The sequence below is a fragment of the Lepisosteus oculatus genome, unplaced genomic scaffold (assembly GCF_040954835.1).
Source record: "Lepisosteus oculatus isolate fLepOcu1 unplaced genomic scaffold, fLepOcu1.hap2 HAP2_SCAFFOLD_90, whole genome shotgun sequence".
NCBI classification, from domain to species: domain Eukaryota; kingdom Metazoa; phylum Chordata; class Actinopteri; order Semionotiformes; family Lepisosteidae; genus Lepisosteus; species Lepisosteus oculatus.
The window spans coordinates 138,104-279,117 of record NW_027168428.1 but is presented as its reverse complement, the minus strand read 5'-3'; the positions used below and the strand labels follow the sequence as shown (position 1 = coordinate 279,117).

The 141,014-nt window shown below is 45.1% G+C and overlaps 39 non-coding genes across 39 annotated transcripts; 13 read left to right on the top strand and 26 right to left on the bottom strand.

Annotated features, from left to right (window-relative positions):
- Window positions 1–1,296: 1,296 nt before the first annotated feature.
- trnas-uga (transfer RNA serine (anticodon UGA)) lies at window positions 1,297–1,378 on the top strand. The gene has a single exon. It is a non-coding gene; the product is annotated as a tRNA-Ser (tRNA).
- A 2,819-nt stretch (window positions 1,379–4,197) lies between these two features.
- Window positions 4,198–4,271, top strand: trnan-guu (transfer RNA asparagine (anticodon GUU)). Its single transcript has one exon. It is a non-coding gene; the product is annotated as a tRNA-Asn (tRNA).
- A 1,536-nt stretch (window positions 4,272–5,807) lies between these two features.
- Window positions 5,808–5,889, top strand: trnas-uga (transfer RNA serine (anticodon UGA)). The gene has a single exon. It is a non-coding gene; the product is annotated as a tRNA-Ser (tRNA).
- A 2,819-nt stretch (window positions 5,890–8,708) lies between these two features.
- On the top strand, window positions 8,709–8,782 carry trnan-guu (transfer RNA asparagine (anticodon GUU)). The gene has a single exon. It is a non-coding gene; the product is annotated as a tRNA-Asn (tRNA).
- Window positions 8,783–12,432: 3,650 nt separating this feature from the next.
- trnar-ccu (transfer RNA arginine (anticodon CCU)) lies at window positions 12,433–12,505 on the bottom strand. Its single transcript has one exon. It is a non-coding gene; the product is annotated as a tRNA-Arg (tRNA).
- Window positions 12,506–24,444: 11,939 nt separating this feature from the next.
- trnai-aau (transfer RNA isoleucine (anticodon AAU)) lies at window positions 24,445–24,518 on the bottom strand. The gene has a single exon. It is a non-coding gene; the product is annotated as a tRNA-Ile (tRNA).
- An 841-nt stretch (window positions 24,519–25,359) lies between these two features.
- trnas-aga (transfer RNA serine (anticodon AGA)) lies at window positions 25,360–25,441 on the bottom strand. The gene has a single exon. It is a non-coding gene; the product is annotated as a tRNA-Ser (tRNA).
- Window positions 25,442–27,920: 2,479 nt separating this feature from the next.
- On the bottom strand, window positions 27,921–27,993 carry trnar-ccu (transfer RNA arginine (anticodon CCU)). Its single transcript has one exon. It is a non-coding gene; the product is annotated as a tRNA-Arg (tRNA).
- Window positions 27,994–38,934: 10,941 nt separating this feature from the next.
- Window positions 38,935–39,076, bottom strand: LOC138236491 (U4 spliceosomal RNA). The gene has a single exon (XR_011188665.1). It is a non-coding gene; the product is annotated as a U4 spliceosomal RNA (small nuclear RNA).
- A 1,170-nt stretch (window positions 39,077–40,246) lies between these two features.
- On the bottom strand, window positions 40,247–40,388 carry LOC138236474 (U4 spliceosomal RNA). The gene has a single exon (XR_011188650.1). It is a non-coding gene; the product is annotated as a U4 spliceosomal RNA (small nuclear RNA).
- Window positions 40,389–40,615: 227 nt separating this feature from the next.
- LOC138236501 (U5 spliceosomal RNA) lies at window positions 40,616–40,732 on the bottom strand. The gene has a single exon (XR_011188674.1). It is a non-coding gene; the product is annotated as a U5 spliceosomal RNA (small nuclear RNA).
- Window positions 40,733–41,678: 946 nt separating this feature from the next.
- On the top strand, window positions 41,679–41,752 carry trnan-guu (transfer RNA asparagine (anticodon GUU)). The gene has a single exon. It is a non-coding gene; the product is annotated as a tRNA-Asn (tRNA).
- Window positions 41,753–43,288: 1,536 nt separating this feature from the next.
- Window positions 43,289–43,370, top strand: trnas-uga (transfer RNA serine (anticodon UGA)). Its single transcript has one exon. It is a non-coding gene; the product is annotated as a tRNA-Ser (tRNA).
- A 1,554-nt stretch (window positions 43,371–44,924) lies between these two features.
- Window positions 44,925–44,997, bottom strand: trnar-ucg (transfer RNA arginine (anticodon UCG)). The gene has a single exon. It is a non-coding gene; the product is annotated as a tRNA-Arg (tRNA).
- A 1,192-nt stretch (window positions 44,998–46,189) lies between these two features.
- On the top strand, window positions 46,190–46,263 carry trnan-guu (transfer RNA asparagine (anticodon GUU)). The gene has a single exon. It is a non-coding gene; the product is annotated as a tRNA-Asn (tRNA).
- Window positions 46,264–49,913: 3,650 nt separating this feature from the next.
- On the bottom strand, window positions 49,914–49,986 carry trnar-ccu (transfer RNA arginine (anticodon CCU)). The gene has a single exon. It is a non-coding gene; the product is annotated as a tRNA-Arg (tRNA).
- A 12,001-nt stretch (window positions 49,987–61,987) lies between these two features.
- On the bottom strand, window positions 61,988–62,061 carry trnai-aau (transfer RNA isoleucine (anticodon AAU)). The gene has a single exon. It is a non-coding gene; the product is annotated as a tRNA-Ile (tRNA).
- Window positions 62,062–62,902: 841 nt separating this feature from the next.
- trnas-aga (transfer RNA serine (anticodon AGA)) lies at window positions 62,903–62,984 on the bottom strand. The gene has a single exon. It is a non-coding gene; the product is annotated as a tRNA-Ser (tRNA).
- Window positions 62,985–65,463: 2,479 nt separating this feature from the next.
- Window positions 65,464–65,536, bottom strand: trnar-ccu (transfer RNA arginine (anticodon CCU)). Its single transcript has one exon. It is a non-coding gene; the product is annotated as a tRNA-Arg (tRNA).
- Window positions 65,537–76,476: 10,940 nt separating this feature from the next.
- LOC138236490 (U4 spliceosomal RNA) lies at window positions 76,477–76,618 on the bottom strand. Its single transcript, XR_011188664.1, has one exon. It is a non-coding gene; the product is annotated as a U4 spliceosomal RNA (small nuclear RNA).
- A 1,170-nt stretch (window positions 76,619–77,788) lies between these two features.
- On the bottom strand, window positions 77,789–77,930 carry LOC138236473 (U4 spliceosomal RNA). The gene has a single exon (XR_011188649.1). It is a non-coding gene; the product is annotated as a U4 spliceosomal RNA (small nuclear RNA).
- A 227-nt stretch (window positions 77,931–78,157) lies between these two features.
- Window positions 78,158–78,274, bottom strand: LOC138236500 (U5 spliceosomal RNA). The gene has a single exon (XR_011188673.1). It is a non-coding gene; the product is annotated as a U5 spliceosomal RNA (small nuclear RNA).
- Window positions 78,275–79,220: 946 nt separating this feature from the next.
- On the top strand, window positions 79,221–79,294 carry trnan-guu (transfer RNA asparagine (anticodon GUU)). The gene has a single exon. It is a non-coding gene; the product is annotated as a tRNA-Asn (tRNA).
- A 3,829-nt stretch (window positions 79,295–83,123) lies between these two features.
- trnar-ccu (transfer RNA arginine (anticodon CCU)) lies at window positions 83,124–83,196 on the bottom strand. The gene has a single exon. It is a non-coding gene; the product is annotated as a tRNA-Arg (tRNA).
- Window positions 83,197–87,291: 4,095 nt separating this feature from the next.
- trnas-gcu (transfer RNA serine (anticodon GCU)) lies at window positions 87,292–87,373 on the top strand. The gene has a single exon. It is a non-coding gene; the product is annotated as a tRNA-Ser (tRNA).
- A 9,126-nt stretch (window positions 87,374–96,499) lies between these two features.
- Window positions 96,500–96,641, bottom strand: LOC138236472 (U4 spliceosomal RNA). Its single transcript, XR_011188648.1, has one exon. It is a non-coding gene; the product is annotated as a U4 spliceosomal RNA (small nuclear RNA).
- Window positions 96,642–97,933: 1,292 nt separating this feature from the next.
- Window positions 97,934–98,052, top strand: LOC138236525 (5S ribosomal RNA). Its single transcript, XR_011188697.1, has one exon. It is a non-coding gene; the product is annotated as a 5S ribosomal RNA (ribosomal RNA).
- Window positions 98,053–98,688: 636 nt separating this feature from the next.
- Window positions 98,689–98,852, bottom strand: LOC138236536 (U1 spliceosomal RNA). Its single transcript, XR_011188707.1, has one exon. It is a non-coding gene; the product is annotated as a U1 spliceosomal RNA (small nuclear RNA).
- Window positions 98,853–100,157: 1,305 nt separating this feature from the next.
- On the bottom strand, window positions 100,158–100,276 carry LOC138236464 (5S ribosomal RNA). Its single transcript, XR_011188640.1, has one exon. It is a non-coding gene; the product is annotated as a 5S ribosomal RNA (ribosomal RNA).
- Window positions 100,277–101,580: 1,304 nt separating this feature from the next.
- On the top strand, window positions 101,581–101,722 carry LOC138236471 (U4 spliceosomal RNA). Its single transcript, XR_011188647.1, has one exon. It is a non-coding gene; the product is annotated as a U4 spliceosomal RNA (small nuclear RNA).
- A 7,109-nt stretch (window positions 101,723–108,831) lies between these two features.
- Window positions 108,832–108,913, bottom strand: trnas-gga (transfer RNA serine (anticodon GGA)). Its single transcript has one exon. It is a non-coding gene; the product is annotated as a tRNA-Ser (tRNA).
- Window positions 108,914–113,139: 4,226 nt separating this feature from the next.
- LOC138236484 (U4 spliceosomal RNA) lies at window positions 113,140–113,281 on the top strand. Its single transcript, XR_011188658.1, has one exon. It is a non-coding gene; the product is annotated as a U4 spliceosomal RNA (small nuclear RNA).
- A 1,196-nt stretch (window positions 113,282–114,477) lies between these two features.
- Window positions 114,478–114,551, bottom strand: trnat-agu (transfer RNA threonine (anticodon AGU)). The gene has a single exon. It is a non-coding gene; the product is annotated as a tRNA-Thr (tRNA).
- A 772-nt stretch (window positions 114,552–115,323) lies between these two features.
- Window positions 115,324–115,442, bottom strand: LOC138236532 (5S ribosomal RNA). Its single transcript, XR_011188704.1, has one exon. It is a non-coding gene; the product is annotated as a 5S ribosomal RNA (ribosomal RNA).
- A 1,809-nt stretch (window positions 115,443–117,251) lies between these two features.
- On the top strand, window positions 117,252–117,415 carry LOC138236546 (U1 spliceosomal RNA). The gene has a single exon (XR_011188717.1). It is a non-coding gene; the product is annotated as a U1 spliceosomal RNA (small nuclear RNA).
- Window positions 117,416–118,050: 635 nt separating this feature from the next.
- On the bottom strand, window positions 118,051–118,169 carry LOC138236522 (5S ribosomal RNA). The gene has a single exon (XR_011188694.1). It is a non-coding gene; the product is annotated as a 5S ribosomal RNA (ribosomal RNA).
- A 9,673-nt stretch (window positions 118,170–127,842) lies between these two features.
- Window positions 127,843–127,981, bottom strand: LOC138236498 (U4 spliceosomal RNA). The gene has a single exon (XR_011188671.1). It is a non-coding gene; the product is annotated as a U4 spliceosomal RNA (small nuclear RNA).
- A 1,376-nt stretch (window positions 127,982–129,357) lies between these two features.
- trnat-agu (transfer RNA threonine (anticodon AGU)) lies at window positions 129,358–129,431 on the bottom strand. The gene has a single exon. It is a non-coding gene; the product is annotated as a tRNA-Thr (tRNA).
- A 1,538-nt stretch (window positions 129,432–130,969) lies between these two features.
- On the bottom strand, window positions 130,970–131,042 carry trnav-cac (transfer RNA valine (anticodon CAC)). The gene has a single exon. It is a non-coding gene; the product is annotated as a tRNA-Val (tRNA).
- Window positions 131,043–141,014: the final 9,972 nt, after the last annotated feature.

The window sequence follows — 141,014 nt, the reverse complement described above, 5'->3', positions numbered from 1 at the left end:
ACAAATGTCCTTAGTGACGGACCATTTCTTTCTGCCATTTTTCCGGAGCGGTTATTGATTGCTCCATCATTTCCCTCATACTTTCCATCCCTAGATTGAAAAAAAAAAAAACAGAAACAGGCTGACAGGACGACAATCAAATTGCAAAAACTCATCAAAGCACTCGATAGAGTATTTGAATCCACAAGTAGCTACGAGCAACTTTGTCCTGGCTTGCATGAAAGTCGGAAAATGTCAAAAAGAAAAAGATGGTGGCTTTTTCATATCTGTTCTTTTATTTTTAGTTCGTTGGCTCTTCTGTCCATTGTCCTCCTGCCTGGCTCTTGACCTGTGACTGTCTGAACGCACACATTAGACTTTCAGGCGGGGGATTTGTCCTGAGCCTCTGTGAAAGACCCACCCCCATAAATAACTGCTCTAGAAACACATGAATGCAAAACTAAACCACAGCTTAAAGAGGAGCTCCAACTCAGTGCCATACTAATGTAAACGAAGTAATACTAAGACATGTTCTTATGGATTTGTCTTACCTTGAGATATGTAATTGGATTTCAGGATTAACTTCCTCATTCAATGTACTGGTGATTCTTTGCCTGGTCAGTACCTGGGTGGGAGACCTCCAGCGAACAATTAAGCTTGCTGCTGGAAGTGGTGTTAAGAGACTCTTAGGATCTTCCAGAGGTGTCTGTCCAATAGCACTAGTTGCCTTAGAGCTGGCTCAAACATTGCTCAAGAGTCTACCTTTCACAGATGCGCAAAGATGAATGATGGGGGTGCACGCTTCAAGGAGCCTTCCAACTGTAGGGACCGATTAGAGACGATCCGTAGCATGTGTTCGTTTCCATATACGCCCCGTGTCTCAACGGTAGGACAGAGTCAAATACTGCCTCGACACGTAACAGCGTTATATTAAACCGCAGGACTTGAGGGCTGTTTTGTTTGAATGTTCAAGGCATTGGTAAGAGCGTAGGTCAAGGGCCATTGGTGCATCTCCTGTAACTGGAGTAAAAATGCTATTCAAAGTGCAGTGACTAAAATCGTCGTCCACATGTCTCCGTTGTTGATTGCTTTCTGTCTAAGAACGTTCTGTTTTCATGTCCGAACGGGGAGACTTTATCATTCCAACTTGAAGCCACCCTTAAGTCCTCTGAGGTGTGTGTGTGTGTGTGCTTGCACGTATGGCGTAAAAGGTTTCTTAAACGGAGAGCGAACTTGAAAAAAGTTGCCTCCACTGCCGCCGCCGCCTCGCACTCCCTGTTCGATTGTAGCAAGAAGGCAGCGGCCGCAGCACTCGCTGTAGTCGTGGCCGAGTGGTTAAGGTGACAGACTTGAAATCTGTTGGGGTCTCCCCGCGCAGGTTCAAATCCTGCCGACTACGGCGTCCTTTGCATTTGGTTGCGTGCGTGCGTGTAAAAGGACCAGCGCCGTTCCGTTTTCGCTGGGACCTTTAACACTCTAAATCGCCTGGACCCGCAGCCTGTGAAATCGATTCTTCAGCACCCACGATGGACGCTTTGCCGCTGGACACAGATAACGATGCTTTTCTGCAACGAGCTTTCCAGCTGAATTTTCTCAGCAGCTCCGTACTGAACCTGTTCTCCATTGCAACATAGCGGAGGCTCGTCACGTCTATAGCAAGGCTGTGTAGGACCGCATACGCCACAGTGACTTGTACACAGACCACATGAAAGGCAAGCAAAATACACTTTTAAAATTCCAAAGACTCACAAGGTCAGAGAAACAGCGATGACCTGAACAGATCTGTTACAGAAGTCTAGGTTGACCTTTTTAGAGCTGTAATTGCATTTTTGTTTAATAGAAGATCAAATCTACTCGCATGTACCAGCACATTACAGTTTATTGATGTTAATTCTGTTTAAGTAATAAGATTGCTAACGATGTTGGACTTTAGCCGGTGTTTTTTAGAACAAATTGCTTACACTTCTGTAAGGAATACCCAGTACGTGCCTTTGTCAGTCATTGCTCACCATACCTGTAACTTTCTTATCTAACTCACTTCCTCAAATGGTGAAGGTCCACAAACATAAATGAAAAAAAAACCCTTGTTGTAGATGAGGTGCACAAAAAAGCAGCCCCTGATAGTGTATAACACATTTATACTATTGCAGAGACACATGTAACATATATATACTGTATATATATATGAAACAGAAATAGAAACAGAAACAGGAATCGCTTACTCACCTGGAGAATCTCTGTAGGAATATCTAGCATTTATCAATGGAAATAAAAGCTGCTTTAATACAGTGCATGTTCAAACTCAAACCCTCAGCTGCTGTTCTTGTTTGTTTTGGGACAAATTGCAACTGAGCATCGCATGAGCCGTTACGTACCCTTATCTGTTAGGGAATTTCAAGGGAGGAGTTAGGTCAGAATGGGTAGGCTGCAAAACAACAAGTAAAGATTTATTCCAAGATGAAACGTTGTGGCGGTTTTCTTATCTTTTCAGCATGGACTAAACTTTTACGTGTTCCTTATATGCTATATATGTATATATTAGCACCAATGTCGTTCTTAAAAACTAACATGAAATTGTCAGGGACATTCAGCTATATACAAAGACGAGACAGACAAAGTAATAATTCTGTATTAACGTGGCCTACATATTGACGCAATGGTCGAACTAACTGACATGTTCTGATTCAGATCCCCTGCAGTTCATGCCAATTAGAACAATAGCAATGCTGAGTCCTCCCCACCCTACTGAGCACAAATTCAGCTGCTCTCCAGTTCTGTTCTGCATGTTTTTTCATTGCATTTGAGCTTGGAGCTGGAGATGATCTCCATACAGTTCTGTGTTCACCAGCCCGCACTTGCGTGCTAATTTACGGGTTGTGGCAAATGCTTTTCTATAGTTCATATACATGACGCCAACCTGTTACCGAGGAACCTGAGAGGTTTAAAAGCCTCACGAGCCAGGCAGGACTCGAACCTACAATCTTCTGATCCGAAGTGAGACGCATTATCCATTACGCCACTGGCCCATAGAACATGCACTTGCACTCCACCACAGAGAGCTCTACACTGCTACTAGTAGTACACTTCCCGAACTAAATTTTAACAGCAAGAAACTTGTGTTTCCTACTATTTTTATCAGGTTTAAAATATCATCTCCTTTAAACAGAAAAAGTGTTGATGTGTCGTGCTGAAATTCCGATTGATTTTGAATTCAAAGAAAAAGGTTTTCTTCCAAAACACCATGAAATTGTCACATCTTGCAGACAATAGGTGTATTCCATGTTGAAAAGAGAAGAAAGAAAACCATGGAGCCTTTTACAGGTGTGAGGCTTCTTCAGGTGTGAGAAGACCTCACAGTCGAAACGCTGTGTTTCCGTTCTTCTCTTTTCAGCATGCAATAAACCTAGTACTTGTTCCTTTTCAGCCGAGGCATGCTGACGTAGCTACCCAGCTGAACATCTTGCAGACTCTACAGTACTTCTCTCCTGTAGAAGTAAAGCAGGGCTTGCTGGGTGAGCTTTTGCTCCAGTAAATTAGGTCACGTGTCATGTTAAATCACTTCTTCTAAACACAACATTTGCTGGTGCTAGCTTTCCCCATGAAAAGAGACATTTCCCTTACAGTACATGACATATCGTTTTTATTCTATCAATAAGTATAGAAATTAAACAAAAGAAAAAATGGTGTCGCCAAAGAATGCACAGCTCTGTCGCCTTGGGGAGGTGTCAAGGGCATTGAGCTCCTTGGACATGAAAAGTGCCCGATAAATGCCATTTCTCATCATTTCTCTTGGCGTCAGTTCTGCTATTAAATGGGACGGAGGCAACGGGCTCAGAGAGCAGGTTAAGTGCACACCGAACGCAGATGTGTCCAAGTGTCTGTAAAAGCGCGGTGCTCTGCTGGCACTGTTCCCTAGTGGCTTAAAGTGCCCGCCTAGTAAGCAGGCGATCCTGGGTCTGAATACCAGCGGTGCCTCTCTCCGTGTCTTGTTGTGCCGAATGTATCATTTCAGACAAACATGTACAGCTTGGTTCAGTTTAATGCAAGAATTCATTTCCTTTCTGGAATAACTTGTTTTTGAAGAAATCCATACAGCTTGTGAAAGATGAAATCCATTTCTTGGTTGTCAGTGGAAAAAGATTGCCGGCTGCAAGAAGCGCAAGTGATTGTTTTCTTTGACCATAAACCTGCAAATGTAGGGAGCACAAGCGGCTGTCAGTCTCTGTGGCGCAATCGGTTAGCGCGTTCGGCTGTTAACCGAAAGGTTGGTGGTTCAAGCCCACCCAGGGACGCATGTCTCCGTTTTTCCAATGTAAACATCATCACCGCTAAAGAAGATGGTGCAGAAGGCTCCACAGTCGAAACGTTGTGCTTCTTTTCTTCTCTTTTCAGCATGGAGTAAACCTTTGCTTGATCCTTTGCAGCCTACGCATGCTGACACAGCTACCTTTCTCTTAACGCGCCTCAATCATTATTCACCAAAACCATCAGCAGAATGTGTCGCCTTTGTGGTGATGTCACTCCTCTGCTTCACAAATGTCCTTAGTGACGGACCATTTCTTTCTGCCATTTTTCCGGAGCGGTTATTGATTGCTCCATCATTTCCCTCATACTTTCCATCCCTAGATTGAAAAAAAAAAAAACAGAAACAGGCTGACAGGACGACAATCAAATTGCAAAAACTCATCAAAGCACTCGATAGAGTATTTGAATCCACAAGTAGCTACGAGCAACTTTGTCCTGGCTTGCATGAAAGTCGGAAAATGTCAAAAAGAAAAAGATGGTGGCTTTTTCATATCTGTTCTTTTATTTTTAGTTCGTTGGCTCTTCTGTCCATTGTCCTCCTGCCTGGCTCTTGACCTGTGACTGTCTGAACGCACACATTAGACTTTCAGGCGGGGGATTTGTCCTGAGCCTCTGTGAAAGACCCACCCCCATAAATAACTGCTCTAGAAACACATGAATGCAAAACTAAACCACAGCTTAAAGAGGAGCTCCAACTCAGTGCCATACTAATGTAAACGAAGTAATACTAAGACATGTTCTTATGGATTTGTCTTACCTTGAGATATGTAATTGGATTTCAGGATTAACTTCCTCATTCAATGTACTGGTGATTCTTTGCCTGGTCAGTACCTGGGTGGGAGACCTCCAGCGAACAATTAAGCTTGCTGCTGGAAGTGGTGTTAAGAGACTCTTAGGATCTTCCAGAGGTGTCTGTCCAATAGCACTAGTTGCCTTAGAGCTGGCTCAAACATTGCTCAAGAGTCTACCTTTCACAGATGCGCAAAGATGAATGATGGGGGTGCACGCTTCAAGGAGCCTTCCAACTGTAGGGACCGATTAGAGACGATCCGTAGCATGTGTTCGTTTCCATATACGCCCCGTGTCTCAACGGTAGGACAGAGTCAAATACTGCCTCGACACGTAACAGCGTTATATTAAACCGCAGGACTTGAGGGCTGTTTTGTTTGAATGTTCAAGGCATTGGTAAGAGCGTAGGTCAAGGGCCATTGGTGCATCTCCTGTAACTGGAGTAAAAATGCTATTCAAAGTGCAGTGACTAAAATCGTCGTCCACATGTCTCCGTTGTTGATTGCTTTCTGTCTAAGAACGTTCTGTTTTCATGTCCGAACGGGGAGACTTTATCATTCCAACTTGAAGCCACCCTTAAGTCCTCTGAGGTGTGTGTGTGTGTGTGCTTGCACGTATGGCGTAAAAGGTTTCTTAAACGGAGAGCGAACTTGAAAAAAGTTGCCTCCACTGCCGCCGCCGCCTCGCACTCCCTGTTCGATTGTAGCAAGAAGGCAGCGGCCGCAGCACTCGCTGTAGTCGTGGCCGAGTGGTTAAGGTGACAGACTTGAAATCTGTTGGGGTCTCCCCGCGCAGGTTCAAATCCTGCCGACTACGGCGTCCTTTGCATTTGGTTGCGTGCGTGCGTGTAAAAGGACCAGCGCCGTTCCGTTTTCGCTGGGACCTTTAACACTCTAAATCGCCTGGACCCGCAGCCTGTGAAATCGATTCTTCAGCACCCACGATGGACGCTTTGCCGCTGGACACAGATAACGATGCTTTTCTGCAACGAGCTTTCCAGCTGAATTTTCTCAGCAGCTCCGTACTGAACCTGTTCTCCATTGCAACATAGCGGAGGCTCGTCACGTCTATAGCAAGGCTGTGTAGGACCGCATACGCCACAGTGACTTGTACACAGACCACATGAAAGGCAAGCAAAATACACTTTTAAAATTCCAAAGACTCACAAGGTCAGAGAAACAGCGATGACCTGAACAGATCTGTTACAGAAGTCTAGGTTGACCTTTTTAGAGCTGTAATTGCATTTTTGTTTAATAGAAGATCAAATCTACTCGCATGTACCAGCACATTACAGTTTATTGATGTTAATTCTGTTTAAGTAATAAGATTGCTAACGATGTTGGACTTTAGCCGGTGTTTTTTAGAACAAATTGCTTACACTTCTGTAAGGAATACCCAGTACGTGCCTTTGTCAGTCATTGCTCACCATACCTGTAACTTTCTTATCTAACTCACTTCCTCAAATGGTGAAGGTCCACAAACATAAATGAAAAAAAAACCCTTGTTGTAGATGAGGTGCACAAAAAAGCAGCCCCTGATAGTGTATAACACATTTATACTATTGCAGAGACACATGTAACATATATATACTGTATATATATATGAAACAGAAATAGAAACAGAAACAGGAATCGCTTACTCACCTGGAGAATCTCTGTAGGAATATCTAGCATTTATCAATGGAAATAAAAGCTGCTTTAATACAGTGCATGTTCAAACTCAAACCCTCAGCTGCTGTTCTTGTTTGTTTTGGGACAAATTGCAACTGAGCATCGCATGAGCCGTTACGTACCCTTATCTGTTAGGGAATTTCAAGGGAGGAGTTAGGTCAGAATGGGTAGGCTGCAAAACAACAAGTAAAGATTTATTCCAAGATGAAACGTTGTGGCGGTTTTCTTATCTTTTCAGCATGGACTAAACTTTTACGTGTTCCTTATATGCTATATATGTATATATTAGCACCAATGTCGTTCTTAAAAACTAACATGAAATTGTCAGGGACATTCAGCTATATACAAAGACGAGACAGACAAAGTAATAATTCTGTATTAACGTGGCCTACATATTGACGCAATGGTCGAACTAACTGACATGTTCTGATTCAGATCCCCTGCAGTTCATGCCAATTAGAACAATAGCAATGCTGAGTCCTCCCCACCCTACTGAGCACAAATTCAGCTGCTCTCCAGTTCTGTTCTGCATGTTTTTTCATTGCATTTGAGCTTGGAGCTGGAGATGATCTCCATACAGTTCTGTGTTCACCAGCCCGCACTTGCGTGCTAATTTACGGGTTGTGGCAAATGCTTTTCTATAGTTCATATACATGACGCCAACCTGTTACCGAGGAACCTGAGAGGTTTAAAAGCCTCACGAGCCAGGCAGGACTCGAACCTACAATCTTCTGATCCGAAGTGAGACGCATTATCCATTACGCCACTGGCCCATAGAACATGCACTTGCACTCCACCACAGAGAGCTCTACACTGCTACTAGTAGTACACTTCCCGAACTAAATTTTAACAGCAAGAAACTTGTGTTTCCTACTATTTTTATCAGGTTTAAAATATCATCTCCTTTAAACAGAAAAAGTGTTGATGTGTCGTGCTGAAATTCCCATTGATTTTGAATTCAAAGAAAAAGGTTTTCTTCCAAAACACCATGAAATTGTCACATCTTGCAGACAATAGGTGTATTCCATGTTGAAAAGAGAAGAAAGAAAACCATGGAGCCTTTTACAGGTGTGAGGCTTCTTCAGGTGTGAGAAGACCTCACAGTCGAAACGCTGTGTTTCCGTTCTTCTCTTTTCAGCATGCAATAAACCTAGTACTTGTTCCTTTTCAGCCGAGGCATGCTGACGTAGCTACCCAGCTGAACATCTTGCAGACTCTACAGTACTTCTCTCCTGTAGAAGTAAAGCAGGGCTTGCTGGGTGAGCTTTTGCTCCAGTAAATTAGGTCACGTGTCATGTTAAATCACTTCTTCTAAACACAACATTTGCTGGTGCTAGCTTTCCCCATGAAAAGAGACATTTCCCTTACAGTACATGACATATCGTTTTTATTCTATCAATAAGTATAGAAATTAAACAAAAGAAAAAATGGTGTCGCCAAAGAATGCACAGCTCTGTCGCCTTGGGGAGGTGTCAAGGGCATTGAGCTCCTTGGACATGAAAAGTGCCCGATAAATGCCATTTCTCATCATTTCTCTTGGCGTCAGTTCTGCTATTAAATGGGACGGAGGCAACGGGCTCAGAGAGCAGGTTAAGTGCACACCGAACGCAGATGTGTCCAAGTGTCTGTAAAAGCGCGGTGCTCTGCTGGCACTGTTCCCTAGTGGCTTAAAGTGCCCGCCTAGTAAGCAGGCGATCCTGGGTCTGAATACCAGCGGTGCCTCTCTCCGTGTCTTGTTGTGCCGAATGTATCATTTCAGACAAACATGTACAGCTTGGTTCAGTTTAATGCAAGAATTCATTTCCTTTCTGGAATAACTTGTTTTTGAAGAAATCCATACAGCTTGTGAAAGATGAAATCCATTTCTTGGTTGTCAGTGGAAAAAGATTGCCGGCTGCAAGAAGCGCAAGTGATTGTTTTCTTTGACCATAAACCTGCAAATGTAGGGAGCACAAGCGGCTGTCAGTCTCTGTGGCGCAATCGGTTAGCGCGTTCGGCTGTTAACCGAAAGGTTGGTGGTTCAAGCCCACCCAGGGACGCATGTCTCCGTTTTTCCAATGTAAACATCATCACCGCTAAAGAAGATGGTGCAGAAGGCTCCACAGTCGAAACGTTGTGCTTCTTTTCTTCTCTTTTCAGCATGGAGTAAACCTTTGCTTGATCCTTTGCAGCCTACGCATGCTGACACAGCTACCTTTCTCTTAACGCGCCTCAATCATTATTCACCAAAACCATCAGCAGAATGTGTCGCCTTTGTGGTGGTGTCACTCCTCTGCTTCACAAATGTCCTTAGTGACGGACCATTTCTTTCTGCCATTTTTCCGGAGCGGTTATTGATTGCTCCATCATTTCCCTCATACTTTCCATCCCTAGATTGAAAAAAAAAAAAAAACAGAAACAGGCTGACAGGACGACAATCAAATTGCAAAAACTCATCAAAGCACTCGATAGAGTATTTGAATCCACAAGTAGCTACGAGCAACTTTGTCCTGGCTTGCATAGAAGTCGGAAAATGTCAAAAAGAAAAAGATGGTGGCTTTTTCATATCTGTTCTTTTATTTTTAGTTCGTTGGCTCTTCTGTCCATTGTCCTCCTGCCTGGCTCTTGACCTGTGACTGTCTGAACGCACACATTAGACTTTCAGGCGGGGGATTTGTCCTGAGCCTCTGTGAAAGACCCACCCACCCCCATAAATAACTGCTCTAGAAACACATGAATGCAAAACTAAACCACAGCTTAAAGAGGAGCTTGTCATGACCGCCAGGCAGTTAAGACCAACTCTTAAGCAATCTAAACAGCACCAGCAGCGGGTGATTATTAACAAACGCCGCCGCACGAGTTAACCCACCTGCACACACTCCACCGTGCGGTACGCAGTGCTATTTTTACCATCTTTACCTGCTTCCCGCTGGTATTGAGTCTACTCCTTGAGAGCTCTACCTGGCGTTTTTTCCATTACCTCGTTTATTCTGGATATTGGACTCCCCTTCTGCCTTTTCGACTTTGGACCTCGCCTCTCACCTCGGACTGTTTGCCACCAGTGTTCTCCCTGGATTACGACTTACCTTACGCCTCTTGACCACGAAACAAAGCAAAGCAGAGCAAAACAAAATGAACAAACGAAAACCCTCACGTCCCGCACTTGCATATAACGCCGTTACGTGCCCAAGCGGTATTGTACGTCATCCTAGCACTGCACCCCGGGGCGTACGGTATATGGGAACTAGCACACACCACGAATCGTCTCGAATCACTCCCTACAGCTGTAAGGCACCTTGAAGCATGCACCCCCAACATTCTTCTTTGCGCATTTGTGAAAGGTAAACTCTTGAGCAAACTCTGAACCAGCTCTAAGGAAACTAATCTGATTAGACGTTACTTTGACTCATCTTTTAAGGGACCCTTGTTAATTGGAGAAATCAATGATTTCGAATGAATTCTGTATGCGTTAAAAGACAGCTATACACAGAAAACATGCAGGACACTTCTCATGATGTTTCCCGAGCCAAAACACAGTGCGTTTTTCCAAGCCATCTGACAAAGCCCGCCCACTGAAAACTGCAGCAAATCGTGTAAAGACGTTCAACTTTGTAACTACTGCACGCACAGGAAGCAGAATAAATTCCTCTTTTCAAACTGTCAAAGGTTTGCTTTGCGAACACTGCAGGACATCGCACAATGTCTTTTGAACGGGGACAAACGATTTCTTATGGGGCACAGTAAGTACAGACGTTTAAAAAGCTCCACTCATGCCGACGATGCAGCATGAAGAAGCGCAACCTAACGTTTGCATTCCTAGCAAATTCCTTTTATTTTTTGATAAATAAAGACAGTCTTGTTTAACAAACAACACAAACAACATTTTACATTGTCAATTCAATTCAAATCAATGTATTTCTATATAGCGCCTTTCACAACAAGGTTGTCCCAAGGCACTTAACAATGCAAGTTGTTAAGAGCCTTGTGTCTAATATGCCGCCTAGGTAACGTGCTGTCTCTTTGAGGCAAATGTTTAAATCCTCTGAGTTAAGTGCTGAAGTTATAGTAGTCCTATCAGTATTGTTGCCTCCGATCAACAGATCCTCATTTTTCTCAGAGTTGAGTAACAAAAAGTTTTCACACATCCAAGTATTTCCTTCCTTAATGCATTTAACTAAACTGATAATAGAAGAGTTGTCGTTTGGTGTAAACAAAATGTTTATTTGAGTGTCATCAGCATATGAATGAAAGTTCATATTATTTTTTCATATTATCCTACCTAGCAGCAGCATGTAGAGAGAGAGAGCAATATTGGTCCCAGCACTGATCTTCTGGTACCCCAAATTGAACTGGTGACATTGATGAAGCAGTACAATTATTAGATATTTGAACATAATGAAAACGATGAGTTAAATGTGAAGTAAACCACTGAAGGACGGTTCCAGATAAGCCAACCTCAAACTCAAGCCTGTGTAACAAAACAGAGAGGTCAACCGTGTCAAAGGCAGCTCTAAGATCTAGAAGCACAAGCACTGTTGCATTCCCCGCATCAGTAGCTAAGAGAATATCATTTACGACTCTTGTTAATGCAGTTTCAGAAACCAGACTGAAATTTCTCAAGTATATTATTTGAATCCAGATACGATTGACGTTGGGCAACAACTATTCTCCCAAGACTTTTAGATTGAAATGGGACCTTTGAGACAGGCCTGTAGTTGTTAAGAACTTGTGGATCCAAATTTGACTTCTTAAGGAGCGGTCTAACAACCACTACCTTAAATTGATCAGGTACAACGCCTGACGCAAGCGATGCATTCATCATGCTAATTATAGGTCCTGCCAGTCCTTCGAGGGAATCTTTGACTAGCTGAGTGGGGATGGGATCTAGCGAACAGGTGGTTGACTTTGTCTTATGTCTGTGTTTATGAGTCCACCATAAGAAGAAATCTGAACAGGAGTGGTGATTATGCGAGGTCACCATGGAGGAAACCACTGCTCTCCCCCCCAAAAAAACCACCACTGCCCCTCTCAAGTTTGCTAAAGACCACATGGATGTTCCACAGCAACTCCTGGAACAATGTTCTGTGGACAGACGTGACAAAAGTTGAAAGTTAAAGGAGTACATCAACAACAGAGTGGCTGAAACAGAAGAAATTCCGTATTTTGGGATGGCCAAGTAAGAGTCCTGACCCCAATCCCATTGAAGTACTGTGGCGTGATCTGAAGCAGGCCATTCAGCGCAAGACATCCCAAAAATATACATGAACTGAAACAGTTTTTCATAGAGGAATAGGCCAAAATACCTCCTAACCGCTGCTCAGGTCTGACCAGCCGCTACAGAAAGTGGGGGTTGAGGTTTTTGTCATAAAGGAGGTTCCACTAGCTCCTTAATATAAGGGTTCACGTACTTTTTCCATCAATGACCTTGATTGTTTAAACCATTTGGTCAATAAAGAAACAGCAATGTCAAATGTTGGGCGTGTGTTGTTTGTTAAATCACACTCTCTTTATTAATTATTATGACTTAGATAAAGATAAGATCACATGTTAGGAGCCATTCATGCAGAAATCCACATCATTCCGAAGGGCTGTTTACAAAAGTTTTTCTCCCAACTGTATGTGAGAGAAAAGCAGAGACGCTCACTGAGTAAGGTGGGGTTGTAGCTTTGCAAATCACAAGGACATTTGTATGCTCAAAATGGGACAGGAGCACCCCAGACGGGACTCGAACCCACAATCCCTGGCTTAGGAGGCCAGTGCCTTATCCATTAGGCCACTGGGGCACACTGGGGAAAGTTAGGCAGCAGAAGGTTTACTGTGACCTGAGAAGGACCGGCATCCAATCACGGTGGTACACACACACACACGCTCTCACTCATCTGAGCTACACGGCTACCAAGATGATCTCAGGTGCGCCGAGCTGGTACGGAACATATTGAACTGATCGACGGCGAATTGTCTCTCAGACAGGCTTTTCACCTCTAAGCTCCCTGACTGACAGTGATCAGCTAGGTAGTGAAACAGTCAGCTGCTTCTAAGCCTTAAACAGCTGCATCGCGGCGCTTCCACAGAGAGATGATTTGAAAGCCAAACATCGCCCATTGGGAACACCTTACTATCACTAGTTTAAGAGACTCTTAAGGTCTTGAAGAGGTGCCTGTCTAATAGCATGCGCTTTGCAAGCTATAGGTGTTTAGGCTGAGGCAGAATGCCTGTTAACAAAATGTTTTTCTAAAGGGGCCTCGCACTCTTTTCCAAGCAATGGTCACCATCCCCACCGAGTGTCACAATGTGGTCATGTCCTAGGACATCACCTGTTAGTCTCCATTTGTCTGCCACCAACACTTTAGGTTACGGGGTCACAACCGCACCCCGGAGACCAGAGGAGCCGTTGGCGTTCTGGCGGCGCAGATTGGGCTGAAGGTGGGGCGCTTGAATCTCGCTGTTGGAGGCCGTCTGAAACTGACCCAAGCCTTTCCCTTGAATTAAATGTAAATAAGAAATGAACCCCAGATGCACATGGAATCAATCACGTGTTTCCTTTGAGCCGTTTCAGAGACTGCTCCAGAGTTTACCTTGCACAGATGCGCAAAGATTAATGATGGGGGTGCACGCTTCCAGGCGTCTTACAACTGTAGGGACTGATTAGAGACAATTCGTAGCTTGTGCTCATTTCCCTCTATTCCCCGTGTTGCAGTGGTAGGATGACGTAAATTCCTGCTTCGACACATAACGGGATTATAATCAAGTGCAGGAGCTGAGGGCTTTAGTTTTGTTTCGTTTTCCATGGCGTTCGTAAGCGCGCAAATCAAAGGCAAATTCCTGCGTCTAACACGAATGTAAATGCTTTTGAAAGTGCAGTGTGGTGCAGCTTGTAAAATCCTTGTCCACATTTGTGGTTTGTTGATGTTTGTTCTGTCTGCCAAAGTTGCATTTTGACATCCGGACGGGGGGACTTTAACATTTGAAGCCACCTCGCAGTCCGTGTTTGATTATAGGAGGAATGCGGCGGCGGCGGGCTCGCTTTTGTCGTGGTCGAGAGGTTAAGGCGATGGGCTCGAAATGCGTTGGCGACTCCCCGCGCAGGTTCGAAACCTGCCGACTCCGGCGTCTGCCGTACGTCGCCTTGTGTCTGCGCGGCAGAGGCGAAGTGCTGCTTCTCCTTTCCCGGTACTATAAAAACGCTAAATCGCTTGGACCCGCTGCCATGGAAAGCAAGACTTCAGATAACCACACATTTTGCGTTCGCACCTCTGGTGCTCTACTTATGCCTTTGAAAACCTAATGAATAAAGCTGAAAGAACCGACACGATATGTAGGTGCTCGTAAAGCACGCAGTAAAGAACTGTTAACAGCAAGGGTTTCAGTGGGTTAACTGAGGAGAAGGCGTGATCACTAATTGTTGACTTTTTATTTGGTGTTAGAAACACTCTTACTGTGCATGACGTGCAACAAATGTAGCCACAGAAATTGCATCACGCTTTCATGTATGCTATTGCAGACCCCAACGTTGCCTAGATAGAAAACCGAAATAGCCGTGGGTTTGCTTGCTGGTCTGAAGGATCTCTCTTCGAATCTCTATCATTTGTCAATGGAAGTAAAAGGCGTTGCAATCTCATACGTTCAGAATCAAACCCGCAGCTGTTGTTCGACTTTATTTCTTGACTAATTACAACTGAGTGTCGCATGAGCAGTTACGTAAACTTGTCTGGTATATTTGAACACAAATGCCGTTCTTCAATTAAAACTAACAGTACATTGTCAGGGACATTCAGTTCTATACAAACAAGAGACAGACAAGAGAATATTTCTACCTTTCATGTGGACTACGTGTTGACTTACTGATCGGAATAATTGAAAAGTTCGGGTCCATAGCGGATGCAGTGCGTGCTAATTAAAACAGCAACGCTAAGCTCTCAGCACCGTACTGAGCCCAGGTGTTTTTCTAAAGCTGTCAGGTGCAGTTCATTTACATGAAGGAAATCTCTTACTGGGTACAATTACAATGCAGTAAGTAGCACAGACTACTTAGGGAGCAGCCCGATGCGTTTAAAAATGACCCGAGCCAGGTAGGAGTCGAACCTACAATCTCCTGAGTCGTAATCAAACGCGTTATTCATTGCGCCACTGGCCTTGGTGTGACGCTGCTGGACTGTAACCCAGTGAGCTCAGCCCTGCAACTAGTAAAATATTACCCCCGGTCCATTCTTTTCCAAAAGTGAGAAACACCTGTTTTCTACATGTTGTCTGTTTTAAAACCATATCTCTTTAAACCAAACCAAGAGTTTGTCTTTTGCACTGATATTCTGATTCATTTCGATTTCAAAGAAAAAAAACATTACCTTCCAAAGCATCATAAAATTGTCCCTTCTTCCAGACTCTACTTCTCTCTTGTAGCAGTACAGCAGACCTTTCCAGGTGAGCAGATCATAGAGTCCGAAATGAGCTTCCTCCATCAAGCAAAGTACCTGAACATGACTCTATCTTCATAAAAGCGCCCCTGTAATAAAGAAATTAAATCCGAAATCAAGAGGGCAGTTGCCTACTGAAATACAAGAAGTCATCAATTTTAACCTAGCAACACATTAAAGGCTACATCTATACAAGTACGATTCTAAAAATGCTCACCAGATTACGTTTTAAGAAGGACCTGCGCCTCAGGTTCCGCCGAGATCTTAACTCGGATGGCAGGATTCAGAGTCCGGAGTGCGGACTGATGGCGCACGGAGGGTCCATGTACTGTGGATCTCTCAGTGATCTTCCGCGTATTCAAACCGCCAGCGTGTGATTCCCCTGTCCCCGTGACCTCATTGCTCTGCTCTCTCCTCTGTGCAGCCGAGCCCGACTCACGGTAAAGTGAAAAAAAATATGCCCTCAACGTGAGATTTAGTCTGGAGCGAGGATAGATGTTACCTTTTTATCATTGAACAGGATGTATGTGATGTGGCGACTAGGTTCAATTTTGTATCCTCTTTAAAAGATTAAGGACTGGGGTGAGCGTGATTTACCACCCTTTCAGCTAAGAACCCGACGTGCGCACCGTTTAAGCTGCATAAACTCGGTCGTTTAACTCTTCTCCATTAGTAGGGTTAAGGTTAAAGAAAAAAACATTGCTGACTTTTTTTTTGCCAGCCGCTAGCGCTGATTAGCAAGGTTTGTATTTCATGTTTTGCAAGTTGCATCCATTTTAAGAAAAACAAGTCCCGTTAAAGACAGGAAATGAATACTTGCATTTAATTAAGTCTAGCCGTAGGCGGTTGTCCATAATGACCAGTACTGTTCGAGAAGACAGAACAAAGAAGGCATCGCTGGGATTCAGACCCAGGATCTCCTGTTTACTAGACAGGCGCTTTAACCAACTAAGCCACGGCGCCCCGGGAGTGTTGCCCTTTTGCAGCCACTTGGACACACCTTTAGAAAAACATTTTGTTAACAGGCATTCTGCCTCAGCCTAAACACCTATAGCTTGCAAAGCGCATGCTATTAGACAGGCACCTCTGCAAGACCTTAAGAGTCTCTTAAACTAGTGATAGTAAGGTGTTCCCAATGGGCGATGTTTGGCTTTCAAATCATCTCTCTGTGGAAGCGCCGAGATGCAGCTGTTTAAGGCTTAGAAGCAGCTGACTGTTTCACTACCTAGCTGATCACTGTCAGTCAGGGAGCTTAGAGGTGAAAAGCCTGTCTGAGAGACAATTCGCCGTCGATCAGTTCAATATGTTCCGTACCAGCTCGGCGCACCCGAGATCATCTTGGTAGCCATGTAGCTCATATGAGTGAGAGCGTGTGTGTGTGTACCACCGTGGTTGGATGCCGGCCCTTCTCAGGTCACAGTAAACCTTCTGCTCAAAAAAAGTGAGGTAAAACCTCACTCTGCACAGTAAAACCTCAAAAAAAAAGTGAGGTTTTATTTAATCTCTGACCAAGGGAAACGTTTCATTTTTTCAAAGAAATGTTTGTTAAAAAGTAAAGTCATAGTTCGATGGGATTCAATCATAGACCGTGTGATATGGAAGTCAGGAACCTAACCCACAGCACCACCAGCACAGTCATATGCTGAGTGCTGAAAAAGCACTACAGAAACATTATCGACAGACAATGTACAGCGTGTACTATTCTTGTGTTGCGGTACATGAATATAATTATATCGTTATTAATTTCTAATTTATAACTTTATTAACTTTATAAATTTATTAACGTTATTAATTAATTTCACGACGCACAGACAGGGCGCGGGGAGCCGCCGCCTGCAAACACAGCTCCAGGCAGGACTCCACTCCACAGGAGCCGCAGAGCAGAGGAGATGGGGGCAGCTTAGCTCCTGTGCAGAGACCTGAGCTGCTGTTGCTGCAGACACTGTCTTTTCTGCACTCGGGGTAGGAGTGAATGTTGAGTTGCCCTTAGAAATGAAGCAGAGCACTTCAACGGCACGGGTGTGTGTGTGTGCGCCCTGGTGATTCTGGGAGACAGATCGAACCTGGGCTAAAAGAGAGGGGGCTTAGCTGTCTTCCATTTGCTAGTTTAAAGTTGTACAACCCATTTGTATCTGCTAGGCGGCGCAGTCGCCGTGCACAAAGAACGCTTTGAAAAGCGTCAAAGGCAAGTCATTCTGAGTTGGTCGTTTGTGTTTTCCGTTCAGACGCGAAATGCTGAAATGATCTCTCGGCTCCTCGGTTGTCATTTCTGCTCCGTAAAGGAATCACAGCACCCGTCGGCTTCCAGCACGGTGGGTCGGGACACGATGCCGGGGGTCGGAGAGAGCGATGTCTTCCTCGTTAGTATAGGACCTGTCACCTGTCCCCACCTGTCACGCGGGAGACCGGGGTACATCAGGACGCGCATTGAAGTGAAAGCAGGATGCGCTGCGACATGCACTGTGCAGATCCCGCCACACTAAGAGGTGAGTGGGTCTGTTCGATCACAGCGCTAGGCGAATCCCCAATCCCCTTTTGTGCGTGGCGACAAAAGAAGTCTGTTTCCGCCCGGCTTTGAACCGGGGACCTTTCGCGTGTGAGGCGAACGTGATAACCACTACATTACGGAAACGGTGGTAAGATGTGCCCAGCGGCCCAGCGCTGAGCTTCGCCATTGCGATTCAGCTGCTTCCAGTGCCTTTATTGGAGTGTGCTGATGGACCGTGCTCTCTCTCCAGAGACCAGCACGCCTGTCATGGACGGAGCAGGAAAGGCGCCGCCACATTCTACAGCCCTCTCCACGCAATCGACGAAATCGGGCTACTGAAGTGGAGAAAATCGCCTCTCCAGAAAGTGCAAATATCATCTTGGAGAGTATAAATCCTATTGCCGAAGGTCAGCCCTGTCTACCAGAGTGACCCTCCCACCTCCTGCAGCGATGGTCAGCTCGTCTCACACGCGAGAAGTTTTGGCTGGAAACAAGCGCCCCCTCTTCTCGCACGGTTTGCACGTTCGAGAAGGATCTTCTTCACATTCGCCCATGCAGTTCCCAGTCTTGTGGACGAGGACAAAAAGAGCACACAAGGGCTCATCCAGGAGTTGAACCCAGGACCTCCCACACCCTAAGCGAGAATCATACCCCTAAACCAATGAGCCACAGCAGCACTTTCCATTTTATTCTGTCAGCGAGCTTGAGGACGGGGGAGAGGCGTCATTCGCTCGTCCAGTCAGACCTTCATCAATAAGTCAAGAAAGCCGCAATTACACGACTGCCTTGCAGACGAAGGGCAGTGAACTGCACCCGGTAAGAGGGGAACAAGCGGCACTAGGCGACACCGAGGCATGAGCCCCAGCGAGGGGGGTTAGCTTGCATGGTACAGCGCTCGCTTTGCATGCGAGAGATAACGGGATCATTTACCACGTCCTCCAGGTGTGTGCTTAGAGCTTGATGTGCCGAAAGGTGTCCTTTAGCCTGTGGTCACGCCTTGCATGGAGAGCGTCATGCAGCTGTCAATCATTTTGCAGCCACGCCCCCTCTTCATCTTCTCTCTGCCTTGAGCGTCTCCGCCACTCTCTCTTGACATTTCATGTCAGCATGTCAGAAGTCCGAGTGACGTTTTTAATGGCTGAGTGAGGGCACGATGCTGAAGCAGAGAGGCCACTTCAGCCAGAGAGACTTGTGCTAGGTGAGATCTGAAAAACGGACTCGCAACAGAAACAGACCAAAAAAGTATCGGTGAGATCAAAAGGCAAATGCAACATCCAGCAGAGGGCGTCTAAAGATTAGGGAACGGGCGACTGAAATCCATATGAGGCAAACTTTCCAGCTGTGTACTGCAGCTGGCCTCGTTGGCGTAGTTGGTAGCGCGTCAGTCTCATCGTCTGAAGGTCCTGAGTTTGATCCTCACACGGGGCAGGGCTGCTTCCTCTCTTGCTCTTTTCAAACACTTGCGGCAACTGTTCGCTCATAACCACGTCTGGAATGCGTGACCTTTACACGGGGGAGAAGCAACGCCGCATCCCTTTTCTAAAGAACATTCACATTCAGAAATAAGTCAAGAAATTTGCCATTACTTTAGCTCGCGCTGCTGTCAGCCTGCCCATGTTGCCAAAGAAAGATTCACTCGGCGTCAACATGACAGAACAGCGATCACTTGAAAACACTGTTCCACACTCCGTAAGCAAGAACTTCAGTGTTTGCAGTCACCCGATATGCCGATAGTCAAAGGAGCACAAAACATGAAGCGTCAAAAGACAAGATGAGTTGATGGAAAGAGCCTTGAATTGATGAGCACAAAAGTTCAGCTCGTACAATAGGCAACGAAGGTCCCGGCGTCATCATCGCACTTGAAAGGACTGCCTTGCAGACTAAGGGCAGTGGGAGGTTGCTGTTTTCAGATGGAGGCATTGGGATGGTGGGCCGAGATCTATTCTTCTTAAGGAATTCTTCATCGTGAAAGATCGGTCCACAGGTCATCCAAAGAACTTACAAATTTTTTGGACTCAGGGAGTCACGTGCTTCCGGAAGGGAGTGAAGTGATCAAACACATGACATGCCCCCTTGATCTCACATGCACAATTCTGCTGCAACATGCACAGCTACCATCCACACCAGGCAGTGGGGCTTCAGCAGAATTTGCTACGCCACCTGCAATTACATATCCAGCTGCACACATATACATGGCCCCTCTGTCCTTTTCAGGATCTCAAAAAAAAGCATAGCGTGGTTTTCCTGTAACCTGATTGACCGCATCTCCCTCAGAATGTGCCCCGTTGCATTCATTGCTGAAGCAGGACGGAGGCTAACGGACATGCCAGAACAGTTAGGCTCAGCGATCTCTCCAAAATATTGTGGTTGTAGTGGAAGAAATATGGTTTAAATTGTACCTTGGTATTTCAAACTCTCTCTAGAATGTTATCCTTTTCTATTTTATTTTGACAGGAACTGGCTAATGACACTAGATGAAAAGAGAAGAAAGAAATCACAACGTTTCGGCCGTGGAGCCTTCTTCAGGTGTGAGGGCTCCACGGCTGAAATGTTGTGTTTTCTTTCTTCTCTTTTAAGCATGGAATAGACCTATTACTTGTTCCTTTGCAGCCTACGCATGCTGACACAGCTCCCCACCTGAACTGCTAATGATGCCTGGTAGTTTGTGGTACTTGGGTATTGTCTTATGTTTGCTCAAACTGCATATGTGTGATTGCATATTTTTGGGTATTTTCATATGTCAATATTTAATTCACTGACATTCCTGTATGCTTGGAAGAAAGGTAGATTGGATTTGGCACAGGACGCCTGCCCATATTAGTTGATCATTGTTGGGCTGGAAAAACAATGATAAAAAGTGTATGAAAAAAGCTCTCTCCAATATTTCCCTTCTCTTCGCCATGGTTACACTGCCTGTTCTTTCCGTCTTTTGTCCTTCTACAAAGATTCCAGGGCTCTTTTTCCACCATAATATCAGAAGCCAAAAAATAGACCTAGTTGATTACACCACAGACTTACTTTGTTGTTGTCAGTTTTTTTTTTCTCTTTTAAAGGCTGTAGGTGGGGTGTGATGGACTGTACCACTATCATAGAAGATTTTTTCAGGACACATCCCAGTTCCATAGTAGAATTTATCAATAGTAGAATTCCATAGGACATTATTTACCAACATATTACCCAGTGTGAGACTCTGCCAGTAAACCTCAGAGCATTGAGTTCTCCACTGATAAAGATGGCTGTCTGAAGTCATGAAATCCACTGCTGGAATGCTTGAGAGACTGTAATTGAATCTTGGCTGGAATTAGGCTTTCTATTAGTGTTGATTTTTGGGAATTATGTGGTAAAAAGGGAAAACTCCTTTACTTTAGTCACTTTGAATGTTCAAATGTACAGAACCTGCAAAACTAAGCAATGAAAAAAATCCATCACCACTCTCATGATAGCATAACTCATAGTCTCTGCTGTTGTGTAACAATACACACTTTCAATTTTCTTATCGCCTGTCTCCAGAGAGAATGTTGTTAGTGCTGATGACCTTGAATTAGACCTTGTTGACTCTGTAAAACAATCTTCCTCTGCTTAGATTTTCACTCAGATTGATTTTGTTCTCAGATTATTCCTGGCAGGACTGAGTTTCTAAGACATGAAAAGTGAAAGAAAAAGTACAGAAGATCAGCCCTTGAATATACAACATTGTGCAGTGAGATTGTTAAATGTATTAGCTGCTATCCCGTGCTAGAGCCTGTCGTGGTAAGCAGTGGATGACAGGATCTAGCATAGATACTAATGAAACACTGTTAATGAAAGATAAAACACTTGAGTCTTATTTTAGTTTTCCATTTCCCTTTCATTTGTGATGTACTGTACAACAGGCCACAGAACATGCACAAAAACAGATATGCACACATTCACACCAGGCAATGACAGTCTGCCCAGTCAGAATCTGAGCTGAGGTATCAGAATTCTGAATTCCCTGAATTCTGTCATGGATCATCCACAATAAGGGCAATGTTTGAACACGAGGATCCCCAGGAGAGAGCCTAGTAACATAAATCTTGGAGCAAAAGCAGATGATTATCTTCATAGTTTGTGTGGTTGAGCCAAAGTTGAGCATGAGGATATGTGAGTCACCATTCTTAGAAATGGATCCAACTTCAGACAGGCGTCAAAAGTAAGAGTATACAGTGCTGGGGCAATGACACTTCAATGATCAGAAGGATAACAAGAGTTTTAATGCATTGAAATTGATTTTCTGGTGATGCACACTGTCATGGAACTATTAATTTTTAAGGATCACTTACTGACGTCAGACAGCTGCCAATTCTCCAGACTGGAAGGATGAACAGTTTATCCCCCTAGGTACCATATTTCCATATTTCGAAGCATTGGAATAATACATGTCATACAGCAACATAAAAACAGGAAGACAAGTATCACAGCCCCTATAATCGGTGTTAGTAACTTAAAAGAAAAACATTCCCCCTGGCCCAAACAGTGATTCTAACCAGGAGAGAAAAGCCAGTGTATCTTTTATGCCTCTCTCTTTATTCACCTTGTCTTTTAGTTCTTTCAAATGCTGAATAGCGAGCGTAAGATTTCCGTAATCATAGTCATTAGCTGGAATATATGTACAACAGGAGTCTCCTACTAAAGCATAGACTCCTCCAGATGCTGCATTTTGAAGGTCCAGCACGAACCTGTTCTGAAGTGCCATTAATCTAACTCCCCTTAATTCTTGTTTGATAGCGTCTAAGCCTTCTAACGTGATATTAATAAAAGAGTACATTTCATAAAAAGTCGCATGGGTGAGGCTGTAGAATGAGGCATTAAAGCACATATATAACAAGATGCATTAAATTTCTTTAACTTTACAGTATGATTTATAAATTTATACCACAAATTACTCATATCCCCCTCATTATCAGTTTCATTCAGCCAGTTTGTATACAAAGAGGCTTCGTGTTTAGATTCTTCCTCTTTTGGGGTGGTGACAGGCTTCTACATAAAAAGGAAAAAGGCTGTGCACATCAGTCCCAAGCAGGTTATCCCCATCTGTCCTTGTGGAGACATCACTCCTGTGCTTTGCTCAGTTCGTTTGTGACCTTTTTACAGTGGGAAGCATGAATCCAGGGCACCATTTCTGTGACCTTCACAGCAGTGGCAGTGGTCAGCAGCACCTGGTACAGCCCCCTCCACCTGAGTGAACACCATTTCTTTTTCCTGAAGTCTTTCACCAGAATCCAGTCTCCTTATTCACTCATTAGTTCTTACAGCACAGGTAAATCCCTGTGGGCTGGAGCCCAGCATAATCCTAGGCTTTTTTGGTCAACATTGGTCAACAGATTGGTCAACAACTGGGTAATAACTCTTAGAAAAATCTACACATTGTTCCCCTGCCTCAGCTGTGACGTTTTGCAGAACAATTCTAGCTGAAGTTGTAAAATTTCTCTTTGTTCCGTTCCTGCAAAACATCTTATTATGAACAAATAAACCACAATAATCATTTGCATCTAGGGGAATCACTCCCAAGGGTAACCCCCCTTAAAACTATATTGTTCTACCCATCAGGTTCTGCCACTAGATAAGAGAACCTTTCCCATGAAATCATTTTTTGACCTTCATGATCCCTTCAGGGCGTACAATTAGCACAGAAGCAGCAGCTTTAGTCCACATGTTTTTCAAACAGGATATTAACGATATGATCATAACGAATAATACCAGACCCACAAATATGTATTGAACCAGAGACCCTCTCCATGTTCCTAGCACAGACTGTAGCCATGCACCAATACCCCAATCATCTGGATTGCAGGATTTACGAAGAAAATTATTTTCGCAGTAATTAATTTATTATATTTACTATATTTATTATACACGTGTAAATTAATTACTGCGAAAATAATTTACTTCGTACACTGTGCAGAGTGCCGTTTACTCCTAGTTGCGGCACACACGATACATACAGTAAAAAGCCTCAGGCACTGTGTTAGATGTGTTTTCGACGTTATATATGCGTTTATTAATGTCGTCGATTTTACGGTTGCAATTCGACGTTGATTATACGTCGAGGCGGCGTATATATACGTATAGCCGTATTTTCGCCGTGAATATACGTATATTCGACGAATCAATGCCCACTGGGTAAACTCTTGAGCAAACTCTGAACCAGCTCTAAGGAAACTAATCCGATTAGACGTTACTTTGACTCATCTTTTTACGCTCAGTGCTGGATTGCTCAAACTCCAGCTAGGGTTAGGGTTAGCATTCCCACGCTACTTAGACACTTTGTTTACGCTCAGTGCTGGATTTTGGGAACTTCAGGACGAGTGGGAATTTTCTCCTATCTGTCAATTCTGTATTGTTTTGGAGACTCTTGGCTGCCTATATTGTACAGTGCAGCGTGAAGGAAACATTTTCCAAAACTGTGTCAGCTCAAAAGATGTAAGAAAACCTCTCCAGCTGCTTTAACTCTCTTCATTTTTGTCAGTTAATGTGACACTCGATGTATAACTGGAGCCTCACATATGCAAATGGTGAGGCTCCAGTTCGACACCACTTTACAGTATCTGACAAAAGCATGGCAGACTGTGCCATGACCGGCAGATAACTTCTGCTTATTTTTACCATATTAAACATTGGAAATCCAACCACTTGCATTTGTGACACTTGATTTTGACTCCACCTAAGACTCTTAAATCTTCAAACACTTTTCTCTTCTCCCGCAACACTCTTGTCTGTCGGCACTATGTGGCAGCGTTGCATGACAACCCATCTCACCACGGAAAGGAACCTAACAGCTTTGGTAAGACAGGAGAAAAGAACCTGGCCCGTACGGGGATCGAACCCATGACCTTGGCGTTATTAGCACCACGCTCTAACCAACTGAGCTAACCAGCCTCGCGACAGTGGTCCTCTCTGTGCTGCAAAAAATCAAACTCAGGGAATTTCTTTTGCCCTCCTTTGAATAGAAAGCCGTGTAATTCAGTGTACGGGCTTTCTCGTGCAGTTTCATGGTTCTTGTAACCCAAATCCTACACTGGCCTGAAGTGTCCCCCCATTTCACAGCATTTTTCAGCTGATTTAAAATGTACCTAAAGGAGAAGCATTATTGAAGACCATCAATTACCAAGAGCTTTTGTCAAAGGTTTTGGTGGTCACTTTTAATGACCACAGAGCACTATGACCTCGGTTTTACATCTCATCCGAAAGACAGCGCCCTTTTACAACACAGCGTCTCCGTCACTATGCTGGGACATTGGGACCCGCACAGACCTCAGGGTGAGCGCCCCCCCGCCGGCACCATTAACACCGCATCCAGCTGGAAGCTTTGTTTTTCCCTGTAGCTCACCCTCATCCGGGTACTGACCTGGCTCACACCTGCTTAGCTTCAGTGGGTTTTCAGTTGCGAGTTGCAAGGGGATGCAAGTGATGGAGCCGCTCGCTGCAAAAGCCACTGCATTGGCCGGGAATCAAACCCAAGCCTCCCGCGTGGCAGGCACGAATTCTACCACTGAACCACCAACGCTCAGTGTCTGGGCCTTCAAAAAAGACGCTTTTTTGGTGCTCTGTGCAAAAAGCGTCGACATATGCTTCCAGCTGCAAAATGCCATTCGCGGACGCTGAAGAATTTATTTCCAAGGCAGCGGGTACAAGCGATTGGGCGTTTTAAAACCACCAGGAAAAGCAAAGAGGCGCGCTTCTTTGCTTGCGCCGGAACACACCGACTGGAGGCGGACAACGTAGTCGGCAGGATTTGAACCTGCGCGGGGAGACCCCAATGGATTTCTAGTCCATCGCCTTAACCACTCGGCCACGACTACAGCAAGCCCCACCGCCGCTGCGTTCTTGCTACAATCTTACCTGGATCGCGAGGCGCCGGCGGAAGCCTATTTCAAAGTCGTTCTCCGTTTCAAAAAAACATTTCCAAAATACAAGCCTTGCAGACAGACACGCCTCAGAGGACTTAAGGGTGGCTTCATGTCTGAATGATAAAGTCTCCCCGTCCGGACATGAAAATGCCACTTTGTTACACACAAAAAAAGAATCAACAACAGAGAAATGCCCACAAGCATTTGAAAAGCCGCACCACGTCGCACTTGAAATAGCTCTTACATTAGTGGTAGACGCAGGAATCGCCTTTTTATTTACGCTCTTACCAACGCGATGGAAAGCAAAACAAAGCAAAGCAGAGCAAAACAAAACGAACAAACGAAAACCCTCATGTCCCGCACTTGCATATAACGCTGTTACGTCCCCAAGCGGTATTGTACGTCATCCTAGCACTGCACGCCGGGGCGTATGGTATATGGGAACGAGCACACGCCACGAATCGTCTCGAATCACTCCCTACAGCTGTAAGGTGCCTTGAAGCGTGCACCCCCAACGTTCTTCTTTGCTCATCTGTGAAAGGTAAACTCTTGACCAAACTCTGAACCAGCTCTAAGGAAACTAATCCGATTAGATGTTACTTTGACTCATCATTTAAGGGATCCTTGTTAATTGGAGAAATCAATGATTTCGAATGAATTCTGTATGCGTTAAAAGACAGCTATACACAGAAAACACGCAGGACACTGCTCATGATGTTTCCCGAGCCGAAACACAGTGCGTTTTTCCAAGCCATCTGACCAAGCCTGCCCACTGAAAACTGCAGGAGATCGTGCAAAGACGTTCAAGTTTGTAACTACTGCATGCACAGGAAGCAGAATAAATTCCTCTATTCAAACTGTCAAAGGTTTGCTTTGCGAACGCTGCAGGACATCGCACAATCTCTTTTGAACAGGGACAAACGATTTCTTATGGGGCGCAGTAAGTACAGACGTTTAAAAAGCTCCACTCATGCCAATCATGCAGCATGAAGAAGCGCAACCTAAAGTTTGCATTCCTAGCACTGTTGCAACCTAGCACTGTTGCATTCCCCGCATCAGTAGCTAAGAGAATATAATTTACGACTCTTGTTAATGCAGTTTCAGAAACCAGACTGAAATTTCTCAAGTATATTATTTGAATCCATTTGATGTTGGGCAACAACTATTCTTTCAAGACTTTTAGATTGAAATGGGACCTTTGAGACAGGCCTGTAGTTGTTAAGAACTTGTGGATCCAAATTTGACTTCTTAAGGAGCGGTCTAAGAACCACTACCTTAAATTGATCATGTACGACGCCTGACGCAAGCGATGCATTCATCATACTAATTATAGGTCCTGCCAGTCCTTCGAGGGAATCTTTGACTAGCTGAGTGGGGATGGGATCTAGCAAACAGGTGGTTTACTTTGTCTTACGTCTGTGTTCATGAGTCCACCATAAGAAGAAATCTGAACAGGAGTGGTGATCATGCGAGGTCACCATGGAGGAAACCACTGCTCTCCCCCCAAAAAAACCACCAATGCCCCTCTCAAGTTTGCTAAAGACCACATGGATGTTCCACAGCAACTCCTGGAACAATGTTCTGTGGACAGACGTGACAAAAGTTGAACTTGTTGGTAAATGTGCACAGCGTTATGTTTGGAGATAACAAAACACCGCATACCAACTCAAAAATCTCATCCCACCTGGGAAGCATGGCGGAGGCTGTATGGCTTGCAATCATCGAGGGACCGATGAATTCCGAGATGTATCAGGAAATTCTACAGCAGAATGTCAGGGTGTCTGCCTGTGATCTAAAACTCAAAAGACGCTGGGTCTTGCAACATGACAAAAACAAAGGAGTACATCAACAACAGAGTGGCTGAAACAGAAGAAATTCCGTATGTTGGGATGGCCAAGTAAGAGTCCTGACCCCAATCCCATTGAAGTGCTGTGGCGTGATCGGAAGCAGGCCATTCAGCGCAAGACATCCCAAAAATATACATGAACTGAAACAGTTTTGCATAGAGGAATAGGCCAAAATACCTCCTAACCGCTGCTCAGGTCTGACAAGCCGCTACAGAAAGTGGGGGTTGAGGTTTTTGTCATAAAGGAGGTTCCACTAGCTCCTTAATATAAGGGTTCACGTACTTTTTCCATCAATGACCTTGATTGTTTAAACCATTTGGTCAATAAAGAAACAGCAATGTCAAATGTTGGGTGTGTGTTCTTTGTTAAATCAGACTCTCTTTATTAATTATTATGACTTAGATAAAGATAAGATCACATGTTAGGAGCCATTCATGCAGAAATCCACATCATTCCGAAGGGCTGTTTACAAAAGTTTTTCTCCCAACTGTATGTGAGAGAAAAGCAGAGACGCTCACTGAGTAAGGTGGGGTTGCAGCTTTGCAAATCACAAGGACATTTGTACGCTCAAAAAGGGACAGGAGCACCCCAGATGGGACTCGAACCCACAATCCCTGGCTTAGGAGGCCAATGCCTTATCCATTAGGCCACTGGGGCACACTGGGTTGGGTCGATCACGCTGATGAAGAGCCAGTTTTTTTTTTCCTTTGATTTTTCAAAGGGATCCCCAAAATTAGGGAAGTTAGGCAGCAGAAGGTTTACTGTGACCTGAGAAGGGCCGGCATCCAATCACGGTGGTACACACACACGCTCTCACTCATCTGAGCTACACGGCTACCAAGATGATCTCAGGTGCGCCGAGCTGGTACGGAACATATTGAACTGATCGACGGCGAATTGTCTCTCAGACAGGCTTTTCACCTCTAAGCTCCCTGACTGACAGTGATCAGCTAGGTAGTGAAACAGTCAGCTGCTTCTAAGCCTTAAACAGCTGCATCTCGGCGCTTCCACGGAGTGATGATTTGAAAGCCGAACATCGCCCATTGGGAACACCTTACTATCACTAGTTTAAGAGACTCTTAAGGTCTTGTAGAGGTGCCTGTCTAATAGCATGCTCTTTGCAAGCTATAGGTGTTTAGGCTGAGGCAGAATGCCTGTTAACAAAATGTTTTTCTAAAGGGGCCTCGCACTCTTTTCCAAGCAATGGTCACCATCCCCACCGAGTGTCACAATGAAGTCATGTCCTAGGACGTCACCTGTTAGTCTCCATTTGTCTGCCACCAACACTTTAGGTTACGGGGTCACAACCGCACCCCGGAGAGCAGAGGAGCCGTTGGCGTTCTGGCAGCGCAGATTGGGCTGAAGGTGGGGCGCTTGAATCTCCCTGTTGGAGGCCGTCTGAAACTGACCCAAGCCTTTCCCTTGAATTACATCACTTGTTTCCTTTGAGCCGTTTCAGAGACTGCTCCAGAGTTTACCTTGCACAGATGCGCAAAGATTAATGATGGGGGTGCACGCTTCCAGGCGCCTTACAACTGTAGGGACTGATTAGAGACAATTCGTAGCGTGTGCTCATTTCTCTCTATTCCCCGTGTTGCAGTGGTAGGATGACATAAATTCCTGCTTCGACACGTAACGGCATTATAATCAAGTGCAGGAGCTGAGGGCTTTAGTTTTGTTTCGTTTTCCATGGCGTTCGTAAGCGCGCAAATCAAAGGCAATTCCTGCGTCTAACACGAATGTAAATGCTTTTGAAAGTGCAGTGTGGTGCTGCTTGTAAAAACCATTTGTGGTTTGTTGATGTTTTTTCTGTCTGCCAAAGTTGCATTTTGACATCCGGACTGGGGGACTTTATCATTTGAACGTGAAGCCAGCCTTAAACCATCTGAGGCGTGTCTGTCTGCCGGCACGAATCTTGTGAAAGGTATTTTTTTTTAACGGAGAGCGACTTTAAAAAGGTTTCCGCAGCCACCTCGCACTCCGTGTTAGATTATAGGAGGAGTGCGGCGGCAGCGAGCTCGCTTTTGTCGTGGCCGAGTGGTTAAGTGCGTTTGGGACTCCCCGCGCAGGTTCGGAACTCGACGACTCCGGCGTCTGCCGCACGTCGCCTTGTGCCTGCGCGGCAAAGGCAAAGTGCCGCTTCTCCTTTCCCGGTACTATAAAAACGCTAAATCGCTTGGACCCGCTGCCATGGAAAGCAGTTCTTCAGATAACCACACATTTTGCGTTCGCACCTCTGGTGCTCTACTTATGCCTTTGAAAACCTAATGAATAAAGCTGAAAGAACCGACACGATATGTAGGTGCTCGTAAAGCACGCAGTAAAGAACTGTTAACAGCAAGGGTTTCAGTGGGTTAACTGAGGAGAAGGCGTGATCGCTAATTGTTGACTTTTTATTTGGTGTTAGAAACACTCTTACTGTGCATGACGTGCAACAAATGTAGCCACAGAAATTGCATCACGCTTTCATGTATGCTATTGCAGACACCAACGTTGCCTAGATAGAAAACCGAAATAGCCGTGGGTTTGCTTGCTGGTCTGAAGGATCTCTCTTCGAATCTCTGTCATTTGTCAATGGAAGTAAAAGGCGCTGCAATCTCATACGTTCAGAATCAAACCCGCAGCTGTTGTTCGACTTTATTTCTTGACTAATTACAACTGAGTGTCGCATGAGCAGTTACATAAACTTGTCTGGTATATTTGAACACAAGTGCCGTTCTTCAATTAAAACTAACAGTACATTGTCAGGGACATTCAGTTCTATACAAACAAGAGACAGACAAGAGAATATTTCTACCGTTCATGTGGACTACGTGTTGACTTACTGATCGGAATAATTGAAAAGTTCGGGCTCATAGCCGATGCAGTGCGTGCTAATTAGAACAACAGCAACGCTGAGCTCTCAGCACCGTACTGAGCCCAGGTGTTTTTCTAAAGCTGTCAGGTGCAGTTCATTTACATGAAGGAAATCTCTTACTGGGTACGATTACAATGCAGTAAGTAGCACAGACTGCTTAGGGAGTAGCCCGATGCATTTAAAATCGACCCGAACCAGGCAGGAGTCAAACCTGCAATTTCCTGATTCGTAGTCAGAAGCGTTATCCATTGCACCACTGGCCCTGGTGTGACACTGCAGGACTGTAACCCAGTGAGATCAGCACTGCAACTAGTAAAATATTACCTCCGGTCCATTCTTTTCCAAAAGTGAGAAACATCTGTTTTCTACATTTTGTCTGTTTTAAAACCATATCTCTTTAAACCAAACCAAGAGTTTGTCTTTTGCACTGATATTCTGATTCATTTCGATTTCAAAGAAAAAAAAAACATTATCTTCCAAAGCATCATAAAATTGTCCCTTCTTCCAGACTGTACTTCTCTCTTGTAGTAGTACAGCAGACCTTTCCAGGTGAGCAGATCACAGAGTCCGAAATGAGCTTCCTCCATCAAGCAAAGTACCTGAACATGACTCTGTCTTCATAAAAGCGCCCCTGTAATAAAGAAATTAAATCCGAACTCAAGAGGGCAGTTGCCTACTGAAGTTCAAGAAGTCATCAATTTTAACCTAGCAACACATTAAAGGCTGCATCTATACAAGAACGATTCTAGAAATGCTCACCAGATTACGTTTTAAGACGGAACTGCGCCTCAGGTTCCGCCGAGATCTTAACTCGGATGGTAGGATTCAGAGTCCGGAGTGTGGACTGATGGCGCACGGAGGGTCCATATACTGTGGATCCCTCAGTGATCTTCCGCGTAGTCAAACCGCCAGCGTGTGACTCCCCTGTCACCTGTCCTCTCTCCTCTGTGCAGCGGAGCCCGATTCACGGCAAAGTGAAAAAAAATATGCCCTCAACGTGAGATTTACTCTGGAGTGAGGATAGATGTTACCTTTTTATCATTGAACAGGATGTATGTGATGTGGCGACTATGTTCAATTTTGTATCCTCTTTAAAAGATTAAGGACTGGGGTGAGCGTGATTTACCACCCTTTCAGCTAAGAACCCAACGTGCGCACCGTTTAAGCTGCATAGACTCGGTCGTTTAACTCTTCTCCATTAGCAGGGTTAAGGTTAAAGAAAAAAAACATTGCTGACTTCTTTTTTTTTGCCAGCTGCTAGCGCTGATTAGCAAGGTTTGTATTTCATGTTTTGCAAGTTGCATCTATTTTAAGAAAAACAAGTCGTGTTAAAGACAGGAAAGGAATACTTGTGTTTAATTAAGTCTAGCGGTTGTCCGCTGGGATTCAGACCCAGGGTCTCCTGTTCACTAGACAGGTGCTTTAACCAACTAAGCCACGGCTCCCCAGGAGTGCTGTCCTTTTGCAGCCACTTGGACACACCACTCAGACACATCTGCATTCGGTGTGTGCTCCGCCTGCTCGCTGAGCAAGTTGCCACCTTTACATACAATAGCAACATCGACACCAAGAGAAAGGATGACAAATGGCTTTCATCTGGAACTTTTCATGTCCAAGGAGCTCAATGTGCTTTCTGTGTACAACAGGGCGACTGAACTCCACACTGGCCACTGAACCACAGCAGTGGCTTGCTGGCTTGACATCTCCCAAGGAAAATGTTGAAATCGCACGTGGAACAGGAAAATGACTCTCAGGTGCCCATTGCTCATTTTCAGACACATTTATGCAATACTTTCACCATGCGTTGAGCAATAGGGATTAAAGATACCAGAGGTAAGGTTTAAAAGTGATTCTGAGGTGCAACACATCAGCGATACAGCTAGGCATCTGAAATGCGGGGTTTGAGAGCCCTTCAGGGAACACCGTACCCTAAAGGTACCAGAAGTCATCTGGAGCGCGCCAACTCAGTTGGGACAGCCCAGTTCTGTTGACGAGGTGGCTGATTGGTTAAGGCGATGGCTTGTTAATCCATTGTGCTCTGCATGTATGGGTTCGAATCCCACTCTCGTCGGTTTCCATGTCTGACATGTGTGCCCGTTCGACGTTGGCCCTCCTGTCGTTTGCTCCAGAACTAGAGCCATACATTTTCTAGCGGTGGCTGAACATGGTACAGTAGGCTAACATCGGTATCGAGCAGTGACAGTAACAGTATTTATGTGCCGCTGCTCCCAAGTGGCTCTGGGTTGAGACCGCGTTTTCACTTACTTGCAACGCAAACGGAGAAAGCGATTTTTGACAGTCTCTTGAGAGACTGCGCTAGGTGTTTAGGGATAGACTTTGTCAGTTCCCCCTGGGATGATGGCCTCTCAAATAGTTTGTGATTCCTCTAGACGTTTATACAGTAGAAGCCTGCTTCGTGGCTTAAATCCAAGCTAAGGAAACGAATTAGAGGTCTGATGCAGAACTGCAAATTCAATGAACGGGAACACTACAGTACATTGCACTGTATGTGTGAGGAAAGCTGCCCCCTTCTGTCCCTTGTCGACCGAACAGAGGACTGTAAAGGATACCGCTAAGAAACTTTAGGATGCTGGTTGGAATACAGCTCCAAAGAAGCCCCTTTGGGTGTTATGTCATCAAAAAGTAAGAACAGCAAATCTCCCTTTGATCAAAAGCGCAACAGAACTGTTTTCCGTGGAGCAGGTTTCAGACCCGTAGACCTGTTTTATTCGTAGGGCAGGGCGCATTCCCAAACACGAATCTCCTGTTTTAGAAATGCTTTGGGCGGCGTGAAGTGAAAATAAGAAATGGGCTCCAGATGCACATGGAAGCAATCAAGTGTTTCATCCGAGCTGTTTCAAAGACTGCTCAAAAGCTTTCCTTTCACAGAGACGCAACGATTAATGATGGGGGTGCACCCTTCAATGCGCCTTCCCAGTGGACATTGATTCGTCGAATATATGTATATTTACGGCGAAAATACGGCTATACGTATATATACGTCGCCTCGACGTATAATCAACGTCGAATTGCAACCGTAAAATCGACGACATGAATAAACGCATATATAACATCGAAAACACATCTAACACAGTGCCTGAGGCTTTTTACTGTATGTATCGTGTGTGCCGCAACTAGGAGTATACGGCACTCTGCACAGTGTACGAAGTAAATTATTTTCGCAGTAATTAATTTATTATATTTACTATATTTATTATATACGTGTAAATTAATTACTGCGAAAATAATTTACTTCGTATATTGTGCAGAGATTCTAGACGAATTGCAGACCACATTTAGACGTCTAAGGTATGCGTTTAATAGATGCAGCCATTCAAAATGCGCGGTAAAAACCCGCGGTACAGTAACCTACCCACAAGCCACCGCGGGGCACCAGAGGGTACCGCAGGGCAAGTGATTGGCTGGCCAAAATGACCGACGGGGCACTCGTGGTGCATTGGTTGGTAGTGCAAAGATTTAATCATTTAATGTCTTTACTGTGCACATTTTAATCCGCTTAGTTTTGAATATTTATATGGATTTTACCACTAAAGGGAAATTTTAGTAGCTGAGCATAAAAAGAAGAGGAGCATAACGCATCTGAAGGTCATAAACGATATTAATTTAGGAACATAAACATTACTGTATGTATGTAAACTGTACTGTGTATGGCTGGTCTTGGTAGTTTAAAGAAAAAATACACACCAGTCTTCCATTTCTCCCTAAACATTTTAAGCATGAAAGTTTTATGAAACGGTACCCAAATATGCGATTGCTGTATAGAATGAATTTTAATTTAAAAAAATTATTTAACACGAACATTAAGCTGTTTACATCTTCCGCCTGAGTACAGTCACCCGTTGCTACCCAACGCAGAATGGTGATTGGCTGACACCATCTGACACCCCTCTGATTGGAGAAAAAAGACGTGCTGGTTTGCTATACATACTGTACCAGGAAGAGGATTTCTTTCTATTCAAAACGTGTATTTTAAAAGTTTAAGAAGTAAAAACCTTACAGCGTACACAGATTTCTAAACTGATCAGGATCGTTATCTTTGTCTTATGCATAATAATGTTCACCGTTCTGTCCAGCAAATTAATAATAAACTTTATTTTATATAGCTTTTTAAACGAATAAGTAATTAGATTGCTCATAAACCTAATCACTTGCTTTTTCTTTTTATTTAGGCTCAGATTTCAACTATAGATCGTATTATTAATAACCATAATAACAACCAACCAACAAAAACAACCATATAAACATAATACCAACCAAAAACATAGATAACAACCACAATACAAAATCAAATAATCAAACCATTTTACTCTCGCAAAGTCCTACAATTATCATAATCCCGCCCCTTATGCAAAACCAAACCTTCCTCCCATCCCAGTTTATCCTGTTTATCATAAACAAAATCCACCTCAATTTTCAACATAAAGCATTACACAAAATCAATACCTCAACACTCCATACTCAACAATGATAATTCACAAACAGCCAGAACATGTAACTACACATTCCCAAACAGACATAATTTCCATAGCCCCGCCCCTTATGCAAAACCAACATCCCTACCCTGTTCTCTCTCTCCCCTGGCGGTTGTAATTGTTTTTATTTTCAAATAAATTTTAGCAAAGTCATGTATTTTAAAAATCTTAAGATTTTTATATTTTATATTTATATTTCCATGATAGGTGTCGCATTTTAAATCATTTTCGTAGTTAGAAATTATGTAACGCCCTGTTAAAAGCAAGGAAGTTTTTATGCCCGTTGAAGTAAAACAAAATGCCTGACAAAGTATGGCTTGGACAGATTCCAAGTGCTTGTACAAATGTGCTAAAGAAATTACAGTTTGAGTATACAGCTTGTCCAAAGTCATCCATTATTAATACTGTAACGCAACGGGGGCTCAGGCGGGCGCCCTTGCCGCATTAGGTCGGCCCCTGCACCGTCCGGGGCTCGAACCCGGGACTTCCGCGTCTCTCTGCAGCGACCTAGCTCCGTGAGCTAAAGAGAGATCTCACCACAGCCCAGTAGCTGTGGTCCTGCTATCACAGGGAAGGGCGGTGACGTCACCCGCTCTGGTACGCCGGCTCTTACACACACTGCTTGTCGGCCGTAGGCGTTACACTCTCCCCCGCTTAAATCGCCGTCCCCGGCGAAGGGCTATCCCACCCCACTTCTGACACCAATGTAACGCAACGGGGGCTCCGGCGGGCGCCCTTGCCGCATCTGGTCGGCCCCATCCCGACTGGAGGCTCGAACCCGGGACTTCCGCGTCTCTCTGCAGCGACCTAGCCCCGTGAGCTAAAGAGAGATCTCTCCAAAGCCCAGTAGCTGTGGTCCTGCTATCACAGGGAAGGGCGGTGACGTCACCCGCTCTGGTACGCCGGCTCTTACACACACTGCTTGTCGGCCGTAAGCGTTACACTCTCCCCCGCTTAAATCGCCGTCCCCGGCGAAGGGCTATCCCACCCCGCTTCTGACACCAATGTAACGCAACGGGGGCTCAGGCAGGCGCCCTTGCCGCATCTGGTCGGCCCCATCCCGACTGGAGGCTCGAACCCGGGACTTCCGCGTCTCTCTGCAGCGACCTAGCCCCGTGAGCTAAAGAGAGATCTCTCCACAGCCCAGTAGCTGTGGTCCTGCTATCACAGGGAAGGGCGGTGACGTCACCCGCTCTGGTACGCCGAATGTAACGCAACGGGGGCTCAGGCGGGCGCCCTTGCCGCATTAGGTCGGCCCCTGTACCGTCCGGGGCTCGAACCCGGGACTTCCGCGTCTCTCTGCAGCGACCTAGCTCCGTGAGCTAAAGAGAGATCTCTCCACAGCCCAGTAGCTGTGGTCCTGCTATCACAGGGAAGGGCGGTGACGTCACCCGCTCTGGTACGCCGGCTCTTACACACACTGCTTGTCGGCTGTAGGCGTTACAATACTATTAGTAATATCTTCAGTAAAGGCTTTGATGCATAAATATTTCTGATAAAGGTAGGTTGTGTACTTTTGTCCAACTGAGCAATCTTGCTTTCATAAAATATACCAACATTTTAATGACTGATGATTAACATGCTGTAATACACAGTTCAAAATTAAAGGCGGTTTAACAAGGCGACGCCGGATAGTTAGTCACGTGACACACGTGAACCGCGTGATACCCCGGTCGAGGTATGCCGCGAAATACCTCACCCATTTTGAATGGCTGCATCTGTATCGTGTGTGCCGCAACTAGGAGTATACGGCACTCTGCACAGTGTACGAAGTAAATTATTTTCGCAGTAATTAATTTATTATATTTACTATGTTTATTATACACGTGTAAATTAATTACTGCGAAAATAATTTACTTCGTACACTGTGCAGAGATTCTAGACGAATTGCAGACCACATTTAGACGTCTAAGGTATGCGTTTAATAGACGAATATTATACGTCTTTTGCCCACTGTGCTGCCCTCTTGATTTCGGATTTAATTTCTTTTTACAGGTGCGCTTTTATGAAGACAGAGTCATGTTCAGGTACTTTGCTTGATGGAGGAAGCTCATTTCGGACTCTGTGATCTGCTCACCTGGAAAGGTCTGCTGTACTACTACAAGAGAGAAGTAGAGTCTGGAAGAAGGGACAATTTTATGATGCTTTGGAAGATAATGTTTTTTTTTTCTTTGAAATCGAAATGAATCAGAATATCAGTGCAAAAGACAAACTCTTGGTTTGGTTTAAAGAGATATGGTTTTAAAACAGACAAAATGTAGAAAACAGGTGTTTCTCACTTTTGGAAAAGAATGGACCGGGGTAATATTTTACTAGTTGCAGTGCTAAGCTCACTGGGTTACAGTCCTGCAGTGGCACGCCAGGGCCAGTGGTGCAATGGATAATGTATCTGACGATGGATTAGGAGTTTGGAGGTTCGACTCCTGCCTGGCGCTGGTTGTTTTTAAACACATCAGCCTACTCCCTAAGTAGCCTGTGCTACTTACTGCATTGTAATCGTAACCAAGTAAGAGATTTCCTTCATGTAAATGAACTGCACCTGACAGCTTTAGAAAAACACCTGGGCTCAGTACGGTGCTGAGAGCTCAAGTTGTGTATAATGTAATAATTTAAGTAGAATAGATTCTAATAATATAATGATCCAGTGTGTTGCACTACTTCACTGCTTCACTGCTCTATGCCGTCTGGAAATAAATCCTCAGACTACTTACTGCCCTGGGAATGTACCAATAAATTACAGGAGCACATCTATATATCACTGCGTTGAAGCAGGAGACACAATCACTGCAAACACATCCTAAATACAGTGTTCCAGCACCTTTGACCTCATCCAGAACGTATCATTTCTTGAAAGGAATTGCTGTCCGAATGCACATCTGAATCCCAAACAGAATCTCTAGTAAAATACGATCATTTGTGAAACAGGTAAATGTCTCAGGGGCCCATTCCTCATTCTCAAGACACATGTATGCAGTACGTACACCATGCGTTGAGCAATAGGGATTAAAGACACCACAGGTAAGGTTAGAAGACATTCTGACTATATTCTAAAATATTGGACTCATATTCTTATGATGGCAGACATGAGTCTGTGTTTAAAACCGGGGTTAATGGACATTATATGACTGTCAATTCTGTTTTGTTTTGGAGACTCTTGGCTGCCTATGTGGTACAGTGCAGCGTGAAGAAAACATTTTCCAAAACTGTGTCAGCTCAAAAGTTGTAAGAAAACCTTTCCAGCTGCTTTAACTCTCTTCATTTTTGTCATTTAATTGTCTGTCGGCACTATGTGGCAGCGTTGCATGACAACCCATCTCACCACGGAAAGGAACCTAACAGCTTTTGTAAGAGAGGAGAAAACAACCTGGCCTGTATGGAGATCGAACCCACGACCTTGGCGGTATTAGCACCACGCTCTAACCAACTGAGCTAACCAGCCTCACGACAGCAATCCTCTCTGTGCTGCAAAAAATCGAACTCAGGGAATTTCTTTTGCCCTCCTTTGAATAGAAAGCCGTGTAATTCAGTGTACGGGCTTTCTCGTGCAGTTTCATGGTTCTTGTAACCCAAATCCTACACTGGCGTGAAGTGACCCCCCATTTCACAGCATTTTTCAGCTGATTTAAAATGTACCTAAAGGAGAAGCATTATTGAAGACCATCAATTACCAAGAGCTTTTGTCAAAGGTTTTGGTGGTCATTTTTAATGACCACAGAGCGCTGTGACCTCGGTTTTACATCTCATCCAAGAGACAGCGCCCTTTTACAACACAGCGTCTCCGTCACTATGCTGGGGCATTGGGACCCGCACAGACCTCAGGTTGAGCGCCCCCCCACCGGCACCATTAACACCACTTCCAGCTGGAAACTTTGTTTTTCCCTGTAGCTCACCCTCATCCGGGTACTGACCTGGCTAACAAATGCTTTGCTTCAGTGGGTTTTCAGTTGCGAGTTGCAAGGGGATGCAAGTGATGGAGCCGCTCGCTGCAAAAGCCACTGCTTTGGCTGGGAATCGAACCAGAGCCTCCCACGTGGGAAGTGAGAATTCTACCACTGAACCACCAATGCTCAGTACCCAGGCCTTCAAAAAAGACGCTTTTTTGGTGCTCTGTTAAAAAAGCGTCGACATTACCTCTTTCAAAAGGCTTCACTTTCCTAGTCACATTCCAAGGCTCATTGAACCCGGGCTGTTTCCTCCAGCGGTATAGTATTGCAGTTAGACAGCACGATGCCTGCAAGACTATGTCACGCTCTGACGAGACTGTCAAAAATTGCTTTCACCGATTGTATTGCAAACCGGCGGAAGCGGGGTATTGGGAAAAGTTTTCAACTAGCAATAATCGCGCCTCGGCTAAACCTCACAGGCTACGATACTGCCAATGCACAAGTCTGACGGTTGCCAGGCAACCGCGGGGATCCTATGGAAATCGTTATCAATCGTCTCATGGCATGTCGTTGCTGTAACGCTTCATATTTGTCGTCTTCTTCTTCTAGCTTGAGGTTTTGAAGAATTTCATGACAGACAAGGGCTCCGTCGGGAACAAAGGGCGTTGTGAGAAAACCGTTGCTTATTTTCAGCAGCAGAAATACAACCCTTTAAATACAAGATGACAGAACAATGACGAAGGGCATGCCGGGAGGAACTCATGCACTACAGAGGAAAGGGGGCGGGCACGTACAGTTCACATTCAAGCCACAAGTACTCTTCTCGGATGTTGCACAAACAAATCCTAACGTCCTGAAAGCATTGCAGCATGTTTGTGTCCCACTTCCCGTGGCTGCAGGACGACTGACACGAACGGACAAACACAATCTGTGGCGTTTAGTGTGACATAGTCTTGCAGGCATCGTGCTGTCTCACTGCAATACTATACCGCTGGAGGAAACAGCCCGGGTTCGATGAGCCTTGGAATGTGACTAGGAAAGTGAAGCCTTTTGAAAGAGGTAAAGCACTGCACAACGGAACTGAGGGAGAATCTTACAATGATTTCGAATGAATTCTGTATGCGTTAAAAGACAGCTATACACAGAAAACATGCAGGACACTGCTCATGATGTTTCCCGAGCCGAAACACAGTGCGTTTTTCCAAGCCATCTGACAAAGCCCGCCCACTGAAAACTGCAGCAGATCGTGTAAAGACGTTCAACTTTGTAACTACTGCACGCACAGGAAGCAGAATAAATTCCTCTTTTCAAACTGTCAAAGGTTTGCTTTGCGAACGCTGCAGGGCATCGCACAATCTCTTTTGAACGGGGACAAACGATTTCTTATGGGGCGCAGTAAGTACAGACGTTTAAAAAGCTCCACTCATGCCGACGATGCAGCATGAAGAAGCGCAACCTAACGTTTGACAGACAAAAGCCGGGCGCCGCTACGAGCAATATGAAATCAAACTGACAGCACACGGCGTTTCGCGCTGACTCAAAAGTGATCTCGACAGACGCTGTTCTCTGCATAACGCTGAAAGAGCTAAAGAGCGTTTCTGTTGAGACGTAACAAGCTTGTTTCTTTCTACCATGATGTTACCATGACAAAATCTGTCTTTAAACACCTTGCTCAGTCTCTGACGAGACTGTCAAAAATTGCTTTCGCCGATTGTATTGCAAACCGGCGGAAGCGGGGTATTGGGAAAAGTTTTCAACTAGCAATAATCGCGCCTCGGCTAAACCTCACAGGCTACGATACTGCCACTGCGCAAAGCTGACGGTTGCCAGGCAACCGCGGGGATCCTATGGAAATCGTTATCAATCGTCTCATGGCATGTCGTTGCTGTAACGCTTCATATTTCACAGCATATTCCCGCCCCCCAAAGAAAAGAGCGCCAATCAGAGAGGCGGAGACCGAGGACTCGCAGAGCAGACGGCCACAGTCGCCGTAATAAGAGCGATTGTGAGCGGTTTTAGTTTCTCTCTTTGACCAGCCCAGCTGCGCCCCACGCGAAGGCAGGGAAGCACAAAAATTGTATGGAACTCATTCATGTTCCTCTCCATGGAAATCTTTAGTAAAAGGCAAAAGATTTGTACGAGATGAAGAGAAACCAGAGTGCGTGGCTGGACAGCTGCAGGAGCCCAGGCCGCCTTCAAGGCCTCTGCCCTGCCGGTCGTGGTTGGCAATGCACCTGGCCTTACAAACGAGCCAGTGGGGCACGTTCAGCTCTGGGCTCATCGCCTGCGGCTCTCGGCTTACCTGGCAGGGGAGATACCTTGATCAGCCTGTAGTTAGAGTAGTTGGATTGTTTTCTTGTTTTGTGGAAGCAGTGTTTGTTTTGCAGTTTGAGATGGCAACCTTTGGATCCCGCAAGAATGCTGTACGTTTTGAGCTTTTGGATGACCTCTTCATGGATCGTATGCAGTTCAGCAGAAAAGTGTTACAGAAGGAACGTGGCTTTGAACCTCGGCACTTGGATTTCATCTTCGCTCTCCCAGGTCAGAAAGCATTTGAGGTTGTTTTTGCTACCTATTCTCTGTTTGAACAATGTGTGGATGTGTTTGAGGCAAAAAGAGGGAAAGTTCCTGCCCTTGAGAAGATCAACTTGCAGCCTCTGACACAGAGAGAGAGGAAAACGGTGCATGTTGTTATGTTCTCGGAACTGGCAAAGACGGAGGACATTCACACCTGGCTTAAGCAGTACTGCACCGTCCACCATGGAACTGAGGTTAGAGATGTTGACGGTATAAAAACAGGAGCAAGGAAATTCGAGGTTCGCTTGCTACCGGACAATGTAAATGGAGGCTTAAGGCACCTGCCCTCTACAATCCGGCTGGGCGCCTGCAATGGCTATGTTTTTTATGTGGGACAACCAAAGGTGTGTCGGCGCTGTGGTGTTGTGGGACACCTGGCATCGTCCATACATTTCAAAATCCATACAGCTTGTGAAAGATGAAATCCATTTCTTGGTTGTCAGTGGAAAAAGATTGCCGGCTGCAAGAAGCGCAAGTGATTGTTTTCTTTGACCATAAACCTGCAAATGTAGGGAGCACAAGCGGCCGTCAGTCTCTGTGGCGCAATCGGTTAGCGCGTTCGGCTGTTAACCGAAAGGTTGGTGGTTCAAGCCCACCCAGGGACGCATGTCTCAGTTTTTCCAATGTAAACATCATCACCGCTAAAGAAGATGGCGCAGAAGGCTCCACAGTCGAAACGTTGTGCTTCTTTTCTTCTCTTTTCAGCATGGAGTAAACCTTTGCTTGATCCTTTGCAGCCTACGCATGCTGACACAGCTACCTTTCTCTTAACGCGCCTCAATCATTATTCACCAAAACCATCAGCAGAATGTGTCGCCTTTGTGGTGATGTCACTCCTCTGCTTCACAAATGTCCTTAGTGACGGACCATTTCTTTCTGCCATTTTTCCGGAGCGGTTATTGATTGCTCCATCATTTCCCTCATACTTTCCATCCCTAGATTGAAAAAAAAAAAAACAGAAACAGGCTGACAGGACGACAATCAAATTGCAAAAACTCATCAAAGCACTCGATAGAGTATTTGAATCCACAAGTAGCTACGAGCAACTTTGTCCTGGCTTGCATGAAAGTCGGAAAATGTCAAAAAGAAAAAGATGGTGGCTTTTTCATATCTGTTCTTTTATTTTTAGTTCGTTGGCTCTTCTGTCCATTGTCCTCCTGCCTGGCTCTTGACCTGTGACTGTCTGAACGCACACATTAGACTTTCAGGCGGGGGATTTGTCCTGAGCCTCTGTGAAAGACCCACCCCCATAAATAACTGCTCTAGAAACACATGAATGCAAAACTAAACCACAGCTTAAAGAGGAGCTCCAACTCAGTGCCATACTAATGTAAACGAAGTAATACTAAGACATGTTCTTATGGATTTGTCTTACCTTGAGATATGTAATTGGATTTCAGGATTAACTTCCTCATTCAATGTACTGGTGATTCTTTGCCTGGTCAGTACCTGGGTGGGAGACCTCCAGCGAACAATTAAGCTTGCTGCTGGAAGTGGTGTTAAGAGACTCTTAGGATCTTCCAGAGGTGTCTGTCCAATAGCACTAGTTGCCTTAGAGCTGGCTCAAACATTGCTCAAGAGTCTACCTTTCACAGATGCGCAAAGATGAATGATGGGGGTGCACGCTTCAAGGAGCCTTCCAACTGTAGGGACCGATTAGAGACGATCCGTAGCATGTGTTCGTTTCCATATACGCCCCGTGTCTCAACGGTAGGACAGAGTCAAATACTGCCTCGACACGTAACAGCGTTATATTAAACCGCAGGACTTGAGGGCTGTTTTGTTTGAATGTTCAAGGCATTGGTAAGAGCGTAGGTCAAGGGCCATTGGTGCATCTCCTGTAACTGGAGTAAAAATGCTATTCAAAGTGCAGTGACTAAAATCGTCGTCCACATGTCTCCGTTGTTGATTGCTTTCTGTCTAAGAACGTTCTGTTTTCATGTCCGAACGGGGAGACTTTATCATTCCAACTTGAAGCCACCCTTAAGTCCTCTGAGGTGTGTGTGTGTGTGTGCTTGCACGTATGGCGTAAAAGGTTTCTTAAACGGAGAGCGAACTTGAAAAAAGTTGCCTCCACTGCCGCCGCCGCCTCGCACTCCCTGTTCGATTGTAGCAAGAAGGCAGCGGCCGCAGCGCTCGCTGTAGTCGTGGCCGAGTGGTTAAGGTGACAGACTTGAAATCTGTTGGGGTCTCCCCGCGCAGGTTCAAATCCTGCCGACTACGGCGTCCTTTGCATTTGGTTGCGTGCGTGCGTGTAAAAGGACCAGCGCCGTTCCGTTTTCGCTGGGACCTTTAACACTCTAAATCGCCTGGACCCGCAGCCTGTGAAATCGATTCTTCAGCACCCACGATGGACGCTTTGCCGCTGGACACAGATAACGATGCTTTTCTGCAACGAGCTTTCCAGCTGAATTTTCTCAGCAGCTCCGTACTGAACCTGTTCTCCATTGCAACATAGCGGAGGCTCGTCACGTCTATAGCAAGGCTGTGTAGGACCGCATACGCCACAGTGACTTGTACACAGACCACATGAAAGGCAAGCAAAATACACTTTTAAAATTCCAAAGACTCACAAGGTCAGAGAAACAGCGATGACCTGAACAGATCTGTTACAGAAGTCTAGGTTGACCTTTTTAGAGCTGTAATTGCATTTTTGTTTAATAGAAGATCAAATCTACTCGCATGTACCAGCACATTACAGTTTATTGATGTTAATTCTGTTTAAGTAATAAGATTGCTAACGATGTTGGACTTTAGCCGGTGTTTTTTAGAACAAATTGCTTACACTTCTGTAAGGAATACCCAGTACGTGCCTTTGTCAGTCATTGCTCACCATACCTGTAACTTTCTTATCTAACTCACTTCCTCAAATGGTGAAGGTCCACAAACATAAATGAAAAAAAAACCCTTGTTGTAGATGAGGTGCACAAAAAAGCAGCCCCTGATAGTGTATAACACATTTATACTATTGCAGAGACACATGTAACATATATATACTGTATATATATATGAAACAGAAATAGAAACAGAAACAGGAATCGCTTACTCACCTGGAGAATCTCTGTAGGAATATCTAGCATTTATCAATGGAAATAAAAGCTGCTTTAATACAGTGCATGTTCAAACTCAAACCCTCAGCTGCTGTTCTTGTTTGTTTTGGGACAAATTGCAACTGAGCATCGCATGAGCCGTTACGTACCCTTATCTGTTAGGGAATTTCAAGGGAGGAGTTAGGTCAGAATGGGTAGGCTGCAAAACAACAAGTAAAGATTTATTCCAAGATGAAACGTTGTGGCGGTTTTCTTATCTTTTCAGCATGGACTAAACTTTTACGTGTTCCTTATATGCTATATATGTATATATTAGCACCAATGTCGTTCTTAAAAACTAACATGAAATTGTCAGGGACATTCAGCTATATACAAAGACGAGACAGACAAAGTAATAATTCTGTATTAACGTGGCCTACATATTGACGCAATGGTCGAACTAACTGACATGTTCTGATTCAGATCCCCTGCAGTTCATGCCAATTAGAACAATAGCAATGCTGAGTCCTCCCCACCCTACTGAGCACAAATTCAGCTGCTCTCCAGTTCTGTTCTGCATGTTTTTTCATTGCATTTGAGCTCGGAGCTGGAGATGATCTCCATACAGTTCTGTGTTCACCAGCCCGCACTTGCGTGCTAATTTACGGGTTGTGGCAAATGCTTTTCTATAGTTCATATACATGACACCAACCTGTTACCGAGGAACCTGAGAGGTTTAAAAGCCTCACGAGCCAGGCAGGACTCGAACCTACAATCTTCTGATCCGAAGTGAGACGCGTTATCCATTACGCCACTGGCCCATAGAACATGCACTTGCACTCCACCACAGAGAGCTCTACACTGCTACTAGTAGTACACTTCCCGAACTAAATTTTAACAGCAAGAAACTTGTGTTTCCTACTATTTTTATCAGGTTTAAAATATCATCTCCTTTAAACAGAAAAAGTGTTGATGTGTCGTGCTGAAATTCCGATTGATTTTGAATTCAAAGAAAAAGGTTTTCTTCCAAAACACCATGAAATTGTCACATCTTGCAGACAATAGGTGTATTCCATGTTGAAAAGAGAAGAAAGAAAACCATGGAGCCTTTTACAGGTGTGAGGCTTCTTCAGGTGTGAGAAGACCTCACAGTCGAAACGCTGTGTTTCCGTTCTTCTCTTTTCAGCATGCAATAAACCTAGTACTTGTTCCTTTTCAGCCGAGGCATGCTGACGTAGCTACCCAGCTGAACATCTTGCAGACTCTACAGTACTTCTCTCCTGTAGAAGTAAAGCAGGGCTTGCTGGGTGAGCTTTTGCTCCAGTAAATTAGGTCACGTGTCATGTTAAATCACTTCTTCTAAACACAACATTTGCTGGTGCTAGCTTTCCCCATGAAAAGAGACATTTCCCTTACAGTACATGACATATCGTTTTTATTCTATCAATAAGTATAGAAATTAAACAAAAGAAAAAATGGTGTCGCCAAAGAATGCACAGCTCTGTCGCCTTGGGGAGGTGTCAAGGGCATTGAGCTCCTTGGACATGAAAAGTGCCCGATAAATGCCATTTCTCATCATTTCTCTTGGCGTCAGTTCTGCTATTAAATGGGACGGAGGCAACGGGCTCAGAGAGCAGGTTAAGTGCACACCGAACGCAGATGTGTCCAAGTGTCTGTAAAAGCGCGGTGCTCTGCTGGCACTGTTCCCTAGTGGCTTAAAGTGCCCGCCTAGTAAGCAGGCGATCCTGGGTCTGAATACCAGCGGTGCCTCTCTCCGTGTCTTGTTGTGCCGAATGTATCATTTCAGACAAACATGTACAGCTTGGTTCAGTTTAATGCAAGAATTCATTTCCTTTCTGGAATAACTTGTTTTTGAAGAAATCCATACAGCTTGTGAAAGATGAAATCCATTTCTTGGTTGTCAGTGGAAAAAGATTGCCGGCTGCAAGAAGCGCAAGTGATTGTTTTCTTTGACCATAAACCTGCAAATGTAGGGAGCACAAGCGGCTGTCAGTCTCTGTGGCGCAATCGGTTAGCGCGTTCGGCTGTTAACCGAAAGGTTGGTGGTTCAAGCCCACCCAGGGACGCATGTCTCCGTTTTTCCAATGTAAACATCATCACCGCTAAAGAAGATGGTGCAGAAGGCTCCACAGTCGAAACGTTGTGCTTCTTTTCTTCTCTTTTCAGCATGGAGTAAACCTTTGCTTGATCCTTTGCAGCCTACGCATGCTGACACAGCTACCTTTCTCTTAACGCGCCTCAATCATTATTCACCAAAACCATCAGCAGAATGTGTCGCCTTTGTGGTGGTGTCACTCCTCTGCTTCACAAATGTCCTTAGTGACGGACCATTTCTTTCTGCCATTTTTCCGGAGCGGTTATTGATTGCTCCATCATTTCCCTCATACTTTCCATCCCTAGATTGAAAAAAAAAAAAAAACAGAAACAGGCTGACAGGACGACAATCAAATTGCAAAAACTCATCAAAGCACTCGATAGAGTATTTGAATCCACAAGTAGCTACGAGCAACTTTGTCCTGGCTTGCATAGAAGTCGGAAAATGTCAAAAAGAAAAAGATGGTGGCTTTTTCATATCTGTTCTTTTATTTTTAGTTCGTTGGCTCTTCTGTCCATTGTCCTCCTGCCTGGCTCTTGACCTGTGACTGTCTGAACGCACACATTAGACTTTCAGGCGGGGGATTTGTCCTGAGCCTCTGTGAAAGACCCACCCACCCCCATAAATAACTGCTCTAGAAACACATGAATGCAAAACTAAACCACAGCTTAAAGAGGAGCTTGTCATGACCGCCAGGCAGTTAAGACCAACTCTTAAGCAATCTAAACAGCACCAGCAGCGGGTGATTATTAACAAACGCCGCCGCACGAGTTAACCCACCTGCACACACTCCACCGTGCGGTACGCAGTGCTATTTTTACCATCTTTACCTGCTTCCCGCTGGTATTGAGTCTACTCCTTGAGAGCTCTACCTGGCGTTTTTTCCATTACCTCGTTTATTCTGGATATTGGACTCCCCTTCTGCCTTTTCGACTTTGGACCTCGCCTCTCACCTCGGACTGTTTGCCACCAGTGTTCTCCCTGGATTACGACTTACCTTACGCCTCTTGACCACGAAACAAAGCAAAGCAGAGCAAAACAAAATGAACAAACGAAAACCCTCACGTCCCGCACTTGCATATAACGCCGTTACGTGCCCAAGCGGTATTGTACGTCATCCTAGCACTGCACCCCGGGGCGTACGGTATATGGGAACTAGCACACACCACGAATCGTCTCGAATCACTCCCTACAGCTGTAAGGCACCTTGAAGCATGCACCCCCAACATTCTTCTTTGCGCATTTGTGAAAGGTAAACTCTTGAGCAAACTCTGAACCAGCTCTAAGGAAACTAATCTGATTAGACGTTACTTTGACTCATCTTTTAAGGGACCCTTGTTAATTGGAGAAATCAATGATTTCGAATGAATTCTGTATGCGTTAAAAGACAGCTATACACAGAAAACATGCAGGACACTTCTCATGATGTTTCCCGAGCCAAAACACAGTGCGTTTTTCCAAGCCATCTGACAAAGCCCGCCCACTGAAAACTGCAGCAAATCGTGTAAAGACGTTCAACTTTGTAACTACTGCACGCACAGGAAGCAGAATAAATTCCTCTTTTCAAACTGTCAAAGGTTTGCTTTGCGAACACTGCAGGACATCGCACAATGTCTTTTGAACGGGGACAAACGATTTCTTATGGGGCACAGTAAGTACAGACGTTTAAAAAGCTCCACTCATGCCGACGATGCAGCATGAAGAAGCGCAACCTAACGTTTGCATTCCTAGCAAATTCCTTTTATTTTTTGATAAATAAAGACAGTCTTGTTTAACAAACAACACAAACAACATTTTACATTGTCAATTCAATTCAAATCAATGTATTTCTATATAGCGCCTTTCACAACAAGGTTGTCCCAAGGCACTTAACAATGCAAGTTGTTAAGAGCCTTGTGTCTAATATGCCGCCTAGGTAACGTGCTGTCTCTTTGAGGCAAATGTTTAAATCCTCTGAGTTAAGTGCTGAAGTTATAGTAGTCCTATCAGTATTGTTGCCTCCGATCAACAGATCCTCATTTTTCTCAGAGTTGAGTAACAAAAAGTTTTCACACATCCAAGTATTTCCTTCCTTAATGCATTTAACTAAACTGATAATAGAAGAGTTGTCGTTTGGTGTAAACAAAATGTTTATTTGAGTGTCATCAGCATATGAATGAAAGTTCATATTATTTTTTCATATTATCCTACCTAGCAGCAGCATGTAGAGAGAGAGAGCAATATTGGTCCCAGCACTGATCTTCTGGTACCCCAAATTGAACTGGTGACATTGATGAAGCAGTACAATTATTAGATATTTGAACATAATGAAAACGATGAGTTAAATGTGAAGTAAACCACTGAAGGACGGTTCCAGATAAGCCAACCTCAAACTCAAGCCTGTGTAACAAAACAGAGAGGTCAACCGTGTCAAAGGCAGCTCTAAGATCTAGAAGCACAAGCACTGTTGCATTCCCCGCATCAGTAGCTAAGAGAATATCATTTACGACTCTTGTTAATGCAGTTTCAGAAACCAGACTGAAATTTCTCAAGTATATTATTTGAATCCAGATACGATTGACGTTGGGCAACAACTATTCTCCCAAGACTTTTAGATTGAAATGGGACCTTTGAGACAGGCCTGTAGTTGTTAAGAACTTGTGGATCCAAATTTGACTTCTTAAGGAGCGGTCTAACAACCACTACCTTAAATTGATCAGGTACAACGCCTGACGCAAGCGATGCATTCATCATGCTAATTATAGGTCCTGCCAGTCCTTCGAGGGAATCTTTGACTAGCTGAGTGGGGATGGGATCTAGCGAACAGGTGGTTGACTTTGTCTTATGTCTGTGTTTATGAGTCCACCATAAGAAGAAATCTGAACAGGAGTGGTGATTATGCGAGGTCACCATGGAGGAAACCACTGCTCTCCCCCCCAAAAAAACCACCACTGCCCCTCTCAAGTTTGCTAAAGACCACATGGATGTTCCACAGCAACTCCTGGAACAATGTTCTGTGGACAGACGTGACAAAAGTTGAAAGTTAAAGGAGTACATCAACAACAGAGTGGCTGAAACAGAAGAAATTCCGTATTTTGGGATGGCCAAGTAAGAGTCCTGACCCCAATCCCATTGAAGTACTGTGGCGTGATCTGAAGCAGGCCATTCAGCGCAAGACATCCCAAAAATATACATGAACTGAAACAGTTTTTCATAGAGGAATAGGCCAAAATACCTCCTAACCGCTGCTCAGGTCTGACCAGCCGCTACAGAAAGTGGGGGTTGAGGTTTTTGTCATAAAGGAGGTTCCACTAGCTCCTTAATATAAGGGTTCACGTACTTTTTCCATCAATGACCTTGATTGTTTAAACCATTTGGTCAATAAAGAAACAGCAATGTCAAATGTTGGGCGTGTGTTGTTTGTTAAATCACACTCTCTTTATTAATTATTATGACTTAGATAAAGATAAGATCACATGTTAGGAGCCATTCATGCAGAAATCCACATCATTCCGAAGGGCTGTTTACAAAAGTTTTTCTCCCAACTGTATGTGAGAGAAAAGCAGAGACGCTCACTGAGTAAGGTGGGGTTGTAGCTTTGCAAATCACAAGGACATTTGTATGCTCAAAATGGGACAGGAGCACCCCAGATGGGACTCGAACCCACAATCCCTGGCTTAGGAGGCCAGTGCCTTATCCATTAGGCCACTGGGGCACACTGGGGAAAGTTAGGCAGCAGAAGGTTTACTGTGACCTGAGAAGGACCGGCATCCAATCACGGTGGTACACACACACACACGCTCTCACTCATCTGAGCTACACGGCTACCAAGATGATCTCAGGTGCGCCGAGCTGGTACGGAACATATTGAACTGATCGACGGCGAATTGTCTCTCAGACAGGCTTTTCACCTCTAAGCTCCCTGACTGACAGTGATCAGCTAGGTAGTGAAACAGTCAGCTGCTTCTAAGCCTTAAACAGCTGCATCGCGGCGCTTCCACAGAGAGATGATTTGAAAGCCAAACATCGCCCATTGGGAACACCTTACTATCACTAGTTTAAGAGACTCTTAAGGTCTTGAAGAGGTGCCTGTCTAATAGCATGCGCTTTGCAAGCTATAGGTGTTTAGGCTGAGGCAGAATGCCTGTTAACAAAATGTTTTTCTAAAGGGGCCTCGCACTCTTTTCCAAGCAATGGTCACCATCCCCACCGAGTGTCACAATGTGGTCATGTCCTAGGACATCACCTGTTAGTCTCCATTTGTCTGCCACCAACACTTTAGGTTACGGGGTCACAACCGCACCCCGGAGACCAGAGGAGCCGTTGGCGTTCTGGCGGCGCAGATTGGGCTGAAGGTGGGGCGCTTGAATCTCGCTGTTGGAGGCCGTCTGAAACTGACCCAAGCCTTTCCCTTGAATTAAATGTAAATAAGAAATGAACCCCAGATGCACATGGAATCAATCACGTGTTTCCTTTGAGCCGTTTCAGAGACTGCTCCAGAGTTTACCTTGCACAGATGCGCAAAGATTAATGATGGGGGTGCACGCTTCCAGGCGTCTTACAACTGTAGGGACTGATTAGAGACAATTCGTAGCTTGTGCTCATTTCCCTCTATTCCCCGTGTTGCAGTGGTAGGATGACGTAAATTCCTGCTTCGACACATAACGGGATTATAATCAAGTGCAGGAGCTGAGGGCTTTAGTTTTGTTTCGTTTTCCATGGCGTTCGTAAGCGCGCAAATCAAAGGCAAATTCCTGCGTCTAACACGAATGTAAATGCTTTTGAAAGTGCAGTGTGGTGCAGCTTGTAAAATCCTTGTCCACATTTGTGGTTTGTTGATGTTTGTTCTGTCTGCCAAAGTTGCATTTTGACATCCGGACGGGGGGACTTTAACATTTGAAGCCACCTCGCAGTCCGTGTTTGATTATAGGAGGAATGCGGCGGCGGCGGGCTCGCTTTTGTCGTGGTCGAGAGGTTAAGGCGATGGGCTCGAAATGCGTTGGCGACTCCCCGCGCAGGTTCGAAACCTGCCGACTCCGGCGTCTGCCGTACGTCGCCTTGTGTCTGCGCGGCAGAGGCGAAGTGCTGCTTCTCCTTTCCCGGTACTATAAAAACGCTAAATCGCTTGGACCCGCTGCCATGGAAAGCAAGACTTCAGATAACCACACATTTTGCGTTCGCACCTCTGGTGCTCTACTTATGCCTTTGAAAACCTAATGAATAAAGCTGAAAGAACCGACACGATATGTAGGTGCTCGTAAAGCACGCAGTAAAGAACTGTTAACAGCAAGGGTTTCAGTGGGTTAACTGAGGAGAAGGCGTGATCACTAATTGTTGACTTTTTATTTGGTGTTAGAAACACTCTTACTGTGCATGACGTGCAACAAATGTAGCCACAGAAATTGCATCACGCTTTCATGTATGCTATTGCAGACCCCAACGTTGCCTAGATAGAAAACCGAAATAGCCGTGGGTTTGCTTGCTGGTCTGAAGGATCTCTCTTCGAATCTCTATCATTTGTCAATGGAAGTAAAAGGCGTTGCAATCTCATACGTTCAGAATCAAACCCGCAGCTGTTGTTCGACTTTATTTCTTGACTAATTACAACTGAGTGTCGCATGAGCAGTTACGTAAACTTGTCTGGTATATTTGAACACAAATGCCGTTCTTCAATTAAAACTAACAGTACATTGTCAGGGACATTCAGTTCTATACAAACAAGAGACAGACAAGAGAATATTTCTACCTTTCATGTGGACTACGTGTTGACTTACTGATCGGAATAATTGAAAAGTTCGGGTCCATAGCGGATGCAGTGCGTGCTAATTAAAACAGCAACGCTAAGCTCTCAGCACCGTACTGAGCCCAGGTGTTTTTCTAAAGCTGTCAGGTGCAGTTCATTTACATGAAGGAAATCTCTTACTGGGTACAATTACAATGCAGTAAGTAGCACAGACTACTTAGGGAGCAGCCCGATGCGTTTAAAAATGACCCGAGCCAGGTAGGAGTCGAACCTACAATCTCCCGAGTCGTAATCAAACGCGTTATTCATTGCGCCACTGGCCTTGGTGTGACGCTGCTGGACTGTAACCCAGTGAGCTCAGCCCTGCAACTAGTAAAATATTACCCCCGGTCCATTCTTTTCCAAAAGTGAGAAACACCTGTTTTCTACATGTTGTCTGTTTTAAAACCATATCTCTTTAAACCAAACCAAGAGTTTGTCTTTTGCACTGATATTCTGATTCATTTCGATTTCAAAGAAAAAAAACATTACCTTCCAAAGCATCATAAAATTGTCCCTTCTTCCAGACTCTACTTCTCTCTTGTAGCAGTACAGCAGACCTTTCCAGGTGAGCAGATCATAGAGTCCGAAATGAGCTTCCTCCATCAAGCAAAGTACCTGAACATGACTCTATCTTCATAAAAGCGCCCCTGTAATAAATAAATTAAATCCGAAATCAAGAGGGCAGTTGCCTACTAAAATACAAGAAGTCATCAATTTTAACCTAGCAACACATTAAAGGCTACATCTATACAAGTACGATTCTAAAAATGCTCACCAGATTACGTTTTAAGAAGGACCTGCGCCTCAGGTTCCGCCGAGATCTTAACTCGGATGGCAGGATTCAGAGTCCGGAGTGCGGACTGATGGCGCACGGAGGGTCCATGTACTGTGGATCTCTCAGTGATCTTCCGCGTATTCAAACCGCCAGCGTGTGATTCCCCTGTCCCCGTGACCTCATTGCTCTGCTCTCTCCTCTGTGCAGCCGAGCCCGACTCACGGTAAAGTGAAAAAAAATATGCCCTCAACGTGAGATTTAGTCTGGAGCGAGGATAGATGTTACCTTTTTATCATTGAACAGGATGTATGTGATGTGGCGACTAGGTTCAATTTTGTATCCTCTTTAAAAGATTAAGGACTGGGGTGAGCGTGATTTACCACCCTTTCAGCTAAGAACCCGACGTGCGCACCGTTTAAGCTGCATAAACTCGGTCGTTTAACTCTTCTCCATTAGTAGGGTTAAGGTTAAAGAAAAAAACATTGCTGACTTTTTTTTTGCCAGCCGCTAGCGCTGATTAGCAAGGTTTGTATTTCATGTTTTGCAAGTTGCATCCATTTTAAGAAAAACAAGTCCCGTTAAAGACAGGAAATGAATACTTGCATTTAATTAAGTCTAGCCGTAGGCGGTTGTCCATAATGACCAGTACTGTTCGAGAAGACAGAACAAAGAAGGCATCGCTGGGATTCAGACCCAGGATCTCCTGTTTACTAGACAGGCGCTTTAACCAACTAAGCCACGGCGCCCCGGGAGTGTTGCCCTTTTGCAGCCACTTGGACACACCTTTAGAAAAACATTTTGTTAACAGGCATTCTGCCTCAGCCTAAACACCTATAGCTTGCAAAGCGCATGCTATTAGACAGGCACCTCTGCAAGACCTTAAGAGTCTCTTAAACTAGTGATAGTAAGGTGTTCCCAATGGGCGATGTTCGGCTTTCAAATCATCTCTCTGTGGAAGCGCCGAGATGCAGCTGTTTAAGGCTTAGAAGCAGCTGACTGTTTCACTACCTAGCTGATCACTGTCAGTCAGGGAGCTTAGAGGTGAAAAGCCTGTCTGAGAGACAATTCGCCGTCGATCAGTTCAATATGTTCCGTACCAGCTCGGCGCACCCGAGATCATCTTGGTAGCCATGTAGCTCATATGAGTGAGAGCGTGTGTGTGTACCACCGTGGTTGGATGCCGGCCCTTCTCAGGTCACAGTAAACCTTCTGCTCAAAAAAAGTGAGGTAAAACCTCACTCTGCACAGTAAAACCTCAAAAAAAAAGTGAGGTTTTATTTAATCTCTGACCAAGGGAAACGTTTCATTTTTTCAAAGAAATGTTTGTTAAAAAGTAAAGTCATAGTTCGATGGGATTCAATCATAGACCGTGTGATATGGAAGTCAGGAACCTAACCCACAGCACCACCAGCACAGTCATATGCTGAGTGCTGAAAAAGCACTACAGAAACATTATCGACAGACAATGTACAGCGTGTACTATTCTTGTGTTGCGGTACATGAATATAATTATATCGTTATTAATTTCTAATTTATAACTTTATTAACTTTATAAATTTATTAACGTTATTAATTAATTTCACGACGCACAGACAGGGCGCGGGGAGCCGCCGCCTGCAAACACAGCTCCAGGCAGGACTCCACTCCACAGGAGCCGCAGAGCAGAGGAGATGGGGGCAGCTTAGCTCCTGTGCAGAGACCTGAGCTGCTGTTGCTGCAGACACTGTCTTTTCTGCACTCGGGGTAGGAGTGAATGTTGAGTTGCCCTTAGAAATGAAGCAGAGCACTTCAACGGCACGGGTGTGTGTGTGTGCGCCCTGGTGATTCTGGGAGACAGATCGAACCTGGGCTAAAAGAGAGGGGGCTTAGCTGTCTTCCATTTGCTAGTTTAAAGTTGTACAACCCATTTGTATCTGCTAGGCGGCGCAGTCGCCGTGCACAAAGAACGCTTTGAAAAGCGTCAAAGGCAAGTCATTCTGAGTTGGTCGTTTGTGTTTTCCGTTCAGACGCGAAATGCTGAAATGATCTCTCGGCTCCTCGGTTGTCATTTCTGCTCCGTAAAGGAATCACAGCACCCGTCGGCTTCCAGCACAGTGGGTCGGGACACGATGCCGGGGGTCGGAGAGAGCGATGTCTTCCTCGTTAGTATAGGACCTGTCACCTGTCCCCACCTGTCACGCGGGAGACCGGGGTACATCAGGACGCGCATTGAAGTGAAAGCAGGATGCGCTGCGACATGCACTGTGCAGATCCCGCCACACTAAGAGGTGAGTGGGTCTGTTCGATCACAGCGCTAGGCGAATCCCCAATCCCCTTTTGTGCGTGGCGACAAAAGAAGTCTGTTTCCGCCCGGCTTTGAACCGGGGACCTTTCGCGTGTGAGGCGAACGTGATAACCACTACATTACGGAAACGGTGGTAAGATGTGCCCAGCGGCCCAGCGCTGAGCTTCGCCATTGCGATTCAGCTGCTTCCAGTGCCTTTATTGGAGTGTGCTGATGGACCGTGCTCTCTCTCCAGAGACCAGCACGCCTGTCATGGACGGAGCAGGAAAGGCGCCGCCACATTCTACAGCCCTCTCCACGCAATCGACGAAATCGGGCTACTGAAGTGGAGAAAATCGCCTCTCCAGAAAGTGCAAATATCATCTTGGAGAGTATAAATCCTATTGCCGAAGGTCAGCCCTGTCTACCAGAGTGACCCTCCCACCTCCTGCAGCGATGGTCAGCTCGTCTCACACGCGAGAAGTTTTGGCTGGAAACAAGCGCCCCCTCTTCTCGCACGGTTTGCACGTTCGAGAAGGATCTTCTTCACATTCGCCCATGCAGTTCCCAGTCTTGTGGACGAGGACAAAAAGAGCACACAAGGGCTCATCCAGGAGTTGAACCCAGGACCTCCCACACCCTAAGCGAGAATCATACCCCTAAACCAATGAGCCACAGCAGCACTTTCCATTTTATTCTGTCAGCGAGCTTGAGGACGGGGGAGAGGCGTCATTCGCTCGTCCAGTCAGACCTTCATCAATAAGTCAAGAAAGCCGCAATTACACGACTGCCTTGCAGACGAAGGGCAGTGAACTGCACCCGGTAAGAGGGGAACAAGCGGCACTAGGCGACACCGAGGCATGAGCCCCAGCGAGGGGGGTTAGCTTGCATGGTACAGCGCTCGCTTTGCATGCGAGAGATAACGGGATCATTTACCACGTCCTCCAGGTGTGTGCTTAGAGCTTGATGTGCCGAAAGGTGTCCTTTAGCCTGTGGTCACGCCTTGCATGGAGAGCGTCATGCAGCTGTCAATCATTTTGCAGCCACGCCCCCTCTTCATCTTCTCTCTGCCTTGAGCGTCTCCGCCACTCTCTCTTGACATTTCATGTCAGCATGTCAGAAGTCCGAGTGACGTTTTTAATGGCTGAGTGAGGGCACGATGCTGAAGCAGAGAGGCCACTTCAGCCAGAGAGACTTGTGCTAGGTGAGATCTGAAAAACGGACTCGCAACAGAAACAGACCAAAAAAGTATCGGTGAGATCAAAAGGCAAATGCAACATCCAGCAGAGGGCGTCTAAAGATTAGGGAACGGGCGACTGAAATCCATATGAGGCAAACTTTCCAGCTGTGTACTGCAGCTGGCCTCGTTGGCGTAGTTGGTAGCGCGTCAGTCTCATCGTCTGAAGGTCCTGAGTTTGATCCTCACACGGGGCAGGGCTGCTTCCTCTCTTGCTCTTTTCAAACACTTGCGGCAACTGTTCGCTCATAACCACGTCTGGAATGCGTGACCTTTACACGGGGGAGAAGCAACGCCGCATCCCTTTTCTAAAGAACATTCACATTCAGAAATAAGTCAAGAAATTTGCCATTACTTTAGCTCGCGCTGCTGTCAGCCTGCCCATGTTGCCAAAGAAAGATTCACTCGGCGTCAACATGACAGAACAGCGATCACTTGAAAACACTGTTCCACACTCCGTAAGCAAGAACTTCAGTGTTTGCAGTCACCCGATATGCCGATAGTCAAAGGAGCACAAAACATGAAGCGTCAAAAGACAAGATGAGTTGATGGAAAGAGCCTTGAATTGATGAGCACAAAAGTTCAGCTCGTACAATAGGCAACGAAGGTCCCGGCGTCATCATCGCACTTGAAAGGACTGCCTTGCAGACTAAGGGCAGTGGGAGGTTGCTGTTTTCAGATGGAGGCATTGGGATGGTGGGCCGAGATCTATTCTTCTTAAGGAATTCTTCATCGTGAAAGATCGGTCCACAGGTCATCCAAAGAACTTACAAATTTTTTGGACTCAGGGAGTCACGTGCTTCCGGAAGGGAGTGAAGTGATCAAACACATGACATGCCCCCTTGATCTCACATGCACAATTCTGCTGCAACATGCACAGCTACCATCCACACCAGGCAGTGGGGCTTCAGCAGAATTTGCTACGCCACCTGCAATTACATATCCAGCTGCACACATATACATGGCCCCTCTGTCCTTTTCAGGATCTCAAAAAAAAGCATAGCGTGGTTTTCCTGTAACCTGATTGACCGCATCTCCCTCAGAATGTGCCCCGTTGCATTCATTGCTGAAGCAGGACGGAGGCTAACGGACATGCCAGAACAGTTAGGCTCAGCGATCTCTCCAAAATATTGTGGTTGTAGTGGAAGAAATATGGTTTAAATTGTACCTTGGTATTTCAAACTCTCTCTAGAATGTTATCCTTTTCTATTTTATTTTGACAGGAACTGGCTAATGACACTAGATGAAAAGAGAAGAAAGAAATCACAACGTTTCGGCCGTGGAGCCTTCTTCAGGTGTGAGGGCTCCACGGCTGAAATGTTGTGTTTTCTTTCTTCTCTTTTAAGCATGGAATAGACCTATTACTTGTTCCTTTGCAGCCTACGCATGCTGACACAGCTCCCCACCTGAACTGCTAATGATGCCTGGTAGTTTGTGGTACTTGGGTATTGTCTTATGTTTGCTCAAACTGCATATGTGTGATTGCATATTTTTGGGTATTTTCATATGTCAATATTTAATTCACTGACATTCCTGTATGCTTGGAAGAAAGGTAGATTGGATTTGGCACAGGACGCCTGCCCATATTAGTTGATCATTGTTGGGCTGGAAAAACAATGATAAAAAGTGTATGAAAAAAGCTCTCTCCAATATTTCCCTTCTCTTCGCCATGGTTACACTGCCTGTTCTTTCCGTCTTTTGTCCTTCTACAAAGATTCCAGGGCTCTTTTTCCACCATAATATCAGAAGCCAAAAAATAACCATCTAATGTGTAAACAGCATTTGTAATGTTGGTAGCTGGAAGAGGTTAAGTTTGTTTGCAAGACCTAGTTGATTACACCACAGACTTACTTTGTTGTTGTCAGTTTTTTTTTTCTCTTTTAAAGGCTGTAGGTGGGGTGTGATGGACTGTACCACTATCATAGAAGATTTTTTCAGGACACATCCCAGTTCCATAGTAGAATTTATCAATAGTAGAATTCCATAGGACATTATTTACCAACATATTACCCAGTGTGAGACTCTGCCAGTAAACCTCAGAGCATTGAGTTCTCCACTGATAAAGATGGCTGTCTGAAGTCATGAAATCCACTGCTGGAATGCTTGAGAGACTGTAATTGAATCTTGGCTGGAATTAGGCTTTCTATTAGTGTTGATTTTTGGGAATTATGTGGTAAAAAGGGAAAACTCCTTTACTTTAGTCACTTTGAATGTTCAAATGTACAGAACCTGCAAAACTAAGCAATGAAAAAAATCCATCACCACTCTCATGATAGCATAACTCATAGTCTCTGCTGTTGTGTAACAATACACACTTTCAATTTTCTTATCGCCTGTCTCCAGAGAGAATGTTGTTAGTGCTGATGACCTTGAATTAGACCTTGTTGACTCTGTAAAACAATCTTCCTCTGCTTAGATTTTCACTCAGATTGATTTTGTTCTCAGATTATTCCTGGCAGGACTGAGTTTCTAAGACATGAAAAGTGAAAGAAAAAGTACAGAAGATCAGCCCTTGAATATACAACATTGTGCAGTGAGATTGTTAAATGTATTAGCTGCTATCCCGTGCTAGAGCCTGTCGTGGTAAGCAGTGGATGACAGGATCTAGCATAGATACTAATGAAACACTGTTAATGAAAGATAAAACACTTGAGTCTTATTTTAGTTTTCCATTTCCCTTTCATTTGTGATGTACTGTACAACAGGCCACAGAACATGCACAAAAACAGATATGCACACATTCACACCAGGCAATGACAGTCTGCCCAGTCAGAATCTGAGCTGAGGTATCAGAATTCTGAATTCCCTGAATTCTGTCATGGATCATCCACAATAAGGGCAATGTTTGAACACGAGGATCCCCAGGAGAGAGCCTAGTAACATAAATCTTGGAGCAAAAGCAGATGATTATCTTCATAGTTTGTGTGGTTGAGCCAAAGTTGAGCATGAGGATATGTGAGTCACCATTCTTAGAAATGGATCCAACTTCAGACAGGCGTCAAAAGTAAGAGTATACAGTGCTGGGGCAATGACACTTCAATGATCAGAAGGATAACAAGAGTTTTAATGCATTGAAATTGATTTTCTGGTGATGCACACTGTCATGGAACTATTAATTTTTAAGGATCACTTACTGACGTCAGACAGCTGCCAATTCTCCAGACTGGAAGGATGAACAGTTTATCCCCCTAGGTACCATATTTCCATATTTCGAAGCATTGGAATAATACATGTCATACAGCAACATAAAAACAGGAAGACAAGTATCACAGCCCCTATAATCGGTGTTAGTAACTTAAAAGAAAAACATTCCCCCTGGCCCAAACAGTGATTCTAACCAGGAGAGAAAAGCCAGTGTATCTTTTATGCCTCTCTCTTTATTCACCTTGTCTTTTAGTTCTTTCAAATGCTGAATAGCGAGCGTAAGATTTCCGTAATCATAGTCATTAGCTGGAATATATGTACAACAGGAGTCTCCTACTAAAGCATAGACTCCTCCAGATGCTGCATTTTGAAGGTCCAGCACGAACCTGTTCTGAAGTGCCATTAATCTAACTCCCCTTAATTCTTGTTTGATAGCGTCTAAGCCTTCTAACGTGATATTAATAAAAGAGTACATTTCATAAAAAGTCGCATGGGTGAGGCTGTAGAATGAGGCATTAAAGCACATATATAACAAGATGCATTAAATTTCTTTAACTTTACAGTATGATTTATAAATTTATACCACAAATTACTCATATCCCCCTCATTATCAGTTTCATTCAGCCAGTTTGTATACAAAGAGGCTTCGTGTTTAGATTCTTCCTCTTTTGGGGTGGTGACAGGCTTCTACATAAAAAGGAAAAAGGCTGTGCACATCAGTCCCAAGCAGGTTATCCCCATCTGTCCTTGTGGAGACATCACTCCTGTGCTTTGCTCAGTTCGTTTGTGACCTTTTTACAGTGGGAAGCATGAATCCAGGGCACCATTTCTGTGACCTTCACAGCAGTGGCAGTGGTCAGCAGCACCTGGTACAGCCCCCTCCACCTGAGTGAACACCATTTCTTTTTCCTGAAGTCTTTCACCAGAATCCAGTCTCCTTATTCACTCATTAGTTCTTACAGCACAGGTAAATCCCTGTGGGCTGGAGCCCAGCATAATCCTAGGCTTTTTTGGTCAACATTGGTCAACAGATTGGTCAACAACTGGGTAATAACTCTTAGAAAAATCTACACATTGTTCCCCTGCCTCAGCTGTGACGTTTTGCAGAACAATTCTAGCTGAAGTTGTAAAATTTCTCTTTGTTCCGTTCCTGCAAAACATCTTATTATGAACAAATAAACCACAATAATCATTTGCATCTAGGGGAATCACTCCCAAGGGTAACCCCCCTTAAAACTATATTGTTCTACCCATCAGGTTCTGCCACTAGATAAGAGAACCTTTCCCATGAAATCATTTTTTGACCTTCATGATCCCTTCAGGGCGTACAATTAGCACAGAAGCAGCAGCTTTAGTCCACATGTTTTTCAAACAGGATATTAACGATATGATCATAACGAATAATACCAGACCCACAAATATGTATTGAACCAGAGACCCTCTCCATGTTCCTAGCACAGACTGTAGCCATGCACCAATACCCCAATCATCTGGATTGCAGGATTTACGAAGAAAATTATTTTCGCAGTAATTAATTTATTATATTTACTATATTTATTATACACGTGTAAATTAATTACTGCGAAAATAATTTACTTCGTACACTGTGCAGAGTGCCGTTTACTCCTAGTTGCGGCACACACGATACATACAGTAAAAAGCCTCAGGCACTGTGTTAGATGTGTTTTCGACGTTATATATGCGTTTATTAATGTCGTCGATTTTACGGTTGCAATTCGACGTTGATTATACGTCGAGGCGACGTATATATACGTATAGCCGTATTTTCGCCGTGAATATACGTATATTCGACGAATCAATGCCCACTGGGTAAACTCTTGAGCAAACTCTGAACCAGCTCTAAGGAAACTAATCCGATTAGACGTTACTTTGACTCATCTTTTTACGCTCAGTGCTGGATTGCTCAAACTCCAGCTAGGGTTAGGGTTAGCATTCCCACGCTACTTAGACACTTTGTTTACGCTCAGTGCTGGATTTTGGGAACTTCAGGACGAGTGGGAATTTTCTCCTATCTGTCAATTCTGTATTGTTTTGGAGACTCTTGGCTGCCTATATTGTACAGTGCAGCGTGAAGGAAACATTTTCCAAAACTGTGTCAGCTCAAAAGATGTAAGAAAACCTCTCCAGCTGCTTTAACTCTCTTCATTTTTGTCATTTAATGTGACACTCGATGTATAACTGGAGCCTCACATATGCAAATGGTGAGGCTCCAGTTCGACACCACTTTACAGTATCTGACAAAAGCATGGCAGACTGTGCCATGACCGGCAGATAACTTCTGCTTATTTTTACCATATTAAACATTGGAAATCCAACCACTTGCATTTGTGACACTTGATTTTGACTCCACCTAAGACTCTTAAATCTTCAAACACTTTTCTCTTCTCCCGCAACACTCTTGTCTGTCGGCACTATGTGGCAGCGTTGCATGACAACCCATCTCACCACGGAAAGGAACCTAACAGCTTTGGTAAGACAGGAGAAAAGAACCTGGCCCGTACGGGGATCGAACCCATGACCTTGGCGTTATTAGCACCACGCTCTAACCAACTGAGCTAACCAGCCTCGCGACAGTGGTCCTCTCTGTGCTGCAAAAAATCAAACTCAGGGAATTTCTTTTGCCCTCCTTTGAATAGAAAGCCGTGTAATTCAGTGTACGGGCTTTCTCGTGCAGTTTCATGGTTCTTGTAACCCAAATCCTACACTGGCCTGAAGTGTCCCCCCATTTCACAGCATTTTTCAGCTGATTTAAAATGTACCTAAAGGAGAAGCATTATTGAAGACCATCAATTACCAAGAGCTTTTGTCAAAGGTTTTGGTGGTCACTTTTAATGACCACAGAGCACTATGACCTCGGTTTTACATCTCATCCGAAAGACAGCGCCCTTTTACAACACAGCGTCTCCGTCACTATGCTGGGACATTGGGACCCGCACAGACCTCAGGGTGAGCGCCCCCCCGCCGGCACCATTAACACCGCATCCAGCTGGAAGCTTTGTTTTTCCCTGTAGCTCACCCTCATCCGGGTACTGACCTGGCTCACACCTGCTTAGCTTCAGTGGGTTTTCAGTTGCGAGTTGCAAGGGGATGCAAGTGATGGAGCCGCTCGCTGCAAAAGCCACTGCATTGGCCGGGAATCAAACCCAAGCCTCCCGCGTGGCAGGCACGAATTCTACCACTGAACCACCAACGCTCAGTGTCTGGGCCTTCAAAAAAGACGCTTTTTTGGTGCTCTGTGCAAAAAGCGTCGACATATGCTTCCAGCTGCAAAATGCCATTCGCGGACGCTGAAGAATGTATTTCCAAGGCAGCGGGTACAAGCGATTGGGCGTTTTAAAACCACCAGGAAAAGCAAAGAGGCGCGCTTCTTTGCTTGCGCCGGAACACACCGACTGGAGGCGGACAACGTAGTCGGCAGGATTTGAACCTGCGCGGGGAGACCCCAATGGATTTCTAGTCCATCGCCTTAACCACTCGGCCACGACTACAGCAAGCCCCACCGCCGCTGCGTTCTTGCTACAATCTTACCTGGATCGCGAGGCGCCGGCGGAAGCCTATTTCAAAGTCGTTCTCCGTTTCAAAAAAACATTTCCAAAATACAAGCCTTGCAGACAGACACGCCTCAGAGGACTTAAGGGTGGCTTCATGTCTGAATGATAAAGTCTCCCCGTCCGGACATGAAAATGCCACTTTGTTACACACAAAAAAAGAATCAACAACAGAGAAATGCCCACAAGCATTTGAAAAGCCGCACCACGTCGCACTTGAAATAGCTCTTACATTAGTGGTAGACGCAGGAATCGCCTTTTTATTTACGCTCTTACCAACGCGATGGAAAGCAAAACAAAGCAAAGCAGAGCAAAACAAAACGAACAAACGAAAACCCTCATGTCCCGCACTTGCATATAACGCTGTTACGTCCCCAAGCGGTATTGTACGTCATCCTAGCACTGCACGCCGGGGCGTATGGTATATGGGAACGAGCACACGCCACGAATCGTCTCGAATCACTCCCTACAGCTGTAAGGTGCCTTGAAGCGTGCACCCCCAACATTCTTCTTTGCTCATCTGTGAAAGGTAAACTCTTGACCAAACTCTGAACCAGCTCTAAGGAAACTAATCCGATTAGATGTTACTTTGACTCATCATTTAAGGGATCCTTGTTAATTGGAGAAATCAATGATTTCGAATGAATTCTGTATGCGTTAAAAGACAGCTATACACAGAAAACACGCAGGACACTGCTCATGATGTTTCCCGAGCCGAAACACAGTGCGTTTTTCCAAGCCATCTGACCAAGCCTGCCCACTGAAAACTGCAGGAGATCGTGCAAAGACGTTCAAGTTTGTAACTACTGCATGCACAGGAAGCAGAATAAATTCCTCTATTCAAACTGTCAAAGGTTTGCTTTGCGAACGCTGCAGGACATCGCACAATCTCTTTTGAACAGGGACAAACGATTTCTTATGGGGCGCAGTAAGTACAGACGTTTAAAAAGCTCCACTCATGCCAATGATGCAGCATGAAGAAGCGCAACCTAAAGTTTGCATTCCTAGCACTGTTGCAACCTAGCACTGTTGCATTCCCCGCATCAGTAGCTAAGAGAATATAATTTACGACTCTTGTTAATGCAGTTTCAGAAACCAGACTGAAATTTCTCAAGTATATTATTTGAATCCATTTGATGTTGGGCAACAACTATTCTTTCAAGACTTTTAGATTGAAATGGGACCTTTGAGACAGGCCTGTAGTTGTTAAGAACTTGTGGATCCAAATTTGACTTCTTAAGGAGCGGTCTAAGAACCACTACCTTAAATTGATCATGTACGACGCCTGACGCAAGCGATGCATTCATCATACTAATTATAGGTCCTGCCAGTCCTTCGAGGGAATCTTTGACTAGCTGAGTGGGGATGGGATCTAGCAAACAGGTGGTTTACTTTGTCTTACGTCTGTGTTCATGAGTCCACCATAAGAAGAAATCTGAACAGGAGTGGTGATCATGCGAGGTCACCATGGAGGAAACCACTGCTCTCCCCCCAAAAAAACCACCAATGCCCCTCTCAAGTTTGCTAAAGACCACATGGATGTTCCACAGCAACTCCTGGAACAATGTTCTGTGGACAGACGTGACAAAAGTTGAACTTGTTGGTAAATGTGCACAGCGTTATGTTTGGAGATAACAAAACACTGCATACCAACTCAAAAATCTCATCCCACCTGGGAAGCATGGCGGAGGCTGTACGGCTTGCAATCATCGAGGGACCGATGAATTCCGAGATGTATCAGGAAATTCTACAGCAGAATGTCAGGGTGTCTGCCTGTGATCTAAAACTCAAAAGACGCTGGGTCTTGCAACATGACAAAAACAAAGGAGTACATCAACAACAGAGTGGCTGAAACAGAAGAAATTCCGTATGTTGGGATGGCCAAGTAAGAGTCCTGACCCCAATCCCATTGAAGTGCTGTGGCGTGATCGGAAGCAGGCCATTCAGCGCAAGACATCCCAAAAATATACATGAACTGAAACAGTTTTGCATAGAGGAATAGGCCAAAATACCTCCTAACCGCTGCTCAGGTCTGACAAGCCGCTACAGAAAGTGGGGGTTGAGGTTTTTGTCATAAAGGAGGTTCCACTAGCTCCTTAATATAAGGGTTCACGTACTTTTTCCATCAATGACCTTGATTGTTTAAACCATTTGGTCAATAAAGAAACAGCAATGTCAAATGTTGGGTGTGTGTTCTTTGTTAAATCAGACTCTCTTTATTAATTATTATGACTTAGATAAAGATAAGATCACATGTTAGGAGCCATTCATGCAGAAATCCACATCATTCCGAAGGGCTGTTTACAAAAGTTTTTCTCCCAACTGTATGTGAGAGAAAAGCAGAGACGCTCACTGAGTAAGGTGGGGTTGCAGCTTTGCAAATCACAAGGACATTTGTACGCTCAAAAAGGGACAGGAGCACCCCAGATGGGACTCGAACCCACAATCCCTGGCTTAGGAGACCAGTGCCTTATCCATTAGGCCACTGGGGCACACTGGGTTGGGTCGATCACGCTGATGAAGAGCCAGTTTTTTTTTTCCTTTGATTTTTCAAAGGGATCCCCAAAATTAGGGAAGTTAGGCAGCAGAAGGTTTACTGTGACCTGAGAAGGGCCGGCATCCAATCACGGTGGTACACACACACGCTCTCACTCATCTGAGCTACACGGCTACCAAGATGATCTCAGGTGCGCCGAGCTGGTACGGAACATATTGAACTGATCGACGGCGAATTGTCTCTCAGACAGGCTTTTCACCTCTAAGCTCCCTGACTGACAGTGATCAGCTAGGTAGTGAAACAGTCAGCTGCTTCTAAGCCTTAAACAGCTGCATCTCGGCGCTTCCACGGAGTGATGATTTGAAAGCCGAACATCGCCCATTGGGAACACCTTACTATCACTAGTTTAAGAGACTCTTAAGGTCTTGTAGAGGTGCCTGTCTAATAGCATGCTCTTTGCAAGCTATAGGTGTTTAGGCTGAGGCAGAATGCCTGTTAACAAAATGTTTTTCTAAAGGGGCCTCGCACTCTTTTCCAAGCAATGGTCACCATCCCCACCGAGTGTCACAATGAAGTCATGTCCTAGGACGTCACCTGTTAGTCTCCATTTGTCTGCCACCAACACTTTAGGTTACGGGGTCACAACCGCACCCCGGAGAGCAGAGGAGCCGTTGGCGTTCTGGCAGCGCAGATTGGGCTGAAGGTGGGGCGCTTGAATCTCCCTGTTGGAGGCCGTCTGAAACTGACCCAAGCCTTTCCCTTGAATTACATCACTTGTTTCCTTTGAGCCGTTTCAGAGACTGCTCCAGAGTTTACCTTGCACAGATGCGCAAAGATTAATGATGGGGGTGCACGCTTCCAGGCGCCTTACAACTGTAGGGACTGATTAGAGACAATTCGTAGCGTGTGCTCATTTCTCTCTATTCCCCGTGTTGCAGTGGTAGGATGACATAAATTCCTGCTTCGACACGTAACGGCATTATAATCAAGTGCAGGAGCTGAGGGCTTTAGTTTTGTTTCGTTTTCCATGGCGTTCGTAAGCGCGCAAATCAAAGGCAATTCCTGCGTCTAACACGAATGTAAATGCTTTTGAAAGTGCAGTGTGGTGCTGCTTGTAAAAACCATTTGTGGTTTGTTGATGTTTTTTCTGTCTGCCAAAGTTGCATTTTGACATCCGGACTGGGGGACTTTATCATTTGAACGTGAAGCCAGCCTTAAACCATCTGAGGCGTGTCTGTCTGCCGGCACGAATCTTGTGAAAGGTATTTTTTTTTAACGGAGAGCGACTTTAAAAAGGTTTCCGCAGCCACCTCGCACTCCGTGTTAGATTATAGGAGGAGTGCGGCGGCAGCGAGCTCGCTTTTGTCGTGGCCGAGTGGTTAAGTGCGTTTGGGACTCCCCGCGCAGGTTCGGAACTCGACGACTCCGGCGTCTGCCGCACGTCGCCTTGTGCCTGCGCGGCAAAGGCAAAGTGCCGCTTCTCCTTTCCCGGTACTATAAAAACGCTAAATCGCTTGGACCCGCTGCCATGGAAAGCAGTTCTTCAGATAACCACACATTTTGCGTTCGCACCTCTGGTGCTCTACTTATGCCTTTGAAAACCTAATGAATAAAGCTGAAAGAACCGACACGATATGTAGGTGCTCGTAAAGCACGCAGTAAAGAACTGTTAACAGCAAGGGTTTCAGTGGGTTAACTGAGGAGAAGGCATCATCGCTAATTGTTGACTTTTTATTTGGTGTTAGAAACACTCTTACTGTGCATGACGTGCAACAAATGTAGCCACAGAAATTGCATCACGCTTTCATGTATGCTATTGCAGACACCAACGTTGCCTAGATAGAAAACCGAAATAGCCGTGGGTTTGCTTGCTGGTCTGAAGGATCTCTCTTCGAATCTCTATCATTTGTCAATGGAAGTAAAAGGCGCTGAAATCTCATACGTTCAGAATCAAACCCGCAGCTGTTGTTCGACTTTATTTCTTGACTAATTATAACTGAGTGTCGCATGAGCAGTTACGTAAACTTGTCTGGTATATTTGAACACAAATGCCGTTCTTCAATTAAAACTAACAGTACATTGTCAGGGACATTCAGTTCTATACAAACAAGAGACAGACAAGAGAATATTTCTACCTTTCATGTGGACTACGTGTTGACTTACTGATCGGAATAATTGAAAAGTTCGGGCTCATAGCCGATGCAGTGCGTGCTAATTAGAACAACAGCAACGCTGAGCTCTCAGCACCGTACTGAGCCCAGGTGTTTTTCTAAAGCTGTCAGGTGCAGTTCATTTACATGAAGGAAATCTCTTACTGGGTACGATTACAATGCAGTAAGTAGCACAGACTGCTTAGGGAGTAGCCCGATGCATTTAAAATCGACCCGAACCAGGCAGGAGTCAAACCTGCAATTTCCTGATTCGTAGTCAGAAGCGTTATCCATTGCACCACTGGCCCTGGTGTGACACTGCAGGACTGTAACCCAGTGAGATCAGCACTGCAACTAGTAAAATATTACCTCCGGTCCATTCTTTTCCAAAAGTGAGAAACATCTGTTTTCTACATTTTGTCTGTTTTAAAACCATATCTCTTTAAACCAAACCAAGAGTTTGTCTTTTGCACTGATATTCTGATTCATTTCGATTTCAAAGAAAAAAAAAACATTATCTTCCAAAGCATCATAAAATTGTCCCTTCTTCCAGACTGTACTTCTCTCTTGTAGTAGTACAGCAGACCTTTCCAGGTGAGCAGATCACAGAGTCCGAAATGAGCTTCCTCCATCAAGCAAAGTACCTGAACATGACTCTGTCTTCATAAAAGCGCCCCTGTAATAAAGAAATTAAATCCGAACTCAAGAGGGCAGTTGCCTACTGAAGTTCAAGAAGTCATCAATTTTAACCTAGCAACACATTAAAGGCTGCATCTATACAAGAACGATTCTAGAAATGCTCACCAGATTACGTTTTAAGACGGAACTGCGCCTCAGGTTCCGCCGAGATCTTAACTCGGATGGTAGGATTCAGAGTCCGGAGTGTGGACTGATGGCGCACGGAGGGTCCATATACTGTGGATCCCTCAGTGATCTTCCGCGTAGTCAAACCGCCAGCGTGTGACTCCCCTGTCACCTGTCCTCTCTCCTCTGTGCAGCGGAGCCCGATTCACGGCAAAGTGAAAAAAAATATGCCCTCAACGTGAGATTTACTCTGGAGTGAGGATAGATGTTACCTTTTTATCATTGAACAGGATGTATGTGATGTGGCGACTATGTTCAATTTTGTATCCTCTTTAAAAGATTAAGGACTGGGGTGAGCGTGATTTACCACCCTTTCAGCTAAGAACCCAACGTGCGCACCGTTTAAGCTGCATAGACTCGGTCGTTTAACTCTTCTCCATTAGCAGGGTTAAGGTTAAAGAAAAAAAACATTGCTGACTTCTTTTTTTTTGCCAGCTGCTAGCGCTGATTAGCAAGGTTTGTATTTCATGTTTTGCAAGTTGCATCTATTTTAAGAAAAACAAGTCGTGTTAAAGACAGGAAAGGAATACTTGTGTTTAATTAAGTCTAGCGGTTGTCCGCTGGGATTCAGACCCAGGGTCTCCTGTTCACTAGACAGGTGCTTTAACCAACTAAGCCACGGCTCCCCAGGAGTGCTGTCCTTTTGCAGCCACTTGGACACACCACTCAGACACATCTGCATTCGGTGTGTGCTCCGCCTGCTCGCTGAGCAAGTTGCCACCTTTACATACAATAGCAACATCGACACCAAGAGAAAGGATGACAAATGGCTTTCATCTGGAACTTTTCATGTCCAAGGAGCTCAATGTGCTTTCTGTGTACAACAGGGCGACTGAACTCCACACTGGCCACTGAACCACAGCAGTGGCTTGCTGGCTTGACATCTCCCAAGGAAAATGTTGAAATCGCACGTGGAACAGGAAAATGACTCTCAGGTGCCCATTGCTCATTTTCAGACACATTTATGCAATACTTTCACCATGCGTTGAGCAATAGGGATTAAAGATACCAGAGGTAAGGTTTAAAAGTGATTCTGAGGTGCAACACATCAGCGATACAGCTAGGCATCTGAAATGCGGGGTTTGAGAGCCCTTCAGGGAACACCGTACCCTAAAGGTACCAGAAGTCATCTGGAGCGCGCCAACTCAGTTGGGACAGCCCAGTTCTGTTGACGAGGTGGCTGATTGGTTAAGGCGATGGCTTGTTAATCCATTGTGCTCTGCATGTATGGGTTCGAATCCCACTCTCGTCGGTTTCCATGTCTGACATGTGTGCCCGTTCGACGTTGGCCCTCCTGTCGTTTGCTCCAGAACTAGAGCCATACATTTTCTAGCGGTGGCTGAACATGGTACAGTAGGCTAACATCGGTATCGAGCAGTGACAGTAACAGTATTTATGTGCCGCTGCTCCCAAGTGGCTCTGGGTTGAGACCGCGTTTTCACTTACTTGCAACGCAAACGGAGAAAGCGATTTTTGACAGTCTCTTGAGAGACTGCGCTAGGTGTTTAGGGATAGACTTTGTCAGTTCCCCCTGGGATGATGGCCTCTCAAATAGTTTGTGATTCCTCTAGACGTTTATACAGTAGAAGCCTGCTTCGTGGCTTAAATCCAAGCTAAGGAAACGAATTAGAGGTCTGATGCAGAACTGCAAATTCAATGAACGGGAACACTACAGTACATTGCACTGTATGTGTGAGGAAAGCTGCCCCCTTCTGTCCCTTGTCGACCGAACAGAGGACTGTAAAGGATACCGCTAAGAAACTTTAGGATGCTGGTTGGAATACAGCTCCAAAGAAGCCCCTTTGGGTGTTATGTCATCAAAAAGTAAGAACAGCAAATCTCCCTTTGATCAAAAGCGCAACAGAACTGTTTTCCGTGGAGCAGGTTTCAGACCCGTAGACCTGTTTTATTCGTAGGGCAGGGCGCATTCCCAAACACGAATCTCCTGTTTTAGAAATGCTTTGGGCGGCGTGAAGTGAAAATAAGAAATGGGCTCCAGATGCACATGGAAGCAATCAAGTGTTTCATCCGAGCTGTTTCAAAGACTGCTCAAAAGCTTTCCTTTCACAGAGACGCAACGATTAATGATGGGGGTGCACCCTTCAATGCGCCTTCCCAGTGGACATTGATTCGTCGAATATATGTATATTTACGGCGAAAATACGGCTATACGTATATATACGTCGCCTCGACGTATAATCAACGTCGAATTGCAACCGTAAAATCGACGACATGAATAAACGCATATATAACATCGAAAACACATCTAACACAGTGCCTGAGGCTTTTTACTGTATGTATCGTGTGTGCCGCAACTAGGAGTATACGGCACTCTGCACAGTGTACGAAGTAAATTATTTTCGCAGTAATTAATTTATTATATTTACTATATTTATTATATACGTGTAAATTAATTACTGCGAAAATAATTTACTTCGTACATTGTGCAGAGATTCTAGACGAATTGCAGACCACATTTAGACGTCTAAGGTATGCGTTTAATAGATGCAGCCATTCAAAATGCGCGGTAAAAACCCGCGGTACAGTAACCTACCCACAAGCCACCGCGGGGCACCAGAGGGTACCGCAGGGCAAGTGATTGGCTGGCCAAAATGACCGACGGGGCACTCGTGGTGCATTGGTTGGTAGTGCAAAGATTTAATCATTTAATGTCTTTACTGTGCACATTTTAATCCGCTTAGTTTTGAATATTTATATGGATTTTACCACTAAAGGGAAATTTTAGTAGCTGAGCATAAAAAGAAGAGGAGCATAACGCATCTGAAGGTCATAAACGATATTAATTTAGGAACATAAACATTACTGTATGTATGTAAACTGTACTGTGTATGGCTGGTCTTGGTAGTTTAAAGAAAAAATACACACCAGTCTTCCATTTCTCCCTAAAAATTTTAAGCATGAAAGTTTTATGAAACGGTACCCAAATATGCGATTGCTGTATAGAATGAATTTTAATTTAAAAAAATTATTTAACACGAACATTAAGCTGTTTACATCTTCCGCCTGAGTACAGTCACCCGTTGCTACCCAACGCAGAATGGTGATTGGCTGACACCATCTGACACCCCTCTGATTGGAGAAAAAAGACGTGCTGGTTTGCTATACATACTGTACCAGGAAGAGGATTTCTTTCTATTCAAAACGTGTATTTTAAAAGTTTAAGAAGTAAAAACCTTACAGCGTACACAGATTTCTAAACTGATCAGGATCGTTATCTTTGTCTTATGCATAATAATGTTCACCGTTCTGTCCAGCAAATTAATAATAAACTTTATTTTATATAGCTTTTTAAACGAATAAGTAATTAGATTGCTCATAAACCTAATCACTTGCTTTTTCTTTTTATTTAGGCTCAGATTTCAACTATAGATCGTATTATTAATAACCATAATAACAACCAACCAACAAAAACAACCATATAAACATAATACCAACCAAAAACATAGATAACAACCACAATACAAAATCAAATAATCAAACCATTTTACTCTCGCAAAGTCCTACAATTATCATAATCCCGCCCCTTATGCAAAACCAAACCTTCCTCCCATCCCAGTTTATCCTGTTTATCATAAACAAAATCCACCTCAATTTTCAACATAAAGCATTACACAAAATCAATACCTCAACACTCCATACTCAACAATGATAATTCACAAACAGCCAGAACATGTAACTACACATTCCCAAACAGACATAATTTCCATAGCCCCGCCCCTTATGCAAAACCAACATCCCTACCCTGTTCTCTCTCTCCCCTGGCGGTTGTAATTGTTTTTATTTTCAAATAAATTTTAGCAAAGTCATGTATTTTAAAAATCTTAAGATTTTTATATTTTATATTTATATTTCCATGATAGGTGTCGCATTTTAAATCATTTTCGTAGTTAGAAATTATGTAACGCCCTGTTAAAAGCAAGGAAGTTTTTATGCCCGTTGAAGTAAAACAAAATGCCTGACAAAGTATGGCTTGGACAGATTCCAAGTGCTTGTACAAATGTGCTAAAGAAATTACAGTTTGAGTATACAGCTTGTCCAAAGTCATCCATTATTAATACTGTAACGCAACGGGGGCTCAGGCGGGCGCCCTTGCCGCATTAGGTCGGCCCCTGCACCGTCCGGGGCTCGAACCCGGGACTTCCGCGTCTCTCTGCAGCGACCTAGCTCCGTGAGCTAAAGAGAGATCTCACCACAGCCCAGTAGCTGTGGTCCTGCTATCACAGGGAAGGGCGGTGACGTCACCCGCTCTGGTACGCCGGCTCTTACACACACTGCTTGTCGGCCGTAGGCGTTACACTCTCCCCCGCTTAAATCGCCGTCCCCGGCGAAGGGCTATCCCACCCCACTTCTGACACCAATGTAACGCAACGGGGGCTCCGGCGGGCGCCCTTGCCGCATCTGGTCGGCCCCATCCCGACTGGAGGCTCGAACCCGGGACTTCCGCGTCTCTCTGCAGCGACCTAGCCCCGTGAGCTAAAGAGAGATCTCTCCACAGCCCAGTAGCTGTGGTCCTGCTATCACAGGGAAGGGCGGTGACGTCACCCGCTCTGGTACGCCGGCTCTTACACACACTGCTTGTCGGCCGTAAGCGTTACACTCTCCCCCGCTTAAATCGCCGTCCCCGGCGAAGGGCTATCCCACCCCGCTTCTGACACCAATGTAACGCAACGGGGGCTCAGGCAGGCGCCCTTGCCGCATCTGGTCGGCCCCATCCCGACTGGAGGCTCGAACCCGGGACTTCCGCGTCTCTCTGCAGCGACCTAGCCCCGTGAGCTAAAGAGAGATCTCTCCACAGCCCAGTAGCTGTGGTCCTGCTATCACAGGGAAGGGCGGTGACGTCACCCGCTCTGGTACGCCGAATGTAACGCAACGGGGGCTCAGGCGGGCGCCCTTGCCGCATTAGGTCGGCCCCTGTACCGTCCGGGGCTCGAACCCGGGACTTCCGCGTCTCTCTGCAGCGACCTAGCTCCGTGAGCTAAAGAGAGATCTCTCCACAGCCCAGTAGCTGTGGTCCTGCTATCACAGGGAAGGGCGGTGACGTCACCCGCTCTGGTACGCCGGCTCTTACACACACTGCTTGTCGGCCGTAGGCGTTACAATACTATTAGTAATATCTTCAGTAAAGGCTTTGATGCATAAATATTTCTGATAAAGGTAGGTTGTGTACTTTTGTCCAACTGAGCAATCTTGCTTTCATAAAATATACCAACATTTTAATGACTGATGATTAACATGCTGTAATACACAGTTCAAAATTAAAGGCGGTTTAACAAGGCGACGCCGGATAGTTAGTCACGTGACACACGTGAACCGCGTGATACCCCGGTCGAGGTATGCCGCGAAATACCTCACCCATTTTGAATGGCTGCATCTGTATCGTGTGTGCCGCAACTAGGAGTATACGGCACTCTGCACAGTGTACGAAGTAAATTATTTTCGCAGTAATTAATTTATTATATTTACTATGTTTATTATACACGTGTAAATTAATTACTGCGAAAATAATTTACTTCGTACACTGTGCAGAGATTCTAGACGAATTGCAGACCACATTTAGACGTCTAAGGTATGCGTTTAATAGACGAATATTATACGTCTTTTGCCCACTGTGCTGCCCTCTTGATTTCGGATTTAATTTCTTTTTACAGGTGCGCTTTTATGAAGACAGAGTCATGTTCAGGTACTTTGCTTGATGGAGGAAGCTCATTTCGGACTCTGTGATCTGCTCACCTGGAAAGGTCTGCTGTACTACTACAAGAGAGAAGTAGAGTCTGGAAGAAGGGACAATTTTATGATGCTTTGGAAGATAATGTTTTTTTTTTCTTTGAAATCGAAATGAATCAGAATATCAGTGCAAAAGACAAACTCTTGGTTTGGTTTAAAGAGATATGGTTTTAAAACAGACAAAATGTAGAAAACAGGTGTTTCTCACTTTTGGAAAAGAATGGACCGGGGTAATATTTTACTAGTTGCAGTGCTGATCTCACTGGGTTACAGTCCTGCAGTGGCACGCCAGGGCCAGTGGTGCAATGGATAATGTATCTGACTATGGATTAGGAGTTTGGAGGTTCGACTCCTGCCTGGTGCTGGTTGTTTTTAAACACATCAGCCTACTCCCTAAGTAGCCTGTGCTACTTACTGCATTGTAATCGTACCCAGTAAGAGATTTCCTTCATGTAAATGAACTGCACCTGACAGCTTTAGAAAAACACCTGGGCTCAGTACGGTGCTGAGAGCTCAAGTTGTGTATAATGTAATAATTTAAGTAGAATAGATTCTAATAATATAATGATCCAGTGTGTTGCACTACTTCACTGCTTCACTGCTCTATGCCGTCTGGAAATAAATCCTCAGACTACTTACTGCCCTGGGAATGTACCAATAAATTACAGGAGCACATCTATATATCACTGCGTTGAAGCAGGAGACACAATCACTGCAAACACATCCTAAATACAGTGTTCCAGCACCTTTGACCTCATCCAGAATGTATCATTTCTTGAAAGGAATTGCTGTCCGAATGCACATCTGAATCCCAAACAGAATCTCTAGTAAAATACGATCATTTGTGAAACAGGTAAATGTCTCAGGGGCCCATTCCTCATTCTCAAGACACATGTATGCAGTACGTACACCATGCGTTGAGCAATAGGGATTAAAGACACCACAGGTAAGGTTAGAAGACATTCTGACTATATTCTAAAATATTGGACTCATATTCTTATGATGGCAGACATGAGTCTGTGTTTAAAACCGGGGTTAATGGACATTATATGACTGTCAATTCTGTTTTGTTTTGGAGACTCTTGGCTGCCTATGTGGTACAGTGCAGCGTGAAGAAAACATTTTCCAAAACTGTGTCAGCTCAAAAGTTGTAAGAAAACCTTTCCAGCTGCTTTAACTCTCTTCATTTTTGTCATTTAATTGTCTGTCGGCACTATGTGGCAGCGTTGCATGACAACCCATCTCACCACGGAAAGGAACCTAACAGCTTTTGTAAGAGAGGAGAAAACGACCTGGCCTGTATGGAGATCAAACCCACGACCTTGGCGGTATTAGCACCACGCTCTAACCAACTGAGCTAACCAGCCTCACGACAGCAATCCTCTCTGTGCTGCAAAAAATCGAACTCAGGGAATTTCTTTTGCCCTCCTTTGAATAGAAAGCCGTGTAATTCAGTGTACGGGCTTTCTCGTGCAGTTTCATGGTTCTTGTAACCCAAATCCTACACTGGCGTGAAGTGACCCCCCATTTCACAGCATTTTTCAGCTGATTTAAAATGTACCTAAAGGAGAAGCATTATTGAAGACCATCAATTACCAAGAGCTTTTGTCAAAGGTTTTGGTGGTCATTTTTAATGACCACAGAGCGCTGTGACCTCGGTTTTACATCTCATCCAAGAGACAGCGCCCTTTTACAACACAGCGTCTCCGTCACTATGCTGGGGCATTGGGACCCGCACAGACCTCAGGTTGAGCGCCCCCCCACCGGCACCATTAACACCACTTCCAGCTGGAAACTTTGTTTTTCCCTGTAGCTCACCCTCATCCGGGTACTGACCTGGCTAACAAATGCTTTGCTTCAGTGGGTTTTCAGTTGCGAGTTGCAAGGGGATGCAAGTGATGGAGCCGCTCGCTGCAAAAGCCACTGCTTTGGCTGGGAATCGAACCAGAGCCTCCCACGTGGGAAGTGAGAATTCTACCACTGAACCACCAATGCTCAGTACCCAGGCCTTCAAAAAAGACGCTTTTTTGGTGCTCTGTTAAAAAAGCGTCGACATTACCTCTTTCAAAAGGCTTCACTTTCCTAGTCACATTCCAAGGCTCATTGAACCCGGGCTGTTTCCTCCAGCGGTATAGTATTGCAGTTAGACAGCACGATGCCTGCAAGACTATGTCACGCTCTGACGAGACTGTCAAAAATTGCTTTCACCGATTGTATTGCAAACCGGCGGAAGCGGGGTATTGGGAAAAGTTTTCAACTAGCAATAATCGCGCCTCGGCTAAACCTCACAGGCTACGATACTGCCAATGCACAAGTCTGACGGTTGCCAGGCAACCGCGGGGATCCTATGGAAATCGTTATCAATCGTCTCATGGCATGTCGTTGCTGTAACGCTTCATATTTGTCGTCTTCTTCTTCTAGCTTGAGGTTTTGAAGAATTTCATGACAGACAAGGGCTCCGTCGGGAACAAAGGGCGTTGTGAGAAAACCGTTGCTTATTTTCAGCAGCAGAAATACAACCCTTTAAATACAAGATGACAGAACAATGACGAAGGGCATGCCGGGAGGAACTCATGCACTACAGAGGAAAGGGGGCGGGCACGTACAGTTCACATTCAAGCCACAAGTACTCTTCTCGGATGTTGCACAAACAAATCCTAACGTCCTGAAAGCATTGCAGCATGTTTGTGTCCCACTTCCCGTGGCTGCAGGACGACTGACACGAACGGACAAACACAATCTGTGGCGTTTAGTGTGACATAGTCTTGCAGGCATCGTGCTGTCTCACTGCAATACTATACCGCTGGAGGAAACAGCCCGGGTTCGATGAGCCTTGGAATGTGACTAGGAAAGTGAAGCCTTTTGAAAGAGGTAAAGCACTGCACAACGGAACTGAGGGAGAATCTTACAATGATTTCGAATGAATTCTGTATGCGTTAAAAGACAGCTATACACAGAAAACATGCAGGACACTGCTCATGATGTTTCCCGAGCCGAAACACAGTGCGTTTTTCCAAGCCATCTGACAAAGCCCGCCCACTGAAAACTGCAGCAGATCGTGTAAAGACGTTCAACTTTGTAACTACTGCACGCACAGGAAGCAGAATAAATTCATCTTTTCAAACTGTCAAAGGTTTGCTTTGCGAACGCTGCAGGGCATCGCACAATCTCTTTTGAACGGGGACAAACGATTTCTTATGGGGCGCAGTAAGTACAGACGTTTAAAAAGCTCCACTCATGCCGACGATGCAGCATGAAGAAGCGCAACCTAACGTTTGACAGACAAAAGCCGGGCGCCGCTACGAGCAATATGAAATCAAACTGACAGCACACGGCGTTTCGCGCTGACTCAAAAGTGATCTCGACAGACGCTGTTCTCTGCATAACGCTGAAAGAGCTAAAGAGCGTTTCTGTTGAGACGTAACAAGCTTGTTTCTTTCTACCATGATGTTACCATGACAAAATCTGTCTTTAAACACCTTGCTCAGTCTCTGACGAGACTGTCAAAAATTGCTTTCGCCGATTGTATTGCAAACCGGCGGAAGCGGGGTATTGGGAAAAGTTTTCAACTAGCAATAATCGCGCCTCGGCTAAACCTCACAGGCTACGATACTGCCACTGCGCAAAGCTGACGGTTGCCAGGCAACCGCGGGGATCCTATGGAAATCGTTATCAATCGTCTCATGGCATGTCGTTGCTGTAACGCTTCATATTTCACAGCATATTCCCGCCCCCCAAAGAAAAGAGCGCCAATCAGAGAGGCGGAGACCGAGGACTCGCAGAGCAGACGGCCACAGTCGCCGTAATAAGAGCGATTGTGAGCGGTTTTAGTTTCTCTCTTTGACCAGCCCAGCTGCGCCCCACGCGAAGGCAGGGAAGCACAAAAATTGTATGGAACTCATTCATGTTCCTCTCCATGGAAATCTTTAGTAAAAGGCAAAAGATTTGTACGAGATGAAGAGAAACCAGAGTGCGTGGCTGGACAGCTGCAGGAGCCCAGGCCGCCTTCAAGGCCTCTGCCCTGCCGGTCGTGGTTGGCAATGCACCTGGCCTTACAAACGAGCCAGTGGGGCACGTTCAGCTCTGGGCTCATCGCCTGCGGCTCTCGGCTTACCTGGCAGGGGAGATACCTTGATCAGCCTGTAGTTAGAGTAGTTGGATTGTTTTCTTGTTTTGTGGAAGCAGTGTTTGTTTTGCAGTTTGAGATGGCAACCTTTGGATCCCGCAAGAATGCTGTACGTTTTGAGCTTTTGGATGACCTCTTCATGGATCGTATGCAGTTCAGCAGAAAAGTGTTACAGAAGGAACGTGGCTTTGAACCTCGGCACTTGGATTTCATCTTCGCTCTCCCAGGTCAGAAAGCATTTGAGGTTGTTTTTGCTACCTATTCTCTGTTTGAACAATGTGTGGATGTGTTTGAGGCAAAAAGAGGGAAAGTTCCTGCCCTTGAGAAGATCAACTTGCAGCCTCTGACACAGAGAGAGAGGAAAACGGTGCATGTTGTTATGTTCTCGGAACTGGCAAAGACGGAGGACATTCACACCTGGCTTAAGCAGTACTGCACCGTCCACCATGGAACTGAGGTTAGAGATGTTGACGGTATAAAAACAGGAGCAAGGAAATTCGAGGTTCGCTTGCTACCGGACAATGTAAATGGAGGCTTAAGGCACCTGCCCTCTACAATCCGGCTGGGCGCCTGCAATGGCTATGTTTTTTATGTGGGACAACCAAAGGTGTGTCGGCGCTGTGGTGTTGTGGGACACCTGGCATCGTCCATACATTTCAAAATCCATACAGCTTGTGAAAGATGAAATCCATTTCTTGGTTGTCAGTGGAAAAAGATTGCCGGCTGCAAGAAGCGCAAGTGATTATTTTCTTTGACCATAAACCTGCAAATGTAGGGAGCACAAGCGGCCGTCAGTCTCTGTGGCGCAATCGGTTAGCGCGTTCGGCTGTTAACCGAAAGGTTGGTGGTTCAAGCCCACCCAGGGACGCATGTCTCCGTTTTTCCAATGTAAACATCATCACCGCTAAAGAAGATGGCGCAGAAGGCTCCACAGTCGAAACGTTGTGCTTCTTTTCTTCTCTTTTCAGCATGGAGTAAACCTTTGCTTGATCCTTTGCAGCCTACGCATGCTGACACAGCTACCTTTCTCTTAACGCGCCTCAATCATTATTCACCAAAACCATCAGCAGAATGTGTCGCCTTTGTGGTGATGTCAGTCCTCTGCTTCACAAATGTCCTTAGTGACGGACCATTTCTTTCTGCCATTTTTCCGGAGCGGTTATTGATTGCTCCATCATTTCCCTCATACTTTCCATCCCTAGATTGAAAAAAAAAAAACAGAAACAGGCTGACAGGACGACAATCAAATTGCAAAAACTCATCAAAGCACTCGATAGAGTATTTGAATCCACAAGTAGCTACCAGCAACTTTGTCCTGGCTTGCGTGAAAGTCGGAAAATGTCAAAAAGAAAAAGATGGTGGCTTTTTCATATCTGTTCTTTTATTTTTAGTTCGTTGGCTCTTCTGTCCATTGTCCTCCTGCCTGGCTCTTGACCTGTGACTCTCTGAACGCACACATTAGACTTTCAGGCGGGGGATTTGTCCTGAGCCTCTGTGAAAGACCCACCCACCCCCATAAATAACTGCTCTAGAAACACATGAATGCAAAACTAAACCACAGCTTAAAGAGGAGCTTGTCATGACCGCCAGGCAGTTAAGACCAACTCTTAAGCAATCTAAACAGCACCAGCAGCGGGTGATTATTAACAAACGCCGCCGCACAAGTTAACCCACCTGCACACACTCCACCGTGCGGTACGCAGTGCTATTTTTACCATCTTTACCTGCTTCCCGCTGGTATTGAGTCTACTCCTTGAGAGCTCTACCTGGCGTTTCTGCCTTTTCGACTTTGGACCTCGCCTCTCACCTCGGACTGTTTGCCACCAGTGTTCTCCCTGGATTACGACTTACCTTACGCCTCTTGACCACGAAACAAAGCAAAGCAGAGCAAAACAAAATGAACAAACGAAAACCCTCACGTCCCGCACTTGCATATAACGCCGTTACGTGCCCAAGCGGTATTGTACGTCATCCTAGCACTGCACCCCGGGGCGTACGGTATATGGGAACGAGCACACGCCACGAATCGTCTCGAATCACTCCCTACAGCTATAAGGCATCTTGAAGCATGCACCCCCAACATTCTTCTTTGCGCATCTGTGAAAGGTAAACTCTTGAGCAAACTCTGAACCAGCTCTAAGGAAACTAATCCGATTAGACGTTACTTTGACTAATCATTTAAGGGACCCTTGTTAATTGGAGAAATCAATGATTTCGAATGAATTCTGTATGCGATAAAAGACAGCTATACACAGAAAACATGCAGGACACTTCTCATGATGTTTCCCGAGCCGAAACACAGTGCGTTTTTCCAAGCCATCTGACAAAGCCCGCCCACTGAAAACTGCAGCAAATCGTGTAAAGACGTTCAACTTTGTAATTACTGCACGCACAGGAAGCAGAATAAATTCCTCTTTTCAAACTGTCAAAGGTTTGCTTTGCGAACACTGCAGGACATCGCACAATCTCTTTTGAACGGGGACAAACGATTTCTTATGGGGCACAGTAAGTACAGACGTTTAAAAAGCTCCACTCATGCCGACGATGCAGCATGAAGAAGCGCAACCTAACGTTTGCATTCCTAGCAAATTCCTTTTATTTTTTGATAAATAAAGACAGTCTTGTTTAACAAACAACACACACAACATTTTACATTGTGAATTCAATTCAAATCAATGTATTTCTATATAGCGCCTTTCACAACAAGGTTGTCCCAAGGCACTTAACAATGCAAGTTGTTAAGAGCCTTGTGTTTAATATGCCGCCTAGGTTACGTGCTGTCTCTTTGAGGCAAATGTTTAAATCCTCTGAGTTAAGTGCTGAAGTTATAGTAGTCCTATCAGTATTGTTGCCTCCGATCAACAGATCCTCATTTTTCTCAGAGTTGAGTAACAAAAAGTTTTCACACATCCAAGTATTTCCTTCCTTAATGCATTTAACTAAACTGATAATAGAAGAGTTGTCGTTTGGTGTAAACAAAATGTTTATTTGAGTGTCATCAGCATATGAATGAAAGTTCATATTATTTTTTCATATTATCCTACCTAGCAGCAGCATGTTGAGAGAGAGAGCAATATTGGTCCCAGCACTGATCTTCTGGTACCCCAAATTGAACTGGTGACATTGATGAAGCAGTACAATTATTAGATATTTGAACATAATGAAAACGATGAGTAAAATGTGAAGTAAACCACTGAAGGACGGTTCCAGATAAGCCAACCTCAAACTCAAGCCTGTGTAACAAAACAGAGAGGTCAACCATGTCAAAGGCAGCTCTAAGATCTAGAAGCACAAGCACTGTTGCATTCCCCGCATCAGTAGCTAAGAGAATATCATTTACGACTCTTGTTAATGCAGTTTCAGAAACCAGACTGAAATTTCTCAAGTATATTATTTGAATCCAGATACGATTGACGTTGGGCAACAACTATTCTCCCAAGACTTTTAGATTGAAATGGGACCTTTGAGACAGGCCTGTAGTTGTTAAGAACTTGTGGATCCAAATTTGACTTCTTAAGGAGTGGTCTAACAACCGCTACCTTAAATTGATCAGGTACAACGCCTGACGCAAGCGATGCATTCATCATACTAATTATAGGTCCTGCCAGTCCTTCGAGGGAATCTTTGACTAGCTGAGTGGGGATGGGATCTAGCGAACAGGTGGTTGACTTTGTCTTACGTCTGTGTTCATGAGTCCACCATAAGAAGAAATCTGAACAGGAGTGGTGATCATGCGAGGTCACCATGGAGGAAACCACTGCTCTCCCCCCCAAAAAAACCACCACTGCCCCTCTCAAGTTTGCTAAAGACCACATGGATGTTCCACAGCAACTCCTGGAACAATGTTCTGTGGACAGACGTGACAAAAGTTGAACTTGTTGGTAAATGTGCACAGCGTTATGTTTGGAGATAACAAAACACTGCATACCAACTCCAAAACCTCATCCCACCTGGGAAGGATGGCGGAGGCTGTACGGCTTGCAATCATCGAGGGACCGATGAATTCCAAGATGTATCAGGAAAATCTACAGCAGAATGTCAGGGTGTCTGCCTGTGATCTAAAACTCGAAAGACGCTGGGTCATGCAGCATGACAAAAACAAAGGAGTACATCAACAACAGAGTGGCTGAAACAAAAGAAATTCCGTATTTTGGGATGGCCAAGTAAGAGTCCTGACCCCAATCCCATTGAAGTGCTGTGGCGTGATCTGAAGCAGGCCGTTCAGTGCAAGACATCCCAAAAATATACATGAACTGAAACAGTTTTTCATAGAGGAATAGGCCAAAATACCTCCTAACCGCTGCTCAGGTCTGACCAGCCGCTACAGAAAGTGGGGGTTGAGGTTTTTGTCATAAAGGAGGTTCCACTAGCTCCTTAATATAAGGGTTCACGTACTTTTTCCATCAATGACCTTGATTTTTTAAACCATTTGGTCAATAAAGAAACAGCAATGTCAAATGTTGGGCGTGTGTTGTTTGTTAAATCAGACTCTCTTTATTAATTATTATGACTTAGATAAAGATAAGATCACATGTTAGGAGCCATTCATGCAGAAATCCACATCATTCCGAAGGGCTGTTTACAAAAGTTTTTCTCCCAACTGTATGTGAGAGAAAAGCAGAGACGCTCACTGAGTAAGGTGGGGTTGCAGCTTTGCAAATCACAAGGACATTTGTACGCTCAAAATGGGACAGGAGCACCCCAGATGGGACTCAAACCCACAAACCCTGGCTTAGGAAGCCAGTGCCTTATCCATTAGGCCACTGGGGCACACTGGGTTGGGTCGATCATGCTGATGAAGAGCCAGTTTTTTTTTCCTTTGCTTTTACAAAGGGATCCCCAAAATTAGGAAAGTTAGGCAGCAGAAGGTTTACTGTGACCTGAGAAGGACCGGCATCCAATCACGGTGGTACACACAGACATGCTCTCACTCATCTGAGCTACACGGCTACCAAGATGATCTCAGGTGCGCCGAGCTGGTACGGAACATTTTGAACTGAACAACGGCGAATTGTCTCTCAGACAGGCTTTTCACCTCTGAGCTCCCTGACTGACAGTAATCAGCTAGCTAGTGAAACAGTCAGCTGCTTCTAAGCCTTAAACAGCTGCATCTCGGCGCTTCCACAGACAGATGATTTGAAAGCCAAACATCGCCCATTGGGAACACCTTACTATCACTAGTTTAAGAGACTCTTAAGGTCTTGCAGAGGTGCCTGTCTAATAGCATGCGCTTTGCAAGCTATAGGTGTTTAGGCTGAGGCAGAATGCCTGTTAACAAAATGTTTTTCTAAAGGGGCCTCGCACTCTTTTCCAAGCAATGGTCACCATCCCCACCGAGTGTCACAATGTAGTCATGTCCTAGGACATCACCTGTTAGTCTCCATTTGTCTGCCACCAACACTTTAGGTTACGGGGTCACAACCGCACCCCGGAGACCAGAGGAGCCGTTGCCGTTCTGGCGGCGCAGATTGGGCTGAAGGTGGGGCGCTTGAATCTCGCTGTTGGAGGCCGTCTGAAACTGACCCAAGCCTTTCCCTTGAATTAAATGTAAATAAGAAATGAACCCCAGATGCACATGGAATCAATCACGTGTTTCCTTTGAGCCGTTTCAGAGACTGCTCCAGAGTTTACCTTGCACAGATGCGCAAAGATTAATGATGGGGGTGCACGCTTCCAGGCGTCTTACAACTGTAGGGACTGTTTAGAGACAATTCGTAGATTGTGCTCATTTCCCTCTATTCCCCGTGTTGCAGTGGTAGGATGACGTAAATTCCTGCTTCGACACGTAACGGCATTATAATCAAGTGCGGGAGCTGAGGGCTTTAGTTTTGTTTCGTTTTCCATGGCGTTCGTAAGCGCGCAAATCAAAGGCAATTCCTGCGTCTAACACGAATGTAAATGCTTTTGAAAGTGCAGTGTGGTGCAGCTTGTAAAATCCTTTTCCACATTTGTGGTTTGTTGCTGTTTTTTCTGTCTGCCAAAGTTGCATTTTGACATCCGGACTGGGGGACTTTATCATTTGAACGTGAAGCCAGCCTTAAACCCTCTGAGGCGTGTCTGTCTGCCGGCACGAATCTTGTGAAAGGTTTTTTTTTTTAACGGAGAGCGACTTTAAAAAGGTTTCCGCAGCCACCTCGCACTCCGTGTTAGATTATAGGAGGAATGCGGCGGCAGCGAGCTCGCTTTTGTCATGGCCGAGTGGTTAAGGCGATGGATTCGAAATGCGTTAGGGACTCCCCGCGCAGGTTCAGAACTTGCCGACTCCTGCGTCTGCCGCACGTCGCCTTGTGCCTGCGCGGCAAAGGCAAAGTGCCGCTTCTCCTTTCCCGGTACTATAAAAACGTTAAATCGCTTGGACCCGCTGCCATGGAAAGCAGTTCTTCAGATTACCATACATTCTGCGTTCGCACCTCTGGTGCTCTACTTATGCCTTTGAAAACCTAATGAATAAAGCTGAAAGAACCGACACGATATGTAGGTGCTCGTAAAGCACGCATTAAAGAACTGTTAACAGCAAGGGTTTCAGTGGGTTAACTGAGAAGGCGTGATCGCTAATTGTTGACTTTTTATTTGGTGTTAGAAACACTCTTACTGTGCATGACGTGCAACAAATGTAGCCACAGAAATTGCATCACGCTTTCATGTATGCTATTGCAGACACCAACGTTGCCTAGATAGAAAACCGAAATAGCCGTGGGTTTGCTTGCTGGTCTGAAGGATCTCTCTTCGAATCTCTATCATTTGTCAATGGAAGTAAAAGACGCTGCAATCTCATACGTTCAGAATCAAACCCGCAGCTGTTGTTCGACTTTATTTCTTGACTAATTACAACTGAGTGTCGCATGAGCAGTTACGTAAACTTGTCTGGTATATTTGAACACAAATGCCGTTCTTCAATTAAAACTAACAGTACATTGTCAGGGACATTCAGTTCTATACAAACAAGAGACACAAGAGAATATTTCTACCTTTCATGTGGACTACGTGTTGACTTACTGATCGGAATAATTGAAAAGTTCGGGTTCATAGCCGATGCAGTGCGTGCTAATTAGAACAACAGCAACGATTAGCTCTCAGCACCGTACTGAGCCCAGGTGTTTTTCTAAAGCTGTCAAGTGCAGTTCATTTACATGAAGGAAATCTCTTACTGGGTACGATTACAATACAGTAAGTAGCACAGGCTACTTAGGGAGTAGCCTGATGCGTTTAAAAACGACCCGAGCCAGGCGGAAGTCGAACCTACAATCTCCTGATCCGTAGTCAAACGTGTTATCCATTGCACCACTGACCCTGGTGCAACACTGCAGGACTGCAAGCCGGTGAGCTCAGCACTGCAACTAGTAAAATACCCCGGTCCATTCTTTTCCAGAAGTGAGAAACACCTGTTTTCTACATTTTGTCTGTTTTAAAACCATATCTCTTTAAACCAAACCAAGAGTTTGTCTTTTGCTCTGATATTCTGATTCATTTCGATTTCAAAGAAAAAAAAAACTACCTTCCAAAGCATCATAAAATTGTCCCTTCTTCCAGACTCTACTTCTCTCTTGTAGTAGTACAGCAGACCTTTCCAGGTGAGCAGATCACAGAGTCCGAAATGAGCTTCCTCCATCAAGCAAAGTACCTGAACATGACTCTGTCATCATAAAAGCGCCCCTGTAATAAAGAAATTCAATCTGAAATCAAGAGGGCAGTTGCCTACTGAAATACAAGAAGTCATCAATTTTAACCTAGCAACACATTAAAGGCTGCATCTATACAAGTACGATTCTAGAAATGCTCACCAGATTACGTTTTAAGAAGGAACTGCGCTTCAGGTTCTGCCGAGATCTTAACTCGGATGGCAGGATTCAGAGTCCGGAGTGCGGACTGATTGCGCACGGAGGGTCCATATACTGTGGATCCCTCAGTGATCTTCCGCGTGTTCAAACAGCCAGCGTGTGACTCCCCTGTCCCCGTGACCTCATTGCTCTGCTCTCTCCTCTGTGCAGCCGAGCCCGATTCACGGTAAAGTGAAAAAAAATATGCCCTCAACGTGAGATTTACTCTGGAGCGAGGATAGATGTTACCTTTTTATCATTGAACAGGATGTATGTGATGTGGCGACTAGGTTCAATTTTGTATCCTCTTTAAAAGATTAAGGACTGGGGTGAGCGTGATTTACCACCCTTTCAGCTAAGATCCCGACGTGCGCACCGTTTAAGCTGCATAGACTCGGTCGTTTAACTCTTCTCCATTAGCAGGGTTAAGGTTAAAGAAAAAAAACATTGCTGACTTCTTTTTTTTTGCCAGCTGCTAGCGCTGATTAGCAAGGTTTGTATTTCATGTTTTGCAAGTTGCATCCATTTTAAGAAAAACAAGTCGTGTTAAAGACAGGAAATGAATACTTGCATTTAATTAAGTCTAGCCGTAGGCGGTTATCCACTGGGATTCAGACCCAGGGCCTCCTGTTTACTAGACAGGCGCTTTAACCAACTAAGCCACAGCGCCCTGGGAGTGCTGTCCTTTTGCAGCCACTTGGACACACCACTCAGACACATCTGCATTCGGTGTGTGCTCCGCCTGCTCGCTGAGCAAGTTGCCACCTTTACATACAATAGCAACATCGACACCAAGAGAAAGGATGACAAATGGCTTTTATCTGGAACTTTTCATGTCCAAGGAGCTCAATGTGCTTTCTGTGTACAACAGGGCCACTGAACTCCACGCTGGCCACTGAACCACAGCAGTGGCTTGCTGGCTTGACATCTCCCAAGGAAAATATTGAAATCGCATGTGGAACAGGAAAATGACCCTCGAGTACGAGGGAAAAAAAAGAAAAAGATCATCTGGAGCGCGCCAACCCAGTTGGGACAGCCCAGTTTTGTCGACGAGGTGGCCGAGTGGTTAAGGTGATGGATTGCTAATCCATTGTGCTTTGCACGCATGGGTTCAAATCCCATCCTTGTTGGTTTCCATGTCTGTTTCCATTCTGTTTTTGATCCCTATTGCTCAATGCACAGTGAAAGCATTGCATACATGTGTCTGACAATGAGAAATGGGCCCCTGAGACAGTCATTTGCCTGTTTCACAAATGATCGTATTTTACTAGAGATTCTGTTTGGGATTCAGATGTGCATTCGGACAGCAATCCCTTTCAAGAAATGATACGTTCTGGATGAGGTCAAAGGTGCATCATTTGGACACTTTGTGGGCTTGAAATACAAAGAAAATCATGTTCTATGGTACAAGATAAATACAAAACTTAAGCTTTTATTATAATTAGATTTGTTTATAAAGCATAAGCAATCATTTATTACATTAATATATGTAAAAATAACATTTTAGCATCATACGTTTAGTATATTTAGTCCCTAATGCTGAAAGAAATGATCATAGAACATGACTTCTAACCTTACCTGCGGTGTTTTTGATCCCTATTGCTCAATGCACAGTGAAAGCATTGCATACATGTGTCTGACAATGAGAAATGGGCCCCTGAGACAGTCATTTGCCTGTTTCACAAATGATCGTATTTTACTAGAGATTCTGTTTGGGATTCAGATGTGCATTCGGACAGCAATCCCTTTCAAGAAATGATACGTTCTGGATGAGGTCAAAGGTGCTGGAACACTGTATTTAGGATGTGTTTGCAGTTATTCTGTGTTTCTAGCTTCAACCCAGTGATATATATATATATGCTCACTGATTTTTTGGTACATGCCCAGGGCAATAATCATTATGAGGATTTATTTCCATATGTGCTAGAGGTAGTGTTGTGAAATTCTTCAACACACTGGATCGCAGGTTTAAACCTGCACTCTTACTCCTTAAATACCAACAAATGCAGATATGTAGCAATCATATTGTAGCTGACACTCATTTGCCTATTTCACAAATGATCATATTTTACTAGAGATTCTGTTTGGGATACGGATGTGCATTCTGACAACAATCTCTTTCAAAAAATGATTTTACCTTATCGCAGCTTTGCCCCTCTTGCCTCTTTGGAAAATATCTCCATCTTGTGGTCGTTGTTGGTAATGTCTAGACAATATCTCCATCTTGTGGTCGTTGTTGGTAATGTCTAGACAATATCTCCATCATGTGGTCGTTGTTGGTAATGTCTTCTTATGCCCTTTTTTTATTTCAATTCTTTATTAGTTGATTCTAGAATCTCTACAATAGAGCTGAAAATATCAGTTTTGTAGCAGACAATATGACATTAGTTATAGTCCAATTAAGACTTTATTACCCTGTTTGTAACATAACAAATTAAAATTGATTAAAACTAAGTTTGGAACACCAGGGAACATAAAAAATGATTTTTAGGAAAACCATGAGGTTCTCTGTGTCCGATGCCTGCAAGGGGAGAAAGCTAGAATTCTTTGCTTTTTCAAAATTTGAAAATAAACATCATATAACAACAGCTTTCATTCCTAGGAGTGAAAAATAACCATTTTTGAAGACATTTTAGTTTCTAAAACACTACAATAAAGTTAAAAACATCAGTTTTATATTACTTTTAGTATTTTTAGTGAAATTAGTCATTTATTGCACTATTTTTAATATAATCTCTAATTAAAAGTGAATAGAATTAAGTTTGGAGCAACAAGGAACACAAAAAAAAAGATTTTAAGGAAAAAAATGATGTCTTCTGTGCCAGGTGCCTGCAAGGGGAGAAAGCTAGAATCCTACCCAGGCTCCTGGAGCTCTGTCCTGGCTAAAGGAGGGTGAATCCATCCCCTTCAAAGCTCCATGAAAAAATGATCATTTAAAATTTGAAAAAAAAAACATCATATAACAACAGTTTTCATTCATAGGAGTGAAAAACAACCATTTTTGAAGACATATTAGTTTCTAAAACACTACAATAAAGTTGAAAACATCCGTTTTATATTACATTAATTTTTGTGAAATTAGTCATTTATTGCACTATTTTTAATAAAATCTCTAATTAAAAGTGATTAAAATTAAGTTTGGAACAACAAGGAACACAAAAAAAAAGATTTTAAGGAAAAAAATATTGTCTTCTGTGCCAGGTGCCTGCAAGGGGAGAAAGCTAGAATCCTACCCAGGCTCCTGGAGCTCTGTCCTGGCTAAAGGAGGGTGAATCCATCCCATTCAAAGCTCCATGAAAAAATGATATTTTTAAATTTGAAAAAAAACAAAAACATTATAGAACAACATCTCTTGGTCCACAGAGTGCAAAAATCCAACTTTGAAGAAAATCCATTGACTGATCCCCGAATCCTGAAGTTTCTTCGCATGATATTGGGCTTGCAACCACTTTCTGGAAAATGATGAAAAATGCCAAAAATGAAAAAAAAGTTATCAATTCTAGAGCCTAAGAGGAAAATAAGACAAATGTATATCTCCAAATAATTTTATGTGCTTCAGAAGAGCCCAGGAAAGTTTTTTGCATACATGAAACCACGCCCGTTTGCACGTAAGCAGACATGGTTGCACACACGACTGCATGAAAGCACGCGTGCATGCAAAATCATCCTGTTAAGCATTTGAAAAGCCGCACCACGGCGCACTTGAAATAGCTCTTACATTAGTGGTCGACACAGGAATCGCCTTTTTATTTACGCTCTTACCAACGCGATGGAAAGCAAAACAAAGCAAAGCAGAGCAAAACAAAACGAACAAACGCAAAACCCTCACGTCCCGCACTTGCATATAACGCCGTTACGTGCCCAAGCGGTATTGTACGTCATCCTAGCACTGCACCCCGGGGCGTACGGTATATGGGAATGAGCACACGCCACGAATCGTCTGAAATCACTCCCTACAGCTGTAAGGCGCCTTGAAGCGTGCACCCCCAACATTCTTCTTTGCGCATCTGTGAAAGGTAAACTCTTGAGCAAACTCTGAACCAGCTCTAAGGAAACTAATCCGATTAGACGTTACTTTGACTCATCCTTTAACAGTTTTCAGTCTCTGTCTTTAAACACCTTGCTCAGTCACATTCAAGCCACAAGTACTCTTCTCGGATGTTGCACAAACAAATCCTAATGTCTTGAAAGCATTGCAGCATGTTTGTGTCCCACTTCCCGTGGCTGCAGGACGACTGACACGAACGGACAAACACAATCTGTGGCGTTTAGCGTGACATAGTCTTGCAGGCATCGTGCTGTCTTACTGCAATACTATACCACTTGAGGAAACAGTCCATCTGGCCATGAAACTCATTTGAACGTCTAGCTACAGCAACTAACAATAACATGATTTATTCAGGATGTGTGGAATCAGCACGTCCCGGAGACAGCTTCTGAAATCGTGAGCATTCTCTGGTGGTGTCCTGGAGGGCTCCCCCGGGCATGTGTTGGTGGTATAGTGGTGAGCATAGCTACCTTCCAAGCAGTTGACCCGGATTTGATTCCTGGCCAACGCAGTGGCAAGTGTTTTCAAATGCTGTCACAAGCCTTGGATTGTGACTAGCAAAGCGAAGCCTTTTGAAAGAGCTAAAGCACTGCAAAACGGAATTGAAGGAGAATCTTACAGGGGATTCTGAGCGGTGTCTAAATAAATAAATTCACAGCGTCCGCGGATGGCATTTTGCAGCTGGAAGTAGATGTCGACGCTTTTTGCACACAGCACCAAAAAAGCGTCTTTTTTGAAGGTACAGGCATTGAGCATTGGTGGTTCATTGTTAGAACTCTCGCCTGCCACGCAGGAGGCTTGGTTTCGATTCCTGGCCAGTGGCTTTTGCAGCGAACGGCTCCATCACTTGCATCCCAACTTTTGCAACTCGCAACTGAAAACCCACTGAAGCTAAGCAGGTGTGAGCCAGGTCAGAATCCGGATGAGGGTGAGCTACAGGGAAAAACAAAGCTTCCAGCTGGAAGCGGTGTTAATGGTGCCGGCGGGGGGGCGCTCACCCTGAGGTCTGTGCGGGTCCCAATGCCCCAGTATAGTGACGGAGATGCTGTGTTGTAAAAGGGCGCTGTCTTTTTGGATAAAACCGAGGTCACAGCGCTCTGTGGTCATTCAAAATGACCACCAAAACCTTTGACAAAAGCTCTTGGTAATTGATGGTCTTCAATAATGCTTCTCCTTTAGGTACATTTTAAATCAGCTGAAAAATGCTGTGAAATGGGGGGGCACTTCAGGCCAGTGTAGGATTTGGGTTACAAGAACCATGAAACTGCACGAGAAAGCCCGTACACTGATTACACGGCTTTCTATTCAAAGGAGGACAAAAGAAATTCCCTGAGTTTGATTTTTTGCAGCACAGAGAGGAGCACTGTCATGAGGCCGGTTAGCTCAGTTGGTTAGAGCGTGGTGCTAATAACGCCAAGGTCGCGGGTTTGAGCCCTGTACGGGCCAGGTCTAGGTCCAGGTCCCTGTTTATGAAACAGGCAAATGACTGTCTCAGGGGCCCATTCCTCATTCTCAAGACACATGTATGCAGTATGTACACCGTGCATTGAGCAATAGGGACTGAATACACCACAGGTAAGGTTAGAAGTCATTCTGAGGTGCCACATGTGAGGGATACAGCTAGGCATCCGAAATGTAGGGTTTGAGGCCCTTCAGGAGTACTGCATCCTTTGAGACAGACCCGTGCATGTTAAACAAATGATCATTTCTTTCGGCATTAGGGACTAAATATACTAAACATATGATGCTAAAATGTTATTTTCACATATATTAATGTAATAAATGATTGCTTATGCTTTATAAACAAATCTAATTAAAATAAAAGCTTAAGTTTTGTATTTATCTTGTACCATAGAACATGATTTTCTTTGTATTTCAAGCCCACAAAGTGTCCAAATGACGCACTACATGATATAAGGAAGATTATCACATGCATATCGGTATTATCTTTCTTATGAAAATGCATTCCTTTCATTACCTTTTACTTTTTAAAATGAACTCAAATTGAGTATAATGTAATAATTTAAGTAGAATAGATTCTAATAATATAATGATCCAGTGTTTTGCACTACTTCACTGCTTCACTGCTCTATGCCATCTGGAAATAAATCCTCAGACTGCTTACTGCCCTGGGCATGTACCAATAAATTAAAGGAGCACATCTGTTTATCACTGCGTTGAAGCAGGAGACACACAGTCTCTGCAAACACATCCTAGATACAGTGTTCCAGCACCTTTGACCTCATCCAGAACGTATCATTTCTTGAAAGGGATTGCTGTCCGAATGCACATCTGAATCCCAAACAGAACCTCTAGTAAAATACGATCATTTGTGAAACAGGCAAATGACTGTCTCAGGGGCCCATTCCTCATTGTCAGACACATGTATGGAATGCTTTCACTGTGCATTGAGCAATAGGGATTAAAAACACCGCAGGTAAGGTTAGATGTCATGTTCTATGATCATTTCTTTCAGCATTAGGGACTAAATATACTAAACGTATGATGCTAAAATGTTATTTTCACATATATTAATGTAATAAATGATTGCTTATGCTTTATAAACAAATCTAATTAAAATAAAAGCTTAAGTTTTGTATTTATCTTGTACCATAGAACATGATTTGCTTTGTATTTCAAGCCCACAAAGTGTCCAAATGTTCTATGATCATTTCTTTCAGCATTAGGGACTAAATATACCAAACGTATAATGCTAAAATCCTGAAAAAAGGATGTGCTCCATCTCGTCAGTAGATTGGATTCCAAAACTGATTTGGGTCAATATACATTACCTTTGAAATTAAAGTACAGTCTACTGTAGGGAACCATCAACTTAGAAAGCATTGGCCTTCCCTGGGGGTCAGGTAGGTGCAAAAGATAAACTTTTATCCTATCTTTACCTTAAGATAAGTGGCCAAGCAGTATTTTTCCAAGTTTCACCAAGCACATCATGTTGCCATAGTAGACAAAGTTCTATAAAATGTTAAATAACTTTTAAAAAAAGCATCTTGGTCTTACAGTACTGTACAAGGTGAATTAAACTGTCCCTGGTAATAAAAAGTAATTAGAAGCATCTCAGAAACTTTATCTCTAGAAACATTAGCTGTTTTATATCATGTAATTTAGTGTGATGTTGTCAGAATTCAAGGACATTATCACACACAGAAATTGGTTCAGTTAAATCTAAAAAACACAGCTAAACATGGGTTTAAATGTAACAGAAGTCTTACCTCTTGTCAAAAGATTTAATTCAAGAAGCGATGTAATAAATGATTGCTTATGCTTTATAAAGAAATCTAATTAAAATAAAAGCTTAAGTTTTGTATTTATCTTGTACCATAGAACATGATTTTCTTTGTATTTGAAGCCCACAAAGTGTCCAAATGATGCACTACATGATATAAGGAAGATTATCACATGCATATCGGTATTATCTTTCTTATGAAAATGCATTCCTTTCATTACCTTTTACTTTTTAAAATGAACTCAAATTGTGTATAATGTAATAATTTAAGTAGAATAGATTCAGGTAGGAAATATAGAGTCATGATGTTTATGGCTGACATCATTTCACATGGGTGAATTTTAAGCTAAGAAATAAAAACATTTACAATGAAGATACCATTACTTAATTTTAAATGCCTTTAAAAAATAAATACCTCCTGAGAATAATTTGCCACTCCCAGATCCTTGGTAAGGTACTGTTTGAATCCAATCAGGAGAGGAGCATCCAGGGAGTGCTTTCTATAGAGTACAGCTTGGGCCACTCTCTTCCGGCCTGCTGATACTTTTTAACTACTCAGGGCCTGTAAGGATATAAAACACCGGTTTAAACATTTTATACCTATAAGACAAATTAGAATTTTAGTAAAAAATAGATACATCTGAAAAATAAAAAGTCTTACTGCTGATAGAGTTCATCAGAGCTCACATCTTCCCTTTCCTTATCCGCTTCTGTTTCAGTTTCTAGAGCAGCCTCTGGCATCTCTTCCTCCTGGACAGCGGCCTCTTGCTCAGGGCCGCTGGAATGCAGGTATATTCTTTTCAACATGCTTTTACATAATATGTTGTAACAATGATTTCAAAAAGAAACTACAGAAGCCTTACAGATTAAAAATATCTCACCTTGCCAATGTGTCTTCAGGCTCCCCATGTACAAAAAGGCCCAAGGACTCTAGCAGTCTTACAACCACTATCCTGTTTGCCTCACCAGACACGATCTCTATTCTGTGGTAATCCACGATGACCCCGTTTTTCAGGTGATTCATCATGTCCTCCCTCGCCTGTTGAGAGGCCATCCTGATCTCTTCTGCCGTGGCGTGCTTCATACACGACCTCTTCAAGTGAGCGGGTTTCCTCTGAAAATAAATAATACCATCTGTGTATAGAAACAAGCTAAGACTGATTTCTTAAATTATCCTTAATTTTCTCTCTCATAGTTTGAGCATAATGATTTTATTGCATTTATAAAAGAATTGCTCATTGCTCCTAAATAAATAATGGTTTCATAAAAAAGTGAACACTTACTTGGTCTCAGTCACAGACTTTCCAATAGAAGCCATTGTGGAGTTCAGCAACTGCAGGTCCTAGAAGTGGGGAAGGAATTTTAAAAGAGAAATTGAATTACAATACAGAAGGAATGGCTGAGGGATCACTGAAATATATATATACAAATTCCAAAGACTGAGTCCATATAGAAACAACTACCTTTCATTTTCAGTATAAGAAAAAAAAACATTATCTTCCAAAGCATCATAAAATTGTCCCTTCTTCCAGACTCTACTTCTCTCTTGTAGTAGTATAGCAGACCTTTCCAGGTGAGCAGATCACAGAGTCCGAAATGAGCTTCCTCCATCAAGCAAAGTACCTGAACATGACTCTGTCTTCATAAAAGCGCCCCTGTAATAAAGAAATTAAATCCGAAATCAAGAGGGCAGTTGCCTACTGAAATACAAGAAGTCATCAATTTTAACCTAGCAACACATTAAAGGCTGAATCTATACAAGTACGATTCTAGAAATGCTCACCAGATGACGTTTTAAGAAGGAACTGCGCCTCAGGTTCCGCCGAGATCTTAACTCGGATGGCAGGATTCAGAGTCCGGAGTGCGGACTGATGGCGCACGGAGGGTCCATATACTGTGGATCCCTCAGTGATCTTCCGCGTATTCAAACCGCCAGCGTGTGACTCCCCTGTCCCCGTGACCTCATTGCTCTGCTCTCTCCTCTGTGCAGCTGAGCCCGACTCACGGTAAAATGGAAAAAAATATGCCCTCGACGTGAGATTTATTCTGGAGCGAGCCAGTGTTGCGCATAGCTGCCTTCAAAGCAGTTAACCCAGGTTCGATTCCCGGCCAACGCAGTTGCGAATGTTTTCAAATGCTGTCATGAGCCTTGGATTGTGACTAGCAAAGCGAAGCCTTTTGAAAGAGCTAAAGCACTGCAAAACGGAATTGAAGGAGAATCTTACAGGGGATTCTGAGCAGTGTCTGCATACATGCAGTCAGATAAAGGTGCTGAAAGCTTGAGCTACTCTCAATGTCATGCTGCCCTTCCCCGGAGTAAATCTGTTACATTGAAAAAATGCTTCTGGCAGGTTCAAAAAGGGACCCTTGTTAATTGGAGAAATCAATGATTTCGAATGAATTCTGTATGCGTTAAAAGACAGCTATACACAGAAAACATGCAGGACACTGCTCATGATGTTTCCCGAGCCGAAACACAGTGCGTTTTTCCAAGCCATTTGACAAAGCCCACCCACTGAAAACTGCAGCAGATCGTGTAAAGACGTTCAACTTTGTAACTACTGCACGCACAGGAAGCAGAATAAATTCCTCTTTTCAAACTGTCAAAGGTTTGCTTTGCGAACGCTGCAGGACATCGCACAATCTCTTTTGAATGGGGACAAACGATTTATTATGGGGCGCAGTAAGTACAGACGTTTAAAAAGCTCCACTCATGCCGACGATGCAGCATGAAGAAGCGCAACCTAACGTTTGACAGACAAAAGCCGGGCGCCGCTACGAGCAATATGAAATCAAACTGACAGCACACGGCGTTTCGCGCTGACTCAAAAGTGATCTCGACAGACGCTGTTCTCTGCATAACGCTGAAAGAGCTAAAGAGCGTTTCTGTTGAGACGTAACAAGCTTGTTTCTTTCTACCATGATGTTACCATGACAAAATCTGTCTTTAAACACCTTGCTCAGTCTCTGACGAGACTGTCAAAAATTGCTTTCGCCGATTGTATTGCAAACCGGCGGAAGCGGGGTATTGGGAAAAGTTTTCAACTAGCAATAATCGCGCCTCGGCTAAACCTCACAGGCTACGATACTGCCACTGCGCAAAGCTGACGGTTGCCAGGCAACCGCGGGGATCCTATGGAAATCGTTATCGATCGTCTCATGGCATGTCGTTGCTATAACGCTTCATATTTGTCGTCTTCTTCTTCTTCTAGCTTGAGGTTTTGAAGAATTTCATGACAGACAAGGGCTCCGTTGGGAACAAAGGGCGTTGTGAGAAAACCGTTGCTTATTTTCAGCAGCAGAAATACAACCCTTTAAATACAAGATGACAGAACAATGAGGAAGGGCATGCCGGGAGGAACTCATGCACTACAGAGGAAAGGGGGCGGGCACGTACAGTTCACATTCAAGCCACAAGTACTCTTCTTGGATGTTGCACAAACAAATCCTAACGTCTTGAAAGCATTGCAGCATGTTTGTGTCCCACTTCCCGTGGCTGCGGGACGACTGACACGAACGGACAAACACAATCTGTGGCGTTTAGCGTGACATAGTCTTGCAGGCATCGTGCTGTCTCACTGCAATATTATACCACTGGAGGAAACAGTCCATCTGGCCATGAAACTCATTTGAACGTCTAGCTACAGCAACTAACAATATCATGATTTATTCAGGATGTGTGGAATCAGCACGTCCCGGAGACAGCTTCCGAAATCGTGAGCATTCTCTGGTGGTAGGGGCGTTCAAGATGCCGCTCAGGTGGGAGGTAAAGTTTAGTGGTTGGGGAGTTTTTTTGAGTTTTTCATGACCTGAATGTTAATTTTTGCTTTTTTTGACTACAGAAAAATAAGGACTTAACACTAGTTGTTTAAACTTCAGTTATAATTGAAAGAAAAAAAAAACGATTTTTTTTAGGTTTAAAAAGTCCGATATGAGTAACACTGGGAAAAGAAAAGAGAGTGCTGGGTCTTCGAAGGAGAACTCTAAGATACCTCAATCGTATATGTATAGCACTACAAAAAAATCGATGGCAACTAAAGGGAAAAGTGAAGCAGCTGCAGGGGCAGCAAGAGGGCGGAGGTGCCGCGCGCCCGGCCGACGTGTTGGACCGGTGTGCTTTACGTGCTGAAATAAACACGCGACAGCCCCGAAATGTTTCCAGAGTGCTGTGCACTGAAGACTTGCCTGGTGCTCCTCCGTGCAGATTGTTTGTCCTCCTCCAGTGCGGGACGAGCCAACACAAGGGAGCGCATTCGCCAACATCCAGGCACGCAATGCGATTTGGAAAGCAGCTCCTTTCCAAAGAGTTGCACACGAACGATCCTTCAGTCCCGCTCGGGGGGCACGGAACCCCCGCCACACACAGCTTCAAGTAGCGAGTCAGGCGCCGGGACTTTCGCTTACGGCCACACCACCCTGAACACGCCTGATCTCGTCTGATCTCGGAAGCTAAGCAGCGTCGGGCCTGGTTAGTACTTGGATGGAAGACTGCCTGGGAATACCAGGTGCTGTAAGCTTTTGCTCTCCCGGCCAGCAGGGGTCGCCGTTGGTGCCGTAGGCTTTGGGAGGAAAACCTGCAGAATGGAAAGGTGATCTATAGCCTCATCTCTAGAGATGTTTTGTTGCTGTGGCATGTGTGTGACCCATATTCGAAAAAAAAAACCCGTCTGTAAAACGAATATCGAAGCTGCCTCTAAATCTGCAAATGAAGATGAGTCGATAAACCACTCGTTTTTCGTATAACTAGACATATATTCATTTGTTACCGATTTCATTCATTGAGCACGAATACAATAGAGGTACAGCCATTCACTGTTTGACATGTCTGCACTGGTACAGAACCGAGCAATCAGAAAACGGGTGAAACTGTCTTTAGACTCAGCATACAGTACCGAGGCCCCCCATGACCAAATAAAGGCTAACCTCGATAATCAGCCTAAAGAACGCAGACTACAGCAAAACGACTGACTTTGAAAAGGGAATGAACGTCCGGAAGGAGTAGTGGAACTAGCTTGAGATGCTTCTCCGGACCCCTAACTAAAAGCCAGCGAGAACCAGCAGCGGCGTCCACTCCTGTCGAACCGGGATCCTTCCGCAGCCACGCAGCTCGTGGTGTCCTAACCCTCCCGTATCTGATTTTGGACCAAGCACATCAGGGGAGAGCGCGAACGCAGTCCCCCACTACCAGAAATTATGCAGTCGAGATTCCCACATTTGGGGAATTCGCAGGGGTCAGCACAGCCGGAGTGCAATGGCCGAGCCTCGCCCTGGGTGAACCTCCTTCTTGATCAAGGTATCTCCCCTGCCAGGTAAGTATGAGTTAAACAGGCCCCTGCAAGCGGCCCGCACCCACAGCACAAATCGCGCAGCCTAGGCCACCTCCTCGCCCTGCACGCCACCGCCTCCTGCTGGGCCCACTCTTTCACACACTCACACGCCACACTAACACTCAAAAGTGTGGGCAAAACGAGAAAACGAGCGCGCCGTTTCCTACACATCTGCAGTCGCCGTTGCGCATTCGCAGCATGTCCCGGGATGCAATTCGGCCTCATTGCGACGTGCGCCTGCCACACACCGAACAAACCTTTTCAGCAATTTCCAAAAAACGGGCCTGCTTGCCTGCCCACAAGGCTCCGTCTCTTACCTGCTCTCCAGAGCCTGCTGCCTTCTGTGCTTTTCTCTTGGCACCGCTGCAGTGCACACAACTCCTGCAGCGGGAGGGGGGGAGAAAGTTCCCGCGCTCTGCCGCAGGGAAGGCTCGCTCCGTGCGCACACGTCCTTTCGATGCCAGTCCAACAAGTGCTCCGCATTAGCTGCGTCGGGGCTCCAATGGCCACAATGCCGGGGAATGGCACCTGTAAAGTGTTAATTGGGGCACAGGAACAGCCCGTCTCGTCTCGGGGGGGCCGGCTTCAGAGACAATACAGCAAACACAGCGGGGCGGGGGAAGAAGACGACACCACACATGCGGGTACATTCAGCTCCGGCGGGAACGAGACATTTGTCGGTCTTTTCAAGTGCCGAGAGCCGAGCAATCCTTCACTTGTATCGTTTCTCCCCGGTGACTAGATCTGGCCCTGCGACTCTCGACTGGGCTCACCCCCGGGGCAGCCCAGCAGGTGTGAGCCTGGCCGGCACCCGGATGGGAGATTCCACCCCGGAAAAGCTCCGGTTGCTGCTGCTCCTGCAAGAGGTGTGACTGGGACCAGTAGGGAGCGCTCACCCTGCGGGCTGTGTGGCTCTCTTACGCCCCAGCCTCCTGATGGCGACACTCTGCTGCACAAACAGGCGCCGTCCTTCGGGGGAGGCGTCAAACCGAGGTCCCGACCCTCCTTGGCCATTAGGAAACCCCAGGGCTCAATGAATGAAATCGGTAACAAATGAATAAATGTCTAGTTATACGAAAAACGAGTGGTTTATCGACTCATCTTCATTTGCAGATTTAGAGGCAGCTTCGATATTCGTTTTACAGACGGGTTTTTTTTTTTGAATATGGGTCACACACATGCCACAGCAACAAAACATCTCTAGAGATGAGGCTATAGATCACCTTTCCATCCTGCAGGTTTTCCTCCCAAAGCCTACGGCACCAACGGCGACCCCTGCTGGCCGGGAGAGCAAAAGCTTACAGCACCTGGTATTCCCAGGCGGTCTCCCATCCAAGTACTAACCAGGCCCAACCCTGCTTAGCTTCCGAGATCAGACAAGATCGGGCGTGTCCAGGGTGGTGTGGCCGTAAGCGAGAGCCCTGGCGCATGACTCGCTACTTGAAGCTGTGTGTGGCGGGGGTTCCATGCCCCCCGAGCGGGACTGAAGGATCGTTCGTGTGCAACTCTTTGGAAAGGAGCTGCTTTCCAAATCGCATTGCGTGCCTGGATGTTGGCGAATGCGCTCCCTTGTGTTGGCTCGTCCCGCACTGGAGGAGGACAAACAATCTGCACGGAGGAGCACCAGGCAAGTCTTCAGTGCACAGCACTCTGGAAACATTTCGGGGCTGTCGCGTGTTTATTTCAGCACGTAAAGCGCACCGGTCCAACACGTCGGCCGGGCGCGCGGCGCCTCCGCCCTCTTGCTGCCCCTGCAGCTGCTTCACTTTTCCCTTTAGTTGCCATCGATTTTTTTGTAGTGCTATACATATACGATTGAGGTATCTTAGAGTTCTCCTTCGAAGACCCAGCACTCTCTTTTCTTTTCCCAGTGTTACTCATATCGGACTTTTTAAACATAAAAGGGTTAACCCTAAAAAAATCGTTTTTTTTTTCTTTCAATTATAACTGAAGTTTAAACAACTAGTGTTAAGTCCTTATTTTTCTGTAGTCAAAAAAAGCAAAAATTAACATTCAGGTCATGAAAAACTCAAAAAAACTCCCCAACAACTAAACTTTACCTCCCACCTGAGCGCCATCTTGAACGCCCCTACCACCAGAGAATGCTCACGATTTCGGAAGCTGTCTCCGGGACGTGCTGATTCCACACATCCTGAATAAATCATGATATTGTTAGTTGCTGTAGCTAGACGTTCAAATGAGTTTCATGGCCAGATGGACTGTTTCCTCCAGCGGTATAGTATTGCAGTGAGACAGCACGATGCCTGCAAGACTATGTCACGCTAAACGCCACAGATTGTTTGTCCGTTCTTGTCAGTCGTCCCGCAGCCACGGGAAGTGGGACACAAACATGCTGCAATGCTTTCAAGACGTTAGGATTTGTTTGTGCAACATCCAAGAAGAGTACTTGTGGCTTGAATGTGAACTGTACGTGCCCGCCCCCTTTCCTCTATAGTGCATGAGTTCCTCCCGGCATGACCTTCGTCATTGTTCTGTCATCTTTTATTTAAAGGGTTGTATTTCTGCTGCTGAAAATAAGCAACGGTTTTCTCACAACGCCCTTTGTTCCCAACGGAGCCCTTGTCTGTCATGAAATTCTTCAAAACCTCAAGCTAGAAGAAGAAGAAGACGACAAATATGAAGCGTTATAGCAACGACATGCCATGAGACGATCGATAACGATTTCCATAGGATCCCCGCGGTTGCCTGGCAACCGTCAGCTTTGCGCAGTGGCAGTATCGTAGCCTGTGAGGTTTAGCCGAGGCGCGATTATTGCTAGTTGAAAACTTTTCCCAATACCCCGCTTCCGCCGGTTTGCAATACAATCGGCGAAAGCAATTTTTGACAGTCTCGTCAGAGACTGAGCAAGGTGTTTAAAGACAGATTTGGTCATGGTGATATCATGGTAGAAAGAAACGAGCTTGTTACGTGTCAACAGAAACGCTCTTTAGCTCTTTCAGCTTTATGCAGAGAACAGCGTCTGTCGAGATTACTTTTGTGTCAGCGCGAAACGCCGTGTGCTGTCAGTATGATTTCATATTGCTCGTAGCGGCGCCTGGCTTTTGTCTGTCAAACGTTAGGTTGCGCTTCTTCATGCTGCATCGTCGGCATGAGTGGAGCATTTTAAACGTCTGTACTTACTGCGCCCCATAAGAAATCGTTTGTCCCTGTTCAAAAGAGATTGTGCGATGTCCTGCAGCGTTCGCAAAGCAAACCTTTGACAGTTTGAAAAGAGGAATTTATTCTGCTTCCTGTGCGTGCAGTAGTTACAAAGTTGAACGTCTTTACACGATCTGCTGCAGTTTTCAGTGGGTGGGCTTTGTCAAATTGCTTGGAAAAACGCACTCTGTTTCGGCTCGGGAAACATCATGAGCAGTGTCCTGCATGTTTTCTGTGTATAGCTGTCTTTTAACGCGTACAGAATTCATTCGAAATCATTGATTTCTCCAATTAACAAGGGTCCCTTTTTGAACCTGCCAGAAGCATTCTTTCAATGTAACAGATTTACTCCGGGGAAGGGCAGCATGACATTGAGAGTAGCTCAAGCTTTCAGCACCTTTATCTGACTGCATGTATGCAGACACTGCTCAGAATCCCCTGTAAGATTCTCCTTCAATTCCGTTTTGCAGTGCTTTAGCTCTTTCAAAAGGCTTCGCTTTGCTAGTCACAATCCAAGGCTCATGACAGCATTTGAAAACATTTGCAACTGCATTGGCCGGGAATCGAACCTGGGTCAACTGCTTTGAAGGCAGCTATGCGCAACACTGGCTCGCTCCAGAGTAAATTTCACGTCGAGGGCATATTTTTTTCCATTTTACCGTGAGTCGGGCTCAGCTGCACAGAGGAGAGAGCAGAGCAATGAGGTCACGGGGAAGAAGGGACAATTTTATGATGCTTTGGAAGATAATGTTTTTTTTTTCTTATACTGAAAATGAAAGGTAGTTGTTTCTATATGGACTCAGTCTTTGGAATTTGTATATATATATTTCAGTGATCCCTCAGCCATTCCTTCTGTATTGTAATTCAATTTCTCTTTTAAAATTCCTTCCCCACTTCTAGGACCTGCAGTTGCTGAACTCCACAATGGCTTCTATTGGAAAGTCTGTGACTGAGACCAAGTAAGTGCTCACTTTTTTATGAAACCATTATTTATTTTGGAGCAATGAGCAATTCTTATATAAATGCAATAAAATCATTATGCTCAAACTATGAGAGAGAAAATTAAGGATAATTTAAGAAATCAGTCTTAGCTTGTTTCTATACACAGATGGTATTATTTATTTTCAAAGGAAACCCGCGAGGATTCCCCTGGTGTGCAAGATGTGCCTGAATACTCTTGATCAGCTTCCTGCTCACTTGAAGAGGGCGTGTATGAAGCACGCCACGGCAGAAGAGATCAGGATGGCCTCTCAACAGGCGAGGGAGGACATGATGAATCACCTGAAGAATGGGGTCATCGTGGATTACCACAGAATAGAGATCGTGTCTGGTGAGGCAAACAGGATAGTGGTTGTAAGACTGCTAGAGTCCTTGGGCCTTTTTGTACATGGGAAGCCTGAAGACACATTGGCAAGGTGAGATATTTTTAATCTGTAAGGCTTCTGTAGTTTCTTTTTGAAATCATTGTTACAACATATTATGTAAAAGCATGTTGAAAAGAATATACCTGCATTCCAGCGGCCCTGAGCAAGAGGCCGCAGTCCAGGAGGAAGAGATGCCAGAGGCTGCTCTAGAAACTGAAACAGAAGCGGATAAGGAAGGGGAAGATGTGAGCTCTGAAGAACTCTATCAGCAGTAAGACTTTTTATTTTTCAGATGTATCTATTTTTTACTAAAATTCTAATTTGTCTTATAGGTATAAAATGTTTAAACCGGTGTTTTATATCCTTACAGGCCCTGAGTAGTTAAAAAGTATCAGCAGGCCGGAAGAGAGTGGCCCAAGCTGGACTCTATAGAAAGCACTCCCTGGATGCTCCTCTCCTGATTGGATTCAAACAGTACCTTACCAAGGATCTGGGAGTGGCAAATTATTCTCAGGAGGTATTTATTTTTTAAACGCATTAAAAATTAAGCAATGGTATCTTCATTGTAAATGTTTTTATTTCTTAGCTTAAAATTCACCCATGTGAAATGATGTCAGCCATAAACATCATGACTCTATATTTCCTACCTGAATCTATTCTACTTAAATTATTACATTATACACAATTTGAGTTCATTTTAAAAAGTAAAAGGTAATGAAAGGAATGCATTTTTAAAAGAAAGATAATACCGATATGCATGTGATAATCTTCCTTATATCATGTAGTGCGTCATTTGGACACTTTGTGGGCTTGAAATACAAAGAAAATCATGTTCTATGGTACAAGATAAATACAAAACTTAAGCTTTTATTTTAATTAGATTTGTTTATAAAGCATAAGCAATCATTTATTACATCGCTTCTTGAATTAAATCTTTTGACAAGAGGTAAGACTTCTATTTTACATTTAAACCCATGTTTAGCTGCGTTTTTTAGATTTAACTGAACCAATTTCTGTGTGTGATAATGTCCTTGAATTCTGACAACATCACACTAAATTACATGATATAAAACAGCTAATGTTTCTAGAGATAAAGTTTCTGGGATGCTTCTAATTACTTTTTATTACCAGGGACAGTTTAATTAACCTTGTACAGTACTGAAAGACCAAGATGCTTTTTTTAAAGTTATTTAACATTTTATAGAACTTTTTCTACTATGGCAACATGATGAGCTTGGTGAAACTTGGAAAAATACTGCTTGGCCACTTATCTTAAGATAAAGATAGGATAAAGGTTTATCTTTTGCACCTACCTGACCCCCAGGGAAGGCCAATGCTTTCTAAGTTGATGGTTCCCTACAGTAGACTGTACCTTATCTTCAAAGGTAATGTATATTGACCCAAATCAGTTTTGGAATCCAATCTACTGCCGAGATGGAGCACATCCTTTTTTCAGGATTTTAGCATCATACGTTTGGTATATTTAGTCCCTAATGCTGAAAGAAATGATCATAGAACATGACATCTAACCTTACCTGTGGTGTCTTTAATCCCTATTGCTCAATGCATGGTGTACGTACTGCATACATGTGTCTTGAGAATGAGGAATGGGCCCCTGAGACAGTAATTTGCCTGTTTCACAAATGATCGTATTTTACTAGAGATTCTGTTTGGGATTCAGATGTGCATTCGGACAGCAATCCCTTTCAAGAAATGATACGTTCTGGATGAGGTCAAAGGTGCTGGAACACTGTATTTAGGATGTGTTTGCAGAGACTATGTGTCTCCTGCTTCAACGCAGTGATAAATAGATGTGCTCCTGTAATTCATTGGTACATGCCCAGGGCAGTAAGCAGTCTGAGGATTTATTTCCAGACGGCATAGAGCAGTGAAGTAGTGTAGTAGAGCAACACACTGGATCATTTTATTATTAGAATCTATTCTACTTAAATTATTACATTATACACAACTTGAGTTCATTTTAAAAAGTAAAAGATAATGAAAGGAATGCATTTTCATAAGAAAGATAATACTGATATGCATGTGATAATCTTCTTTATATCATGTAGTGCGTCATTTGGACACTTTGTGGGCTTGAAATACAAAGAAAATCATGTTCTATGGTACAAGATAAATACAAAACTTTAGCTTTTATTTTAATTAGATTTGTTTATAAAGCATAAGCAATCATTTATTACATTAATATATGTGAAAATAACATTTTAGCATCATATTATTACATACAGGTCTCTAGCTTCAACACAGTGATATATATATGCTCAGTGATTTATTGGTACATGCCCAGGTCAATAATCAGAATGAGGATTTATTTCCAGACGGGCTACAGGTAGTGTTGTGAAATACTTCAACACACTGGATCGCAGATTTAGACCCCCTGCACTCTTACTACTTAAAAACCAAAGAAATGAAGATATGTAGCAATCACATTGTAACAGGGGTGACAGTGACTTAATGCTTATACTAGTGGACTTCTGGTACCTTTAGGGTAAGGTGTTCCCTGAAGGGCTCTCAAACCCCTCATTTCAGATGCCTAGCTGTATCGCTGATGTGTTGCACCTCAGAATCACTTTTAAACCTTACCTCTGGTATCTTTAATCCCTATTGCTCAACGCATGGTGAAAGTATTGCATAAATGTGTCTGAAAATGAGCAATGGGCACCTGAGAGACTCATTTGCCTGTTTCACAAATGATCATATTTGACTAGAGATTCTGTTTGGGATTCAGTTGTGCATTCTGACAGCAATCCCTTTCAAAAAACGATACATTCTGGATGAGGTCAAAGGTGCAGGAACACTGTATTTAGGATGTGTTTGCACTTATGAGGATTTATTTCCAGATGTGCTAGGGGTAGTGTTGTGAAATACTTCAACACACTGGATCGCAGGTTTAAACCCCCTGCACTCTTACTCCTTAAAAACCAACAAATGCAGATATGTAGCAATCATATTGTAGCAGACACTCATTTGCCTGTTTCACAAATGATCATATTCTACTAGAGATTCTGTTTGGGATACGGATGTGCATTCTGACAGCAATCTCTTTCAAAAAATGCTTTTACCTTTTCGCGGCTTTGCCCTTCTTGCCTCTTTGGACAATATCTCCATCTTGTGGTCGTTGTTGGTAATGTCTAGACAATATCTCCATCTTGTGGTCGTTCTTGGTAATGTCTTCTTATGCCCTTTTTTATTTCAATTCTCTATTAGTTGATTCTAGAATCTCTACAATAGAGTTGAAAACATCAGTTTTAAAGCAGACAATATGACATTATTTATAGTCCAATTAGAAATGTATTACCCTGATAGATATCCCAACACCCGGAATGTATTGATACCATATCCCCAGTAATGCTCCTCAGGCCTAACAAGCACACTGTTGGTCTTAGGAAGCATCAGACACAGAAACGGTAACAACATCCTTCTTTCTGTTCACTCAGTCTCTGGTGCCGTGGGTCAGTGAAAGTGCGATGCGCGGATCCAGCGATCTCATCCTGTCACTCAGATGGCACAATCAGTAATTGGTGGCAGTTGATATGGTCCCTCCCAGCAGGATTGCAACATCTGGCAGGGTATCTCTTCTTCACCTACACCCACTCGCCAGGTATCCGGTCGTGTCTCCCCTCTGCTGGAGGTCCCCAAGCGTCCGGCACCTGTTCACAAGCCCTGTGCACCGCTTCAGTTAACAAACCTACAACACTTTAATAGAGAGTTATCTACCCACGGTGTCCCTTCAGTTGATATTTCCTTAGTTGGTCTTTCAGACTGTGGGTGATTGGGGCAATGTGACTTCCAACTTACCCCTAGTGAGGCAATTACAGCCTGGCACACCTTCCCAGTGTAGTCTGCCCCTAGATCAGTATCCAAGGGGCAGGGCAGTCCATACCCTGGGATCATCTTTGTCATACACTTGGGTATGTGCCAGCCCACATCACATCATCATACAACCCCACATTCTTTACACATTTGTTCTAACCACTATTAAACATCTATTAAAGGCCTCAACCTGAATTCTCCCCTTTCCCCAATAGAGGTTTCACAGGGGTCTCAGACTCCCGCTCTCCCAGTGCAGCTCATCTGGCATCTGCATCTGCATGGTTGTTACCTTGAGTTACTGGAATTCTTTATTTATTGTGTTATTTACACCTTACTCAAGCTGCTTCTGTCGGCAGCTGTAAAACTACAAATCAGTTCAGAGACAAGCCTAGTATTCTTAACTGGAGTCCCTGCCGTTGTGAGAGAATCCTATTTCTCCATAGCCATCCAGAATTGTGGCCTACATGCAACAAATACATACATTATATACATATACAGTAACCCTTTGTCCACACTTACATACAAAGGAATGGTTGATCCATCTGAGGAAACCCCAGTCTCAGCACCTGTAAGAGAGCTTGTTTCAAATTATTATAGGCGGCTTTTGTTGCGGGAACCAAGGCAATCTTGTCCTTGTACTGCACTCCCCCCTTAAGCAGATCTGTTAAGAGTTGTGCTCACCCTGTAAAAACATTGCACCCAAGCCCTGTTAAAATTTCACAATGCTAGACACAAAAGGGCCTTATCATAACTGCTTCTATTAGACACTCTAAAGCTGAAGCAACTCAGACTTGTGGGTTTCCTCGTCAGGGGAAGCACCCAGAATACTATCAACATACTGAGTGATCACAGTCAGTTGAAGCCACGTGATACCCTGTTCTGGATAGTCATTCTTTGTAATGCATAATATTCCAACCCAATAGATCTGGGATAAAACCACCCATTAAAATCTGGTACTCGGCAAGTAAAACTTGCTGCCCCAATACTCCTGTGGCCTCCTGCCGTCTCCCCATATACATTACTCTATAGCACACTGTTGAACAGAGGAGTGAAACAAGCATGACAGTAGTGCTCCAGTATCCCATAACAGAGAAACCAACACTCCATTAACAGTACATTTTTATCCACTGGACTGGGACAGACTTAGGGAGGGTACAAGGGATTTACAGGATCTAATCGTTAGGTAAACAGATCTTCTCACAAGACGTTATTCTCCCCAGTCTCGATTCTAAACCTACAGCGTTTCAGCATGTCTGAGACATTCGAATAAACCCAAATTGTTTCCTCTATTGCAACTAATTGTATAAAAATACAAACACTGTTTATCTAACTACTTTTACGTCCACCTGTACTGTACTTATACTTTCAGACGCTCTTATATTTTCCAATCTCCTTAAGTTGATTTTCGTCAAGTCTCTTTAGTTACGTCTCTAGCCAGTCCCGCTGGCTAAACACACTTACACCGTCATTTAGCTGCAAAAAGGCATTCGCGGATGCTGAAGAATTTATTTCCAAGGCAGCGGGTACAAGCGATTTGGCGTTTTAAAACCACCAGGAACAGCAAAGAGGCACGCTTCTTTCCTTGCGCCGGAACACAAGGACTGGAGGCGGACAACCTAGTCGGCAGGATTCGAACTTGCGCGGGGAGACCCCAATGGATTTCCAATCCATCGCTTTAATCACTCGGCCACGACTACAGCAAGCCCCACCGCCGCTGCGTTCTTGCTACAATCTTACCTGGATCGCGAGGCGCCGGCGGAAGCCTATTTCAAAGTCATTCTCCGTTTAAAAAAAACATTTCCAAAATACAAGCCTTGCAGACAGACACGCCTCAGAGGACTTAAGGGTGGCTTCATGTCGGAATGATAAAGTCTCCCCGTCCGGACATGAAAATGCCACTTTGTTACACACAAAAAAAGAATCAACAACAGAGAAATGCCCACAAGCATTTGAAAAGCCGCACCACGTCGCACTTGAAATAGCTCTTACATTAGTGGTAGACGCAGGAATCGCCTTTTTATTTACGCTCTTACCAACGCGATGGAAAGCAAAACAAAGCAAAGCAGAGCAAAACAAAACGAACAAACGAAAACCCTCACGTCCCACACTTGCATGTAAGGCCGTTACGTGCCCAAGCGGTATTGTATGTCATCCTAGCACTGCAGCCCGGGGCGTACGGTATATGGGAACGAGCGCACGCCACGAATCGTCTGAAATCACTCCCTACAGCTGTAAGGCACCTTGAAGTGTGCACCCCCAACATTCTTCCTTGCACATCTGTGAAATCTAAATTAAATCTCACGTTGGGGGCATATTTTTTTCCACTTTATCATGAGTCGGGCTCGGCTGCACAGAGGTGAGAGCAGAGCAATGAGGTCACGGGGACAGGGGAGTTACACGCTGGCGGTTTGAATACGCGGAAGATCACTGAGGGATCCACAGTATATGGACCCTCCGTGCTCCATCAGTCCACACTCCGGACTCTGAATCCTGCCATCCGAGTTAAGATCTCGGCGAAACCTGAGGCGCAGTTCCTTCTTAAAACGTAATCTGGTGAGCATTTCTAGAATCATACTTGTATAGATGCAGCCTTTAATGTGTTGCTAGGTTAAAATTGATGACTTCTTGAACTTCAGTAGGCAACTGCCCTCTTGATTTTGGATTTAATTTCTTTATTACAGGGGCGCATTTATGAAGACAGAGTCATGTTCAGGTACTTTGCTTGATGGAGGAAGCTCATTTCGGACTCTGTTATCTGCTCACCTGGAAAGGTCTGCTGTACTACTACAAGAGAGAAGTAGAGTCTGGAAGAAGGGACAATTTTATGATGCTTTGGAAGATAATGTTTTTTTTTCTTTGAAATCGAAATGAATCAGAATATCAGTGCAAAAGACAAATTCTTGGTTTGGTTTAAAGAGATATGGTTTTAAAACAGACAACATGTAGAAAACAGGTGTTTCTCACTTTTGGAAAAGAATGGACCGCGGGTAATATTTTACTAGTTGCAGTGCTGAGCTCACTGGGTTACAGTCCTGCAGTGTCATACCAGGGCCAGTGGCGCAATGGATAACGCGTCTGACTACGGATTAGGAGATTGTAAATTCGACTCCTGGCTGGCTCGGGTCGTTTTTAAACGCATCAGGCTACTCCCTTAGTAGCCTGTGCTACTTACTGCATTGTAATCGTACCCAGTAAGAGATTTCCTTCATGTAAATGAACTGCACCTGACAGCTTTAGAAAAACACCTGGGCTCAGTACGGTGCTGAGAGCTCAGCGTTGCTGTTGTTCTAATTAGAACGCACTGCATCGGCTATGAACCCGAACTTTTCAATTATTCCGATCAGTAAGTCAACACGTAGTCCACATGAAGGTAGGAATATTCTCTTGTCTGTCTCTTGTTTGTATAGAACTGAATGTCCCTGACAATGTACTGTTAGTTTTAATTGAAGAACGGCATTTGTGTTCAAATATACCAGACAAGTTTACGTAACTGCTCATGCGACACTCAGTTGTAATTAGTCAAGAAATAAAGTCGAACAACAGCTGCGGGTTTGATTCTGAACGTATCAGATTGCAGCGCGTTTTACTTCCATTGACAAATGATAGAGATTCGAAGAGAGATCCTTCAGACCAGCAAGCAAACCCACGGCTATTTCGGTTTTCTATCTAGGCAACGTTGGTGTCTGCAATAGCATACATGAAAGCGTGATGCAATTTCTGTGGCTACTTGATTATAATGCTTTTTTTTATTTTTATTAAACATGTAGAATTTACAAATACAAATACAACAAGAGGATCAGAGTCATGTACAAGAGAAAAAAAACGCAGCAGAAAAAAAACATTTAACTACCAGAGGTAATTAAGTAATTATGTGATCAAATTGTATATTTTACACGTATCATATTTTCCTTGCTTTAATATTTCTCAATTATAAACTTTAGTTTCAACATGCATGCGTTTCCTGTAAAAAAATAAAACTCAGCACAGTTTTTTACAAAACAAAAAAAACGTTTTTCTTTTAACAACATTTCGAGTACCTCTGGCATTCATGAAAAAGACATACACAAAAGCAAATAACTAACTCTAAGACTATCTAAACTATTGAGTTTTTCAAAGAACCAGAACTATAACAGTCCTTAACACTTAACTACACCATTCCAAACTAACACTAAAGAAACACTAGTATATACTGGTATAACAAATAAAACCAAACATAATCATTAACTGAGCAGTCACTGGGAGCAAATCTCCTTCCCGTCCACAAAGGCCCTCGCTCCCACAAAGTAGGGTCTCCTCCCCTCTCTTCTGGCAGCTTCAACCTGGGGCCACAGCTGGTTCCTGGTGCTCCTGTCCGCGGCAGACAGTTCCTCTGCAAACCTCAGTTTGTTCCCATTCAAATACTCATTCCCCCTCGCCGCTCGCCAGAGCATGTCCCTCGCCGTCCTCTTGGTGAACTGTATTATAATCGATCTGGGGCGCACTTGCCCAGACATGTTCGCTCTCCCGAGCCTGTGAACAAAGTCAATGGCCGATATTACGTCCTCCTGGTCCGGCAGGGTCCATTTACAGATACCCTTCACTGTTGCAACAAGGTCCTTATCACGTTCCTCTTTAACTCCAAATAATTTTAAATTCCATCGTCGACAGTATCTATCTACATCGTTCACTTTCAATTCAAGTTCTTTAATATGCTTTTCTTGTTCGGTATTTACTTGTTTAAGAACTTTTACTTCACTCTTTAAGTCTTCAACCTCTTTAAACACACAGTCCATGGACTTTTTAAGACTTTCGATTGCGACTGTATTAAATCGAATCATTTCCTTCAGCTCACCCATCATGTTAAAGATGTTGGTTTGGAGCTCCTCCAGCGTCAGGTCGCCCCTTCCTCTCTTGGCCGCCGGGGTTTTCACAGGTGTGCTGGGCAGGGACTCCGGCTCTACCGTACGAGCGCATCTCCAGCACTCTTTCCACGTCCCCTCCAGCTGCTTCACTTTTCCCTGTAGTTCCATCGATTTTCTTGTAGTGCTATACATATACGATTGAGGTATCTTAGATTTCTCCTTCGAGGACCCAGCACTCTTTTCTTTTCCCAGTGTTACTCATATCGAAATTCTTAAACCTAAAAAAAATCGTTTTTTTTCTTTCAATTATAACTGAAGTTTAAACAACTAGTGTTAAGTCCTTATTTTTCTGTAGTCAAAAAAAGCAAAAATTAACATTCAGGTCATGAAAAACTCAAAAAAACTCCTCAACCACTAAACTTTACCTCCCACCTGAGCGCCATCTTGAACGCCCCTACCACCAGAGAATGCTCACGATTTCGGAAGCTGTCTCCGGGACGTGCTGATTCCACACATCCTGAATAAATCATGATATAGTTAGTTGCTGTAGCTAGACGTTTAAATGAGTTTCATGGCCAGATGGACTGTTTCCTCCAGCGGTATAGTATTGCAGTGAGACAGCACGATGCCTGCAAGACTATGTCACGCTAAACGCCACAGATTGTGTTTGTCCGTTCGTGTCAGTCGTCCTGCAGCCACGGGAAGTGGGACACAAACATGCTGCAATGCTTTCAAGACGTTAGGATTTGTTTGTGCAACATCCGAGAAGAGTACTTGTGGCTTGAATGTGAACTGTACGTGCCCGCCCCCTTTCCTCTGTAGTGCATGAGTTCCTCCCGGCATGCCCTTCCTCATTGTTCTGTCATCTTGTATTTAAAGGGTTGTATTTCTGCTGCTGAAAATAAGCAACGGTTTTCTCACAACGCCCTTTGTTCCCGACGGAGACCTTGTCTGCCATGAAATTCTTCAAAACCTCAAGCTAGATGAAGAAGAGGACAAATATGAAGCGTTACAGAAACGACATGCCATGAGACTATCGATAACGATTTCCATAGGATCCCCGCGGTTGCCTGGCAACTATCAGCTTTGCGCAGTGGCAGTATCGTAGCCTGTGAGGTTTAGCCGAGGCGCGATTATTGCTAGTTGAAAACTTTTCCCAATACCCCGCTTCCGCCGGTTTGCAATACAATCGGCGAAAGCAATTTTTGACAGTGTCGTCAGAGACTGAGCAAGGTGCTTAAAGACAGATTTGGTCATGGTGACATCATGGTAGAAAGAAACGAGCTTGTTACGTCTCAACAGAAACGCTCTTTAGCTCTTTCAGCGTTATGCAGAGAACAGCGTCTGTCGAGATCACTTTTGAGTCAGCGCGAAACGCCGTGTGCTGTCAGTTTGAGCTTAGCACTGCAACTAGTAAAATATTACCCCCGGTCCATTCTTTTCCAAAAGTGAGAAACACCTGTTTTCTACATTTTGTCTGTTTTAAAACCATATCTCTTTAAACCAAACCAAGAGTTTGTCTTTTGCACTGATATTCTGATTCATTTCGATTTCAAAGAAAAAAAAAACATTACCTTCCAAAGCATCATAAAATTGTCCCTTCCTCCAGACTCTACTTCTCTCTTGTAGTAGTACAGCAGACCTTTCCAGGTGAGAAGATCACAGAGTCCGAAATGAGCTTCCTCCATCAAGCAAAGTACCTGAACTTGACTCTGTCATCATAAAAGCTCCCCTGTAATAAAGAAATTAAATCCGAAATCAAGAGGGCAGTTGCCTACTGAAGTTCAAGAAGTCATAAATTTTAACCTAGCAACATATTAAAGGCTGCATCTATACAATTACGATTCTAGAAATGCTCACCAGATTACGTTTTAAGAAAGAACTGCGCCTCAGGTTCCGCCGAGATCTTAACTCGGATGGCAGGATTCAGAGTCTGGAGTGTGGAATGATGGCGCACGGAGGGTCCACATACTGTGGATCCCTCAGTGATCTTCCGCGTGTTCAAACCGCCAGCGTGTGACTCCCCTATCCCCCTGACCTCATTGCTCTGCTCTCGCCTCTGTGCAGCTGAGCCCGACTCATGGTAAAGTGGAAAAAAATATGCCCTCAACGTGAGATTTACTCTGGAGTGAGGATAGTTGTTACATTCTTATCGTTGAAACGGATGTATGTGATGTGGCGACTAGGTTCTTCTCCATTAGCAGGCTTAAGGTTAAAGAAAAAAACATTGCTGACTTCTTTTTTTTTTGCCAGCCGCGAGCGCTGATTAGCGAGGTTTGTATTTCATGTTTTGCAAGTTGCATCCATTTTAAGAAAAACAAGTCGTTCAAGACAGGAAATGAATACTTGCATTTAATTAAGTCTAGACGTATGCGGTTGTCTATAATGACCAGTTCTGTTCGAGAACACAGAACAAAAAAAGGCACCGCTGGGATTCGGACCCAGGATTTTCTGTTTACTAGACAGGCGCTTTAACCAACTAAGCCACGGCGCCCCGGGAGTGCTGTCCTTTTGCAGCCACTTGGACACACCACTCAGACACATCTGCATTCGGTGTGTGCTCCGCCTGCTCGCTCAGCAAGTTGCCACCTTTACATACAATAGCAACATCGACACCAAGAGAAAGGATGACAAATGGCTTTTATCTGGAACTTTTCATGTCCAAGGAGCTCAATGTGCTTTCTGTGTACAACAGGGCCACTGAACTCCACACTGGCCACTGAACCACAGCAGTGGCTTGCTGGCTTGACATCTCCCAAGGAAAATGTTGAAATCGCATGTGGAACAGGAAAATGACCCTCGAGTATGAGGGAAAAAAAAGAAAAAGATCAACTGGAGTGCGCCAACCCATGTCAGGACAGCCCAGTTTCCTAGACGAGGTGGCCGAGTGGTTACTGTATGCTGAGTCTAAAGACAGTTTCACCCATTTTCTGATTGCTCGGTTCTGTACCAGTGCAGACATGTCAAACAGTGAATGGTTGTACCTCTATTGTATCCGTGCTCAATGAATGAAATCGGTAACAAATGAATATATGTCTAGTTATACGAAAAACGAGTGGTTTATCGACTCATCTTCATTTGCAGATTTAGAGGCAGCTTCGATATTCGTTTTACAGACGGGTTTTTTTTTTTGAATATGGGTCACACACATGCCACAGCAACAAAACATCTCTAGAGATGAGGCTATAGATCACCTTTCCATCCTGCAGGTTTTCCTCCCAAAGCCTACGGCACCAACGGCGACCCCTGCTGGCCGGGAGAGCAAAAGCTTACAGCACCTGGTATTCCCAGGCAGTCTCCCATCCAAGTACTAACCAGGCCCGACGCTGCTTAGTTTCCGAGATCAGACGAGATCAGGCGTGTTCAGGGTGGTGTGGCCATAAGCGAAAACCCCAGCGCCTGACTCGTTACTTGAAGCTGTGTGTGGCGGGGGTTCCGTGCCCCCCGAGCGGGACTGAAGGATCGTTCGTGTGCAACTCTTTGGAAAGGAGCTGCTTTCCAAATCGCATTGCGTGCCTGGATGTTGGCGAATGCGCTCCCTTGTGTTGGCTCGTCCCGCACTGGAGGAGGACAAACAATCTGCACGGAGGAGCGCCAGGCAAGTCTTCACCAGACAAAAACCTCCAGTGCACAGCACTCTGGAAACATTTCGGGGCTTTCGCGTGTTTATTTCAGCACTTAAAAAGCGCACCGGTCCAACACGTTGGCCGGGCGCGCGGCGCCTCCGCCCTCTTGTGGCCTTGCGGCGTCAGAGCAAGAGGCTCCTTCTCGCTGCCCTTCCGCTGTGTTGCAGGGCCCCGAGAGGGAACCCGGAGCGCGCACTTTGTGGGGGGCGGGGGACCGCGTTCGCGCTCTGCCCCCGGTCTCTTGCGCGAGTACTAAATCTCACGGACAGGGGGGCCTCGTCATTGATTGTTACAGGTGAGACGGGGATTAGGAGGAGACCCCAACTGATGGGTAAAGGGGAGCACTAACACCAGAGGGACACCCCCGGCGTCTCTTTTTGAGAGACGCCCTGGGGTTTCCTAATGGCCAAGGAGGGTCGGGACCTCGGTTTGACGCCTCCCCCGAAGGACGGCGCCTGTTTGTGCAGCAGAGTGTCGCCATCAGGAGGCTGGGGCGTAAGAGAGCCACACAGCCCGCAGGGTGAGCGCTCCCTACTGGTCCCAGTCACACCTCTTGCAGGAGCAGCAGCAACCGGAGCTTTTCTGGGGTGGAATCTCCCATCCGGGTGCCGGCCAGGCTCACACCTGCTGGGCTGCCCCGGGGGTGAGCCCAGTCGAGAGTCGCAGGGCCAGATCTAGTCACCGGGGAGAAACGATACAAGTGAAGGATTGCTCGGCTCTCGGCACTTGAAAAGACCGACAAATGTCTCGTTCCCGCCGGAGCTGAATGTACCCGCATGTGTGGTGTCGTCTTCTTCCCCCGCCCCGCTGTGTTTGCTGTATTGTCTCTGAAGCCGGCCCCCCCGAGACGAGACGGGCTGTTCCTGTGCCCCAATTAACACTTTACAGGTGCCATTCCCCGGCATTGTGGCCATTGTCGGTGCTCACACGCGGTAAGATAAGGCGGAGGAGAGCGGGGCATGCCCAGGGGCAGACATTCAAGGAGGGGGCAGTGCGAGGTGAGGTGAGGTGCGACACGCCGGAGCCCCGACGCAGCTAATGCGGAGCACTTGTTGGACTGGCATCGAAAGGACGTGTGCGCACGGAGCGAGCCTTCCCTGTGGCGGAGCGCGGGAACTTTCTCCCCCCCTCCCGCTGCAGGAGTTGTGTGCACTGCAGCGGTGCCAAGAGAAAAGCACAGAAGGCAGCAGGCTCTGGAGAGCAGGTAAGAGACGGAGCCTTGTGGGCAGGCGAGCAGGCCCGTTTTTTGGAAATTGCTGAAAAGGTTTGTTCGGTGTGTGGCAGGCGCACGTCGCGAGCTTGCGTGGCGATCTGCCGGTCTGGAGTTATGCAAATGAGGCCGAATTGCATCCCGGGACATGCTGCGAATGCGCAACGGCGACTGCAGATGTGTAGGAAACGGCGCGCTCGTTTTCTCGTTTTTCCCACACTTTTGAGTGTTAGTGTGGCGTGTGAGTGTGCGAAAGAGTGGGCCCAGCAGGAGGCGGTGGCGTGCGGGGCGAGGAGGTGGCCTAGGATGCGCGATTTGTGCTGTGGGTGCGGGCCGCTTGCAGGGGCCTGTTTAACTCATACTTACCTGGCAGGGGAGATACCTTGATCAAGAAGGAGGTTCACCCAGGGCGAGGCTCGGCCATTGCACTCCGGCTGTGCTGACCCCTGCGAATTCCCCCAATGTGGGAATCTCGACTGCATAATTTCTGGTAGTGGGGGACTGCGTTCGCGCTCTCCCCTGATGTGCTTGGTCCAAAATCAGATACGGGAGGGTTAGGACACCACGAGCTGCGTGGCTGCGGAAGGATCCCGGTTCGACAGGAGTGGACGCCGCTGCTGGTTCTCGCTGGCTTTTAGTTAGGGGTCCGGAGAAGCATCTCAAGCTAGTTCCACTACTCTTTCCGGACGTTCATTCCCTTTTCAAAGTCAGTCGTTTTGCTGTAGTCTGCGTTCTTTAGGCTGATTATCGAGGTTAGCCTTTATTTGGTTATGGGGGGCCTCGGTACTGTATGCTGAGTCTAAAGACAGTTTCACCCGTTTTCTGATTGCTCGGTTCTGTACCAGTGCAGACATGTCAAACAGTGAATGGCTGTACCTCTATTGTATCCGTGCTCAATGAATGAAATCGGTAACAAATGAATATATGTCTAGTTATACGAAAAACGAGTGGTTTATCGACTCATCTTCATTTGCAGATTTAGAGGCAGCTTCGATATTCGTTTTACAGACGGGGTTTTTTTTTGAATATGGGTCACACACATGCCACAGCAACAAAACATCTCTAGAGATGAGGCTATAGATCACCTTTCCATCCTGCAGGTTTTCCTCCCAAAGCCTACGGCACCAACGGCGACCCCTGCTGGCCGGGAGAGCAAAAGCTTACAGCACCTGGTATTCCCAGGCAGTCTCCCATCCAAGTACTAACCAGGCCCGACGCTACTTAGCTTCCGAGATCAGACGAGATCGGGCGTGTTCAGGGTGGTGTGGCCGTAAGCGAAAGCCCCGGCGCCTGACTCGCTACTTGAAGCTGTGTGTGGCGGGGGTTCCGTGCCCCCCGAGCGGGACTGAAGGATCGTTCGTGTGCAACTCTTTGGAAAGGAGCTGCTTTCCAAATCGCATTGCGTGCCTGGATGTTGGCGAATGCGCTCCCTTGTGTTGGCTCGTCCCGCACTGGAGGAGGACAAACAATCTGCACGGAGGAGCACCAGGCAAGTCTTCACCAGACAAAAACCTCCAGTGCACAGCACTCTGGAAACATTTCGGGGCTTTCGCGTGTTTATTTCAGCACTTAAAAAGCACACCGGTCCAACACGTCGGCCGGGCGCGCGGCGCCTCCGCCCTCTTGTGGCCTTGCGGCGTCAGAGCAAGAGGCTCCTTCTCGCTGCCCTTCCGCTGTGTTGCAGGGCCCCGAGAGGGAACCCGGAGCGCGCACTTTGTGGGGGGCGGGGGACCGCGTTCGCGCTCTGCCCCCGGTGTCTTGCGCGAGTACTAAATCTCACGGACAGGGGGGCCTCGTCATTGATTGTTACAGGTGAGACGGGGATTAGGAGGAGACCCCGACTGATGGGTAAAGGGGAGCACTAACACCAGAGGGACACCCCCGGCGTCTCTTTTTGAGAGACGCCCTGGGGTTTCCTAATGGCCAAGGAGGGTCGGGACCTCGGTTTGACGCCTCCCCCGAAGGACGGCGCCTGTTTGTGCAGCAGAGTGTCGCCATCAGGAGGCTGGGGCGTAAGAGAGCCACACAGCCCGCAGGGTGAGCGCTCCCTACTGGTCCCAGTCACACCTCTTGCAGGAGCAGCAGCAACCGCAGCTTTTCCGGGGTGGAATCTCCCATCCGGGTGCCGGCCAGGCTCACACCTGCTGGGCTGCCCCGGGGGTGAAGGATCGTTCGTGTGCAACTCTTTGGAAAGGAGCTGCTTTCCAAATCGCATTGCGTGCCTGGATGTTGGCGAATGCGCTCCCTTGTGTTGGCTCGTCCCGCACTGGAGGAGGACAAACAATCTGCACGGAGGAGCACCAGGCAAGTCTTCACCAGACAAAAACCTCCAGTGCACAGCACTCTGGAAACATTTCGGGGCTTTCGCGTGTTTATTTCAGCACTTAAAAAGCACACCGGTCCAACACGTCGGCCGGGCGCGCGGCGCCTCCGCCCTCTTGTGGCCTTGCGGCGTCAGAGCAAGAGGCTCCTTCTCGCTGCCCTTCGGCTGTGTTGCAGGGCCCCGAGAGGGAACCCGGAGCGCGCACTTTGTGGGGGGCGGGGGACCGCGTTCGCGCTCTGCCCCCGGTCTCTTGCGCGAGTACTAAATCTCACGGACAGGGGGGCCTCGTCATTGATTGTTACAGGTGAGACGGGGATTAGGAGGAGACCCCGACTGATGGGTAAAGGGGAGCACTAACACCAGAGGGACACCCCCGGCGTCTCTTTTTGAGAGACGCCCTGGGGTTTCCTAATGGCCAAGGAGGGTCGGGACCTCGGTTTGACGCCTCCCCCGAAGGACGGCGCCTGTTTGTGCAGCAGAGTGTCGCCATCAGGAGGCTGGGGCGTAAGAGAGCCACACAGCCCGCAGGGTGAGCGCTCCCTACTGGTCCCAGTCACACCTCTTGCAGGAGCAGCAGCAACCGGAGCTTTTCCAGGGTGGAATCTCCCATCCGGGTGCCGGCCAGGCTCACACCTGCTGGGCTGCCCCGGGGGTGAAGGATCGTTCGTGTGCAACTCTTTGGAAAGGAGCTGCTTTCCAAATCGCATTGCGTGCCTGGATGTTGGCGAATGCGCTCCCTTGTGTTGGCTCGTCCCGCACTGGAGGAGGACAAACAATCTGCATGGAGGAGCACCAGGCAAGTCTTCACCAGACAAAAACCTCCAGTGCACAGCACTCTGGAAACATTTCGGGGCTTTCGCGTGTTTATTTCAGCACGTAAATCGCACCGGTCCAACACGTCGGCCGGGCGCGCGGCGCCTCCGCCCTCTTGTGGCCTTGCGGCGTCAGAGCAAGAGGCTCCTTCTCGCTGCCCTTCCGCTGTGTTGCAGGGCCCAGAGACGGAACCCGGAGCGCGCACTTTGTGGGGGGCGGGGGACCGCGTTCGCGCTCTGCCCCCGGTCTCTTGCGCGAGTACTAAATCTCACGGACAGGGGGGCCTCGTCATTGATTGTTACAGGTGAGACGGGGATTAGGAGGAGACCCCGACTGATGGGTAAAGGGGAGCACTAACACCAGAGGGACACCCCCGGCGTCTCTTTTTGAGAGACGCCCTGGGGTTTCCTAATGGCCAAGGAGGGTCGTGACCTCGGTTTGACGCCTCCCCCGAAGGACGGCGCCTGTTTGTGCAGCAGAGTGTCGCCATCAGGAGGCTGGGGCGTAAGAGAGCCACACAGCCCGCAGGGTGAGCGCTCCCTACTGGTCCCAGTCACACCTCTTGCAGGAGCAGCAGCAACCGGAGCTTTTCCGGGGTGGAATCTCCCATCCGGGTGCCGGCCAGGCTCACACCTGCTGGGCTGCCCTGGGGGTGAGCCCAGTCGAGAGTCGCAGGGCCAGATCTAGTCACCGGGGAGAAACGATACAAGTGAAGGATTGCTCGGCTCTCGGCACTTGAAAAGACCGACAAATGTCTCGTTCCCGCCGGAGCTGAATGTACCCGCATGTGTGGTGTCGTCTTCTTCCCCCGCCCCGCTGTGTTTGCTGTATTGTCTCTGAAGCCGGCCCCCCCGAGACGAGACGGGCTGTTCCTGTGCCCCAATTAACACTTTACAGGTGCCATTCCCCGGCATTGTGGCCATTGTCGGTGCTCACACGCGGTAAGATAAGGCGGAGGAGAGCGGGGCATGCCCAGGGGCAGACATTCAAGGAGGGGGCAGTGCGAGGTGAGGTGAGGTGCGACACGCCGGAGCCCCGACGCAGCTAATGCGGAGCACTTGTTGGACTGGCATCGAAAGGACGTGTGCGCACGGAGCGAGCCTTCCCTGCGGCGGGGCGCGGGAACTTTCTCCCCCCCTCCCGCTGCAGGAGTTGTGTGCACTGCAGCGGTGCCAAGAGAAAAGCACAGAAGGCAGCAGGCTCTGGAGAGCAGGTAAGAGACGGAGCCTTGTGGGCAGGCGAGCAGGCCCGTTTTTTGGAAATTGCTGAAAAGGTTTGTTCGGTGTGTGGCAGGCGCACGTCGCGAGCTTGCGTGGCGATCTGCCGGTCTGGAGTTATGCAAATGAGGCCGAATTGCATCCCGGGACATGCTGCGAATGCGCAACGGCGACTGCAGATGTGTAGGAAACGGCGCGCTCGTTTTCTCGTTTTGCCCACACTTTTGAGTGTTAGTGTGGCGTGTGAGTGTGTGAAAGAGTGGGCCCAGCAGGAGGCGGTGGCGTGCGGGGCGAGGAGGTGGCCTAGGCTGCTCGATTTGTGCTGTGGGTGCGGGCCGCTTGCAGGGGCCTGTTTAACTCATACTTACCTGGCAGGGGAGATACCTTGATCAGCCTGTAGGTGGAGTAGTTGGATTGTTTTTCTTTTGTTGGAAGCAGTGTTCGATTTGCGGTTTTTGAAATGGCAACCTTTGGATCCCGTAAGAATGCTGTACGTTTTGAGCTCTTGGATGACCTCTTCATGGATCGTATGCAGTTCAGCAGAAAAGTGTTACAGAAGGAACTTGGCTTTGAACCTCGGCACTTGGATTTCATCTTCGCTCTCCCAGGTCAGAAAGCATTTGAGGTTGTATTTGCTACCTATCCTCTGTTTGAACAATGCGTGGATGTGTTTGAGGCAAAAAGAGGCAAAGTTCCTGCACTTGAGAAGATCAACTTGCAGCCTCTGACACAGAGAGAGAGGAAAACGGTGCATGTTGTTATGTTCTCGGAACTGGCAAAGACGGAGGACATTCACACCTGGCTTAACCAGTACTGCACCGTCCACCATGGAACTGAGGTTAGAGATGTTGATGGTATAAAAACAGGAGCAAGGAAATTCGAGGTTCGCTTGCTACCGGACAGCGTAAATGGAGGCTTAAGGCACCTGCCCTCTACAATCCGGCTGGGCGCCTGCAATGGCTATGTGTTTTATGTGGGACAACCAAAGGTGTGTCGGCGCTGTGGTGCTGTGGGACACCTGGCATCGTCCTGCACTGTGAAATGCTGCAAGACCTGTGGCAAACAGGGACATTTAGCCTCTGACTGTTCAATGCTGCCAAAGTGCAATTTATGTGGCTCGGAAGGACACGTTTTTAAGAACTGCCCTCACGCCTACGCCAATAAACTCAAAATGAGAAAGGATGAGGCAGTGCTTGTTTCAGCCAAACCGGCCCGAAAATCCAAAGCAAACAACAAGTCAAACAAAGAACCCTTGTTGGACAAAGACTCTCAGCCTCCAGCCAGGATCAGTCCTGCTGTGGCTCCGGGGCTGGTGGAAGAGAAATCCACTACGCCCCCACAACCGCAGACTGCACCAGACAAGCACGAGGGTTTGAAAACCCCCGAGAACAGCGAGGACCCCTCCCCCACTCCTGCTCCTCAGAACGAGGGCCAGTGTGGGGCCCCCCGGTGGAGCGGGTCCAGCGAGGATACCCAGGATTCAGCGGAGCTGCTTTTCTCAGACTCTGCAAGTGCTACAGATGCCCTCCTCTCCTCCATCCAGTCCATCACGGAGGATCTGCAGCAGCTGGTGGGTGAGGGGGAAGAGGAGACTGGTGCATCGGCTGCACCCCTTTCCCCTCAGTGCTCCCAGGAGCTGGACTTGAGGAAAAGAAAAAATGACTCTGTTTTCTCCCCGAGCGAGGAGGAAGGAGAGCATGGCGATGGGGACAGCTGGAACCTCTCCACCCCTCCCTCTACCCCCTTCCTTGAAATGGACTCCGTGAATGCTTTTACTGCTGCCACCCTGATGATGGCTCATTCAGAGGATGGCTGGCAGGAAATTGGTAAGAAGAAAAAGAAAAAGAAGAAGGGACCAGGTGAGACAGAAGAGAAATGTGTTTTGTAAAGACTGGTTCCACTTTCTTATGTAATATGGCTCTAAACATAATATCTCTTAACACCAGAGGTATCAATGACAGAGTTAAATGCCAGTCTGTCTTTGATTACCTCCAGCAGAGAGAGGGAGATGTGTTGATGTTGCAGGAGTGTGCTTTAGCCTATCAAGAGAGGTATAAAAGCTTTGAAGAAAGGTGGGATAAAGGGCTTTCTGTTTGGTCAGGGGACAATAACAACAGAGCCTCTGGCGTGGCCATTCTTTTCAAAGGATGGGCATTCAAATTGAAAAGTATTCAGAGGGTCATAGATGGCAGGTTGCTGTGTGTGGATGTGGAATGGGGGACCATTAACCTGCGGATATTCAATGTGTATTGCCCTACTGACGTGGGAGGAAGGGTGGAGCTACTCAAGGCACTCTCTCACCTATTGTTATGTAGCACAGACGTGATAGTGGGAGGGGATTTTAATTGTATCTTAGAGCACACAGACAGGCAGTCTAGCTCTCTGATAAAATTGGATTCCAGGTCACTGGCCCTGCAAAACTTAGTTCAAGACTTTAAACTCTCAGACACATATAGATGTATATATCCCACAACAGCAGGATATACATGGTCAGGGAGGAATAGCAGCTCCAGAATTGACTATTGCTTTGTCTCAGAGAGAGTGAAAGTTGTTGGGGTCACTCTTCAGCCTGTCTTCTTCTCAGATCATCAGGCTTTAGGTCGTAGAGTGGAACTCCAGGGCTTTGGCCCAGGCATCTGGAAACTCAACACAAAGCTGCTAGAGAACGAGGGGGTAGTATCCTGCTACAAGGAGAAACTATCACAGTGGCTGTCCTTGCAGTGTCTGTACGGGTCAGTAGGAGAGTGGTGGGAGGAGGTGAAGGTGAGGACAAAGGCCTTTTTCATGGCTGAGGGAAGGAAGGCTGCTGCCAGACGGAGAGGAGTGCTAGCCAGGAAACAGAGGCAGCTGCAGCGTCTCTACACGATGATGCACAGTGGCTTCGATGTGCTCGAGGATATCACCCTTTTAAAAAAGGACATCCGGAGCATAGCCGAAGAAAGTAGTCGAGTGCAGTTCTTGGAAGAAAATGAGAAGTGTTCTCGCCTCTTTTTCAGGAAAGTGGAAGGCTCCAAGTCTGTCATGGAAAGTGTAGTTGATGAGGAGGGACGAGAGAGAACAGAGCCGAGTGCAATCCTCTCCTGCACCGAGGCCTTCTACTCAAGACTGTACAGCTCTACAGAGGTAAAGGATGAAGAAATTCATTTTTTTACCTCAAAGCTAGAAAACGTTTTGAGTGAAGAAGATAGGGAAGTACTTGAGAGGGATTTGACAGTAGAAGAGCTGAGACAGGCTATGGAGAGCTTACAGAAGGGGAAAACTCCGGGTGCTGACGGGCTCCCTAAAGAATTTTATTGCACCTTTTGGGATCTGCTTCAGGATCCGCTGCTGCTCCTATTCGAGGAAAGCTATAAGACAGAATTGCTGCCTGACTCCTTAAGAGAAGGCACTATCTCTCTCTTGTTTAAGAAAGGAGCAAAGAATGACATAAAGAACTGGAGACCCCTCAGCCTGTTAGGCGTGGACACTAAGATCCTGTCCAAAGCCCTTTTCCTGCGCCTACAAAATGTAGTGGCCTCACTGGTAGGGAAAGAACAGACTTGTGGGATAGCAGGATGCCTGATGAGCGACAACCTGGCCTTGTTGAGGGATGTCTGTCTGTACTCAGAGGATCGCTCCCTCCCTCTGTGCATTTCAGGTGTAGACCTAGAAAAGGCCTTTGACCGCCTAAACCGGCAGTACTTAACTTCGGTACTTGAGCACATGAAGTTTGGCCCCATCATGAGAAAGTGGATTAACCTGCTGTACACAGGTAGCAACAGCAGAGTAATGGTTAATGGCAATAGATCACGCCCCTTTGAAGTCTGTTGTGAGGCAGGGCTGGCCATTATCCCCCTTGTTATTCGTTTTGGCTATGGAGCCCTTAGCCTGTGCCTTGCGCCAGGATCAGGCCATTAATGGGATACCAGTACCTGGAAGTGGGGGAGGAGAGGTAAAGACATCTCTATACATGGATGACGTCACCCTGCTCCTCTCTGACAATGCCTCAATTAGTAGAGCTCTGCAGTGCTGTGATCGGTTCTCTTTGGCTTCCTCTGCAAAAATTAACAAATCAAAGAGCGAGATTTTTTATCAGAACTGGAGGGAGCCAAAAGAAGGACATGATCTCAGGCTGCAAGAGAAGAGAATTAAGGTCCTGGGGGTGTATTTTGGAGAAGAGATGGGAACAGTAAATTGGCAGAACAAATTGCCAATCTTAAACAAAAAACTGATGCAATGGAAGAACCGAGACCTCACCATGACAGGGAAGGTGCTGGTCATCAAAGCCAAGCTCTTGCCTGTCTTGAATTTTCTGGCTTCTACCTTCCCAATCCCACACCGTGTTGCGGCGGTGCTGAGGAGATTGATGTTTCAATTTCTATGGGGTGGGAAGCAGGAAAGACTCAGAAGGGAAATAATGTACAGGCCGCTACCCTCAGGGGGGAAGTCTGTCCCAGATATTGCTACGAAGCTGCTGTGCATTTTCCTGGCCTCTGTGCTGAGAGGCTTTGCAACAGCACCTGCAGCGCGTACCTGGACTTATTTTTCCAGGCTCTGGGTAGGTAGGGAGGTGTTCAGAGTGTGGGGTGTCAGACCCAAGCTGGATGTCCCACTCTCTGACACATGCCCTGCAATTTATGGGACAGTTAAAAGTTTTCTAAGATCTCACACAATTGGCCATATTCCCCTCCGAGATGTCAGCGTCCAAAAACTGGAAGATTTCTTTGCACCCCAGAACAATAGGCAGACCCCTGTGGGCATTTTAACATCAGCCCAAACAAGGAAGGTGTGGAAACACACATCCTCTAAGTTTCTGTGCAACATTCACAGAGATTTAGCCTGGAGTGTCGTCCACCAGTGCTTACCGGTACGAACTTCCTTGTACCGTATGGTCCTCACACCCAGCCCTCGCTGCGTTAGGGTGGGCTGCAGCGAGGAGGAGACTGTGACCCATCTCCTGTGGTCTTGCTTTTTTGCTAAGGCCTTCTGGGCACAGTTTGAAGATTGGTTGCAGGCTCTCTCGCCCCAATTTACCCTGACCGCTGCTTTCGTCATATACGGCATCTCTTTGACACGGCCCAGATCCTGTCAAACACGTCAGGAGGAATTTTGACAGGATCTGGGCCGTGGTGAACAGTGGGAAAGACGCCCTGTGGAGAGTGAGGAACATGGGGCTGTTCAAAGGCATCAAGATCCCAGTCAAGGCTGCAGGTAGCCTGGCCCTGTTCATCACCCGAGAGAACTATTACCTCAGAGATCTGTGGAGAGAAGGGAGGGAGGAAGCAGAAAATCTGTGGGAAATAGAGGGCATAGGTCAATATCTCAAGAAACTGTGAAAAACACTATCATGTTTAAGTAAAGAATGTGATTTGCTTCAGAAAAAAGAAATTGTTGCTATGTAACTCGTACCGTGTCAAAATGTAATAAGATGTGATCATATATACTGTTTTAAGTATGTATATTAATGTAAAGCATTTGTGATGCCCTGTATTTTATTGTGAAAAGGAAATAAAAGTTCTTAAAAATCGAAATCGCTGGAGGAAACAGTCCATCTGGCCATGAAACTCATTTGAACGTCTAGCTACAGCAACTAACAATATCATGATTTATTCAGGATGTGTGGAATCAGCACGTCCCGGAGACAGCTTCCGAAATTGTGAGCATTCTCTGGTGGTGTCCTGCAGGGCACCTGTGGGCGTGCATTGGTGGTATAGTGTTGAGCATAGCTGCCTTCCAAGCAGTTGACCTGGGTTCGATTCCTGGCCAACGCAGTGGCAATTGGTTTCAAATGCTGTCATGAGCCTTGGATTATGACTAGCAAAGCGAAGCCTTTTGAAAGAGCTAAAGCACTGCAAAACGGAATTGAAGGAGAATCTTACAGGGGATTCTGAGCGGTGTCTGCATACACGCAGTCCGATACGGGTGCTGAAAGCTTGAGCTACTCTCAATGTCATGCTGCCTTTCCCCGGAGTAAATCTGTTACATTGAAGGAATGCTTCTCGCAGGTTCAAAAGGGACCCTTGTTAATTGGAGAAATCAATGATTTCTAATGAATTCTGTATGTGTTAAAAGACAGCTATACACAGAAAACATGCAGGACACTGCCCATGATGTTTCCCGAGCCGAAACACAGTGCGTTTTTCCAAGCCATCTGACAAAGCTCGCCCACTGAAAACTGCAGCAGATCGTGTAAAGACCTTCAACTTTGTAACTACTGCACGCACAGGAAGCACAATAAATTCCTCTTTTCAAACTGTCAAAGGTTTGCTTTGCAAACGCTGCAGGACATCGCACAATCTCTTTTGAACGGGGACAAACGATTTCTTATGGGGCGCAGTAAGTACAGACGTTTAAAAAGCTCCACTCATGCCGACGATGCAGCATGAAGAAGCGCAACCTAACGTTTGACAGACAAAAGCCGGGCGCCGCTACGAGCAATATGAAATCAAACTGACAGCACACGGCGTTTCGCGCTGACTCAAAAGTGATCTCGACAGACGCTGTTCTCTGCATAACGCTGAAAGAGATAAAGAGCGTTTCTGTTGAGACGTAACAAGCTCGTTTCTTTCTACCATGATGTCACCATGACAAAATCTGTCTTTAAACACCTTGCTCAGTCTCTGACGAGACTGTCAAAAATTGCTTTCGCCGATTGTATTGCAAACCAGCGGAAGCGGGGTATTGGGAAAAGTTTTCAACTAGCAACAATCGTGCGTGCTAATTAGAACAGCAACGCTGAGCTCTCAGCACCGTACTGAGCCCAGGTGTTATTCTAAAGCTGTCAGGTGCAGTTCATTTATATGAAGGAAATCTCTTACTGGGTACGATTACAATGCAGTAAGTAGCACAGGCTACTTGGGGAATAGCCCGATGTGTTTTAAAACGACCCGAGCCAGGTAGGAGTCGAACCTACAATCTCCTAATCCGTAGTCAGATGCATTATGCATTGCGCCACTGTCCCTGGTGTGACACTACAGGACTGTAACCCAGTGATCTCAGCCCTGCAACTAGTAAAATATTACCCCCGATCCATTCTTTTCCAAAAGTGAGAAACACCTGTTTTCTACATTTTGTCTGTTTTAAAACCATATCTCTTTAAACCAAACCAAGAGTTTGTCTTTTGCACTGATATTCTGATTCATTTCGATTTCAAAGAAAAAAAAGCATTACCTTCCAAAGCATCATAAAATTGTCCCTTCTTCCAGACTCTACTTCTCTCTTGTAGTAGTACAGTAGACCTTTCCAGGTGAGCAGATCACAGAGTCCGAAATGAGCTTCCTCCATGAAGCAAAGTACCTGAACATGACTCTGTCTTCATAAAAGCGCCCCTGTAATAAAGAAATTAAATCCGAAATCAAGAGGGCAGTTGCCTACTGAAGTTCAAGAAGTCATCAATTTTAACCTAGCAACACATTAAAGGCTGCATCTATACAAGTACGATTCTAGAAATGCTCACCAGATTACGTTTTAAGAAGGAACTGCGCCTCAGGTTCCGCCGAGATCTTAACTCGGATGGCAGGATTCAGAGTCCGGAGTGCGGACTGATGGCGCACGGAGGGTCCACATACTGTGGATCCCTCAGTGATCTTCCGCGTATTCAAACCGCCAGCATGTGACTCCCCTGTCCCCGTGACCTCATTGCTCTGCTCTCTCCTCTGTGCAGCCGAGCCCGACTCATGGTAAAGTGGAAAAAAATATGCCCTCAACGTGAGATTTACTCTGGACGAGGATAGATGTTACCTTTTTATCGTTGAATAGGATGTATGTGATGTGGCGACTAGGTTCAATTTTGTATCCTCTTTAAAAGATTAAGGACTGGGGTGAGCGTGATTTACCACCCTTTCAGCTAAGGACCCGACATGCGCACCGTTTAAGCTGCATAGACTCGGTCGATTAACTCTTCTCCATTAGCAGGGTTAAGGTTAAAGAAAAAAAACATTGCTGACTTCTTTTTTTTTTGCCAGCCGCTACCGCTGATTAGCAAGGTTTGTATTTCATGTTTTGCAAGTTGCATCCATTTTAAGAAAAACAAGTCGCGTTAAAGACAGGAAATGAATACTTGCATTTAATTAAGTCTAGCCGTAGGCGGTTGTCCATAATGACCAGTACTGTTCGAGAAGACAGAACAAAGAAGGCACCGCTGGGATTCGGACCCAGGATCTCCTGTTTACTAGACAGGCGCTTTAACCAACTAAGCCACGGCGCCCCAGGAGTGTTGTCCTTTTGCAGCCACTTGGACACACCTTTAGAAAAACATTTTGTTAACAGGCATTCTGCCTCAGCCTAAACACCTATAGCTTGCAAAGTGCATGCTATTAGACAGGCACCTCTGCAAGACCTTAAGAGTCTCTTAAACTAGTGATAGTAAGGTGTTCCCAACGGGTGATGTTCGGCTTTCAAATCATCTCTCCGTGGAAGCGCCGAGATGCAGCTGTTTAAGGCTTAGAAGCAGCTGACTGTTTCACTACCTAGCTGATCACTGTCAGTCAGGGAGCTCAGAGGTGAAAAGCCTGTCTGAGAGACAATTCGCCGTCGATCAGTTCAATATGTTCCGTACCAGCTCGGCGCACCTGAGATCATCTTGGTAGCCGTGTAGCTCATATAGGTGAGAGCGTGTGTGTGTACCACCGTGATTGGATGCCGGCCCTTCTCAGGTCACAGTAAACCTTCTGCTCAAAAAAAGTGAGGTTTTATTTAATCTCTGACCAAGGGAAACGTTTCATTTTTTCAAAGAAATGTTTGTTAAAAAATAAAGTCATAGTTCAATGGGATTCAATCATAGACCGTGTGATATGGAAGTCAGGAACCTAACCCACAGCACCACCAGCTGAGTGCTGAAAAAGCACTACAGAAACATTATCGACAGACAATGTACAGCGTGTACTATTCTTGTGTTGCGGTACATGAATATAATTATATCGTTATTAATTTCTAATTTATAACTTTATTAACTTTATAAATTTATTAACGTTATTAATTAATTTCACGACGCACAGACAGGGCGCGGGGAGCCGCCGCCTGCAAACACAGCTCCAGGCAGGATTCCACTCCGCAGGAGCCGCAGAGCAGAGGAGATGGGGGCAGCTTAGCTCCTGTGCAGAGACCTGAGCTGCTGTTGCTGCAGACACTGTCTTTTCTGCACTCGGGGTAGGAGTGAATGTTGAGTTGCCCTTAGAAATGAAGCAGAGCACTTCAACGGCACGGGTGTGTGTGTGTGCGCCCTGGTGATTCTGGGAGACAGATTGAACCTGGGCTAAAAGAGAGGGGGCTTAGCCCTCTTCCATTTGCTAGTTCAAAGTTGTACAACCCATTTGTATCTGCTAGGCGGCGCAGTCGTCGTGCACAAAGAACGCTTTGAAAAGCGTCAAAGGCAAGTCATTCCGAGTTGGTCGTTTGTGTTTTCCGTTCAGACGCGAAATGCTGAAATGATCTCTCGGCTCCTCGGTTGTCATTTCTGCTCCTTAAAGGAATCACAGCACCCGTCGGCTTCCAGCACGGTGGGTCGGGACACAATGCCGGGGGTCGGAGAGAGCGATGTCTTCCTCGTTAGTATAGGACCTGTCACCTGTCCCCACCTGTCACGCGGGAGACCGGGGTACATCAGGACGCGCATTGAAGTGAAAGCAGGATGCGCTGCGACATGCACTGTGCAGATCCCGCCACACTAAGGGGTGAGTGGGTCTGTTCGATCACAGCGCTAGGCGAATCCCCAATCCCCTTTTGTGCGTGGCGACAAAATAAGTCTGTTTCCGCCCGGTTTCGAACCGGGGACCTTTCGCGTGTGAGGCAAACGTGATAACCACTACACTACGGAAACGGTGGTAAGATATGCCCAGCGGCCCAGCGTTGAGCTTCGCCATTGCGATTCAGCTGCTTCCAGTGCCTTTATTGGAGTGCGCTGATGGACCGTGCTCTCTCTCCAGAGACCAGCACGCCTGTCATGGACGGAGCAGGAAAGGCGCTGCCACATTCTACAGCCCTCTCCACGCAATCGACGAAATCTGGCTACTGAAGTGGAGAAAATCGCCTCTCCAGAAAGTGCAAATATCATCTTGGAGAGTATAAATCCTATTGCCGAAGGTCAGCTCTGTCTACCAGAGTGACCCTCCCACCTCCTGCAGCGATGGTCAGCTCGTCTCACACGCGAGAAGTTTTGGCTGGAAACAAGCGCCCCCTCTTCTCGCACGTTTTGCACGTTCGAGAAGGATCTTCTTCACATTCGCCCATGCAGTTCCCAGTCTTGTGGACGAGGACAAAAAGAACACACAAGGGCTCATCCAGGAGTTGAACCCAGGACCTCCCACACCCTAAGCGAGACTCATACCCCTAAACCAATGAGCCACGGCAGCACTTTCCATTTTATTCTGTCAGCGAGCTTGAGGACGGGGGAGAGGCGTCATTCGCTCGTCCAGTCAGACCTTCATCAATAAGTCAAGAAAGCTGCAATTACACGACTGCCTTGCAGACGAAGGGCAGTGAACTGCACCCGGTAAGAGGGGAACAAGCGGCACTAGGTGACACCGAGGCATAACCCCAGCGAGGGGGGTTAGCTTGCATGGTACAGCGCTCGCTTTGCATGCGAGAGATAACGGGATCATTTCCCACGTCCTCCAGGTGTGTGCTTAGAGCTTGATGTGCCGAAAGGTGTCCTTTAGCCTGTGGTCACGCCTTGCATGGAGAGCGTCATGCAGCTGTCAATCATTTTGCAGCCACGCCCCCTCTTCATCTTCTCTCTGCCTTAAGCGTCTCCGCCACTCTCTCTTGACATTTCATGTCAGCATGTCAGAAGTCCGAGTGACGTTTTTAATGGCTGAGTGAGGGCACGATGCTGAAGCAGAGAGGCCACTTCAGCCAGAGAGACTTGTGCTAGGTGAGATCTGAAAAACGGACTCGCAACAGAAACAGACCAAAAAAGTATCGGTGAGATCAAAAGGCAAATGCAACATCCAGCAGAGGGCGTCTAAAGATTAGGGAACGGGCGACTGAAATCCATATGAGGCAAACTTTCCAGCTGTGTACTGCAGCTGGCCTCGTTGGCGTAGTTGGTAGCGCGTCAGTCTCATTGTCTGAAGGTCCTGAGTTTGATCCTCACACGGGGCAGGGCTGCTTCCTCTCTTGCTCTTTTCAAACACTTGCGGCAACTGTTCGCTCATAACCACGTCTGGAATGCGTGACCTTTACACGGGGGAGAAGCAACGCCGCATCCCTTTTCTAAAGAACATTCACATTCAGAAATAAGTCAAGAAATTTGCCATTACTTTAGCTCGCGCTGCTGTCAGCCTGCCCATGTTGCCAAAGAAAGATTCACTCGGCGTCAACATGACAGAACAGCGATCACTTGAAAACACTGTTCCACACTCCGTAAGCAAGAACTTCAGTGTTTGCAGTCACCCGATATGCCGATAGTCAAAGGAGTACAAAACATGAAGCGTCAAAAGACAAGATGAGTTGATGGAAAGAGCCTTGAATTGATGAGCACAAAAGTTCAGCTCGTACAATAGGCAACGAAGGTCCCGGCGTCATCATCGCACTTGAAAGGACTGCCTTGCAGACTAAGGGCAGTGGGAGGTTGCTGTTTTCAGATGGAGGCATTGGGATGGTGGGCCGAGATCTATTCTTCTTAAGGAATTCTTCATCGTGAAAGATCGGTCCACAGGTCATCCAAAGAACTTACAAATTTTTTGGACTCAGGGAATCACGTGCTTCCGGAAGGGAGTGAAGTGCTCAAACACATGACATGCCCCCTTGATCTCACATGCACAATTCTGCTGCAACATGCACAGCTACCGTCCACACCAGGCAGTGGGGCTTCAGCAGAATTTGCTACGCCACCTGCAATAACATATCCAGCTGCACACATATACATGGCCCCTCTGTCCTTTTCAGGATCTCAAAAAAAAGCATAGCATGGTTTTCCTGCAACCTGATTGACCGCATCTCCCTCAGAATGTGCCCCGTTGCATTCATTGCTGAAGCAGGACGGAGGCTAACGGACATGCCAGAACAGTTAGGCTCAGCGATCTCTCCAAAATATTGTGGTTGTAGTGGAAGAAATATGGTTTAAATTGTACCTTGGTATTTCAAACTCTCTCTAGAATGTTATCCTTTTCTATTTTATTTTGACAGGAACTGGCTAATGACACTAGATGAAAAGAGAAGAAAGAAAACACAACGTTTCGGCCGTGGAGCCTTCTTCAGGTGTGAGGGCTCCACGGCTGAAATGTTGTGTTTGCTTTCTTCTCTTTTAAGCATGGAATAGACCTATTACTTGTTCCTTTGCAGCCTACGCATGCTGACACAGCTCCCCACCTGAACTGCTTATGATGCCTGGTAGTTTGTGGTACTTGGGTATTGTCTTATGTTTGCTCAAACTGCATATGTGTGATTGCATATTTTTGGGTATTTTCATATGTCAATATTTAATTCACTGACATTCCTGTATGCTTGGAAGAAAGGTAGATTGGATTTGGCACAGGACGCCTGCCCATATTTGTTGATCATTGTTGGGCTGGAAAAACAATGATAAAAAGTGTATGAAAAAAGCTCTCTCCAATATTTCCCTTCTCTTCGCCATGGTTACACTGCCTGTTCTTTCCGTCTTTTGTCCTTCTACAAAGATTCCAGGGCTCTTTTTCCACCATAATATCAGAAGCCAAAAAATAACCATCTAATGTGTAAACAGCATTTGTAATGTTGGTAGCTGGAAGAGGTTAAGTATGTTTGCAAGACCTAGTTGATTACACCAGACTTACTTTGTTGTTGTCAGTTTTTTTTTTCTCTTTTAAAGGCTGTAGGTGGGGTGTGATGGACTGTACCACTATCATAGAAGATTTTTTCAGGACACATCGCAGTTCCATAGTAGAATTTATCAATAGTAGAATTCCATAGGACATTATTTACCAACATATTACCCAGTGTGAGACTCTGCCAGTAAACCTCAGAGCATTGAGTTCTCCACTGATAAAGATGGCTGTCTGAAGTCATGAAATCCACTGCTGGGATGCCTGAGAGACAGTAATTGAATCTTGGCTGGAATTAGGCTTTCTATTAGTGTTGATCTTTGGGAATTATGTGGTAAAAAGGGAAAACTCCTTTACTTTAGTCACTTTGAATGTTCAAATGTACAGAACCTGCAAAACTAAGCAATGAAAAAAATCCATCACCACTCTCATGATAGCATAACTCATAGTCTCTGCTGTTGTGTAACAATACACACTTTCAATTTTCTTATCGCCTGTCTCCAGAGAGAATCTTGTTAGTGCTGATGACCTTGAATTAGACCTTGTTGACTCTGTAAAACAATCTTCCTCTGCTTAGAATTTCACTCAGATTGATTATGTTCTCAGATTATTCCTGGCAGGACTGAGTTTCCAGGAAATGAAAAGTGAAAGAAAAAGTACAGAAGATCAGCCCTTGAATATACAACATTGTGCAGTGAGATTGTTAAATGTATTAGCTGCTATCCCGTGCTAGAGCCTGTCGTGGTAAGCAGTGGATGACAGGATCTAGCATAGATACTAATGAAACACTGTTAATGAAAGATAAAACACTTGAGTCTTATTTTAGTTTTCCATTTCCCTTTCATTTGTGATGTACTGTACAACAGGCCACAGAACATGCACAAAAACAGATATGCACACATTCACACCAGGCAATGACAGTCTGCCCAGTCAGAATCTGAGCTGAGGTATCAGAATTCTGAATTCCCTGAATTCTGTCATGGATCATCCACAATAAGGGCAATGTTTGAACACGAGGATCCCCAGGAGAGAGCCTAGTAACACAAATCTTGGAGCAAAAGCAGATGATTAACTTCATAGTTTGTGTGGTTGAGCCAAAGTTGAGCATGAGGATATGTGAGTCACCATTCTTAGAAATGGATCCAACTTCAGACAGGCGTCAAAAGTAAGAGTATACAGTGCTGGGGCAATGACACTTCAATGATCAGAAGGATAACAAGAGTTTTAATGCATTGAAATTGATTTTCTGGTGATGCACACTGTCATGGAACTATTAATTTTTTAAGGATCACTTACTGACGTCAGACAGCTGCCAATTCTCCAGACTGGAAGGATGAACAGTTTATCCCCCTAGGTACCATATTTCCATATTTCGAAGCATTGGAATAATACATGTCATACAGCAACATAAAAACAGGAAGACAAGTATCACAGCCCCTATAATCGGTGTTAGTAACTTAAAAGAAAAACATTCCCCCTGGCCCAAACAGTGATTCTAACCAGGAGAGAAAAGCCAGTGTATCTTTTATGCCTCTCTCTTTATTCACCTTGTCTTTTAGTTCTTTCAAATGCTGAATAGCGAGCGTAATATTTCCGTAATCATCGTCATTAGCTGGAATATATGTACAACAGGAGTCTCCTACTAAAGCATAGACTCCTCCAGATGCTGCATTTTGAAGGTCCAGCACGAACCTGTTCTGAAGTACCATTAATCTAACTCCCCTTAATTCTTGTTTGATAGCGTCTAAGCCTTCTAACGTGATATTAATAAAAGAGTACATTTCATAAAAAGTCGCATGGGTGAGGCTGTAGAATGAGGCATTAAAGCACATATATAACAAGATGCATTAAATTTCTTTAACTTTACAGTATGATTTATAAATTTATACCACAAATTACTCATATCCCCCTCATTATCAGTTTCATTCAGCCAGTTTGTATACAAAGAGGCTTCGTGTTTAGATTCTTCCTCTTTTGGGGTGGTGACAGGCTTCTACATAAAAAGGAAAAAGGCTGTGCACATCAGTCCCACGCAGGTTATCCCCATCTGTCCTTGTGGAGACATCACTCCTGCGCTTTGCTCAGTTCGTTTGTGACCTTTTTAAAGTGGGAAGCATGAATCCAGGGCACCATTTCTGTGACCTTCACAGCAGTGGCAGTGGTCAGCAGCACCTGGTACAGCCCCCTCCACCTGAGTGAACACCATTTCTTTTTCCTGAAGTCTTTCACCAGAATCCAGTCTCCTTATTCACTCATTAGTTCTTACAGCACAGGTAAATCCCTGTGGGCTGGAGCCCAGTATAATCTTAGGCTTTTTTGGTCAACATTGGTCAACAGATTGGTCAACAACTGGGTAATAACTCTTAGAAAAATCTACACATTGTTCCCCTGCCTCAGCTGTGACGTTTTGCAGAACAATTCTAGCTGAAGTTGTAAAATTTCTCTTTGTTCCGTTCCTGCAAAACATCTTATTATGAGCAAACAAACCACAATAATCATTTGCATCTAGGGGAATCACTCCCAAGGGTAACCCCCCTTAAAGCTATATTGTTCTACCCATCAGGTTCTGCCACTAGATAAGAGAACCTTTCCCATGAAATCATTTTTTGACCTTCATGATCCCTTCAGGGTGTACAATTAGCACAGAAGCAGCAGCTTTAGTCCACATGTTTTTCAAACAGGATATTAACGATATGATCATAACGAATAATACCAGACCCACAAATATGTATTGAACCAGAGACCCTCTCCATGTTCCTAGCACAGACTGTAGCCATGTACCAATGCCCCAATCATCTGGATTATAATTATGATATATATTTTTCTTCATCATAGATGTGCTTTGCTAAGTCCTAGCAACCTACAATACTACAATAGAGAATTAGCAAATTCAACAATCCATTCCTCCAGCTAAATTCATCCCTCCAGGAAGTTTCATTGATTGGCCCGTGATGATATCAAACAGGCTGTTACACAGTTCTGTTTGATCCAGCCCGCATCCCATGGCGTTCCTTCAGTCTGATGTCTAGTCGATCTTTCAGAGATCTGTTCCTTCATTCCACTGTTCCAGCAGACTGAGGGTGATCTCAGTCCATCTCACTCCGAACAATGCAGCCACAGCCTGACACACCTTCCCTGTGAAGTGTGTTCCTTGATCATAATACAAGGGGCAGGGCAGTGCCCACCGAGGGCTTATCTCTGTTATCAAGTGTTTGGTAGACACAGAGGCAGTGGCAGCAACCCACCAGGAAAACAGATTATAAGAGCCCAGGTTTCCCTTTACAATTTTCAATTTCCCAGGTTTGAAAGGTTCCTCAGTAGCAGGCCTTTTGAGCTGTTGCACCCGCACCTGAACTGTAGTTGAGTTCCTTTGATAAACATTACATCCAGATACCACATAAGTGGTTACGGCTTCAAACCCGGTTCTCACCCAGTTTTGGGTAACCGGCACACCATTTGACTCCCACCTGGGTGTCCAACAGAGTGCATTTGTCGGGCTATAAAGGGCATTAGGCTGTGAGGGCATGCAGGGCGTCTGGTGTGCTGTCAGCTCCACACCCCATCATCATGCAGCCCCACAATCTTTTCTAACCATGTCCATTTCTCTGCTTCACAGAGGTCTCAGACTACTGTTCTACAAGTATTGCTCACCTGACAGTTGCATCTGCAAAGTTGTTCCCTCGAGTTACTGGAAACATTTCTTTATTATGTGATTTACACATTACCACAGCTACTTCAGTCAGTAGCTGCAAAGCTTCTAACAGTTCAGAGATAAACCCAGCATTCTTAACTGGAGTCCCTGCTGTGTTGAGAAAATCCCTATTCCTCCACCACCATCCAAAATTGTGGCATGCACCAAATGTATATATAGAGTCTATATACATATGCAGCCATTCAAAACAAGCGGGGTACGCTGCGGTATAACACGGTGGGCGTGTCGCAGTATACCGCATCATACCGGACGCAAATTAGATTATGTTAATAGTATCCGGAATCACCTTGTAAAATCGCCAGGTGGAGCTAATAAAGGTTAACCTCTCCTGTACAGCATTTGAGCTGTCAGCAGAAAACGTCGGTTTTGAATCCTGATCACTGCTGAGGGACAATCTTTATTCAATTAAGAATTTAAGGTGTATACTCTTTAGACTTTAAATTTAAACAGTGTATTACAGCATGTTAATCATTAAACATTAAAAAGGCGGTATATTTTATAAAAGCAAGATTGTTCTGTTGGACAAAAGTACACAACCTACCACCTTTATCATAAATATTTTAATTATGCAGGAATATTTTATGCATCAAAGTCTTTACTGAAGATATTACTAAGAGTATTAATAATGAATGACCTTGGACAAGCTGTAAGCTCAAAGTATTACCCTGGTCCACATTCTTTGTAACCGTCTTTGTAAACGAAAATAGTTTATTTTTTCATTGACAAAAAGTAACACCACAGCATTTAGTTGATCCGATCACGCATTCATTTCTAATCATACAATGTAATTCTTGAGAATCTCCGATTCACCATGCCTTTCACATGCTCATAAACGATTTTAATTTAGGAATATAAACATATTAATGTATGTAAACTGTACTGTATATTGCTGGTCTTGGTAGTTTAAAGAAAAAATACACACCAGTATTCCATTTCTCCCTAAACATTTTAAGCATCAAAGTCTTACATGTTGTTATTTGGGAAACATTTTTACGTGCTCCTTCTGACCATATTAGGATTATATACTTTGTGAAAAGTGATAGTATTTAACCTTTTCTGTGAATTCGCTTGTTATCTAACAAATGCATACTTTTAGAATTTGATTAACAGGGAATATAATATGGAATTGCGTATCTAAACAACTTAATAATGATATAATTATAATAATGTACTGTCTGGCGGAATAAACTGAAGAGGTTAGTTAATGCGACACGGAATTATTAAGAATTATCACCTCTTTTTACACTTGAGAACAAATGAGAACATTCCACTCAGTGGGATGTTATCTCAAGCACCTGCTAATTCGTTTTACACCACTGGACGACAGGAGAATGTGACTGTACTGTATCTGTACAGAATGTATCTTTCAATCAATACAGTAATTGATTAAAATCGCAATCGTGCGTTTAATTAAATGCCTTTTTTGATTCACAATCTGAAAATGAAAACAGCGGTAAAGTCACCTTGAATTTAAAAAAAACGATTTTGGCACGCCTGTAGCATTTTCACGAAACCTCCTAAAGTTATGAGAACACTTGCTTTGTGTATAAAGTACATTGTGAATGTTTTCACAGCCTTCACTTTGTTGTTTTTATGCCATTTTTTTGACCACACACAAATATTCCTATGTCCGTATCTTCGCAAGGGAATCAGTGCGAATTTTAATACTAATTAAATGACCGCGGGCACTTTCCACCCCCGCTACATTCTCAGAGTAGAACAGACTAACCTTCTAATGAAAGACGGTCCACCTCCCACGGACAGGAAAAGTGCCCACAGGCACTTAAACTTAATATGGTCAGTAACAGTAAAGAGTAACATGGTCAGAATGTTTAGGGAGAAAGTGGAATACTGGTCTGTATTTTTTCTTTAAACTACCAATACTAGCCATATACAGTCTGTAATGTAGGGATTTCTATATGTCTTTATTTAGTGGTTACATTAGTGAAAAGGCTAAGCTTTTAGCTTCAGTAACGCGTACGCGTACGCGTACGCGTACGTATGGTGTACATGTTTGTTTTGGGTTTTGCTTGTTCACATATCTCCCCTTTTTATAAAACAACGTGGTTGAAAACTGTTCCAGAGACACTGTTGTTTCATCAGTTAAAAGTACATCATGAAATGCCTCTCCCTGTTCAATCTACTGTTAAAAAGAAAAGGAGCATAAAGCGTCTGATGGTCATAAACGATATTCATTTAGGAACAGCATCAGAGATATGTTTTTAACTGCACTGCATCGGAGAGAATACCATAGTGTGTTTTTTTTTTTTACTCCCTGGCGGAAATTGGCTTCCATAAGAATCAATATGGCTCAGAGATTAAATAAAACTTCACTCGCACCAAACAAATGTATATTTCTAATCACAACATGATCGAATTTAAGTCATTTTAATAACAATGAATAGTCACCTATGCGTTACAATATAAACATTTATATTGATTTAAATCGCGTTTAAATCGCCGTTATTTAAAACCCATAAATAAAGCTGATACTGTTTAGACTTTTAATTATTTAAAACTGTATTACAGCAGCACAATGCACAATGCAACGTAAATCGCTATCTTTGTCTTCTGTGTAATAATGTTCACCTCTCTGTCCAGCAAATTAACAATAGTAATAATAATGAACTTTATTGTATATGGCGCCTTTAAAGGTGGCTCCTCAAAGCACTTTACAGGTTAAAAACAATAACAACAATACTGTTTGACTGGGCAAACGATTTTTTTTTTAAGAACTACAAAATGAGATATAATGATGTGTTCCGGTTTAGACATAAACGAAGAGCATAACACGTGGGCGGCGTAGCGGTCGGCTCTGGCTTTCCCATCTACTGTATACCGATACGCTGCATACAACCCCCCTCTCTGCGGGAGTTCTGGCTGTGGCGAATTAAACCGGTTTCACAAGTATTTTCAAAGTAGAAGGGGGCGAGATTTCCAGCAAAAGACACCTCCCCCCCTCAAAAACCAAGGAAGTACAGTACTTACTAGTTAAGAAAGCTAGACTCCTCAATGAAATCGCTTTAACATGCTAATGCTTTGGTGTAACAGTCCGGGCGTGGCCAGCTTCTAATGTCAACCTGACTATGGCGAAAGGAACCCTCCTTTCATTGGAAGACTATGAACATATTCTAGCCATAAATGAATTAATAGCAAACATGGTTTACATAAAATACATTTTTCCAAGAAAGTTTAGCCTTTGTTACTAATGAAACCACAAAATAAAGACATAAATATAGAAATCTTAATATTTTTAAAATACATGACTTTGCTAAAATTTATTTGAAAATAAAAACGATTACAAACGCCAGCGGATAGAGAGAACAGGGGAGGGATG